We start from the raw sequence: 128,764 nt of genomic DNA on the forward strand, positions 1-128,764 counted from the left end.
TAGAGTTGTTGTGGATGGGGCCCGAGGATCCAGAGGATGGACCCGGGTAGCCCAGTGCCAGAGAGGGCACTGAGTGGGGAGAGCGCCAGAGGGCCTTCCCCAGTAGATAGGTTAGGTAAGGAGCAGGTAAGCTCGGAGGCAACTGCAGTGGTGGAGGTGTGCAGGTGGGTAGACCTGCTGGGAGAGCCACACGACCCAGTCCTGAAATTGTGCAAAGGCACAGGGAGTTGAATCGGGGGAGTGAGACCCCAAATTGATGAAGCACCACAGTTTGGTCAATGGGAATTTGGTTCTTAAAACCGCATAGAGTAAGATGGCCAATGGATTGGCAGGGAAAGACCCCGGGTAGTGTAAAGAGTGTTAATGTCATTTAGGAAGTAGTTAGGATTGAAATCTCCTCGCACCATCTACATCCACTCACCTGAGGTGACAGAACTGCACACCATGCCATGTTTTGGTTATTTTTGTGCAAATGTTTGGATTGTGAGACGCATCATGACGTGGGTGTGACATTGTGTTGTTGTTCCATCTCTTCCTCCTTAAGAGGGATTGATGATGAATTGGTGATGGCAATTTTTGGATTAGTGGGATTGTGACGAATTTGGGAAAGGGGAGATATGGGGAAGACGTGGCATTAGTGACGAATTGGTAAGGGTGTAGATTTTGTAAATATGGGGGTAAGGGGCAAGGGTAAAACAGGTGACGGATGGGGTGACGTACGATAAGGACGAGCTTTTCTCCGCTCGGTCTCCAGGCGCACTTCACCTTGCATTACCTTCGTTGATGTGTACCCTTGTGACCTTACCCCTCGCTAACCTGCCCTCTCTGTCTTCCTTCCCCGACCCATGGATCGTGCTCTCTGGGCACTGAGGGGAGCGTGCGGGAGTCCGCCATTGTGTGCCCGAATCCCCGCAACCAGCTGCCTGCATCCACGCACCACTTATGGACCACATGTCTGTGGCTGAGCACCCCTCATGGACCCCACGGGTTGGGGGCATGGCCCCTCTGCTGGGACCGGCCACGATGGCCCAAGATCTTGCTTGCGGACCTGGTGAGGTGGCACCAAGCCCACAGGTGAACCACCCATAGTCAGCCCCTGTGGGCCATAAATAAAAATTGACACGGTTTGTGCTTTTGTTTTATTATCCACCAAATAAGCCGCAAGCAAGAAGAACAAGAAAGACAACATCAAGAACGACAACGGCCAGCAGAGGGAGCCGAAGAGGAAGACCAGCATCAGTTTTTGTTTTTTTTGAACTGTGGTGACTGTGCACTCCGGTGCGTTTTGGTGAGTGGTGCTTTGGTGTTTATTGGTGCTGGTGCGTCGATGCAGTGCATGCTGTCTCCTCCCCTCCCACAGCATTTTCTTTTTGTTTCCCCCAAAAGAAATCGCAGGTCCTGGGTTGCGTTTTGTAAATAGTCCAAATAGTGTAACTTGTAAATAATGCTCCCCACCATAAATGTATAGTTTGAAAACCATTCCGCAATTCGGCTAATTGTGGGCGTGAATCTGTTAGGCAGGGTGCAATGCAGCAGAGGGACATACTTATGTGTGTTTTAAAACTGTCACACTCAGGGTCAGATTAATTGTAGAGGGACTTACACCTACGTGCCACACTAAGTTAAAGTTTTATAGGCCCGGGACGTGCCTGGAGGATGAGGGTGCAGTGTTGCAGATTTGAGAATCCTGTGTTTGTAAATATGACCCTCTAGTAGTAATTCTTGTAAATACCTCCGTTTTGTGTGTAAAGGTCAAAGGTCGTCCTTGTAGTTAGTCCATCGCATGCACGTAGAAAACCATAGACCTCTCTATAGTTATCTCTTATTCTATGTCAGTATAAGGCTCTGTTTCCCATTAATTGACACTGCATTGCACCGAATCGAATAAGATAGGATCCCTCCGACACCCCCATGGCCTCCTAAAAAGCGCCAGTACGGCGGCGTTTGCCACTACTGCTTTGGCTTATTGTCAGCGCCTCAGACTCCATTGAACACGAGGTCATCTCAGAGCAGAACGTGGGAGGAGTCAGCCAAGCGCCAGGAACAAGGCGTGGCTTTGCCAACGCCTCATCAAGGGGCGGGATCGGTGAACCCTCGCGACCAATCAAGGCGAGGCGAGCTCACCAATGGGCGTGTCATATAACCCGCGGTGCGACGCCCCGACCAGAGATGATTGAGGGAGAAAGATGAGCTTGGAGTCAGACACGAGGCAGAGCAGCTCATTTGAGGGGAAGCTGAGAGCGGTTTTTTGAGGGAGGTGCGCTGGACCGCAGACAGATTCTGTGATGTAGTAAAGGAGCGTTGGAGACGCAGGAGGCAGAGGACGCATGAGACAGCTGCCGGTGTGAAACCAAATACGTGGAGCTGCCGGCTCCTCGCTGCCAGCCCGAAGCGGAGCTGTCTGCCGGGTTTCGCTGTCTGCTGTCTGCCGAAGCGGAGCTGCCGGGTTTCGCATCAAACCCACAAGCGTGGACCAATGGGCGAGCTTGGAGCCGAACCTCGACGCCTACCATCTACCTGGACCCTCCTCTGCCGTCCCGTACCATCCCTGCCATACCATCCTTTTGTGTACGTGAGTTTGTCTTGTTTGTTTTGTCCCTGGGGTTTAAGTAAGCCTGTATAGATAAGTAGAATTGCACTGTGTCTCCTTCTTCTGTAAATTACTTTCGTTTTCTTTCCTTCTCACTTGGTTTCTTTGATTGTGTAAATAGTAATTAGTAATAAATTCTTGTTCTTCCTACCTTTGCCTTCTTTCCTTCACATTCGGTCGCTTTAGAGGTTTCCACATTGAACACCTGTGGCACAATTTGGCCAACGTTTAGGATCGGGTCTAGTCTTTGCTAATGGTTCGAGCCGCGGGCTGCTAACGCGCTCGGCAAATAACATCTTGTCCGCGGTCTCGAACAGGGTTGCCCACCTGCTTTGTGGAGGGCTCGGAAGGGGCGTACGGGAATCCTTTGACCGATCGCCTCGGCCAATCCCACCCCACGGAGGAGCGGGGTAGCTTCAGGATCGGAGACAGCCAGTGCAACTAGAAGGGGGATTAACCCCCCCCCCCCCCCCCCCCCCAGCTAAGGGGAGTGCCGTGCTCCGTTTCCGCAACAATATATATGGAGATATATATATATATATATATATATATATATATATATATACACACACACACATATATATATATATATATATATCGTAGTTCTTAGTGACACCTTATTGCCTTGACATCATGCAATCAACATATTATCTATCACTGCTGGGAGACACGCCCACTCCAATTGATTAATACTATATTTTGGTGGTGAGACCTCATATTGGGAAGGACGCAACGATGGTTTCACTGTTGCCTGATGCCACCTGCTGGTAAAATGCCGGGAGGTGCCCTCAATTAACAATGGAGGTTGAATTGTAAAAGCAGTGAACATCACCTGCATAAATCACTGACTCTGAACTGCTGTCATTAACTTTAAAGTTTAGTCGTAATTTAGTACATTATATATTTTAAAATAATTGATGTCAAGGGCATCAGTTCGATATGGGCTATGGTGCAGAAGATGGTTGCTTGGGGATTCTGGTAGAAGTACAGATGTGATCCAATGAATGTGACAGATGTAATATCCCTTGCCCCCTTCAGTGTAGTTCAGTCTACTAGAGGTTGAAGCCCTCCATAAAGTCATGTTGACAAATATTTGGCACAGTGAACATGTTTTGCAAGTGTGGGTTGGCGAGAGCAGGCAGCAATGGACACAAGTACTGGGCGGCCCATTTGTCTATCCACAATTTCGAACCCATAAAATTATATTGCTAAGAAATAAAACGAAACAAAAAATTTACAGGATATCGATACATATTTCAAGATTTTACAGATCAACAAAATTGTTTCCAAAAATTACAAATTTAAATAAATTTACGAAAATTTACAAAATAAATTTTCAAAAATACAATTTATTTACAAGATTAATTTACAAAAATATGTTTTTACAAAATACTAATTTATTGAAATCAGATGTATAGAAAATTAGTTATGAATTTCGACACGATTTCCATCATTTTCAAGAGTGTGTGCATCTTTTCGCAATATTCCAAAACTACTTTCTGTTTCATTCCAACTGTGATTTCTCCAAAAGCTGCTTGAATCCACTCTTTCAGCTCTTGAATATTCGCTGGTGAGTTGCGTAAAATTAGTAGCATAAAAACTTGAAATATGTATCAATATCCTGTAATTTTCTATTACTATAATTATAGTTCAAAATTGTGGATAGATAAATGGGCCACCCTGTGTATAAGGGGTGATCAGGTTGTTTGTGGCCTAATCTACTTGTAAACATGGAAGGATGATGAAAGCTACATAGTATAAAGATCTATCTTTGCTATTATTACAAGTCTTGCTAGTTCCATATTTCTGCTGGCAGGTTTTCCAGAGCATGGACTCAAAGTAAGGAATGCCCCTCCTAAATTCAGTCAAATTGGAGAAATTGGAGCTCCTGCTGTAATGAAACACCTGTACAAGAAAGATTTGCCTTCCAAGCAAATACACATGGATATGGTAGCGACATTAGGGTATGATGCTCCTTCATATTCCATGGTAAATAACTGGATAGCTGAGTTCAAGCATGGCACAACAAGCACCGAAGATGAACACACATAAGGAACGCATATAAGAATCAAGTAACAGATTACACATTCCTGCCCTAACCTCTTAGTCGACTGTCAGGCATGGCCAGCCGGTTCGTAAAAGACTTGGCCCAAAAACTTCCCTCAGCCAATCCCACAAGAACATGGAAATAATTGTGTCCATTAAAGAAGATGAAGATTGTTTTGGCAATCTTCATCTCTATTTCAAGAATTTAAGAAAACTCGTGCACTCGTTCACTACGGGAGATGCTGGGGGTCATGTTATTGTCTTTATTATTATTATTATTGTTGTTATTGCCAATTATTATTACTATTACTTATGTTAGATGAGGTCATTGAAAAAGTCAAACCGTGCCTGAATTAATGAATGAATGATCGTTTTAAGGCCGTTTCTGACCGTACCTCACCATTCTAAATTCCCGATAATAAAATTTACTTCCGCGAGGGTGTCGGGGGTTGGGGAGAACTCCACAGAAGTGGAAGGAAGGGTCACGTTATTAACCCTTGTGGGGTATATAGACTACAGTAGATCTTCGATCAGGTGCGTTCGTCGACGTGATAAGCATAGACAGATGGCCGGATTCCTCCAAAATTATTTCAGTTTAGTGTTAAACAGCATTAGTCACAGTTTCAAAAGGTTATCAAGCATGGGTGTTCCCACCAAAACGGTACAATAAGCTATTCATACACCTTAAAACGACGTTTGGTCAAGGAGGAAATACCCCTTGGGGAGGTGAGATATTATTGGTATTAATATTGTTTTGTAATGAATTAATATTATGCTATTATCATTAGTTTTATTATTTGAAGCATCCTTGGAAAAACGTCATGATAAAGCTATCTTAACACAGATATACACCACAACACGAATCCCCATTGGCAGGGAAAACCCCCTTGATGACGAAAACCCCCTTGGGGAGTGGGGTAAATTAATTTGCTACAACCTCCATCATGTGACCCTTAGCCCTCATGTCAAATTTAGTTGAGATTGGATAAGTAACGACCGAATATATTGCGGTAAAAAAAATCGTCAGACAGACAGACAGATACCAAATTGCGTATTTTAGTATGATATGGCCTGCCTTGCACTTGTATCTGCATTCAACTTTCTGTGACAAAGTGATCTTTCATTATTTCTGGGTTAATTTTCAACTGTGTGGATCATGAACACAGAGAAATATGACATGTTCAGACTGTTTGTTATAACTAGGGTGAACTAATACTAAATTGTAATCTTCCAATACTTTAAAATATGCTCTGTAACACTTGCCATTGTATACCATCTGGAAATGATAAATGTTTACAACCTCTAACCATTCACTGTTGACTGTACATCATCTGTAAACGGCACAAACCCACAGACACTTCTCTAATCATACCGCCATAAAACCAAGAAACACCCTCTCTCTTAGGGAGAAATCTTGTCCAGACAACATCGTGACCTGCCACTCACTGTCTTAGGTCATGTGACCCTCTGTGAGCAGAGCGGGGCAACATGGGCCGAAGTTTGTTTCAGGATATTTTCGTTTATTTACATTTACCGACAGTTTTGTGATTTTTTTCCCCTCGTATATTGGCTTAAGTTACTTCAGTATGCGAACTTTCAACTTTCTAGTCTACAAAGAAATTACTCGTGCACTAACCATTTATAGGAGTGAGTGAATCAGTCAGTTCATGCTTAAAATAGCTTTATATATTATGTATAATAATGTTGCGGATCCCGGGTCTGTCGACGTACTAAGGAGGGGGGTTGGGGGGGGTTATGACCCTGTTTCCCCTCAGACCACTGAGTCCCCTCTGAGTGACCACTGAGCCACCGAGTGACCCCTCAGTCCACTGGGCCGTCGGCGGCGACGAATCTCACGCCTGGTGGGTTGCAAAGCAACCTCAATCGCCAGTCTCCCAGCCACGGGCCGAAGGGTTACTGGTAACTAAAGCCAAACACCTTCAAAGACACGTGGCCAGAAAGACCGGGTATTGAACCCCCTCGCAATTCACACCCAATTCCAATAGAGTGCGCCGACCGGTTTTGCGCGGGGCGAATTGCGGTTTTATCCTGCGTGATTGGTGGGCCTGATTGAGTCGTCAAATTCGGTTTCAGACGATGCTAGGCCAATAAAGAAAAGATGACACGAACAGGTTGAAAACAACAAAATGTACACGCCTTTTATTTACAAGGCACAGAAAAAGAGACTTAGTTTTAACAATTCTTACCTAGCCTAAATCCCAACAGGCGTCTTCACACACACACGGGGATGAAGAAAACCGGTTATTTTTGTACCGGGAAACGTGCAGACGATTACTTGGTCTGGCAGTTCCTGCGTGCAGCTTGAAGGAGGTCCGCAGGACGAACTGCCGCTTCGAAGTCCGCACGAACGATGATCCAGGACGGATGAATATCAGCGCAGGACGAACAAACCAGCACGTCGGACAGCCAGCTTTAAGACTAACGGCGAGAGAGGGCTCGAACCTCGAATGACGATGGACACGGACCTTTATTGGGTGGAATGTCCTTCTAGAAGGTTCCATGGCTTCCCATTGGCCGAGGTTGGTCACGTGCGGTCATTCCCTCCCACCCCCTTTAGGAAGGTTTCATTCCTCCTTCCCTCTTTCATTCGGGGAGGTTTTACAACCCACCATTGGTCGCCTGCCGATGACGTGTCCACGACCCCTCATTGGTCGCTTGCTGGTGACGTGGGCTCGACCTGATTGGTCGCCTGCTGGTTACCTGTCATTGGTCGCTTGTTGGTCACATGGCCTGTTCTTTTAGCCATGCCTTGCTGCACATGAAAACGTCTTCCCTCAACCACACGGAGGTGTGAAATCCTGCCTAACTCAACGCATATTGGTGTGGATTACTAAATATTGGGAGGGGAGCTAATCTTTACATTTAATAAGAAATATATAACTACTGCAGGCTGCATGGTGTCGTGCAATTAACTATAGGGGGTTTGCCTTTATCGCAAAACAACAACAATATAATTAATTGTTTTCTACATTGCTTTTGTAATCATTTTAGGGCTGTTAGAATAGCTGAGGCCTTAGAGGTATATATGTGCACTTGTCTTTGAGCTATATAGCCTGGGTTTGAATCCTGACCCAGCTATATACTGTCATCCTGGTGCCTTTTCCATTTAAGCAAGCGGCTTGCTAACACTTTTCCAAGCTAGCCTTTCCGTATCACTCACTTTGCAAGCCTCTTGCCTAGCCGCTCGGCAAGCGATTCAGAGAGGTGCTTCGATGGTTATGTTTGCAAAAATGGCCACTGTAGGCAGATTCAAAATGATATTTCAACCAATGAAATGTTCAGAGACATACATACCCTTGCTATGTAAACTCATAATATTAATGAAACGTGCATTTCCTACTTATATTGTCACTATACTCTACTTTTAATCCTAATTCTCTAACATCTACAAACATGCAAAACATCTCCATCCACCTCGCCAAAATGCACATTGGCAGGTCCATCGATAATCCTGTGAGAGAGCTCCACCTTCTGACTCCACATTTCTTTCTTTTTATTTCTTTATTTTCCTCTTCCTCTTCCTAGTACCCTCTGTAGCTGCTGCTAGCAAAATTAATTCGGTTTGGGGAAGTTGTTGTCATAAGAGGACATAAGAGGTTCGTGGAAGTTGTCAAAAAAGAGGATTGGATAAAAGTTTAAAATGACTAGAGGGCCTGGACAGCATTTGCTCGAGTACCGGGATAGCACTGCTTAATGCATTGGACACCGCCATGTTGTTGACCAGTGCCGAGGACACCGTTCCGTTGCAATTTTTCCAATTATTTATTATTTTCGTTTGTCATACTATTTTTCGACAGAAACGTCACTGACTGTGCCCTGATTCTTGTTAAATGCACTCAAGGTCTTGGCTACTGCAGGACATGCCTGCAAGAACCATGCGTTTGCTGAAGGCTGCCTGCCAGCACTTGTCGATTGTTCCATATTGTCCACCCGCCTCACTAGGTTCAATAAAACCACTGCCTACCTATTAGCAACTCAATAATGAGTTAGTGTTTCAACACCATATTGCATTGGTCATTCTACTTTAGACAAAACTGTGATCGTTAGAACAAAAGTGAAATAATCATGGTATAATGTCATCGTGACATCAATGTGATGGCGGCCTTGAAGATGCAAAGGCTTTAGAGGGTCATCAATATGTCATGGTATTGTCACGACATCCGTCTCCAATATTTAATCAAAATGAAAATGAAACTCAAGTTTTTCTGCATGCAGCAACATTTATTCAAATCTAAAAGGCATCATACAATGAACTCAGACACAATTGGCCTTTGCTCTATCCTGTATAAAGTGCCCAAGCAACGTGGTTTCTCCACATGACTGTAAACTGAGCTAAATAAGGACTTCCTTCTTATGTTGTTGGACGATGGAGCAGCACAATATTTAAGCGCAGGGAAGGCAAGGTCCACAGACACCGCAGGGTCCACCACACTTGGGCTCCGAGGGACAAACGTTGAGACTGCAAGGATTTGCACCTGGAGCGCAAATTAAGGTAGGAGGCTGGTTAATGTCATCGCAACTTGTGCAGCGATTGATCTTATTTGACATTTCTGAATCGCAAAACATTCTCTTTCTCAGTAAAAACGAAATAAGGAAAGAAAGAAAAGTATATTTTAGCTTGAAAGGTTCCTAATGTATATCTGATGAATAATTTGCCTACAAAGGGCACTGCGCACACTTCAGTGCCCCCTTGTTGGCAGGTGATTCGTCAGAGATCGAATGCAAGACCAGACATCTTGGAGGGAGGTGAGCATGCTGAAAACTGAGCATGCTAGTTGGACGCACAGTTAAAACATTGGACAAATGTTACAATGTATTAGGCTAAAAGTTTAGTATCACAAGCACACATCAGTGAACGTTCTGGACGTCCCTGCACTACTTACCACAAGGCACAGGAAGTGCAGTGCAGCGCACGGCATCACCATAGCACACGCGGCCGCAGCTCACATTGGCCAACCTATATGGATAAGGGGACAACAATGGACAAGCGTTTCTTAGAATGACAGATGGGAACAACGATGATGGCATGTCCAACAAAAGGTGACAACTGAATACATGGACGCAGCTGCCAAATGATGGACAGGTCCACAAACGGGCAATAAATGAGTCCTTCTCCAGAAATAAGGTACCCAAGCCAAGTGTGAAGGACTGCCCTTTGTGCTTCTGAAAGTCTGAACTCACCTGCTGTCTTCACAATCAATGAGCTGCTGGTAAGTGGAGATCTCCATCTCCAGCTGCATCTTAACGTTGAGCAGCGACTCGTACTCGCGGATCTGACGCTCAATGTTGGCGCGAACGTCTGCGTAGTCGGCCTCCAGGACGCTGATGATCTGCGCCAAGTTGCTGATCTCCAGGTTGAGACGTGCTTCGGTTTCGTGCAGGTTCTCCTCCAAGATGCAGTTCTGCGTTTACATTTTGAGAATAAAGTCCAATTCCTAAATAATGGAAATATCTATAGTGTAAACGAAACTATGAGACAAGGTAACCATTATAGAAATCCGAGATGAAATCCAATGAGCAAAGTGTATTCACCGCACTCCTCAGAGACTCTGCCTCAACCTCCAGTGCCTGGTACTCATAACGCAGGTTGTTTGCGTCGGTCTTGATGGCCTCAAGGTTGCAAGCACTCTGATGAGCTGACGCCTGGGCAGCGTCGAGCTAAAAGAAAGAACAAAAAGGTTTTCAATCCTCTTTATTCTGAGATATGTCTCACTATTTATGCTCAATGCGTGTCCTTCTGCATTTTGGTAAATTGAGGAAGATCACAGAATATTTCCATGGTGTTTCATGGGGGATAAGGCACCCACCTTGTTCTGAATAAGGCATTCCACTTCGTAATTCGTGCTGGAGATCATGGTCTCATACTGAGTCCTGATGTCGTTGATGATGCTGGCCAGATCCACACCAGGAGAATGGTCAATGTCCACGTTCAGGGTGCTGTTGGCATACTCTTGACGCAAAGCCTCGATCTCCTAAAGACAGGGCCGATGAAATATGGGACTTCCTCATCTGGGCTAACAACAATTTGGAAAGCATCTTTGGTATAACATGTAGTTAGGGGCCCTCACCTCCCTGTGGCTGTTCTTCAAGTGGCAGATCTCATCTTCCAGCACATTGATCTCGCACGCCACCGTGTTGCGGCACTCGCAGTACTCGTTGGCCAAGTTACGCAGGTCTTGGATGTCGACCTCCAAATCCTCCCTCAGGGAAACTTCAATCTCCCACCTGAATAAGGAATGAAGAGGACTCGGTTTAAATGGAACTTCGACGCAATAGTATGTACTCAATGTGCAAATGGCTTGGTGAACATGCATCGCAGTCACTTGGTGCGGAAGTCTTCGGCAGTCAGCCTGGCATTATCGATCGCCAAAACCAGCTGAGAATTCTCAACGGAGGCCTCCTCAATCTGCAAGTGCAAGAACAAAGAGCGATCTATGAATCTGCCATCACAGCATCGGCTGCTGGTGATCAATAATTATGAATATCCATGAGAGATGGTCAGTGCAGCATCACCTTGCTATATTTATGTTTGGACATTTTGGTTCCTTTCAAAATATCCTAATAGTTTCCAAAGCAACTTTTATAAAACTTACGTACATACGGTTTTGAGGAACATACTGTAGTAATTTATACACGATATACACCGTCATAAGTGTGGAATATAAGACTGTGCTATCAGGTTCTGATCACTCAATCTTGATCACGAACATACTTATAACATGAATCATTACTAATCCAAGTTCAATCAACATGACAAAAAGGGGAAATGCTAATTTAACATCATAACTCGAATTGGCCCTGTTGTTAACTGCTTGATTGCAGAATTTTTCAGCATGGCATATGAAAATATGGTATTTTAGAGGTAAATGGAATAAAATGTCTGTGTTGTTAAAAAGGCAACTACAGGAGGCAGCCATAAGAAGAAAACACTGAAATAGGAGCAAACAATACATTGAAGATTGTTGAACAATGATGCGGACCACGATCTTGGCCACCAGCATGTTCCACAACTATCAGGGACGCCTGTGTCGTGGTGGTTGTACCCCCTGCCCCAACATAATTTGGGGGCCAAATCTTCCCCATTCTTCCCTGCTGCCCGGATTTGTCAGGGCAGCGCGGTCACAGTCACAGTGCTGATCGGTCCCCTGGACTGGCCCTTTCCCTCTTGTCTCTCCGTGGCTCTGTGTCTCTGTCTGTCTCTGTCTGTCTGTCTGTCTCTCTCTCTCTCTCTCTCTCTCTCTCTCTCTCTCTCTATCTATCACTATTTCTGTCGTTGCCCTGACTTTGTGAAGGCAGGGGGTACACCATCATGGATGTGGGGGATGCCTGGGTTGCTCCTGTGAGATCAATCGGCTGTCTCCGTTCTGCGGGCTTATTTGAGAGAACTGTTCAGGGCTATACAACAACAACAACAACAACAACAGCAACAACAACAGAATGTTCCAGTGAGGCCACAATCGTGGCCAACATCACTCAAACAGTTAATGATGTTCAAAGTCGGAACAGATACAAGACTAGAACAGCACTGGTAGAGCGCATACCTCCACCAGGCTGAACAGCTTACGTTTTGTATTCCACTGATAGTCCGCATCTGCATCCGGATCTGAACCAAAATCTAATCAGCTTGTCCTTGTCACCTACACAATCTGTCCACCAAGTTTCATCTGAACCCGTCCACAACTTTTTGAGATATTGTGCTATATATAGTTTTGGCCCCATCCATCTTTCAATGGTGGAAAGATCACTTTTTTTAAAATCCTAGTATCTGGATCCGGATCTTCACAAAAATCTAACCAATTCGGCCTCGTCATACACCCAACCTGTTCAGAAAGTTTCGTCTGAATCCATCCATAATGTTTTGAGATGTCCTGCATAGCACACTACTTGTGAAACCCCTATTACATGTTGTTGACCTTTAGCCTATGTTGACCTTTTGGAAAATGTTGACCTGAAAAATAATTGGTAGTTGAGGTCAGTGACTTTTTTAGGCAAATCCTCTTCAAATTTCAAGTAATTCGGAAAAATATTGAGGATTTTAGAAATCTGTCCTATGTTGACCTATTGACCTATGCTGACCTCAAAATAATTTGGAGTTGAATTCACTGATCTGCTTTGCAAATCCTCTTAAATTCAAGTCAATCGGATGAAAATTTATGATTTTAGAAATTTGACTGCGCCATAGAAAAAAAAGAACACCTCCGCTTCGCTGCAAAACTCGATGTTGTTTCCTTTGGCTTGAACCTCCGCTTAAAATGAGTGATACGAAGCATTTTGAAAATTTTGAATTATTCTGACAGATTCCAACATCATCGAAATGCAAATTATCAAGTTGTTTAAAAACTTTCTTTATACAAGAATATGATTTGTCATACCGGCTACCACCGGGTGGCGCTATAAGATAAACACATATACATAGAAAGAATTGGGGTCTTTTCCCCACATATATGTATGTATGTATATGTACAGTCACATGAAAAAGTAAGTACACCCCATGTAAAGTTTTGACTTTTTCAACATATTTCAACATACAGCTATTTGATCTTCATTTCAACAATATTGATAGATAAAGGTGATATAATATAACAAATATCATGAAACATTTACATTTTGTCGTCCATTGTATAATTTAAATAAACATAAATGCAAATTTCGCATGTGGAAAAAGTAAGTACACCCTTGGCTCTAATAGGTGGTATTGCCCCCTTTGGCAGAAACAACCTCAAGTAGGCGTTTCTTATAACTGTCTACCAGTCTCTGACATCGACTGGGAGAAATTTTTGCCCACTCCTCCATGCAGAATTCTTTCAGCTGTACGATGTTTGAGGGGTGCCTTGCATGCACAGCTCGTTTCAAATCCCCCCACAACATCTTGATGGGATTTAGATCCGGGCTTTATCTTGGCCATTCCAGAATCCTCCATTTCTTTCTTTTCAGCCATTCCTTGGTCGATTTACTGGTATGTTTAGGGTCATTGTCATGTTGCAAGGTCCACCTTCGATTGAGCTTCAACTTTCCGACAGATGGCCTCACATTATCCTCAAGCACCCTCTGGTACAATGAAGAATTCATAGTGGATTATATGATGGTGAGCTGCCCAGGCCCTGATGCAGCAAAGCTGCCCCAAACCATAATATTTCCACCACCATGCTTTACAGTTGGTATCAGGTTCTTGTGGTCAAATGCTGTCTTTGGTTTTCGCCAAACATGTCTTCTGGTACTGTGGCCAAATAGCTCTACCTTTGATTCATCTGTCCAGGGCACATTGTTCCAGAAGTGCTGGTCTTTGCCGAGGTGTTCATTGGCAAACTTTAGTCTTGCCCTGATGTTCTTTCTTGACAGCAAAGGTTTCCTCCTGGCACACCTTCCATGTCGATAAAATTTGTGCAGCCTCTTTCTAATGGTAGACTCATGCACTTTGACATCAACAGTGGCAAGAGCTACCTGTGGGTCCCGTGATGACATTCTGGGGTTCTTTGAGACTTCTTTCAGCATCTTGTGGTCTGCTCTCGGGCTGATCTTGCTGAGGCGGCCTGGCCTGAACAAGTTGGCAGTTGTTTGGAATCTTCTCCACTTGTAGATGATCTTCCGGACAGTCGAATGATTGATTTCAAATTGTTTGGAGATATTTTTTAATCCCTTCCCAGACTCGTAGGCATCTATAACCTTCTTTCTGAAGGCCTCAGAGAGCTCTTTTGATCTAGGCATGGTGACGCCGCACACTTCAACAACAAAGAGCAAACCAAACTAAATGTCTGAGGTTTAAATAAGACAGGTTCCTCCAAGATCCTCTCTAACGATGTTCTAATCATTTGCACCTGAGCTGGTGCACCTGATTCTACTTTTAGGTATTTGAAGTCGTGATAAATGTAAGGGTGTACTTACTTTCTCCACATGCGAAATTTGCATTTATGTTTATTTAAATTATACAATGGACCACAAAATGTAAATGTTTCATGATATTTGTTATATTATATCACCTTTATCTTTCAATATTGTTGAAATGAAGATCAAATAGCTGTATGTTGAAATATGTTGAAAAAGTCGAAACTTTACATGGGGTGTACTTACTTTTTCACGTGACTGTACATACATACACAAAAAATACCTGTCCACAGTGACAGGAAAAGCTTTTAAAAGGTTAATTGTGTTGCACTTTGCCTTCTCTCAGAGCCACCTATACCGGCCACCACAAAATCGCTGTGGAGGTTAAATTTGTCAAAAAAAGAGGGCAAAATGTCCTGCTTGCAAAATAAAATTTGGCATCAACATCATTTATGCCTGTTCTCCCATCATTTCAAAGGTGAATGCTGAGCTTTTCAAACGCAGCACGGGAGGTGGCCGCCATAAACGGGAGACAGACATATATAATTATATATATATATATATATATATATATATATATATATACATACATACATACACACAAACACACACACACACGCTAGTATATATATATATATATATAAATTCATGTATGTAGTATACAGATAGGCTTAAGTACCTGGTTGCAGTCTGCAAGCAAAGGCCACTAGTGCGGTTAAAAATGACAAATATCGCGGAGATTTTAAAACTCCCTGCACCAACCTCTTACCTACCACACCTACCTATGCGCTATCTAGCATGGGTGCGATTGCGGACCTGACTCTAACCTGTCGGATAGGTGCTTCACAGGTAGGGCAGTGCATGAATAATGTCAATAATGTCCCGCTACGAATTCACCACTTCGATAAATTGCCGCCAACGTGAAGAATTATTTGAAGCAAATTATTATCTTCTTCTTCCTCCGTTTGGAGCGCAATGCTGCAGGCAGCGTCATTTGCTGGGGGTCATCATGTCTGTGTTGTTGATGCAGTGCCCCTTGCAGGTTCGAGCAGGAATTTGTACTTTGGCCAGGATGCCGGCGATAGCTTGCCTACTCGTGAAGGATAACGTGGGATCTTCAATGTCCACCAACTAATGTTGGCACCAACTAACGAACCTAGGCTGGCCTGCCAGCTCACGAATGAGGATCAGGAATCCTTACCTGGTACATGAGACTCTCGATGCCACTCAAGCACGGGTCCCACTCGCGCTCGGCAATGCACTTGTTGGCACGGAACTCCTTGATCTTGCACTCGAGCTCCAGGTTGGTGGCCTCCAGGTAGCGCACCTTGTCCAGGTAGCCCGAGAGACGATCGTTGAGGTCTTGCATGGTCTGCTTCTCGTTGATGAGCAGCACGCCGCACGGTGCGGCCGCCGAGGTGAGCGGGCCGCACGGGAACGATCCGCACGGGCCGCACGGCACCGGGGGCAGGCACGGCCGGGGCAGGCAGATGCCGGGACGGTTGCAGCACGGGTTGCAGATGGACGAGCGGGTGGGCCGACCGCAGGTGCTTCTGCACAGGCTGAAGGCCGTGCATCTCGGTGCCCTCTTGCCACCCAGCAAGCTGGCACACGAGCGGCTGGAGAAATTGCGCTGGGAGGCGCAACAGCTGAGAGCGGAGCAAGACATGGTGTAGTTTGGTAGAGATGGGATATCAATGTGCGTTTCACACGTTCCTCTGTATATATAGGAGTGTGATCCAGGTGTGCGTGTACCTGCTCTTATATTTGGGGGAAACACGCCCCGCAGCGGTCATGTAATGGGTTTGTTTATCACCCGCGGTCATATAATTATAATTAATTCTGATATCGTGTAATGATGTTGGACAGTTTTGCATTTGTAATTGCTTTCCCCCCTAACTTTGATTGTGCTGTACCTGTGAAACAGTATCAATAAATGCTTTTAACATGTTCCAAACTCATGTGAATACATCACCAAACTCAGACATGTTTCTATTTTAGGGCTGGTAGGATTTCCTTGAGGTTCTTCGAGGTATGTGCAGCCACCTTTACACGAGGTATGTGCACCCACCTTTACACGAGGTATGTGCACCCACCTTTACACGAGGTATGTGCACCCACCTTTACACGAGGTATGTGCACCCACCTTTACACTGTCTAGCCTGGGTTCGAATCCCGACCCAGGAAACTGTCATACTGGTGATCTGCATGCAAAACAATGTATCAATTTGTGCACCATCCCTCGAAAGGATAGATGGTGGTGGTGGTGGTAGTAGCAGTGGCGGTAGTAGTAGTGGTAGTGGTAGTAGTGTAGTAGCAGTAGTGGTAGGCGTAGTAGTAATAGAGGTAGTAGAGGTCGTAGTAGTGGTAGTAGTAGCAGTAGTGGTAGTAGTAGTGGTAGGAGTAGTAGTAATAGAGGTAGGAGTAGTAGTAATAGAGGTAATAGTAGTAGTAGTAGTAGTAGTAGTAGTAGTAGTAGTGGTAGGAGTAGTAGTAATAGAGGTAATAGTAGTAGTAGTAGTGGGAGGAGTAGTAGTAATAGAGGTAGAAGTAGTAGTAATAGAGGTAATAGTAGTAGTAGTGGTAGGAGTAGTGGTAGGAGTAGTAGTAATAGAGGTAGGAGTAGTAGTAATAGAGGGTAATAGTAGTAGTAGTAGTGGTAGGAGTAGTAGTAATAGAGGTAGGAGTAGTAGTAATAGAGGTAATAGTAGTAGTAGTAGTGGTAGTAGTAGTAATAGAGGTAGGAGTAGTAGTAATAGGGGTATTAGTAGTAGTAGGAGTAGTAGTAATAGAGGTAGTAGTAGTAGTGGTGGTGGTAGTAGTAGTAGTAGTAGTATTGGTGGTGGTAGTAGTAGTAGTAGTAGTAGTAATATAAGTAGTGCTTTTGTTGGAAAGACAATAGAGGTTTGCGCTCTCAGGAAAGTTCAGGCAAATATAGTAGTAGTAGTAGTAGTAGTAGTAATGATGCTTTCCAGTTGATTAAATTAATGAGGATCAATTTTGTACAAACTCCCACAGTTAAAAAGAGAACTTTAAAATCGTTCAGAGATTGAATGCATTTGAAGAACAATATACAATTTCAGGGAAAAAAAGAAAATAAATAAATAACAGAAGTCCACCAGGCTTCGATGTAAAAGTTATGAAAAATGTCCATTGGAGCTTGAAGTTGAATAAAACTGATTTTTTTCCCCCCCACAATACGTGTTTGAGTCTTGTTTGAGTCTTGTTTGAGTCAGAAGTGCACCTTGAAGGAGAACCTGCATAGGATGTGGTCGGCATCACTTCTAGTTAAAGTCATATCAGCAAACATCAGGTAATTATAGAGGAATGTGCACACTTGCCCAAGTGCTTCTTTCATATGCAGCATGTGCCTACAGGTGGGTGGCATCATTTTCTGGGGGAACATATGTGCCAATGATGCAGTGCCCCGTGTAGGTCGAGATTCAAGCCCAGGGTAGACAGCTCTCAGGTGCAGCAGCATACCTCTAGGGCCACAAGCGTTAGCCAGCCGACCTCACAAGAGGGAGAGAATAATTGATGCTCTTAAAGAAGGTAGTAGTAGTAGGTTTATGTATGTTCTGAAGATGATTCCTTCTCTTCTCGAGTAATGTGTGGAATGAAGGATTAAACGCTTTGTTACCTTAACATAAAAACTCAATTGCATGAAATTCTCAACAAAATTCTCAAGAGAAGCAATTTCAAGGTAATTACAACTACCTGGGACCTTTGTTATTTTTCAGTGATAGTGCTCACTCGAACCTTTTAGTGGATTCGTAAATAGAAATTTCCTTCTTTTAGATTTATCATGAAAACAGAAGGTTGAGGATTTCAAAACGAGAATTCCTAAACACGTTTTACTTGTCTCTGCTTGCAGGTTATAAAATGAAGTTCTTGCTTCGATCAAGAAAGAGTTGTTTTACTGTTGTTGTTGTTGTTGTTGTTGTTTTTTAAGTGTGGCTTTTTAGACACTTATTGTCTCTCGTCCATGAGCGTCCAGAGTTTTGCGGATTACTGTAAATCCTTTGGAGATTAACCTGTTCGCGTGAGTCCTTTGAAAACGAGTGCATCATGTTCTGCCAGCAATTGGCAAAATCCCATAAATGCTGGAACTCCATTACTCATGGTCATAATGGTTTAATCTGTCATTTCATTCCCAAGGTTTTGCGATCTTCCAAACCTTGTTAGCCACACGTACGGGATACGCAAGTCTGAGAAATGCAAACATTTATGGAGTTTCGAGCATATCATCATCATCTACTGCTCCTGCTTACTTTAACAGCTCTAAGTATTGCTACTTTGTCGAGGTGGGCAGGGAGCGTCTTTCATTTGTAAGCGTTTCATGAACCGGCCGGGGGGGGGGTCTGGCATTTGACTGAAGGAAGGGTCGGGGTTAGGGGCAGGTGAGCTAGGCATCCACCTGGGGCGCCAGGCTAGGGAGGAGCCGCCTGCCATGAATCTAGGACAAGGAGATTTGGTGCAGGAGGCCATTCGGCCCATCATACCTGCAAGACACCAACACCAGATTAAACAAACCCATCAAGCTGAGAACTTAATTAAAATGGGGGAGGAATGGGGATGGGAAGAATATAGCGGGCTCAGGGATAACGCCAGGGTGTTAAAATAAATTGTGGGTGGGTGGAGGGTGGGCGAAGGCGGTTTTATGGTGGAGAATGTACAACACCAACCACACACTAACCCTAACCTAACCCTAACAACCATAACCCTAACCCTTATCCCTGACGAGACCCGCTCACAAACATCACACTCAGCACAGGTGTACACAAAGACCCATCCATACTCAAGATATCTAACAAGTCCTGTCAATAACCCTGTACCCCTCTATCCCCAATACTTATTGGTACCTATCTAATTCCAATATAAACTTATCTACTGTTTCTTCTGCCCCTACTTTTCCAGGGAGACCATTCCGTGCATCACCTCCTCTGAATGAAAGACCCCTACCTTAGTACCGTCGTCACTCTCCTCTTCTTTACTTTCAGGCTCTGGCCCCTGGTCCTAACACTGTCTATTGTGCTGAATAATTCTTCTGCATTTATTTTGTCGGTGCCCTTAATTATCTTGAACATCTCTATCCCATCTCCTCGTACCGCTTCCTTACTCATGTGGAAAGTTCTGGTTGGTGTTGTACGTTCTTCCTCTTCCAGTTCGGTGTTGCTCCACAGCTGCTCCTTCCACTTGAACCAAAGTTACGTTTTCCGAGTCGGATCTCATATTTTCTTCCCTTTGTGCTGTTCGTATTTCCATCCAATTTTTTTCCGTGATAAATCCGACCTTGTTGTCAATATTACTGGATTCATTTTTTCGTGTAACCTCGGCCTACTCGGATAGCAAGGTACATCATCTCAGCATTGAGGATGTTTCGTCGTCCTATTTCTCTTCTTTCTTTCTTTTTTCCCCAAAAGTTTTGTCCTTCATAGACACCAATTTACATGATGTAGGTACACAGCCTGGCTCACATGTTTAACAACCTTTCATTTACTTGTTTTTGGACAAAATACTCTGGATGCAAGTGTAACACTCCTGCAAATTCCCTCTCTCCCTGGTATTTCAGAATTTCTGTGTTGTGCGATGTAGATGCAAAGGAAACACCAACATTTCATTTGAATATTATTTGTACATTTTCTGACATCACTTTTGTTCAAGTTTACATGAACTTGCAGCAAATAAAACATAAAAATAGACTAAAAACGATGGTAAAGAAATTAGCGATGAGATTGCAAGGTATCTGTAACAACAACAACAACAACAACAGGCATTTTTAAGGCCATTTTCCCTACGAGAGCGGGGGTTAGCCTGGCAATTGACACAAACTGCCTGGCAAAGACTGCAATCCAAAGCACCTGGGGCTGTACTCCCCATGCTGATGGTCTTGTCACATGAAGGCTGCAGACTCCGCAAGTAACGACGCAGACTTTGTATTTTCTTGCAAAGCTAGAGTCCCCAACCCATGTCTCTCCATCTTCTCCTTTGTTCTCCCTTTCCCAATGCCGCAAGGATTCTCAGGTGTCAAAAGTGAAATTTTACACCTTTGAATGTCGAGACATTTCTGGATGGTATTCAATCTCCTTGGCTTGGTGGTGAACGAAGGCCGCATTCCAGTGGATTGGGAACTGAGTACCCTCGTCTCTCGATACAAGGGGAAAGGTGACCCTCTGGAGTGTGGCTCGTACCGTGCGATAAAGTTATTGGAGCATGGAATGAAGGTATTGGAAAGGGTGTTGGAGAGGAGGATAAGGAAGAAGGTGAGGATCGACGAAATGCAGTTTGGATTTATGCCAGGAAGAGGAACGACAGACGCGCTCTTTATTGTGAGGCAGTTGCAGGAGAAGTACATTGAGAAGAGGAAGAAGCTGTTTCTTGGGTTTGTTGATCTGGCGAAAGCATTCGATAGGGTTCCACGTGAAGTAGTGACATGGGCATTGAGGAAGTTAGGAGTGGAGGAATGGTTGATCAGAGTAGTGATGGCAATGTACGAAAGAGCGCGCACAGCTGTAAGGACGAAGGACGGGAACAGTGGTGAGTTTGAGGTGAAGGTGGGAGTGCATCAGGGGTCGGTACTAAGTCCACTAGTATTTGTAGCTGTGATGGCGGTGCTGGTTCAGAACGTAAAGGAGGGTTTACCATGGGAGTTGTTGTATGCAGATGATCTGGTGTTGATTGCAGAAAGTATGGATGGACTGAAGGAAAAGATGAACAAGTGGAAGGAATGTATGGAGACAAAAGGTCTGAAGGTGAATATCAGAAAAACGAAGGTGATGGCAAGTGGTAAAGCATGTGGTGAGGTGGAAAGACCTGGGAAGTGGTCGTGTGCTGTGTGCAGGAAGGGTGTCGGAGTGAATTCCATTCAATGTACAATGTGCGCTGAGTGGGTTCATCAGAAATGTAGTGGTCTGAGAGGGTCATTTACCAGTGTGGCAGCTACATTCAAATGTAAGGTGTGCACAGAGGGAGCTGCAGATGGAGGAAATGTTGAGTTGGATCTTGGAGACGGCGTGAAGCTGGAAGGTGTGAAAACATTTTGTTACCGAGGAGACATGCTGAATGGAGAAGGTGGATCAGATTCGGCAATGGTTGCTTGAGTGAGATGTGCATGGAAGAAGTTTCAGGAACTGAGTGGCGTGCTAACGAGGAAGGGAGTGTCGTTGAAGCTGAAGGGAAAGGTGTATGCTGCATGTGTGAGAAGTGTTATGATTTATGGGAGCGAGACATGGGTCATGAATGTAGAGCAGCAACGGAGGCTGGAAAGGGTGGAAATGCGAATGGTTCGGTGGATGTGCGGAGTATTGTTGAGAGAGAGGAAGACAAATGATGAATTGCGAAAGATGATGGGAATAGAGCCTGTGATGGATGCTGTGAAGAGGACCAGGTTGAGATGGTTTGGTCATGTGTTGAGGAAGGATGAAAGTGACTGGTTGAGAAGAGTGATGGAAATGAATGTAGAAGGAAGTAGAGAACGGGGAAGACCTAGAAAGACTTGGCTGAAGATGGTCGAAGAAGAAATGCGGGCAAGGGGGTTAACAAGGAGAGATGCAGAAAATAGGGCAAAATGGAGAAGATTGTCATGGGGACCGCAAGGCTAACCCCCGCTCTGGCAGGGGAAATGGCCTTTAAAATGCCTGTTGTATTCAATCTCCTTGGCTAAAGGCCGTAGTCAAATCACTGATTCCAAGTTTGCTATTTACCTCAGACATTTAACTCTGGACATGCTGTTTCTCTTCTCACATAAATGGATAGAGGCCCTGAATCGAAAACAGGAGGGCTGGACACACCCTAACCCGAACACCACTGTCTGCTACCCAGCTTTGCTAGCCAAGTTCTCTATCTGTGGTTTTCAAGAGTCTTCAACCCTGGCTGGGTGATATCCTCCATGCATGCATTTAGCATGTGCTTCTGGATGGCTCCTTATGTGACAGGGTGGCAGTGACCATATCCCTCACAGCAAACCGAAAAAAGATTAATGGAACATGGCTGTGTCTTACATCCTCAGTTTCTCTCGATAGAGAAAGTCAAGAAAACCCATCTACCTACTTCTGCGATCAACTTTTAGAAGTCCCTTGAACTCTTGAGCCATACCATCAGACATGACCCATGGGCAGATCAGCAGATCACGTGTCCAAGTTGGTAGCTAAAGCCAAGCACAGAGTGGGCATTCTGTGCTGAGCAAAGCCCTTCCACGGTTGTGCGGAACTTCGACTAGGCCTATACACCTTTTTTCCAAGCACAATGGGGTATTTTCTCCATTTGGGGCTGGCACACCTACATCCCACCTCTTTCTCCTGGAAGCCGTGTAATTCCAGTTAAAGCTTATTGAAGCTCCATGGAGTTTGTCCAACCAATTCCTGTTGCTGCTCGACATACCTTACACTTAATTATAATTGTAACTAAAAAAAAAAAACCTTTACAAAGGTTGGGGAAACATGTGTTATTAAAAAGTCGAAGCAAAGCAAACAGCATGCATTGTAGTGGGAAACCCCATTAAAGGAACCCTGCCTGTTCCACGTTGACACCTCCTAGTGTTAGCACAAGGTGAAGAAGCCACACCATGCCGCCCAGTGCCAACTCACGAGATGGAGCATATACTACTGGTTTTCTTTGTGCGTGGTCGCTGCACTCTGCGCTGCATGGCTTCCAGGTAGACGTCACGACCAAAGAGGCCAGCACACAGCGGTATGCTGATCGAGAAGGGGGTGACAATTAGGACATTTTCACAAAATTATGCTTCTACAGCACGATAATAAAATGGTCGCAAAGTGCTGACGTTTCAGGTTGTATGAGTATATCAATAGACACAGGAAGCCTGGTCATTTAGCTCTTCATATCTGATATATATATATATATATATTTTTTTTAGCCGCGTCGCAGACGCTGCTCATAGAGTGCCCTCTGCTGTTGTTGTTGTTCTTCTTCTTGTTCTTCTTGTTCTTGCAGAGAAGACAAAACCTCAAAGCTCCACCCATTCTGGGAACCATAGCTCCACCCATTCTGGGAGAGCCTTCATATAAACAAATATCCACCATTTTATTAACTCGCATAGCTTTGAGGCCTGTTTTGTAGGCCCGTGGTGTCTTCCTCTCTCACACAGTTTTATTTCAAATCAAATTCGATATATCATTTCATTTTTCACAGTCGCTAACATAGTTTTAGACTCGGTTGAAAAAAAACGGGGAAAAAATCCGATGAAAGTTGCCCTTTATAGAACGAAATGAATTCTCAAAGGCCTGTAACTTCAAGTCCATTGAGATTTTTTTTTTTTAAATCGCGGCATGGTCAGTCATACACCGCCCAAAATAAGAGACGGGAAATAGCCGAGATATATATATTTTGTTTAAATCGCGGCATGGTCAGTCATACACCGCCCGAAATAACAGACGGGAAAATGCCGAGATATATTAAAAATTCGTCCATTTGATGACAATCGTCACGATGAAATATTTCATTTATACGTCGTCACAATAATGTGGAGAGAGGAGCATAGCTTCGTTCACGTGTCGCCACACACGGGAAATTGCCGAGATTTTTTTTTTTAAATCGCGGCATGGTCAGTCATACACCGCCTGAAATAACAGACGGGAAAATGCCGAGATATATTAAAAATTCGTCGCCACACACGGGAAATTGCCGAGATATATTTTCACTTTGCACAAAAATAACATCAAGTAATCGAATCTATAGGAATGTCCTGTGCCTATAACATCGACGTTATAGGCACAGCTGCATCTAGGCATTGTGTAACATCGACGCAGCTTTTGTTTTAATTAAAACTTTTTGTACTTGTTTTACACAAGAGGACTGGTCTTGTATATCCACTGCCACTGATATTAAATCAGCCTGGCAGTTCTTCCACAGAAACCTGCTCTTTCTTATGAACAGTTTCATCCCATCACGTCTTCAGTTATCTTATCTTACCCATCCTTCCGCTCTTCGTAATCTGAATCCTGTGGTGCATCAGTTGCTTTAAAACAACTTGCATTCTCCTCCTGGAAGGAAACCGCAACTGAAGACAACCTCAGATCCCCAGACCCCAGATCCACTTTTTTGAAATGCCAACTTCTTTCCTGGAAGTCCTCGCAGTGTCCATGTGTTTTCTATCTCTCCCACCCCCTCCCTCTTTCACATGCCTCCTGCCCCCCAAGCCGTCTTCCTCCCACATATCTCCCGATGTCCCTGTTCTCTACTGTTCTACTTGTGTGCTTCCCTCTCTTTCCCCATCTTGTCTACCGCTCCCTTTAATATATGTTTTATGCGTCCGTTTTTTTTTGTGATTAATGTTAGCTCTTACACGAGCCTCGATCTTGTATACAAAAAAACAAACAAAATAAACCATAATTCCACAAAGCTCGCAACAAGTGTGTGTCTACTCTGTGCAGTGCCAGAAACCAGCATCTGTCCAATCTCAAGAATGAGCTTGAATATTTGTCTCCCTCCTCTAAAACCAGGTGGCACCTTGTCAAGACTTGCACTCTCTGACCTCTCCACGTTTTGTCCCTGGCAGGTATCTGCAGGATGCACGTGGTCCACCAGCAACCCCCTCCGAATGAAACTGCCTAAATCCAGAACCACTGCTCACCTACACTTATTTATTCCTCTTTTCCCCCGCTGGTGGAACCACCATCCATACTCTCTTCAATCTCATTCTTCCCTCCAGGTCTTCAAGACAGCTGTTCACCACCATCTCGTCATCTCCCATTCAAAATAATCATCTTTTCTACAGCTGTTAAACCGCCTCCACCCCTCCCAAACAATTTTCTTATGTATCAATCTTGTCCACCCTTTGTATTCTCCCTCATCGTCTATTTTCTCCCTCCACCCTGCTGTTGATGTCCCCCTTTCTCCTGTTGTTCCCTTTGTTACGTTGTGTCCTGATTTGTTTTGTGTCACAGCTTTTCCAAGAGCTTAGGCCATGTAGTTTAGGTAATAGGTTGGAGACAGCAACCACGCAGGGTGGTACTACCGTTCTGACTTAGGCGCGTTAATGTGGTGCCCAGGACCATCTTACACTCTCCGTGTCAGGATTGCTGGTCTTACTTTCTGTCTCACTCAAACTATCGCTACCGGGCCTAGCTTTAATCTCTCTTTCTTGCAAACAAACATCATACACTTTTCATCATACACTTTTCTGCTCTTTTATTTAAGGCCTGGCCTCGATGAGGGCTATAGCCTGGTGATGGCTTAGTGGTTAGGGTGCTGGCTTGGGATTCTAGGATCCTGGGTTCGAATCCTGGTTGATCGCTGAATTATCGCCAGGGGGGTTGACTCAGCCTGTCATCCTTCCGAGGTCGGCAAATTGAGTACCAGCTTGCTGGGATGAATGTGCTGGTGTGTGCCCTGGCCTAGAATAGGCACACCATAGTACCTATTCTAGGTGTCGTAAGAGGTCGTAAGAGGCGACTAAAGGGTTGGCGTCAGGAAGGGCAACCGGCCATAAAAACATTTCCTCAAAAAGGGAACCATGATAATTGTCATGGGGCCCACAAGGCTAACCCCTGCTCTAGCAGGGAAAATAGCCTTAAAAAGGGAATTTTTTTTATTTCCTCGATGAGGGCTATACAGTCCGTGCCTGGGACCCTCAACATAGAGAAAAAAATATCGTAAAAAAAAAATTCCCCCCACTGAATCAATGTCCCCACATTCGCAGATTCGACTTTGGTGGCATTTTCCAGGAACTGTATCCCCCGCGAATGTCGAAGTCTGACTGGATGTATGTATGTATGTATGTATGTATGTTTGTATGTATGTATGTATGTATGTATGTATGTATGTATATACAGTCACGTGAAAAAGTAAGTCCACCCCATGTAAAGTTTTGACTTTTTCAACATATTTCAACATACAGCTATTTGATCTTCATTTCAACAATATTGATCGATAAAGTTGATATTGTGGCGGACACGATGGCGCTGGCGCGGTGACATCATTCCGCGCACCAAGAGGGTGTCGGCCACGCCCGAGGGGTAGGCGTGGCCTCGGGATAAACACGGGGCGCGCAGCCCCGAGCACCTTAGTACTATAGTTGAGCTTTGTAATAAAGACTTTTTTGGTTACCTGCGTTGTTGCTTCTCTTCTTGGCGAACAAGTCGTGCGCATAGCACCGCACTTCACTGGTGACCTTGATGCTGGTTCAGCCGCCGCTGACCAACAGAACGCGCCATGGCCAACAACGCGGTAGTGGTGAAGCTCCCTGAGGTTTGGGAAGCTCGGGCCGAAGTATGGTTCGTGCAGGCCGAGGCACAGTTCCGACTTCGAGGCGTAACGGCGGATGAGACGCGGTATTACCACGTCATTGCCGCCCTCGGGCCCGGCACAGCCGCCCGAGTCGTGTCCATCCTGCGGAACCCACCGGCCGACCACAGGTACGAGACGCTCAAGCGTCTCCTCATCGCCACGTTCGGCCTCACGGAGTGCGAGCGGGCCGACCGCCTCATGGACCTTCCCAAACTCGGCGACACACGACCATCGGTCCGGATGGACTACATGCTTTCGCTACTGGGTGACAAAGCCCCGGATTTTTTATTCCGGGCGCTCTTTCTACGCCAGCTGCCGGCACAGGTACGCCTCGCGTTGGCCGGTTCCGAAATAAAGGAACCCCGCGCGCTGGCCGTCGAGGCCGACAAGTTTTTCGCGGCTTGTGACACGCGGGCGAGCTTCGGTGCGGCCGTCGCGGTTCCCGAGGCTGATGCGCATGCACACCTCGTGGTTCCCGAGGCTGATGCCGATGCACACTGCGTGGCCGCCGCCACGCCCCGCCCACCACCACCGCGAAAACCGCGGCCTCCGCCTCCGCCGCAAACCTGGTGCCGTTTCCACGCCAGGTTTGGTCACAAGGCTAGGAATTGTTGCCCGCCGTGCTCGTTTGGCAAGTCGGGAAACTACCAAGCCGGCGCTCGGGAGCGGCCCTAAGCGACGGCCATTCCAGCAGCCTCCTTTTTGTCACGGACACCTTGTCCGGGCGTCACTTCCTCTGCGACACAGGCGCACAGGTGAGCGTTATCCCCGCCTCCACGTCCGACAAGCGAACCGCGGGCCGGGGCCCCGCGTTGCTTGCAGCCAACAGGACACCCATACGCACATTCGGGAAGCGCTGCCTCTCCCTGTGGTTCGGAGGGCAACGCTTTCAATGGACGTTCGTAACCGCCAGCGTGCCCATGGCATTGCTCGGTGCGGATTTCCTATGTGCAAATGGGCTGTTGGTGGACGTGAAGAACAGACGCCTCATCCAGGCCGAAACGTTAAGCTCGCTTGCTTGCACGCTGAGCAGTTTGTTTGGCAGCTCCCTGAGCGGCTCACCGAGCGGCTCGCCAAGCGGCTTGCTGAGCGGTTCGATCCCGGCGAGGTTGGTCTGTACGCTTCCGGCAGCGGACGACTTCAACCGCCTCCTCGCCAGCTTCCCGGCCCTCAGGCGGCCCACCTTCTCGGCGGTGGCCGTCAAGCACGGGGTGGAACATCACATCCCCACCGTCGGGCCACCGGTCTATGCCCGGGCACGCCGCCTCGAGCCGACGAAGCTCGCGGTGGCAAAGGCGGAGTTCGCTACGCTGGAGCGACTGGGCATCGTACGGCGCTCCAAGAGCGCTTGGGCGTCGCCACTGCACATCGTGCCGAAGCCCGGCGGGGGATGGCGGCCGTGCGGGGACTACCGCCGCCTCAACGATGCCACCACACCCGACCGCTACCCGGCCCCTCACATTCAGGACTTTTCCGCCCGGTTGGCGAAAATGTCCTTCTTTTCTAAGGTGGACCTCATTCGCGGGTACCACCAGGTCCCCGTCAGGCCGGAGGACATACCGAAGACGGCCGTCATTACACCATTCGGCCTCTTCGAGTTTCTTCGGATGCCCTTCGGTTTGAAGAATGCGGCTCAGGCGTTCCAATGATTGATGGACAGCGTCTTGCGTGACTTGGATTAGGTTTACGTCTACCTGGACGACATCCTCGTCGCAAGCGCGTCCCGCGAAGCGCACCTCCGCCACCTCCGCACGCTCTTCGAACGCCTGGGCCAGCATGGCCTGATCGTAAACCCCGCTAAGTGCCGGTTCGGCGTCGCCGAAATCGACTTTTTGGGGCACCGCGTCACCAGGCACGGGGCCACCCCCTTGCCGGCAACGGTGGAGGCGGTCAAGGGGTTTCCGCGCCCCCGCACAATCAGGGGGCTCCAGGAGTTCCTGGGCATGGTAAACTTTTACCACCGTTTCCTGCCCCGCGTCGCCCAGCTCCTGCGCCCCCTGCACGAGGCCCTCCGGGGGAAGCCGGGCAAAGGTGACATAGTTTGGACCGAGCAGATGGATGCGGCGTTTGCGGGCGCGAAGCTCGCCTTGGCTAACGCCACCATGCTCGCGCACCCGGCGCTCGATGCACCGATCGCCCTCACCACCGACGCGTCGGACTACGCGGTGGGCGCGGTGCACGAGCAATGGGTGCGTGGTGCTTGGCAACCGCTGGCGTTTTTCAGCCGGCAGCTTCGCCCGCACGAACGCCGGTACAGCACCTTTGACCGCGAGTTGCTCGGGCTCCACCTGGCGGTCCGGCACTTCCGCCATCTGCTCGAGGGCCGTTCGTTCATGGCCTTCGTCGACCACAAGCCCCTGGTCTTCGCGATGGCCAAGGGCGCCGAGCCATGGTCGGCCCGGCAGCAGCGTCACCTCTCGGCCGTGTCCGAGTACACGACGGACATCCGGCACGTCGCGGGAAAGGACAACCCGGTGGCGGATTGCCTTTCCCGGTCCGTCGCCCACGCGGGCCACCTCGGGATCGACTATGCCCGGATGGTGGCGGACCAGACCGCCGACCCCGACGTCCAGGCCTTGCGGACCGCCGTCACGGGCCTCCGCGTCACCGAGGTGCCGTTCGACGGCGCGGGCACGGCCCTCTTGTGCGACGTCTCCCTCGGGCGGCCTCGCCCCATCGTGCCCACGGGCTGGCAGCGCCGGGTTTTTGACGCCATCCACGGCCTGTCCCACCCGGGCACGAAGGCCTCCCAGAGGTTGGTCGCCGACAAGTTCATCTGGCATGGCCTCCGGAAGGCCATCCGCGATTGGACCACGACGTGCCTCGCGTGCCAGCGCGCGAAGGTGCACCGCCACACCCAGGCCCCGTTGGCCCCGTTCACGGTGCCCGAACGTCGGTTCGACCACGTTCACGTGGACTTGGTGGGACCTCTGCCCAGCTCACGGGGTTTCATCCACGTCCTCACCATGGTGGACCGCACCACCCGGTGGCCGGAGGTCGTGCCTTTGGTGGCGACGACGGCGGCGGACGTCGCGCAGGCGTTCATCGCCACCTGGGTTGCCCATCTCATCTCGTCCGACCGCGGCCCCCAGTTCACCTCGGAGCTCTGGGGGGCAGTCACGCGGAGCTCGGCGTCCAGCTGCACCGCACCACGGCCTACCACCCCCAGGCCAACGGCCTGTGCAAGCGCTTCCACCGCTCCTTGAAGGCCGTGCTCCGGGCCACCCTCCGCGACGGTGGCTGGGTCGACAGGCTCCCCTGGGTCCTGCTGGGCCTCCGGACGGCACCCAAGGATGACCTGCGCGCATCCGCGGTGGAGTTGGTCTTCGGACAACCGCTGCGGGTGCCGGGCGAGTTCCTCCCCGACTCCACGGCACCATGGTCCGCCGCGCAGCAGCGCTCCGCACTGCAGGAGACCGCCCGGAGGTTCGCCCCGGTGCCGACGGCGCACCACTGGTGCCTGCCAACGCACGACGCCCCGGAGCTTCGCACGGCGGAGTACGTGTTCGTCCGCCACGACGCCCACCGGACACCGCTGTGGCCCCCGTACGACGGGCCCTTCCGCGTGCTGGAGACCGGGGCGAAACACTTCACCCTCGACATCGGCGGTACTCCTGACCGCGTTTCCGTGGACCGCCTCAAGCCGGCCCACCTCGACATGGACCACCCCCCGCCAGTGGCCCGGCCCCGCGGTGGGGCCGCCCCCCGGCACGGCCGCCCCCCGGCGGGCGGACCTCCGGCACCGCCCGGCCCCGCTGGCACGCCCCCCCCCCCCCCCCCCGTCTCCCGCACCCATCCCAGGTGCTGCCGGAGGCATCCCAGATGACATCCCGGCATCCCAGCCGCCGCCAGCCGCCAGAGGGCGCTTCGGCCGGGTCATCCGTTTGCCCCGCAAACTGACCCTTCAGGTGCGCGGGAATTCTGGGGGGGCGCGTGTGGCGGACACGATGGCGCTGGCGTGGTGACATCATTCCGCGCACCAAGAGGGTGTCGGCCACACCCGAGGGGTAGGCGTGGCCTCGGGATATACACAGGGCGCGCAGCCCCGAGCACCTTAGTGCTATAGTTGAGCTTTGTAATAAAGACTCTTTTTTGGTTACCTGCGTTGTTGCTTCTCTTCTTGGCGAACAAGTCATGCGCATAGCACCGCACTTCAATATAACATAACAAATATCATGAAACATTTACATTTTGTAGTCCATTTTATAATTTAAATAAACATAAATGCAAATTTTGCATGTGGAGAAAGTAAGTTATCCCCTACATTTATCACCACTTCAAATACCTAAAATTAGAATCAGGTGCACCAGCTCAGGTGCAAATGATTAGAATATCGTTCGAGAGAATCTTGGAGGAACCTGTCTTATTTAAACCTCAGACATTTAGTTTGGTTTGCTCTTTGTTGTTGAAGTGTGCGGCGTCACCATGCCTAGATCAAAAAAGCTCTCTGAGGCCTTCAGAAAGAAGGTTAGAGATGCCTACGAGTCTGGGAAGGGATTTAAAAAGATCTCCAAACAATTTGAAATCAATCATTCGACTGTCCAGAAGATCATCTACAAGTGGAGAAGATTCCAAACAACTGCCAACTTATTCAGGCCAGGCCGCCCCAGCAAGTTCAGCCTGAGAGCAGACCGCAAGATGCTGAAAGAAGTCTCTAAGAAACCCAGAATGTCATCACAGGACCGACAGGTAGCTCTTGCCACTGTTGATGTCAAAGTGCATGAGTCTACCATTAGAAAGAGGCTGCACAAATTTGATCTACATGGGAGGTGTGCCAGGAGGAAACCTTTGCTGTCCAGAAAGAACATCAGGGCAAGACTAAAGTTTGCCAATGCACACCTAGGCAAAGACCAGCACTTCTGGAACAATGTGCTCTGGACAGATGAGTCAAAGGTAGAGCTATTTGGCCACAGTACCAGAAGACATGTTTGGCGAAAACCAAAGACAGCATTTGACCACAAGAACCTGATACCAACTGTAAAGCATGGTGGTGGAAATATTATGGTTTGGGGCAGCTTTGCTGCATCAGGGCCTGGGCAGCTCACCATCATAGAATCCACTAGGAATTCTTCATTGAACCAGAGGGTGCTTGAGGATAATGTGAGGCCATCTGTCAGAAGTTGAAGCTCAACCAAAGGTGGACCTTGCAACATGACAATGACCCTAAACATACCAGTAAATCCACCAAGGAATGGCTGAAAAGAAAGAAATGGAGGGTTCTGGAATGGCCAAGTCAAAGCCCGGATCTAAATCCCATCGAGATGTAGTGGGGGGATTTGAAACGAGCTGCGCATGCAAGAAACCCCTCAATCATCGCACAGCTGAAAGAATTCTGCATGGAGGAGTGGGCAAAAATTTCTCCCAGTCGATGTCAGAGACTGGTAGACAGTTATAAGAAATGCCGACTTGACGTTGTTTCTGCCAAAGGGGGGCAATACCACCTATTAGAGCCAAGGGTGTACTTACTTTTTCCACATGCGAAATTTGCATTTATGTTTATTTAAATTATACAATGGACTACAAAATGTAAATGTTTCATGATATTTGTTGTATTATTTCACCTTTATCTGTCAATATTGTTGAAATGAAGATCAAATAGCTGAATGTTGAAATATGTTGAAAAAGTCAAAACTTTACATGGGGTGTACTTACTTTTTCACGTGACTGTTTATATATATTGGCCATTGGTTGGAGCAAGACCCTCTCGTGAGCAGGGCGTTGGTGCTCCTATGGATGGCAGCGAGTGCACCGGAAGCATTAAGAAAAAGAGTGGCAATCATATGCGTGGGAAAATTACATGCTTGGTCAGGGTCGCCCAGATAGCTCAGATTGCAGAGCACTGGTACGGTTCACAAGAGGACCTGCATTCGATTCCTGGTCTGGGCATGTAATTTTCCCACATACGTATATCAATTGCCTGGTGCTTGGTGTTGGCTTAGCGGTTAGGGTGCTGGCTTGGGATACCTAGGATCCTGGGTTCAAATCCCGGTCGAACACTGAATTAACGCCAGGGGGGTTAACTCAGCCTGTTCATCCTTCCAAGGTCGGCAAATTGAGTACCAGTTCACTGGTAATTCCCTGTGCGGGTCGGCAAATTGAGTACCAGTTCACTGGTAATTCCCTGTGCGTAGCGAGGCGACTAACAGGGTTGGTGGCAGGAAGGGCATCCAGCCATAAAACATTGCTTCAAAAAGGGGACCACGGTGCCCAAAAAAGGCCAACCCCTGCTCTGTGGGGAAAAATGGCCTCTGAAGGTGGTTCATATCAATTAATTAGGGGACCATTGGTGCCCTATTGAAATTGCTAAGATTATTATTACTAGGGCATGCCCGTACTATATATATATCTAAAATTATATCCCCCCCCTCTATTTACATGAAATGGTTTGGTCCATGAAATGTTTTGGTCCATTCGCAACGCCAAAGCGAACGGCGAACGCTTTACATGAAATGGTTTGGTCCATGAAATGTTTTGGTTCATTCGCAACGCCAAAGCGAACGGCGAACGGCTTGCGAGTACAGTGACAATCCCCCCCCCTCTATTTACATGAAATGGTTTTAATTAGTTTTAAAACATAGTTTAACGCCAACATAGCGGCAACATAGTTTGCCAACGTGAAATAAATGAATACGCTCTCAAATGTGCCGTCCGAGGCAGAGTGTGTTCGCCACGTTCGGCACACGCGATAGCTCGCTGCTCTCTGATTGGTCGAATCGTTTTTTGGACATAGCTCGGTAAGTAATTGTCTGATTAATATGAAACCTTGAAAAGGCACATCCTCGGGTCCCCAGCAATATACCTGGCAAGTTTCAAGTATATCGGACCGGTAGTTGTCGAGAAACAGCGGTCGCATACACACACACAGACAGAGATTAGTGGAATTATAGATAGATTATTATTATTCTGATTTCATGAAATTTGTTGGCGACCTACAGGTCAAACCGCTTATCGTAAGAATTTGGAACTTTGACCACTTCTGGTATACCACTTCACTTGATGCATGTATGTCGTCATAAGTCACGTGACCTGGTGGCCATATTGGATTTATTGGAAATCTTAAAAATCTATATCCTCCTTCATTTTTCGACCTATTGAGTTGAAACTTGGCATATATATCGTCCACCTCTAGACGAAGAATGCTCTTTTCTCCAATTTTTTAAATAATTCCTTTGCTAATTAGTCTACGGTGCACCAATTAAAAAAGTGCTGACTCAGCATTTTTTTAAAATTAATATTGCAATTCCATGAATTTTGTATTGACCTACAGGCCAAACCGTTAGTCAGATGAACTTGAAACTTTGACCATTTACAGTATGTCACTTGATTGGATACATATCCTAAATATGACATCATAGGTCACATGACATGGTGGCCATATTGGATTTTATGAAAACCTTTAAAATGCATCTCTGCCTTCATTTTTCGATCGGTTAAGTTGAAACTTGACCAATTATACTTTGCCTCTTTATTGGATGCATATTCTAAATATGATGTCATAGGTCATGTGACATGGTGGCCATATTGGATTTCATGAACACCTTTAAAGTTGTGGTTGTGTGCTTCCCCTTCTCTCCCCATCTTGTCTTCCGCTCCCTCTTTTTGTATATTTTGTTTGTCTGGTTGATTTGTTTGTGAAATAAATGTTAGCTCTTTCACGAGCCTCGATTCAGTATACAAAAAAAAAAAGAAAAAAAAAAGCATCTCCTTCATTTTTCGATCGATTCAGTTCGAACTTTAAACAATCGGATCCGGGCTACTGTTATCAATGACTCTGGCACGCACTTGGCCAATCAGGGTGAGGCGTCTTGGTCCCCGGATAATCACTGCTCGCAGTTTTAATTAGTTGTAATCCTGTTCATTTATTTAATTGTGTTTCTACGCCTCCCCTCCCCACAGTGATGTTTGTAATAGCGGGCATGAATTTGTCTCTCCATTGGAGGAAGAGCATACAGGTGGTGAGACTGTTGGTGCAAGATACCTGCACTCTTCAAGGTGAAAACTACTTGGTGGTTGAAACGTCGGATCTAAGACTTGCCTTGTTGGGCAGCAGTCCTAATTTGTGGTGTCTCAACTTTTGAATGAGACTTTTCCCACCTGCACATGCAACCATAATGTATTTTTACCAATTAATACCATCATAACTTACTCGTCCCTGCCAGGCCGAAGGGCCACGTGGAAGAGTGCAAATACAGGGCGGTGGTCAGAGCAGCGTAATTCAATGCAGGAAGAGTAGTGCAATGGCTCAATCGAGGCAGCCTTCTTTGACTTGTACAAGATTCGATCCTGGGAACAGCAAGGAGAATGCAATTATCGGCATCTCTACTTTTATGTTTTACCCGTCAGTGACAGGTCTAACAGAGAACGAATAACTCTTTGCTATGGCTTACTAGGCCAGGTCATGAGATGTACAAATTAAGGTTCTTTTGGGTAAAGGTTAGATCCAGAGCATCAATGTATTTCACATTCATGTTGCACACAGTGAATTCACTGTATAACTAGAACGGCACTCAGTAGAGAGCATACCTCCACCTGGTGAACAGTTTACGTTTTGTATCTCAGAATAGACCAAAAATCACAATACAGAATTTTATATAATGTAGAAACATTCTTCACCAAAATTGAATTGATTATTTTTGTCACACACTCAACCTGTCCAACAAGTTTCGTCCAAATCCATCCATAACTTTTTGAGATATCCTGCTATGTATCGTTTTTGGCCCCATCTCCCAATAGTGAAGAAACACTTAAAAAATTAAATAATTCTCATATCCGAATCCATATTCAGATCGTCACCAAAATCGAATCGATTCGTCCTTGTCAGACACCCAACCGGTCCACTAAGTTTTGTCCAAATCGTCCACAACCTTTTGATATATCCTGCTATGTATTGTTTTTGGCCCTATCTCCCAATGGTGAAGAATCACCTTTAAAATCCTAGTAGCTGGATCCGAATGCGGATCTTCACCAAAATCTAATCATTTCGTTCTTGTCACACATGCTACATCTCGACCAAATTTCGTCCGAATCCGTCCACAACTTTTTGAGATAACTCGTTCACAAATGGACAGACAGACAGACAGACAGACAGGGGTGAAAACATAACTTCCATCCACCTTTGGTGGTGGAGGTAACAAAGTCCTCCTTTTGGGTGAGGTGTGAGAAGCACCAAATACACAATGCATTTGCTCAAATCCATGAGAGGCACCATTGGCAGCCAGTGTTGCATTTGATGAACAAATATAGATAATTCTAGATACTCAAAAGGGTCAGTAAAAAAAAGAAAATAAACAAGTAAAAGCGGTACAAAGATGAAGCACCGTATATGAGGGGACGCGCTGTTTGGCTGAGCTGTCAAATGCGTCCGAATCGAGATCGTATTTGTACGTTGGCAGGAAGTCGATGCAGGCCTCACTGAAGCCCGCAAAGGCAGAGCCTGAGTGTGTGACATGTGAATGACATGATAACATGAGTCCATGAACATAAATATATTTTCATGTATGGAAGAATTGAAATAAGCGTGAAGTTCAGTACCGTCACGAAGCTTCTGGGCGAGTTGGTCGTGTTCTAGCAAACTGGTGACACTTGCTGATGTCGAGGGCTGTCTGAGAAGACCATCAGCTGCATTGCGGTTCACATCCAGCCGGAAGTTAAAGTCACCAAACCAGAACACAGCATCAAAACGGGTTGTGATGTCAGCTGAACTCAACAAATATAGGGAAGACATTTGACAGATGAGAATAGCATTGCAGGAAACCATGTGATCATCAGCATTTGTTTTTTTTTACTTTTTCTAGAAAACAAAACAAAAACAAATGTGCATTAGCTTACAATCAGGACAGGCTCCATCCCGGACACTACACCAACCGAGATCACTTGAAGTCACACTTAAGAATGGTCATAAGACCCAAAGAATGTAGGTCGGTGCAGTGTCCAAGATGGATCCTTGGTGGGCCCAAGAGTTGACCCTGTGCCCATCCTTAAAGGGTTCTTGTTTGGTACAATTCCCATGAAGAGGATTTCGCACTAGGTCAAAACCCCACCAAAATCTCATGGGAATTTAAAAGGAACATTTGTGTAAGTGAAAAGCAATCAGCACACCTGGGTCAGCTTGGTAGGGATTGCTCAGAGGCACAGAGCAAGGCAAAGCCAAAGAACTGATGATCTTATTGTAATCCTGGATCCGTTCTGATACCTTTCCGTCGCCGGCTGCAAATAAATGTTTGACAAGCAAACAAAAAGGATATGACAGTGGTAAATAATGAAACAAAAACAAACGTTTTTTGGGGCGGGGGTGGGTTAGGTGAGGGAGGGAGGGGAGGAGGTCGTTGACCTTTATAATTGAATCATCTAAAGTGTTCATGGTAGTGAAGCATTCTTCTAACGGCTTACACGTGAAGTGAGATGTGATGAACAGCAAGGAGGTGCCGAAGAAAGTGAAAGATATTGCAACAGCACCCTTTGTTTTGATCTGGGAGATGACACGTGTGATGACTGATGCGTGCTCTGCCTCTGTGCACACAAGAAATGCTGATTGGAAGGGGTTTGGCATGCTGATAGTTATAACAAAGCATTTCATTATCCTCGTCATGGTGATGGCACCTTGTTAATTCATTCAGTCATCACATGTCACCTAGTACATCGATCAATTTCATCCAAGTCTTAGTGTAAAAAAAAAAACAAGAATGACTGCACTGTGGACACAACCTGCAACAAAATCTGGTAATGGGCCGATTGGGAAACGCGCATTTAAAGCACTCTGCAAATATGCACAGTACGATTGGGAAACACACATTTAATGCACTCTTTAAAAAATAGCTTGACGCCTCATATCCATGTGAGCCTCCGCCACGGTTATATCAGAATGAGCTGATTCATCACATGGTCACGAATTGCTTAACCCCAATATGAGGCCATTCAAAAATTATGCAACGTAATTTTTTTGGGGTAATTTGCGTAATGCAACACTTGAATACATAATGTAATGCTTGATTAACATGCGTTCTGATGTACACGTGTGTTCTGACAGGCTTGATGAAACATTATTATTTATTATTGGACATATGGTTCGATTTTTCAGGGTCCCTCATCGTGAATAACTCTCGATCCAAACAAAGCTAATGGTTTTAGTAATTTGCATAACATAATGCTTGATTACCATGCGTTCTGATGTACGGTGTGTTCTGACGGGCTTGATTAAACCTTACTATTATTCGACATATGATTAGATTTTTCGGGGGCCATCATCTTTGATAACACTAAACCCAAACAAAGCCAATAGCTTTATTAACGTGCATAACATAATGCTTGATTATGTAACGTAATGCTTGATTAGCGTGCATTCTGATGTCCGGTAACGGGCCTATTGGGAAACGCGCGTTTAATGCTCATATGGCGCCGTTCAAAAATTACGTAACTCTATTTTTGAGGGAGGAGCGTACGGGCTTGATTACACCTTACTGATAATTTAACACCCAAACAAAACCAATGGAAATCTGTCGCAACAAAGCCGGACAGTGTATAATCAGCAGATGCCTACACAGGCCTAATGTGTTTGGTCCACCAGGAAACAAGATGACGGCCATATAATTTTCCTCTGCACTATGGTTGGTGGAGTCAAGCGACAGATGTGGGTGTGGTCTGGCCACTGCCCAACCAATGGGTGCACATTTCAACAACCGACCCACAACAAGAACCCCAACAACAACAACAACAACAACAACACCAACAACAACAATACCAATGTGAAGCTCTTGTAGATCTGCGACATGTCACAGGTGAAAATAGCAAAGCTCACCAGAGCAAAACCACATGAGGTCCCGACGAATGAAGACCGCCAGGTGCAGAGAACCATGAGAGGTTGAAGAAAGAAGAACGTGGCTTGGCCCAAGAGTTTCTTGCAAGCTGACCTCCCATTCATGCCTGGGGCATAGTCAACAAATATTGATGAGAACAACAACATAAGTGAATGATGGGACCCATCAGATTGAAGTGACTTTGAAAACTCGTGGTTTTGTGGTTTGTTTGTTTTTGTAGTTTTTTGTTTTGTCGGTCTCAATGAAAATCAATACAGATACAGTGCCTTCAGAAAGTATTCACACCCCTTGTCTTTTTTCACATTTTGTTGTGTTACAGCCTGAATTTAAAATGGATTAAATTGAGATTTTTTTTGTCACTGATCAACACAAATAATACCCCATAATGTCAAAGTGGAATTTAAAAAAAAGACATTTTTACAGAATAATTAAAAATGAAAAGCTGAAATGTCGAGTCAATAAGTATTCAACCCCTTTGCTATGACACTCCAAATTTAGCTCAGGTGCATCCAATTTCCTTTGACCATCCTTGAGATGTCTCTACAACTTGATAGGAGTTCACCTGTGGCCAATTCAAATGATTGGATATGATTTAGAAAGAAATACACCTTACTGTATAAGGTACCACAGTTGGCAGTGCAAGTCAGAGCAGAAACTCTACCCTGAAGGCCAAGGAACTGTCCATATACCTCCGAGAAAGTGAGGACGCATAGATCTGTGGAAGGGTATAAAGCAATTTCTAGAGTGTTGAAAGTTCCGAAGGGCACAGTGAGCTCCATCATTAGAAAATGGAAAGAATATGGAACTACCCAGACTCTTCCTAGAGCTGGCCGTCTGACCAAACTGAGCAACCACGCAAGAAGGACCTTGGACAGGGAGATAACCAAGAACCCAATGACTACTCTGACAGAACTACAGAGTTCTTTAGCTGAGATGGGAGAACCTGCCAGAAGGGCAACAGTTTCTGCAGCACATCACAAATCTATGCTTTATGGGAGAGTGGCCAGACGAAGGCACTCCTGAGAAAAAGGCACATGACAGCACACCTGGAGTTTGCAAAAAGGCACGTGAAAGATGGAGAGCATGAGGTAAAAGATTATGTGGTCTGATGACACGAAAATTGAACTCTTTGGCCTGAATGCAAAGTGCAACGTCTGGAGGAAACAGCACAGCTCATCACCCATCTAACACAATCCCTACTGTGAAGCATTTGGTGGCAGCATTATGCCATGGGGATGCTTTTCAGCGCCAGGGACCGGGAGACTTCTAAGGATAGAGAGAACAATGGATGGAGACAAATCCAGGCAAATCCTTGAGGAGAACCTGCTTCAGAGTGCAAAAGACCTTAGACTGCGGCAAAGAATTATGTTCCAACAGGATAATGACACCATGCCATACAGCCAAAGCAACACTGGAATGGCTTCAGAACAAGAACATGAAAGTCTGCTCTCCCCTCCGGGCTGGTGCTCCTGCCTCACACCTAGCTCGTCTTCACGCTGTTGAAAGCAAAGCATTCAGAATCATTGGAATCTCCCGCGATGAAGCTAACTCCAAGGGCCTCTCACTCACTCACCGCAGGCAGGTTGGTGGTCTTTCCGTCTTCTACCGACTCCTCTCTGGCATTGCTCCCCCAGCTCTCTCTGGGCTCTGTCCCGCAAATATTCCTACAGGTCGCACAAGATCTGCCTGCAACCCTCTTATGGTTAAACTGCCAAAATCAAGACTCTCTGCTCACCTTCACTCCTTCATTCCTCTTTTCTCCCGCCTCTGGAACAAACTCCCTCACTCTCTTCAATCCCACTCCACCCTCCAGGTCTTTAAAACAGCTGTTCACCACCATCTCTTATCTTCCCCCATCCAAAACCTTGATCTTTTCTATCCCCGATAATTTCACCCCAATTCCACTTTTTGAAATACCAACTTCTGTCCTGGAAGTCCTTGGTGTCCTTGGTGTCCTTGTGTTTTATACTTCTCCCACCCCCCCCCCCTTCCCACGCCTCCTCCCCCCAAGCCCTCTCCCTCCCACACATCTCCCTGCTCTTAAATGTTGTGTGCTCTCAAGTGTTTGCGTGCTTCCCATTCTCTTGTCTTCCGCTCCCTCTTTTTATATATTTTGTTTGTCTGGTTGATTTGTTTGTGAAGTAAATGTCAGCTCTTTCACGAGCCTCGATTCAGTATACAAAAAAAAAAAAAAAAAAAAAAAAGTCCTTAAGTTGCCCAGTCAAAGCCCAGACTTGAATCCCAATGAGAATCTGTGGAAAGACTTGAAGATTGCTGTTCACCGACGCTCCCCATCCAACTTGACAGAGCTTGAGCAAATCTGCAAGGAAGAATGGGAGAAACTCCCCAAATCCAGATGTGCAAAGCTGATACAGACATACCCAAGAAGACTCAAAGCTGTAATCAGTGCCAAAGCCGCTTCTATGAAGTATTGACTCAGGGGGTTGAATACTTTTGGAAATTAGATATTTCTGTATTTCATTTTTAAGGAAAGCATGATTTATCAAGACCCTCCCTTTATATAAGAGATCGTTTCCCTGTATGCAACTTTAACATAGGGTCTGAAAACTCGTTTCTCGGCTTCTACTGGACGAAATCTGCTGCAAATTTCACAAATAAATGCTTTGTACGTCGAGGCAATTACGTTCCAAATTTCATCAACGTCCGTTTCCACATTCTTGAGTTTTATTAAGAAAAACCCTCAAATCAACGGTGGTGTCCGTCCGTCCGTCCATCAGTTCAAAATGTGTTGGCGCTCATGTCTCAAAAGCTATACATTGAAACTAGGTGAAACTTGGAATTTACATTCACCAATATGTCTAATCAATGGCTTTCAAAACAAATTCCACCCAAGTGCCATAGTTTTTGCTTGGGGCTAACCCCAAAAAGTTGGATATAGAAAAATTTCAACTCCGGTAGTAATCAATATAGAATGTGTTCTTTGTTCAGGATTGGACTACTTTCGCAAGTACTTTCCAGTCCACGAATCGAACACACCTCTGCATGAAGCGGTATGATAGTCGTACATGGTGGTCTGCTAAATTTTGGCTGGTTCGGAAGGGGTCTGCATGCCAAAAAAGATGGGGAACTATTGATAAACAGCAACGCCTTCTAAAGAAGCCAAATCAGGCCAATTACAGTTTCAATAACTTTTAAAATGCAAAGTCATTGTCCGAAACATTCTGGATGAAATTGAATAAAAACAACAAGAAATCTTCATCCATTGCTGATCATTTGCAGTAATTTGGAATGACTCAACACTTGGAAACACTGGCTCTCAGGATTCTGTACCACGTGTTTGGAATACACAACACTAATTACTTTAGCACTGCTTCAGGTGTGATTATCCTGAATAAATCATAACCCAATCAAAAATCGCTGTTCTTTCCACTCAATTTCCTCTACTCATACAACTATCATTCCTTCACCGCTGTCTGCTCCGTAACAACTACTACAATTACAAATTCCACCCCGACCCCAGCGACCACCTCTCCATCCCCCTACCATATCAGGTATGCTGTAGCTCCTTCCTCTTTCACAACTACAACGGCACTCAGTAGAGAGCATACCTCCGCCAGGTGAACAGTTTACGTTTTGTATCCCAGAGTAGAACAGAAAAATCACAATAGAGAATCACATTTAACCTAAATCATCCGTCCACAACTTTTTGAGATATCCTGCTGTATATCGTTTTTGGCCTAATCTCCCAATGGTGAAGAATCACTTAAAAAATTATACAAGCCGGATCCGGATCATTCACCAAAATTGAATTGATTCTTCCTTGTCAGACACCCAACCTCTCCACCAAATTTCGTCCAAATCAGTCCATAACTTTTTGAGATATCCTGCTATGTATCGTTTTTGGCCTAATCTCCCAATGGTGAAGAATCACTAAAAAATTAAATAATTCACATATGCGAATCCGTATTCAGATCTTCACCAAAATCGAATCGAATCGTTCTTGTCAGACACCCAACAGGTCCACCAAGTTTCGTCCAAATCCCTCCACAATTATTTTGAGAAATCCTGCTATGTATCATTTTTGGCCCGATCTCCCAATGGTGATGAATCACTTTAAAATTTATAATAGCCGGATCCGAATCCGGACCTTCACCAAAATCGAATCATTTCACATACGTTACATCTCTGCCAAATCTCGTCTGAATCCGTCCACAACTTTTTGAGATATCTTGTTTACAAACGGACACACAGACAAACAGATAGACAGGGGTTAAACACATAACATACATCCAGGTTTGGTGGCGGAGGTAAAAAAAAAAAAAGAAAAAAAAAGCAAGACCCATTCGCTTACAAAAAAATTGTCTCCTGTGATTTCTCGGGAAATGTGATGCAAATATGATGAGAAAATGGGGATTCGGTTTTTGAAAAGATTAAAATTTTTAAATAGTCATCCTCAGGAAGAAAATAATTGCAAGAATGACAGACTGGTCTCGCTACTACAAAAGAGAAAGAGTTGCACGTGTGCAAAGGGAAAGCAGGAAACGCAAAAGGAAAGAGATTAATGATAGGTTGAAATTAAGTGCTTTACGAGGAATTACTATTACGTCATTCATCTTAAAAATTAATCAAGATCATTAGCATGCAGATTCTCTTCATACCTCTCCACAAACTGGCAAAGCCTATACCTCCCCAAGATCGCTGAACCTTGCTCTGCACCCTAAATTAACAATGACAAGTTTCAATGCGTATAAGTTGGTGGTGGTGGTTTGTATGTCGCTGGCGGCTGCATCACTTTCCTGGGGCGTGGCTGTGCCATTGATGCAATGCCCCCCATTACCAGTCAGCAGCATGGCAGGGGCTTGAACTCAGGAGCCTAAGATCTCAAGCCAGCCACCTCAACCATTAAGGCAACACCTGGCTTGTGTACCTAATACGATCGCAGTGGTCAAAGATGCATCCAATTTTTCCTACCTTACTCCTGTGATTTCTCGTACCTGTCTGGTGTTGCCTCTTGGGTGCCGACTGCATAAAGGTCGTGAAGGTATTGAAAGTCTTGTGGCAGGAGAAGATCGGCCAAGCTGCCCTGAACGGGACTCCGGCCCTGCATGTTCCACGTGCTGATAAATAAGCTCAGCTGACGACTCGGGAAGTGCTTTTCCAGTTCTTGGGCGCCCAGCAAGGAGCCACTCGACTGCAGGCATCCCTGCAGGTAACTCCTGTGCGTGTGTGCACCACAACCAGTCATGAGAAGTGAAAATTGGAAACATTTAAGCATTTAACTTTCATATTAAAAACGACACCATGCCAAAAGCAGATACATAAGACAGCCCGGAGTTTTTGCTTTTCAAACTAGTTCGAAAGTCGAAGTCATTATACATCACCATACTTTTGTTGAGAATATGTTGAAGACATATTTGGGTCGACATTTCCTAAGTACGACATTGCTATCCTCGGCCATTCCGAAGTGACCGGAGAGGCTGCAATATTGTAATTGGTCTTGTGTGTCAGTGCACATGTTCACAAAGAGATCTACTTTAATGTACATCGTTCATTCCCAAGTCCATTATAACCCTTTACTTCCTAGTGACACCTAGTTCTGAAAAAAAAAAATTCCACCGATGAAATTGGAACAACGTTGTCGAAATTAACTATAACAAGTGAGTAATGTACAGATTATGTATGGCATCTGTGGCTGGAGTAAAATGTTTCAAGATAACATTTACAGCATTCCTCTCAGGACTTGCAAATGCACCCAAGACCACAGACTCGATTAGAACGCTCAGGTGGCCTTATAGTCACATTTCAAGCTGGCTAGTCGAGGTCGTGGACCGAGGTGCAATAAAAGGCCTAAAGGATTGAATAGCATGCCCGATTGCCCGACAGGCCTTAGGCACAGATCGACAAAGTTGTATAATTTAACCGCAAGTTGATTTTGAATCTTGAATGCGTCCGTTCCTGAGAATGTGATTGTCCTCATCCAGATGTGCTGTAATGGATATCATTCTTTACCTCCGACACCAAAGGTGGATGGAGGTTATGTTTTCACCCCTGTCTGTCTGTCTGTTTGTCCGTTTGTTTGTGAACAAAATATCTCAAATAGTTGTGGACGGATTCAGACGAAATTTGGTCGAGATGTAGCGTATGTGACAAGGACGAAATGATTCGATTTTGGTGAAGTTCCGGATTCGGCTACTAGAATTTTTTAAGTGATTCATCAATCATCACCATTGGGAGATTGGGCCAAAAACGATACATATCAGCATATATCAAAAAGTTGTAGACGGATTTGGACGAAACCTGGTGGACCGGTTGGGTGTCTGACAAGGACGATTCGATTCAATTTTGGTGAAGATCTGAATATGGATTCGGATATGACAATTATTTAATTGTTCCAGTGATTCTTCACAATTGAGAGAAAGGACGAAAACCAACATATTACAGTAGTTGTGGACATATAGTCTCAAAAATTTGTGGACGGATGATTTTGATTAAATGTGATTCTGTATTTTGATTTTCTGCTCTATTCAGGGATACAAAACGTAAACTTTTCACCTGGCGGAGGTATGCTCTCTACTGAGTGCCGTTCTAGTTCTTTCTTTTTTATTTCTTTTTTATTAAACATGGTCTCAGGCTCATTCTTCATGGAGCTCACACACACACCGTCACTTCCTGGGATACTCTGGGTACCAGCGACGTCATAACAATGGCGCCGCTTGTCTCACCGCAGTCAGCTGGGCATTTCCTCAGGAGGAATTTCCTCCTCCCCATGGATGCCAACCAATGAGGACTGTTCGTGCTCTATCCTTTTGAATACTGAACATCAAGCAAGGAAGCAGCACGTACCATTTTTAAAGTCTTTGGTACGACTTGAACTGGTCCAATCTGGTTGGGTGTTTTTTAGGAGACACCATCTCCTTACTGGATAGCCGTTGGCTCCTTTCGGAAGATCATCTGCCCTTTGCCAGGTGTTTTTTTTGATCCTGGCAGGGTGTTACAGTCTTCCTTCCCACTAGCAAAGCCAGTGAGGTGTGTCGGAGCAAAGCCAGTGAGGTGTATCGGTTTAGTCACCGACAACTTGACCATGCGGCAGGTAGCACTAGGTTACATGATACCAGTGGCAGGCCCAAAAAACTGACTGACCTGACATTCTAAGGTGTTTAAAACATTACATCACACACACACACGCAGCTTTGCGCAGCAATGAAATAGGGTTACCAATTATCCATTTAAAAGACATATCCTAAGTTGCAAAAAAATTCTTATTTATAAGGAAGTCATGCTCAGTGGCTCGTGTGAAAGGTGCAACTTCGACAAATACCCCGGCCTGGCTCTGCCTTGTTGGATGCCCAGACATGTTATTCTTGTGACACCATACACCTAACATCCAATATATATATATATATATATATATATATATATATATATATATATATATATATATATATATATATATATATATATAATCGTTAGATTAAATAAGACGCGGACGTAGCTTCAGGACGTCGATCTTTAATTGTCGACAAGCTTTCGACCAACAAAGGTCTTCTTCTGAGTCAGCCCCAAGTTCAACGGAAGTGACCGTTTGCGTCAAACGGTCACTTCCGTTGAACTTGGGGCTGACTCAGAAGAAGACCTTTGTTGGTCGAAAGCTTGTCGACAATTAAAGATCGACGTCCTGAAGCTACGTCCGCGTCTTATTTAATCTAACGATTATATATTCAATACAAATGAGACGCCCTGCTCGTACTTTGGAGTTTCTACTATTTCTTACAGTTATATATATATATATATATATATATATATTTATATATATATATATATATATATATATATATATATATATATAATATATATATATATATATATATAGATATATATACGTATATATATAGATATATATATATATATATATTGTTGTGGATATGAGGATTGTGTTTTTTTTTTGTGTTTTTATTATTATTGCTTTATTCTGGACCCTCCTGCCTCCAGTCTGTTGTATAAAGGTCAAAGGGCGTTCCCGTAGTTAATTCCATAAAGCATACACGTTAGCCAATCATAGATTTCCCACCTTGTTGGTAGTTATATCTTTATTATGTGTATTAGAGTAAGGCCTTGTCTTCCATTAAGATGACACTCCATTGCACCAAGTGAAACCAGATAGATCCCCTTTCATTCACATTCCCCTTCCAACAATTGCCAACTGTTCCCTCCGCGACTCCATTCGCCACGAGGTCGGCTTGGAGAAGAAGGGGGAGGAGCTGCCGACTCCTGGGCGTGCCCGCCCATCGTCATCAAGGGCGGAGCCAGAGGGCCGTGCCGACCAATCAGGGCTGAGGCGAGCTGACCGATGGGCGTGTCCTGGACACCAGCGGCCTGATCGCCTGAGGCGCTATATAGAGCGCGCGCGAAAGCCTGGAAGGTGTGGTTGGACCAAGCGAGAGACGTGCAGTAGTTGGACAGGGAGACGTGCAAGTTGTTGAGTTGAGTGGTTGGACCAGATGAGCTTTGACAAGACGAGAGAGACGAGTCCTGAAAAGAGCACGCGACGTCCACACAGCCGCAGCAGCAACAGCCACAGCAGCAACAACAGCAGCTTGGGGCCTGGACGGCAGTTTTGAGCAGGGCGCGAAGGAACGGCGGCTGCGAAACGCGCCGATCGTGCTGCAGGACCCGTTGGACCTTCCTCTCCCTCCAGCCATCCACCTCCTGCCTTTCCATCCTTTTGTGTACGTGAGTTTGTTCTGTGTGTCTTGTCCCTGGGTTAATTAAGACTGTAGGTAAGCTAGCGATTTTCACTGTGTCTCTAATATCTTCTGTACATTATTTTATTATCTTTCCTTCTTCCTTGGTTACTTTGAGCGTGTATATAATAGGAATAAATTTAGTGGTATTTCCAACCTTTTGGTTTTCTTCTTATTCTTCTTCACATCCGTGTCGCCTTTGGCTTTTCCCTATTGACTACCTGTGGCGCGATCCGGCCAACGTTCGGGAATCGGGTTAAGTCGGGGCAACTGTTCGGCCGCGGTGCCATCCGCTCGGCAAACACAACATCTTATCCGCGGTCCGTAACAATATATATATATATATATATATATATATATATATATATATATATATATATATATATATATATATATATATATATATATATATATATATACGTGTATATATATACGTGTATATATATATATATATATATATATATATATATATATATATATATATATATATATATATATATATATATATATATATATAGTGGGTGGGGGTAATATGGACCCCGGGGGAATATGGACCCCACTGAATTTCCCATGATGCACTGCATCAAGCCTCGTCTCCATATCACGGGATGAACAAGTATGGCCGACCAGCAAGTGAACAACTACAGTTGATTCAAACTCTTTAATGACGGTAAGTGCAAACTTCCAAAAGTTTTCATCTCAAATTTTACAATTCATAAGCATGCAGTCCTGTGTATGTACATGTAGTCACTAGCTTGTTTGATGAGTGGTGTCCCTGGCTGAGTACACGTGAGAGCTGTCTACAGCACCACTGTGTGTGGAAAACTCCATCCCAGCCCATATGTACTGGGCATGCTGACATGATCGAGAGGCATGGTGTGGGGAATATGGACCCTTTGGTAGTGTCTAATATGGACCCATGTCCATATTCCCCGTGGTCGATGTCCATATTCCCCACACAGGAAGCTAATAGAATAAGTCCACAAAACAGCATGTTCACTGTCAAAATTTGAATCAAATAAATTTTTCAGCACCGAAATATGTGACTAAGCAAAACTAGACATGGTCCAAGTAGCCGTCAAGTATCGGCTGTTTGTTAACAGCCGATAACATGTACACTTGATTCTGTATAAAAATCCGACAGTGACTATGCACTGTCGGAGATTTAACTCGCCCCGAAAAAGCATTATCAACACAATTTCAATGTAATTCCACTATAAACAAATCTGACCTTTATTGTTATGTCTAATTCTTTTGAATAAAATTTGTAATTGGTCACTGTAGGGGCAGGTAGAGGCAGGTAAAGGCCTGGTTTTTCTGTGTATGTGAAGGTGTATGATATCGGCTGTTGACAAACAGCCGATACTTGACGGCTTGGTCCAAGGTGTTTTTGTGGTCTGACAAGACTAAGAAGATGTGTTGTGATTTGGCTTTCAGATGGTGCGAACATACAAAAAGAAAGGTGTACGTGGTTTGTGGGCTGAGGAGGATACGCAGCGGGTAGTCGATGCAGTCAGACAAGGTCAACCTCTGAAGACTGTCGCACGAGAATATCATGTTCCATGTAATACGCTACGACGTCATGCAGGAAAAGATGCACCAGTGATGGTGACAAAGAGACTCGGTAGAAAGCCAGTTTTGGGTGAAACGAAAAACTGAGATGGCAGAAATCATCACATCCTCTCCTTCTAAAAGACGTTTGATTGTGGAACATCAAGAACAAGAGAGAAGGGCATTGAAGAAAGGGCCAACAAGAGATAAGGGCATTGAAGAAAGGGCCAACAAGCGAGAAGCAGAATCCTATATCCCCAACTAATTTGAAAGCGAAAAAAGGCAACAGACCACGAACAAAGCGCGGTCCTCCAGTTCGAAAGCAAGTTACCAAGTCTGCTAAGCAACACAGAAAAGGACCTGAAAACTGCATGAGTAATGTCTACTGCATATATTGCAATGAGTTATTTGTTGATCCACCTGAATTTTCTTGGATCCAATGCAGTGAATGCAAGCAATGGGCCTGCGAAAACGAAACTGACTATGAGGGTATAGGTGCTTTCATCTGTGACGAGTGTCGCTAAGGATGTTGTTCACTGAAAAATCGGAAAGTAACATTTGTCCCAGGGAACATTTGTCGAAAAGAAACTGGACTTACCACATTGAGGTAATATGGACCCACGGTCCATATTACCCACGTTGTTTGGAATATGGACACTGATGGCTTATTTTTATTTGTCCCCTCAATCATATGTCTTTGATTTTATTCAACCCAAACTGCACTGGGATGTAGTCTGTCTGGTTGTCTAAATAAACCATTATTTGGAAATTTTCCTTGTCTATTTGTATAGTCTCTATCGGGACTTTGGCTTAGGGGGTCCAATCGGTCCATATTACCCCCACCTACCATATATATATATATATATATATATACACAGACTGGGCATTTAATATGGAATATTTTTTTTGTGGGGGTGAACTTACTTTTCAAGTTGACTTAGAACCAAAAGTTCATTGGAATTATGTTGAAACTATTCCAGATTTTGTTGATGTGACCTTTATAAGAAACAAAAACCACATTTGACATTTCGAAGCAAATAAATTGATCCTTGAAAGTGATGAAAACTGATATTGAACTCAATTCACGGACAGTACTGTGTTAAACTTCTGTGCGTTTTCCAGAAGTATTTCTTTATTTTGCACATTAGCCAAAATTTTTTTTTGCAAAAACAAAAGTTAAATTACGACTGGGATTACGGACAGTAAAATGACAGTTCAGTACGTCGTGCAACCCCCACGAGTATTCAGGAGAGCACATACACATTGAGGAATGCTGTTCACGAGATTTGCCAAGGTTTGGACAGGAATCTCTTGCCATGCAGTGACAATAGCCTGCTGCAATTCACGCACAGAGGTAGGCTGCTGGTCCAAGTTGTTGATTTGATGCGTTAATTCTGCCCACAAGTTCTCTTTCGGATTCATATCCCGGGACATGGCAGGTCACTCCATATGCTCTACACTACGGTCAGCAAGAAAGTGTTGGATCATGCGAGCACGATGAGGCCATGCATTGTCATCTTGGAAGACAAAGTTTCCTTGAAAGGCTGCACGATGGAAGCAATGGAAGCAATGTTTCTTCCAGAATGGCCCTGTACTTGAACTGGTTCAGGTTTCCATTCAGAACAACCAGGTCAGTTTTGCCCCCTGCATGAAAAGCAGCCCAAACGGTCACCCCACCACCTCCAGCTTGGACTCTTGGCACTATACAATCTTCGTTGTAGGCTTCATGCACTTGTCTGCGCACTCGGACATGGCCATCTTGATGATAGACCAGAAATCAAGACTCGTCACTGAAGATCACGTGATTCCAGTGTCCTGGCTGCCATTGACGGTGCTCTCTGGCCCACTGCAATCGGCGCTGGCAGTGTTGTCTGGTCAGACATGGCTTTCTCAGGGGACGCCTGGCACGATAGCCTGCTTGAACCAGTCGTTGGGGGACTAGCCTTCTGGATACAGGCACATTTGTCAGTTGCTGCCACTCAGCCCTAAGCCGATTAGCTGACTTGGTACGGCCATTGCGGACTAACCGGTGCGGCTGGCAATCATCCCTCCTTGTGGTTCTGCGGGGACGTCCTGGCCTTGATATTGGAGTAGGGACACCCCTCTGAGCATTTCGTTTCGGGATCTTTGACACCTGACCTTGAGTGATGCCATACTGCCGAGCAATAGCATGCTGTTTCATGCCGGAATTTCGTAAAGCCACCACTCCATGACAAACAGCATTGTCGAGTTGACGGACCATATCCAGAGGAAGCGGCAATAACTTTTGTAGATGTGCAGCAGTTGTTTTCCACTAATACAGAATGCAACAACCCTTATATACCCGATTGTGAAGCCAATCGTCAAATGTACCGTACCCGTCCGTACATTTTGTCACGCCACCTGTGATATAATCCTGTTATTAACTTCTTGCTGCGACAGACAATCAGTGACATGGTTCTTTTAACAAAGAAATCACCAAAGCGTAAAAGAAACTCACCAGATTGATATACCGAGTTCAGAAAGTAAACCCAAGTCAAGAAAAAAAAATATTCCATATTAAATGCCAAGTCTGTATATAATGCAGATTGCATCAATGATTTATGAGGTTCATTTGAAGGATGACTATTCTAAAATATAATGCTTTGCCCATGCACTTAATTTCATAGCTGGATCTATTTACACAGAAATTCAAATCCAAACTGCAAAAACATTCCACGGAGTTGTTTTGCCGCCCTGTGAACATTGAGCAATAGACGATGAAGCTCCCTTGTAGCTGTCTTTGATGTATGATGAATCTTCATCCCGACTAGAGTTTCGAGTCAGCACACTAATAATTATTGGTGGCCTAACACCGCTCTATTATCTTGGGGGTGACACACACGATCAGCAGGTGGAGCTCTGACCTTGAATCCTGGGGAATGTTGCTTGAAACTGAGCTCTGTGCATATGTTGGAAGAGCAGTGCTCCTCATACATTTGGAATGCTAAGCAGCTCGAGAATATTAATCACTAAAGGAATTCCATTTGTATCATCATAGGCACTACTTGTCAATCTGAATGTCTACATTGAGGTACATCTCAAAAACATCATTTGAACACAGGAACAGAGTTCAAATGCTGCTGGATGAAGCATAATGAAATGTTCAAAAGAGAATGTTCAATATTTCTCATGGAATAATTGTTACTATTGTGTAGTTCTGCAGGCAGGCAGAAAACCTTTCAGCAGATGGGGCTGCAGTTCGTACCGCAGCAAGAAGGTGCTGCCAATGAAATTCTCACCAAATTTTCTCCATCAGATGAGAACGAAACAATGGATCGGAGACTGTGATGCTGGCTCAGCAGAAAAGAAGGGGGTTTCAATCTTTGTGCTGAGCTTTGGAGGATTAGCAATGGTGCAGAAGAAACCCTTTCCTTAACCCCCACCATCCTATCCACCGTCAGAGCAAGCACTTGGTGCCTACATGCATTGTGCAGGCTATTCTTCAATGGAGACTTTTGCTGATTGGTACTCTGCGCTTGGATCCGCCCCGCCTTGCGAGGCTCAGAAGGTAGACATTGATGAAGAGGGTAAAACTCTGCAGCAGGACATTTTTCACTCGAGATAAGATTGAGCCACCAGGACCCAGTGCATATTTCACAGAAGGTGGCATGAAGTGGAGCACTTATTTGGTATGATGGGCAACTAAAATGGATGTATAGCAAGGAGGGAATTCATAATGGCTATAATAGTGATGTTTTTTAGGAAATATAAATGGTTTTGTGCTCAATTTCTCATCAGTAGGAAAAAAAAAAGAAGGTATAAACAACTCCGAACCAATTTCTGGGAATGATGCTGAAGAATGTGTCGTGACTTCCGAATACAAATTCAAAAATTATTGCTGCAATGTCTTCCGAAAAGCAAGGCAGTTAATAGTTTAATAAGGAACATATCATTTAATACCGCATACAATGAATAAGAAGGTTCCGAAGAACGCACATTAAAGGATAGAAAATCGACACTTGCAGGGGATTAATTATTATTTAGAAAGGCAATGATCATTCAATATTAATACCACTAGTCTACGTTCCTCATTATCTAATATATAAAGAAGAAAGTTTGTTTGTTTATTTGTTCATTTATGCATGCGGAACCTGCAGGAACCAGTGCAACCAAATTTTGCATGGCCTCCTCTTTCATCCAGAGGAAAGTTGAGGTCTGTTTGGATAAAAAAAATTGAAATTTAAATATATATGCATTAAAATCAAATAATTGGCCTTCAGCCCTCTATCGGGTCTTGAGTAGGCTGGGCCAAATCGGAGGTGATTTTCCTAATTCAATGTAATTTACCTAAAAGTTGTGAGTGAGTATCAGGAACAAAATCATGAAAAAAAAATTCAAAAATATTGACGTTTTACGGTCAGACAGCCCGTTACCATAGCAACAGTTACAGACGACTCAAAAAATGCCTAAATTGACGATTTCTCAAGCTGTGTTTGACCCCCAGAGTTGATTCTGGTACAAAAAGATGCAGAATTGAAAGCCAAGGATGATTGGATAGCTTAACAATGTCTGTGACACAATTCAATACCACTTTTATCCAAAAAACTGATTTTTGTCTGAAATTTCAAGCATATTTATGGAAAAAAATTGAAAATTTTGCTTTTTAATCATAGGATAACCATTAATCAGATTAAATTTACTTTAAATTGTCTTTTACAACCTTGTATTGTCCAGTTTTTATAACTGTTATAACGTTGTTTAAATTTGGCCATCTTCATTTCAATAAAAAAAAGTTAACAAAAGCAGCTTACAATCATTAATTTTAATGCCTGCTTTCGGTTGTTACTGTAACCATTCATCAGGGCATTCAAGGCGCTCTTGCACACATCAAGGATAGGCGCTCTTGTCTTCGATACAACGGCAGTGAACTCTGGGGTCAAGAGTGGAGTCGTAGTAAGACTGGAGACTGAGTTTGGCAGGAGTCTTCTGCAACTGGCGTGTCGGCACCACATCCACGAATTGGTTGGAGGGGCGTCTTGCTCAATAGTGTATGGCCCCACCACAGGACCTAATGAACAGCTGTTCAAGCGACTGCTCAACACTTGGAGTGAATTGGACCAGGGCAACTACACATTGGTCGAGGTGTCTGCTCAACAGAGAGAGCTGGCTGGCCATGTACATGCCACCATCACCTTCCTTCAGACATGGATGGACAATAGCACAAAGGAGACTCTTCGACACGACTACCTGGAGCTGGCACACCTCACACTGCTGTTTCTTGGAGGGACTGTCCCTGATGGTATGAGGACCATCACTATCAAAGCTCCTGGGGCATTCCACCACGCCCGTTGGATGAGCAAGACTTTATACACTATAAAGGTGGCACTCTTCCGTTGGCAGCTGGGAGATATCTACACACCCGAAGAGCTGGAAGACATAACCAGTCTCGCTGCATTCATGTCAGTCTTCTACACTAAAGCGTGGTTGACATGTACCAGTGCTGCAGATGCACCATCTAACGACATGTACCTGATGAAGAACCTCCTCAAGGCTGAGGCCAGTATCGCAAAGAATCCAACAAAGTGGCCTGCCAAATTTCTGTCCTTTGTGACTGTGGCCCGAGAGAAGCTACAAAACCATTTGTGGTACCTCTCAGAGAGATTGGTCTCTTTGGCACTCTTCTCGGACAGAACGTCATCTGACAAGCAGACTATGAGAAGGGCTATGCTCAGGTACCATGGGACTGCACATAACATGATACAGGAGATGCCAGCCTCACAGCAATTGGGGAGTAAAGCCCTCAAAGACTTTGTTGGTTACGACTCTTGGAGCATGTTTGAACTCTTGGGTATTGACTCCAGTTTTGTCAAGCTCCCTGTTGCACAGTGGCCCACCTCAGACAGCTATCGTCATGGCAAGGAAGTTGTGGCCAAACTCCCAGTTGTCAATGACGCAGCAGAGCGGACACTTGGACTCGCCACAGATTTGAACACTAACAAGGCCCCCACATCTGAGGCGCAGCTCCAGGCTCTATACAGGGTTGTGAAGGGCGTCAGGGAGAAGCTGCATGGACTGGCAACATCCACTGAGGTTGTGACTAAGAAGTCATTGGCCTCCATTGATTACAATTGGGACTAGGTTTTTTATTTTGTTATCAATGTTCAATGTCAGACCTTAAATTTGAGACAAAAAAAGCTTAATCAATGACAAAAGTTAATTTAAAGTACATTTAATTTGACTATAGCTCTGATTAATGATTATCCTATGATTAAAAAGCAAAATTTTCATTTTTTTTTCAAACAAATGCCTTAAATTTGAGATAAAAATGAGTTTTTGGGATAAAGTTGTATTGAATTGTGTCACAGACATTGTTAAGCTATCCAATCATCCTTGGCTTTCAATTCTGAATCTTTTGGTACCAGAATCAACTCTGGGGGTCACACACAGCCTGAGAAATCATCGATTTAAAGAATTTTTTGAGTCGTCTGTAACGGTTGCTATGGTAACGGGCTGTTTTACCGTAAGACGTCAATATTTTTGAAAAAAAATTTCATGGTTTTGTTTCTGTTACCCAGCCACAACTTTTAGATAAATTACAACCTTGTAGTATGAAAAATTGAAAATCACCCCTGATTTGGCCCAGCCTAGTCTTGAGGTCTTGAGGTAATATACTGCCTGGGTTTTTCCCCAGGAGCGATCGAGAAATGTTTTGTGAAGATCGTATTTCGTGCTTTGTTGTGAACAACACCAATTTAATTATCATGGTGTTTACACAGGTTTATTATTACATTTTAGGAGTCGCGGAAGGCGAGAGAACGAGGCCATTCGTAGGGTTCGAAGATGGTTTATTGTAACAGCAAGATCCAGCACACTCTAAACTCGAACGGAAGTCGGCACGCTTATATAAAGCCAAAAGCCCTCTTCGGAGGGCGTGGCTCCGGCAACCGCGCGTGCGTCACGTCCGCACAACCAAAAGTCCAACAGGCCCGTGCACGTGTATTATGCCCAAATAAGGTAATGGTTACCTGCACATAAGGTAACCGCCACATGCGGTTACCTGCACATAAGGTAACCGCCACAACATAACACTTCCGTGTTCAGGCCTCGAGTGAATATGTTGCTCACATATTGCTGTGATCGAGTATTATGTATTGTGAGGATCATGTGTATGCAAGCAAATGGCAGAAACTGTGTGTTCCTTTGGTGCGTTTCTCCCCTACCTCTAATCCTCCCCGTCTTGGTACGATCCAATCCGTGCTGTTGCTTTTTAACTTTAATCTACCACGTCAAGAAGATCGGCACGGTATGATCCGTCTGCTGCTTCTTTAATTTTAATCTACTGCGTTACGAAGATCGGCACAGTAAGATGGCCGCAGGAGCACTTCTGGTGGCTTCACTCACAGTAATAGATATTTATAGATATGCATATATATGTATATATATATATATATATATATATATATATATATATATATATAAATATATATATATGTATGTGTGTATATATATATATATATATATATATATATATATATATATATATATATATATATATATATATATAAACATATATATATATATATATATATATATATATATATATATATATATATATATATATACACAGTATATATATATATATATATATATATATATATATATATATATATATATATATATATATATATATATATATATATATATATATATAAACATATATATGTATATAATTATATATATATATATATATATATATATATATATATATATACATATATACAGTATATATCATAGACTCCTTTAGAGAAGGACTGGAACGTCACGACCTCGGGGTTTGTAACTTGAGTCTGAGTTCCCATTTTCTATCTCGTTTTCTATGAATGCCTCGTTTTCTATGCAAATACCACAGCACTTTACTATTGGATGGATTGGAATGAAATTGACATATGACATGTAATTTATGTAGTAAAATAATAAATAAATAAATAAATAAATAAAATATAATAGTCTGTATTATAACAGATTAGTTTCCCTCGAAAAAATTATTTGAATATACATTATTTTTTTCCATTTGGCAACTTTATTTTTAAACAATTTTGTTTTTAATTTTTTTGATTTGTGTATTAATTATTATTTATTTTAAAATTAATTGTGATATTTCACATTTAATATCGGAAATCAGCAAAATAATATGTTTCTCTTCTCTTTCAGAAACTGTCCAGCTGGTGATCTCACAGGATCTTTGTTTTGTTTCCTGCTCTCATGACAAGATGCCACGTCGTTGCAGCTGCTTTGGCTGTGAAGGAAGGTCCTATCACAGTACTGCCAGCACCAACTACAGCTGAGGCAGCTTCGATGAGGAGTTCCTTCAGCTGATCGGCAGTTAGTTTTTTGCAGGGCAAAACACGTAGAATATAGCGTGGACCACCAAAATGGCAGGTAACTTCAACAACCATAGCATGTGAGGCAAGCATTTCATGGTTTCAAGCATTTCATTTCAAGCATTTCAAGCCTATCCTTCCCAAAAGATGCTGAGGAGAGGGAGAGATGGATATTGGCAATGCCGAATGAGAAAGAAAGCTTGAGGCGCTTGAAGGAGATATATATTTGTGAGACACATTTCAATTGTAAATGGGTGTCAGTTAAGGGTGGCAAGCGACCCAAAGAACCCCCATCAATATTTCCTGGATTACCGAAATCAGTTTTGAAGCAGGTTACTTCAGCCCCACGCCCAACATCATCTTCTACATCAGAATCAAGAACTAAGAAGGTGCATGCAGCTGCTGAGGCTGCAGACAAGATCCAAGATTTCGACCACTTCTGCGCCAAAATCAGCTCCTATTTTCCTGGCTTTAACGTCATAAAAGACCAGAAAAACCTGTACCTATCAATAACTGATGCTACTGGACAAACTGTCAGGCAGTTCTTTCATTTCCAACAAGTCAGCTCACCTTTTGGATTCCTATTCTTGAATAGAGTTGAGAAAGATGGCATTGAGGTGCCCAAACGACTTTTTCCTTTGCAAAAGAACAGCTTGCTCTCAAAACGGTCCCAGATTAGATCCATAACTGACCAGGTAAACACCTATGAGTACACAAGCCAGGAAATTCTTCAGCACGTCATAAGCCAGCTCTGCAAGATCACTGAGGCACACGAGCTTCCTCATTTAACCTTCCTTCTGTCGCAGCTGCGGCATGTGTTCATACCTCCTGATGGTCGCCGATTTGATACCGATACTATGATTTTCGCAATGCAGCTTCACAACATATCACCCAGTGCAAACAAAATGATTTGTCGATCCGGCTTAATCATTCTACCATCAACAAAAAAGGTAAAACAGGTGCTTTCTAGTAGTCTGCAGGACTCCAACCTCAAAACGTTGTTCGACCAGCTTAAGCCGCAGCAGCGTTTGGTCAATTTAATGTTTGACGAGGTAAAGCTGGTCGAGACATTGCGATTTTCTGGAGGGCATGTTCTAGGATACGCTCAAAATGCTGCAGCGGGGGGTGACCATGAAATGCTTGCCTCACATGCTATGGTTGTTGAAGTTACCTGCCATTTTGGTGGTCCACGCTATATTCTACGCGTTTTGCCCTGCAAAAAACTAACTGCCGATCAGCTGAAGGAACTCCTCATCGAAGCTGCCTCAGCTGTAGTTGGTGCTGGCAGTACTGTGATTTCTTTGATATGTGACAATTGCAATACCAATCGCAGTGTTTATTCAAAACTTGGAGGACCGGGAAGTTGTCAAGTGCTATCGATTCAAGAGCAATCTATGTTCTTAGTGTACGACTACGTGCACATCTTCAAAAATGTTCGCAACAACTGGATTACTGTTGATGGCCAGACACTCTCATTTGTCGTACATGGCAATGAGTACAAAGCTTACTGGAGTGATATTTGGAAGCTTTATGAGATCGACCGAGCTACTCCTATTCGCTTAACCAAGCTGACGCACACCGCTGTTTTCCCCAAGCACCTTCAACGCCAGAGCGTACCCTTGGTATGTCAGGTGTTCAATGACAAGACTGTCGCTGCCTTAAAGACCTTCAAGGATTCACTGGGCATCAGCGAAGGCACCATCATTCTCACCCAGACAATGAGTGAGTGGTTCAAGATGATGAATGTGAAAGACCGTTTCTCAGCTATCCATCTGCGCGACGAATCCAGACAGCCTTGGACAGCAGACTGTACAAGTTTCACTAGGCTGGAGGAGGCCTGCCAAATTATATCTACCTGCACATGGCAAGGAGGTGGTGGTCGTAAGCTGAAGCTAACTCGGCAAACTGCTGAAGCCTTCACTGTGTCCACACGTAATAATGTGGATGCTGCCAAATTGCTTCTGGCAGAGAAAGACTTTGACTACGTTCTTCCTGCTATATTCGCGGATGAAGCCTTGGAAGAGTTTTTCGGCCAAGCCAGTCAAAGATGCGGTGGAAACTTCTACATTGATGTAGTTGAAATTATGGCTGCAGCTAAAATTGCAAATTTGCAGACACTCGTTAAGCATGACATTATGCCAGAATCTAGTTCTCGTGTGCTTGTTTGCGACAAGAATTGTGGTACTTCCATAAATCCAGATGAGCGAAGTGAACTCATTGACGAGATCACTCCTCATGACACTCAGGAACTCTTGAGGTCTGATGATGCCCTTAAGCATAAAGTTGTTTATTTGGCCGATACCTTGTTCATAAATATGGTGATAGCACCAGTATGGAGGAGATCATGGATGATGAAGATGGTAACGAGGTGTCATCTGAGTTCCTAGATAATTTGAATAGAGGTGGACTGAGTGTACCGACTATGTCAACCGTCTTCTTTGTACATAATGCCTATAATTTGCATGGCATGACTAAAATGCGTTGCCGCTTTCATTTTGCTGAGCTGTTATCCTTTGTAGATGCACCTTTAGCGAGTAATAATGCAGCATGTACTACTTTAGCTAACATTCTATTGAAAGCTCATGTCCTCAATGTCAGTGACAAAGAAAAGGCTGTGGGATGCCTCAGGAGGCAAGAAAAGCTCTCCAACTAGCGATAGCTCTCCAACTAGTGATAGACATAGACATAGTTGTAATAGACATTTTTTACAAAATATTAATGAAAAACGGTGCATTGTTATTATTCGAATGTGTATTTGCTGTATGTTTGTGTAATACGATATATGACAATATATATTAAATTTGGACAGCTCTACAAACTTGCCTCTTATTATAATCAGCCAGCTCTCACCGTTTATGAGTTAGACACAAAAAACGGGCAAAAATTGCCAAAATTCACTAATTTGACCTTGAAATATGACCTTTTGACCTTGAAGATGACCCCAGGTGGTGTTGAAAATGTCGCTATTGAACTCGCCGTCCTCAAAAACCCATATTTTGACCCCGAGATCGTGTCTCTAGCCCTTCTCGAAGTCATTTTAGCCCAGGACTTAAGTTAATCCTTCAGACTCAAGTTATAAACCCCGAGCATGGGACGTTCCAGTCCTTCTCTAAAGGAGTCTATGATATATATATATATATATATATATATATATATATATATATATATATATATATATATATATATATATATATATATATATATATATATATGTCACGTGAAAAAGTAGGTACACCCCATGTAAAGTTTCGACTTTTTCAACATATTTCAACATACAGCTATTTGATCTTCATTTCAACAATATTGATAGATAAAGGTGATATTGTGGCAGGCACAAGGGGTAATAATTCTGCGCACCAGTGGGTGGCGCGAGCGCCCAGGCGGGGACCGATGGCACATGCCCCGCCCTTCGACCGATCGGCCACGCCCAGGGACTAGGCGTGGCCTCGGCACATATATGCGGGCTCTAAGCTCGAGCCCGCCCAGTGCTGCAGTTCGAGCTTTCGAAATAAAGACTCTTTTGTTTTAACAAACGCGTTGTGGCCTACCTCTTTGGCAAGCAAGTTGTGTGTGCGCAGCACCACACTTCACTGGTGACCCCGATTGGTTCAGCCGTTGCTGACCACCGAACACGCCATGGCCACCAACGCCGTCGCAGTAAAACTCCCAAAGTTTTGGGAAGCACAGGCCGACGTGTGGTTCATGCAGGCCGAAGCTCAATTTCAGCTTCGAGGCATAACGGCGGACGAGACCCGTTACTACCACATGGACGCCGCCCTCAGGCCCGGCACTGCCGCCCGAGTCGTGTCCATCCTGCGGCACCCGCCGGTCGACCGCAAGTACGAGGCGCTCAAACGTCTCCTCATCGCCACGTTCGGCCTCACGGAGATCGAACGGGCCGACCGCCTCCTGGACCTTCCCGAACTCGGCGACACGCGACCATCCGTGCGGATGGATTTTACGCAGTCGCTGCTGGGTGTCGAAGCCCCGGATTTCTTATTCCGGGCGCTTTTCCTACGCCAGCTACCTCTACAGGTACGCCTCGCGCTTGCCGGTTCCAAAATAAAGGAACCCCGCGCCCTGGCCGTAGAGGCCGACAAGTTTTTTGCGGCTTGCGACATGCGGTCGAGTTACGGTGCTGCCGTCGTGGATCCCGGGGCAGAGGCTACAGCGTCCCTCGTGGCCGCTGCCGCGCCCCGCCCACCACCACCGCCGCCGAGAACACCGCGGCCACCGCCACCCCCGCCGCCGCAAACCTGGTGCTATTACCACGCCAGGTTCGGCCACAAGGGTAAGACGTGTCGCCCGCCATGCTCTTTTGACAAGTCGGGAAACGACCGGGCCGGCGCTCATTAGCGGCCCTGAGCGTCGGGCATTCCGGCAGCCTCCTGTTCATTACGGACACCTTGTCCGGGCGCCGTTTCCTCTGCGATACAGGAGCGCAGATAAGCGTCATCCTCGCCTCCACGTCCGACAAGCGAACCGCGGGCCGGGGCCCCGCGTTGCTTGCCGCCAACGGTACACCCATCCGCACCTTCGGGAAGCGCTGCCTCTCCCTGCGGTTCGGAGGGCAGCGCTTTCAATGGTCGTTCGTGACCGCCAGCGTGCCAATGGCATTGCTCGGTGCGGACTTCCTATGTGCGAATAGGTTGTTGGTCGACGTGAAGCGCAGACGGCTCGTCCAGGCCAAAACCTTTAGCTCGCTCGCTTGTTCGCTGAGCGGCTCGTTGAGCGGCTCACTGAGCGGCTCACCGAGCGGCTTGCCAATCGGCTTGATGGAAGGTTCCGTCCCGGCAAGTTTAGTTTGCACGCTTCCGGCAGCGGACAACTTTACCCGCCTCCTCGCCAGTTTTCCGGCCCTCACGCGGCCCACCTTCTCAGCGGTGGCCGTTAAACACGGGGTGGAGCACCACATCCCCACGGTCGGGCCGCCGGTCTATGCCTGGGCACACCGACTCGAGCCCACGAAGCTCACCGTGGCAAAAGCGGCGTTCGCCACGCTGGAGCGGCTGGGGATCGTACGGCGCTCCAACAGCACTTGGGCTTCTCCGCTGCACATTGTGCCGAAACCCGGCGGGGGATGGCGGCCGTGCGGGGACTACCGCCGGCTCAATGATGCCACCACCCCCGACCGCTACCTGGTCCCACACATTCAGGACTTTTCCGCCCGGTTGGCCAACACGACTGTGTTTTCTAAGGTGGACCTCATCCGGGGCTACCATCAGGTCCCCGTCCAACCGGACGACGTCCCGAAGACGGCCGTCATCACCCCTTTCGGCCTCTTCCAATTCCTAAGGATGCCCTTCGGGTTGAAGAATGCGGCCCAGGCGTTCCAGCGGCTTATGGATAGCGTCCTGCGCGACTTACCTTTCCTGTTTGTCTACCTGCACGACATCCTAGTCGCGAGCGCGTCCCGGGAGGAGCACCTGCTCCACCTCCGCACGCTTTTCGAACGCCTGGGCCAGCATGGCCTAATCATCAACCCCGCCAAGTGCCATTTTGGCGTCGCCACCATTGACTTCTTGGGGCACCGCATCACCGAGCACGGGGCCGTCCCTTTACCAGCCAAGGTGGAGGCGGTCAGGGATTTCCCGCGGCCCCGCACGATCAAGGGGCTCCAGGAGTTCCTGGGCATGGTAAACTTTTACCACCGCTTCGTGCCCCACGTCGCCCGGCTCCTCCGCCCCTTGCACGAGGCCCTTCGGGGAAACCCGGGCAAAGGTGACATTGCATGGTCGGAGCCGATGGCCGCGGCGTCGCGGGTGCAAAGCTGGCTCTGGCCGATGCCACCATGCTGGCGCACCCGGCGCCCGATGCACCGATCGCCCTCACCACCGACGCCTCGGACTACGCGGTGGGCGCAGTGCACGAGCAATGGGTGTGTGGTGCTTGGCAACCGCTGGCATTTTTTAGCCGGCAGTTTCGCCCGCACGAACGCCGGTACAGCACCTTCGACCGTGAGTTGCTCGGGCTCCACCTGGCGGTCCGACACTTCCGCCACCTGCTGGAGGGCCGACCGTTCACGGCCTTCGTTGACCACAAGCCCCTTGTGTTCACGATGGCCAAGGTCACCGAGCCATGGTCGGCACGGCAGCAGCGCCACCTCTCTGCCGTGTCCGAGTACACGACGGACATCCGTCACGTGGCGGGTAAGGACAACCCGGTGGCGGATTGCCTTTCCCGGTCCGTCGTGCACGCGGTCCACCTCGGGGTCGACTATGCCCAGATGGCGGAGGCCCAGACCGCCGACCCCGGCGTCCAGGCCTTGCGGACCACCGCCATGGGCCTCCGCGTCACCGAGGTACCGTTCGACGCCGCGGGCATGGCCCTCCTATGCGACGTCTCCCTCGGCCGGCCTCGCCCCATCGTGCCCGCTGGCTGGCGGCGCCCAGTGTTCGACGCCATCCACGGCCTGTCCCACCCTGGCACGAAGGCATCCCAGAAACTCGTCAGGGCGAAGTTCGTCTGGCATGGCCTCAGGAAGGACGTCCGCGACTGGGCCAGGACGTGCCTCGCATGCCAGCGCGCAAAGGTCCACCGCCACACCCAGGCACCGTTGGCCCCGTTTACGGTGCCCGAGCGGCGGTTTGACCACATGCACATCGACTTGGTGAGACCTCTGCCCCCCTCACGAGGGTTCACCCACCTCCTCACCATGGTCGACCGCACCACACGGTGGCCGGAGGCTGTCCCATTGGCGGCGACGTCTGCGGCTGAGGTGGCGCAAGCCTTTATTGCCACTTGGGTTGCCCGGTTCGGTGCCCCCTCGGACATCTCGTCCGACCGCGGCCCCCAGTTCACCTCGGAGCTCTGGGCCGCGGTGGCGCAAGGGCTCGGGGTGTAACTACACCGCACCACGGCCTACCACCCCCAGGCCAATGGCCTGTGCGAGCGCTTTCATCGCTCCATGAAGGCCGCGCTCCGGGCCAGCCTCCACGACGGCGGCTGGGTCGACAGACTCCCCTGGGTCCTGCTGGGCCTCAGGACGGCGCCCAAGGACGACCTGCGCGCGTCCTCGGCGGAGCTGGTCTTCGGGCAACCACTGCGGGTACCGGGTGAATTTATCCCTGACTCCACGGCTCCTTGGTCCGCGGCGCAACAGTGCTCCACCCTTCAGGAGACCGCCAGGAGGTTCGCCCCGGTGCCAATGGCACACCACGGTTGCCCGCCTTCCCACGTCGCCCCGGAGCTTCGCACAGCAAAGTATGTGTTCATCCGGCACGACGCCCACCGGGCACCGCTACGGCCCCCGTACGACGGGCCCTTCCACGTGCTGGAGACCGGGGACAAATTTTTCACGGTCGACATCGGCGGTGCCCCGGATCGCATTTGCGTGGACCGCCTCAAGCCGGCCCACCTCGATCCGGACCACCCCCCGCCAGCAGCTCTGCCTCTGCGTCGAGGCCGCCCCCCGGCGGTCGGACCCCCGGCACCCCCGCCAGCAGCTCTGCCTCCGCGTCGAGGCCGCCCCCCGGCGGTCGGACCCCCGGCACCCCCCAGCCCTGCCGGCCCGCTATCCCCCAGCCCTGCACCCATCGCCAGGGGGCGTTTCGGCCGGGTCATCTGGCTTCCCCGCAAACTCACCCTTCAGGTGCGTGGGAATTCTGGGGGGGCGCGTGTGGCGGGCACAAGGGGTAATAATTCCGCGCACCAGTGGGTGGCGCGAGCGCCCAGGCGGGGACCGATGGCACATGCCCCGCCCTTCGACCGATCGGCCACGCCCGGGGACTTGGCGTGGCCTCGGCACATATATGCAGGCTCTAAGTTCGAGCCCGCCCAGTGCTGCAGTTCGAGCTTTCGAAATAAAGACTCTTTTGTTTTAACAAACGCGTTGTGGCCTACCTCTTTGGCAAGCAAGTTATGTGTGCGCAGCACCACACTTCAATATAATATAACAAATATCATGAAACATTTACATTTTGTAGTCCATTGTACAATTTAAATAAGCATAAATGCAAATTTCGCATGTGGAAAAAGTAAGTACACCCCATGAAATATTTTTTAACTTTTTAACAGATGTGGACATATCAATATTTGATCTTCATTTAAACAGTATCTATAGATCGATCCGATAAAGACGATCGGGCTTCCTCGCCGATAGGCTGCGCTCTTGCGTCCGCCATTACTGGGGGGCGTCCCGATCCAAACTTAATTCCAGCTCTCTGCGCCAGCACAACTATAATCGCGATCGTACATAAAAAGTGTCCGTGATAATCGTTCTCAAGTGTTTCTCTATACATGTGGAGCGGTCGTGGACACCTGGCACCTGAAGGCACACGATACAAACCCCGTTTTCGGCAATATCGCCGGGCGCCGAAGGGGCACGGCCATGCCACCCTGAAGGCACCTGGCACCTGGGGGTACCCGATTTCCACTTCCACCTGCACCAAACCTATTTTGTTAGCAACCGCGTACCCTATGCTACGTCATGCCGAGCCCCCTTCCGCCTTAGCCCCGAGTTTCTCGACCACTATGATAACGACTCCTCTGACCGACCCGACTAGATGCCCGTCCCTTCATCGACTCCTCCATACCGCCAGGTCTTGGCGGCCGTACCACAGCTGCCCCGCATGGATTCTTCCCTCAGAGTCCACCTCCGCCCGGGTCGGCCAACTCTGGCAGCTATGGCTAGGCCCCGAGTGGCCGCTGCCGAGCCCCAAGTTCCTTGATTACTAGGGTCGCGACTCGTCTGGCAGACCCGACTAGGCCTCCGTCCTTTCGCGTGGGCCGCCTCACCGGCTCCTTATCGCTTCATCGACTCTTCCATACGGCCAGGTCATGGCGGGTGTATCACTGCCGCCCTGCATGGATTCTTCCCTCAGAGTCCACCTCCGCGTGGACCGCCTCACCGGCTCCTTATCGCTTCGTCGACTCTTCCATACGGCCAGGTCACGGCGGGTGTATCACTGCCGCCCCGCATGGATTCTTCCCTCAGAGTCTACCTCCGCGCGGGCCGCCTCACCGGCTCCTTATCGCTTCATCGACTCTTCCATGCGGCCAGATCATGGCAGGTGTATCACTGCCGCCCTGCATAGATTCTTCCCTCAGAGTCCACCTCCGTGTGGGCCGCCTCACTGGCTCCTTATCGCTTCATCGACTCTTCCATACGGCCAGGTCATGGCGGGTGTATCACTGCCGCCCAGCATGGATTCTTCCCTCAGAGTCCACGTCCGCGCGGGCCGCCTCACCGGCTCATTATCGATTCATTGACTCTTCCATACGGCCAGGTCACGGCGGGTGTATCACTGCCGCCCCGCATGAATTCCTCCCTCAGAGTCCACCTCCACGCGGGCCGCCACATCGGCCCCTCACCGGTCGTATAGCTCGGTGGACCAGTCGTATCGTCCACGATTCCATCTTCTCCGATGAATCTAAAAACAAATATATTTTGTATCTATATTCTTTTGGCAAAGTGAACCGAGCCCGGTAACTGCATGTAATCTGAATGCTGGAGAGCAAGCCGAATGAAGCGGATGCCTTCCACCTATGGCGGCATCTATAGAGGGCGCCCATCCATTGAACCCTCCGTCGGATCGGTCTATAGATAAAGGTGATCTAATTGAACAAAAAACAATGAAAGATTGACTTTGCAATAATTTATTAAACAAAAAATTGTTGCACGGCATGCACAATTGCATGCACAGCTCGTTTCAAATTCCCCCCACAACATCTCGATGGGATTTAGATCCGGGCTTTGACTTGGCCATTCCAGAACCCTCCATTTCTTTCTTTTCAGCCATTCCTTGGTGGATTTACTGGTATGTTTAGGGTCATTGTCATGTTGCAAGGTCCACTTTCGGTTGAACTTCAACTTTCCGACAGATGGCCTCACATTATCCTCAAGCACCCTCTGGTACAATGAAAAATTATATGATGGTGAGCTGCCCAGGCCCTGATGCAGCAAAGCTGCCCCAAACCATAACATTTCCACCACCATGCTTTACAGTTGATATCAGGTTCTTGTGGTCAAATGCTGTCTTTGGTTTTCACCAAACATGTCTTCTGGTACTGTGGCCAAAGAGCTCTACCTTTGACTCATCTGTCCAGAGCACATTGTTCCAGAAGTGCTGGTCTTTGCCGAGGTGTTCATTGGCAAACTTTAGTCTTGCCCTGATGTTCTTTCTGGACAGCAAAGGTTTCCTCCTGGCACACCTCCCATGTAGATCAAATTTGTGCAGCCTCTTTCTAATGGTAGACTCGTGCACTTTGACATCAACAGTGGCAAGAGCTACCTGTAGGTCCCGTGATGACATTCTGGGGTTCTTAGAGACTTCTTTCAGCATCTTGCGGTCTGCTCTCGGGCTGAACTTGCTGGGACGGCCTGGACTGAACAAGTTGGCAGTTGTTTGGAATCTTCTCCACTTGTAGATGATCTTCCGGACAGTCAAATGATTGATTTCAAATTGTTTGGAGATCTTTTTAAATCCCTTCCCAGACTCGTAGGCATCTATAACCTTCTTTCTGAAGGCCTCAGAGAGCTCTTTTGATCTAGGCATGGTGATGCCGAACACTTCAACAACAAAGATTGCGCATGCGCAAGATGGGAGGTCACGTTCTTTCGAAGCTGTCCATGCGCTCACGCTTTCGAAGTTAAGTAATTTTTTCACAATTGTGTTTTTGTCGAAACTGCATTTATAGTGTACTTATAGTGTGGCTTCAGTAAGATTCTCGGTGTTAATTTTTCATACCTGTATACAAACTCGTCGGTTAATTCATGTCGCGTATTCTGAGGCCTAGTGGGCTTCCGTGTTTTTTTTTTTGTTTTTTTTTGTATACAAGATCGAGGCTCGTGAAAGAGCTAACATTAATCACACAAAAAGACAAACCGACACACAAAACACAAAAAACAAGGGGAGCGGCAGACAAGATGGGGAGAGAGGGGGAAGGACACAAAAGAGAGGGGGAAGAGGGGGAAGGACACAAACACAACATTTGAGAGCAGGGACATCGGGAGGACTTGGGGGGAGGTGGGAGAGGATTAAAACATATGAACACTGCAAGGACTCTGGGGTGAATTACCGGGGGTAGAAAAGATCAAGGTTTTCGATGGGGGACGATAAGAGATGGTGGTGAACAGCTGTTTTAAAGACCTGGAGGGAGGAGTGGGATTGAAGGGAGTGGGGGAGTTTGTTCCAGAGGCGGGAGAAAAGGGGAATGAAAGAGTGAAGGTGAGCAGAGAGCCTAGACTTTGGCAGTTTAACCATAAGAGGGTTGCAGGCAGATCTTGTGCGACCTGAAGGAATATTGGGGGGACAGAGCACAGAGAGAGCTGGGGGAGCAAGGCCGGAGAGGAGTCGGTAGAAGACAGAAAGACCACCAACCTGCCTGCGGTGAGTGAGTGAAAGGCCCTCGGCGTTGAGTACATCGCAGGAGATTCCAATGATTCTGAAAGCTTTGGCCTCAACAGCGTGAAGCCGAGCAAGGTGTGAGGCAGGAGCACCAGCCCAGAGGGGGGAACAGTATTCCATTGAGCTGCGGATGAAAGCCTTGTATGTGGTGAGGAGCTCAGGTGTGCCAAGGAAGGACTTCGCACGACGGAGGATGCCCAGTCGGCGACTGGCTTTGGAGGCCAGCTTGGAAATGTGGTTTTCCCAAGAAAGATCATGGCAGATAGTGAGACCCAAAAGCTTGAGCGACAGAACTTCTTGGAGAGGATTGTTGAGAAAGTAGATGGGAGGGTTGTCCAGTCGGTCCTTTCGGAGAGACATTGTAAGAGTGTGAGATTTGTCAGGATTGAAAGACATGTTCCACTTGTTTGACCAGTCTGTGATTTTGTCCAGGTCTGCAGAGAGTGAGGAGGCTGCAGACTGCCGATCTGAGGGATGAGGAATGGAGCGACAGAGAGTAGAGTCGTCAGCAAAGAGATAGAGAGGATTTTCAAGAGAGTCAGAGAGATCATTGATGAAGACCAGAAAAAGCACAGGGCCCAGAACACTACCTTGGGGAACTCCAGCCTGAACAGGAAGAGGAGATGAGAGAAACCCATTCAGGGCCACACGTTGACTACGACCAGAGAGGAAGTCCGCCAGCCATGCGTGGAGATTTCCATGGATACCAAAGGAGGAGATTTTGGAGAGCAGAGCAGGGTGCCAGACCGTATCGAAGGCACGTGAAATGTCAAGGGAGACAGCTCTAATTTCCTGTTTGGCGTTGAGGACCTCCATCCATTGTTGAGAAAGCAGAAGCAGCATGTCCAGAGTAGAGTGACCAGGTCTGAAACCAAATTGATGATCAGAGATCAAGCCATTGGAGAAGAGGAAAGATTTAATATCTGAAGCAATGATGGATTCCATGACTTTGCTGATAATTGGGAGAAGGCTGATTGGTCTGTAGTTGCTGGGATCTGTTTTTGCACCTTTTTTGTGCAAAGCGGTGATGTTGGCTGATTTCCAAGCAGATGGCAGATGACCTTGAGCAAAAGAGAGGGTGAAGAGAACAGAAAGAGGGAGTGAAAGAGCAGAAGAACATGATTTTAGGACCCGTGGGCTGATGCCGTCAGGACCAGTTGCAGAATCAGAGTCGAGGGTTGACAGAAACTTTTCCACCTTGTCAGGAGGAAAGGACACAGAGTCCAGGAGCAGCTGGGTATGACTGGGTACGGTGGGTACAGAGAGGGATGGGTTTGGGACACAAGATTTAGAGGCAAACACAGAGTTGAGGCATTCAGCTTTTTCACGTGCGGAGACAGCCGTTAAGCCGTTTGAGGTGAGGGAGGGGATGGAGGGGGAACAAACACCAGAAACAGATTTGACCAGACGCCACCAGGATTTGGAAGAGGGAGACAGATAAGAGAGTTCGGTCTTGAGAATGGTGAGATATTGTTTCCTGGCTCTCCTGAGGGTGGACACACACTTGTTTCGGGCTTTGTGAAAGGAAATGAGATTTCCTTCCGTTGGATTTGCTTTCCAGGAGACGAAAGCAAGTTGTTTCAGGGCAACAGCCTCACCACAAGATTCCGTGTACCATGGACGGGAGGAAGGGTATGACAACTGAAGACGAGATGGTATAAATCTGTGCATGAGAGAGAGCAATTTACTTTGAAAGAATTCCCAGGATGAGTTGATGTCAGAGGCGGTAGAGATGGGAGACCAGTCCAGATGATTGATGGCTGCTTGAAGACCGTGCCAGTTGGCCTGAGTGAAATGCCAGACTCGTCGACGCTGAGGAGGCTCTCTGAGAATGGTCAGAGAGATGTCCACTTTGACAAGCACATGATCAGATGAGCCGATTGGAGCAGAAGAAGAGCAGCAGACATTTTCAGGGAAGTTTGTCATAACCAAATCCAGAAGAGAAGATGCTCCGTTGACTGAGATCCGGGTCGGGAAATTGACAGATTGTGTCAGTCCCAGTGAGTCGCAGAAGTCCTTTGCTGAAGAGCCATGGCTGGTGAGAGAGGTACCCACACCCAGCCAACTGGCATGGTGACAATTGAAATCACCACATATGAGGAAGAGAGAGTTGGGATGGGTAGATAGAAGTTGGTCCATATTATCAGACAGTGAAACCTTGAGGTGTTCGACCTTGAGGCTTTGTTTTTCTCTCAGCGGTTCGTCGATTGCGCTGCAATTACTTTCGTTCTCTGTTTGTTGTCCCAGTCTTTCACCCCATACTTCCTTGTTTAAAATCTCAACTCAAAAATATATATATTTATTTCCTTCTCTGCTCTTATTCGTTTATTCGTTGTTCTTATTTGTTCGTTCGTTCTTCGACCACGTTGTTCGTGATCACGTGATCACGTTGTTAAAAATGTTTAAACTTTCCCCTGAAGAACTGTATTCTGTCGTATATTATAACACCTTTTTCTTCTTCTTCTATAAAAGGATGCTTTCGACTTGCTCACCAAAATCTATTCATTCCAAAAAAAAATTCCAGCTCTTACAGTTCCTTTTTTCTACATTCCCGAAACTCTCCTGCACTCCACCCCTCCTTCAGCGTCCTCAAACGTATTTTTGACTCGAAGGTCTCCAGAAACTCATTTTGCAATAAATGTTCGTTTCCCATTAATCGTACACTTTTCAAAATCCAATCTCACCCCTCCCCTCCAAATCTTCCCCATCACCCCTTCCCTCCAAAACTTCCCCATCACCCCTCCCCTCCAAAACTTCCCCATCACCCCTCCCCTCCAAATCTACCCCCTTGCCCCTCCCCTCCAAATCTTCCCCATCACCCATCTCTTTCGAATATTCCCCCTTGCCCCTCCCCTCCAAATCTTCCCCCTTGCCCCTCCCCTCCAAATCTTCCCCATCACCCATCCCTTTCAAATCTCCCCCCTTGCCCCTTCCCTCCAAAACTTCCCCATCACCCCTCCCCACCAAAACTTCCCCATCACCCCTCCCCTCCAAATCTATCCCCTTGCCCCTCCCCTCCAAATCTTCCCCATCACCCATCTCTTTCAAATATTCCCCTTTGCCCCTACCCTCCAAATCTTCCCCATCACCCATCCCTTTCAAATCTTCCCCCTTGCCCCTCCCCTCCAAATCTTCCCCATCACCCCTTCCCTCCAAAACTTCCCCATAACCCCTCCCCTCCAAAACTTCCCCATCACCCCTCCCCTCCAAATCTACCGCCTTGCCCCTCCCCTCCAAATCTTCCCCATCACCCATCTCTTTCAAATCTTCCCCCTTGCCCCTCCCTTCCAAATCTTCCCCATCACCCCTTCCCTCCAAAACGTCCCCATCACCCCTCCCCTCCAAAATTTCCCCATCACCCCTCCCCTCCAAATCTACCCCCTTGCCCCTCCCCTCCAAATCTTCCCCATCACCCATCTCTTTCAAATATCCCCCCTTGCCCCTCCCCTCCAAATCTTCCCCATCACCCATCCTTTTCAAATGTTCCCCCTTGCCCCTCCCCTCCAAATCTTCCCCATCACCCCTTCCCTCCAAAACTTCCCCATCACCCCTCCCCCCCCAAAACTTCCCCATCACCCCTCCCCTCCAAATCTACCCCCTTGCCCCTCCCCTCCAAATCTTCCCCATCACCCATCTCTTTCAAATCTTCCCCCTTGCCCCTCCCTTCCAAATCTTCACCATCACCCATCCCTTTCAAATCTCCACCCTTGCCCCTTCCCTCCTAAACTCCCCCCACACCCCTCCCCTCCGAGACTCTCCCTCGCTCCTCCCCTCCTAGACTCCCCTCTGACCCCTCCTCCTTAAAGCGGCCTCCCCGCTTCTTCCCCCTTCCAACTTTAATAATAATAATAATAATAATAATAATGCATTTATTTTATATAGCGCTTTTCAGGAAGCCCAAAGACGCTTTGACAGAGTGCAAAACATAATGCATAGCAAAACATAAAAACAATTGCAAAAAAAGAAGAATCAATAGGGAAATATTCAAAGCACAAAGGAGGGAGAAGGAGAGGAGATAGTCAGGGGTTAGATGCTGTGGGTTAAATGTTGAATACAGTGTTGAACAGGTGGGTCTTGAGTGATGTTTTGAATGTGGTGAGTGAGGAGGAGTCTCTGATGGTGTGAGGTAGCGAGTTCCAGAGGGTGGGAGCAGCGATGGAGAAGGCCCTGTCCCCCCAGGATCTAAATTTGGTCCCACCTTCATCTCCCCCAACCTTCTGCCTCGCTCTCCCCCTCCTCAAATAACACCTCACTGTGCCTCACCCAATCACCATCAAACCTTTTGTCCACCCCATTCTTCCCTTTCTCCAAGCTATTCTGAAATCTCTGACACACCTTCAATAGCTCTCCCTACCTCTTCCTCCTCTTCCCCATCTTACCCTGCCCCCCCCCCCCCCTGTTCTGTATCCGATGCTCCCCCTTCCTCTTCATTAACGGTATGGACCTCAAACATCCGGGGCCTTCGCTCAAACTTGACTGATCTCTCCATACAGGTTGCTTCTGACAAACCAGACGTGATCTGCTTAACAGAAACTTTCCTCCTTCATGATGTCTCTGATTCCTTGGTATCTTTCCCAGGTTACTCCCTCCTCCGGTATGATAGACCTGAGCCTCGTCCTGGAGGTGGGGTTTCTATCTTTATAAAAAAACTCTCTTCCTCACTCGCCCTGCACTGCCCTATATATATATACTGCTGTTATACAGTATGTGTGTGTATGAATGATCTGGTGTGTTTTGTTGGTGAGTGGTGAAGGGTATAAAGGTGGGTGTTTGAGTGTTCCACCATGTTGTTTGGTGCTGTGGATTCTGGATGTGGAGGTGTTGTTGTTGTTGTTCGCACTGGCTGGGGGTGGGGGTATGTACGCATCCAGGTGCAGTTGCTGCATGTGGATGTGTATGTGCCCCTGCTGGCCCACCTTAGCTGACCGTATCGAGGTTGAAGGGCCGAAACGGGATGATGCTGAGGACCTCGATTGAGGACCCGATCAGTGAGGCACACTTGTGACCAGGTGTGTTTTGAACTTATATATATTGTTGTGGATATGAGGATTGTGTTTTTTTTTTTGGTTTTATCGTGGACCCTCATTCCTCCAGTTGTTGTGTAAAAAGGTCAAAGGGCGTCCCGTAATTAGGTCATAAACAATCACGTTAGCCAATCATAGATTTCCCCCTTGTTGACAGTTATTTCCTTATTCTGTGTATTAGGTTAAGGCTCCGTTCCCACTAGTTGACATTCTCCATTGAACCAAGTGAAATAAGGTAGATCCCCATTCATTTTCATTCCCAAAGCCCCATTCCTAAAGCCTTTCCTGCCAACTGCATTCACCGCAGCTGCTGAGCGGTTTTCACCGCGACTCCATTAGCCACGAGGTAGGCTTGGAGAAGAAGGGGGAGGAGCCGCCGAATCCAGGGCGTTGGCCGCCCCTCGTCATCAAGGGCGGAGCCAGAGAGCCCGTGCCGACCAATCAGGGCCGAGGCGAGCTCACCGATGGGCGTGTTCTAGAGGCCGGTGGCTTGATTGCCCGCGGCGTTATAAAAAGCGCGCGCGGAAGCCTTTGACACAAGTGCGAAAAGAGAGTCAGAGATACGGCAGAAGTGCGAAGTGCCAAGTAGAACAAGTGCCAAGTGTGCAGTGCCAAGTGCGAAAGAACAAGTGCGAAGTGCGAAGTGCCAAGTGCGAAGTGCCAAGTGCCAAGTGCCAAGTGAGAAGCGCCAAGAGAGAGTTGCACAGAGGTGCCAAGAAAGAGTTCTAAGGAGCAGCTTTGGAGAGCGCACGGTGCACCGGAGGAGCTTCGCCGTGCAGTTTGGAACCGCGGTGGTTTGGCGATCCCAGCTCGAGTATTGACGGCGGCTGTCCGCTTCCAGCCCGACCGATCCCAGCTGAACCTTCCTCTCCCGCCAAGCTATTCCTCCTTACGATCATTCCTGCCTGCAAATTCCCCATTCGTGTGAGTCCGTGTTTTGTGTGTTCTGTCCAGGGTATAAGTTAAGCCTGTTTAGATAAGCTAGCAATTTTCACTGTGTCCTTCTGGTCCATCCCTCTTTCTGTCTTTATTTTATTATCTTTCCTTCTTCCTTGGTTTCTTTTGGTCCTGTAAATAGTAATAAATAATATTCGTATTTCAAACCCTTTTTGTCTTCTTCTTCTTCTTCTTCACATCCGTCGTCTTTGTCTTTTCCAAATTGAATATCTGTGGCACGATTTGGCCAACATTCAGAATCGGGTCTAGTCATTGTTAACGGTTCGGGCCGCGGCAGCCATCCGCTCGGCAATCCAGTAACATCTTATCCGCGGTCGCGAACGAAGCTGCTCACCGGTCTTTTCGGAGGCTGCGGTGCAGCTTCAGGGACCACCTCGGTCAGTGACAGACGAGGGGCTAAATCCCCCCTCGAAGGGGAACCATAGGCCGACGTTGGGTTCCGTAACAATTGGTGCCTGGGAGTGAGATACGGACCTGAGGCGCTTAGCGCGCTCAAATTACGAGTGGGCCGAAATTTGTTTTATAAAATCTTAAATTGAAAATCGTGCCATGGATAGTCAAGGCAGCGGGATGCCGGTGGGGGAACTAGAAGAGGGGTTAGGGGTAACCCAGGACCAGAGGGAAGAAATGGAGGAGAACAATAAGGATGTGGTTGAGGTATCGGGCGCGCAATATGGCGCCCTCGCGCACGTGGTTACAGCGGCACCAAATGTCGCCGCGCCCGCAACCGTAGCAGCGCCGCCGATGGATTGGGGCCTATTTATGGAACAAATAAAGGCCTTTATGGTTAAGTCGGGTGAAGAAATGGAAGACAGAAGGAAGGCTGATCGTGAGAAAATGGAAAACAGAATGGGGGGAGCGACTAGGAAATCAAATCGGGGGGCTAGGAGCTACATTTGAGGGGTTGGACAATAAATTTGAGGGGTTGGACAATAAATTTGAGGGGTTGGACAATAAATTTGAGGGTTTAGACAAGAAATTTGAGGGTAAATTTGAGGGGTTAGACAATAATTTTAAGGGGTTGGACAATAAATTTGAAGGGTTAGACAACGGGATAAAAGAGGTGAAGAATGGGTTAAAGGGGTTGGAAAATAGAATGGCTACCCAGGAGAACCAGATGGAAGGAATGAAGAATGGGTTAGGGGGGTTAGAAAACACAATGGACGACAAATTGCGGAAAGTAGGGGAGCAATCCGCCCGGGAAATCGAACGGATGGGGAACAAGATAGAGGAGGTGAAAATCGGGTTGGAAGGTAAACTGGATGCTCAGAGGGATGAATTGGAACAGATGAGGGCGGCATCTACTAAAGAAATGGGAGAAATGAAGGAGGAAATAAGACGAGGTGTAAGCGAGGAGGTCTCGGGGGTACGCGAGGAGGTAAAGCGAGGTGAGAAGCGTATGGAGAAGGAGGGGAGGAATAATACGGCTAGGTTACAGGGGGGCATAGAGGGTCTGACGAGGGGAGTAGAACAGCTGACAGTGGGACAAAAAGAACTAGTGGATCAAGTAGAAAAGAACACTGCAATAATCGGGGGGTTAAAAGCGACACAAAAAGACATCAAGAACGAATTAATGGCGACAAAGAAGGAATGTCAGATGGTACATGAGGGGTTGACGAAGAGGTTGGAAGAGGTGACAGAAGTAATGGAGACGAAGGACCGGGAGGTGAGGACGCACATATAAACTGTCAAGGTGGCCTTAGAGGACGAAATTGAAGGGGCACACCGGGAAATGAAGGAGGTAAAGGAAAAATTAGAGGAGGTGGAAGAGGGGGTGAGTGAAATTAAGAAGAGACGGAGGGAAACTAAAAAGGAGATAAGGGAGGAAGTGATGGAGTATGTGCAAGGTCTGTGTTCAAATCATGATGATGTGCTCATTGGCGTCTTGAGTCTCACCCTACACTTCCACGACAATATGGAGGCACCGCTGGCATCAATTGGACACAAACAAGTCTTTAAAAGGTAAGTGTGTCTTGTTTTTTGTCCAGTATGATTTCCGAACCTGGGAATAGTTTTGTACATACATGGTGGAGGAGGTGGTCTGGGGCTTCCTTGCGCACCGATGCCGCGATATAGGTGGCGTAATGAAGTCACGAATGGTACTTCGATAAACGATTGTAGCTATTATTCGTGTTTTTCTAAATGATTTCTGTAAATACGTATTTTTTGCGCTGTCTAAATAAAATGCACCAGGTCGGCGCTGGTCATTAAGGGCCTTACTGTGACCTGGGGGCAAACGGGGCATGAGTGCACCATGCGACCATTTGCTTCCAAGTCTTGTAAGGCCGGTACATTTGTTTAGCACTGGAAAAAAAAAAAAAAAAAAAAAAAAAAACCAAATTGTGTAGGACCAAAGCCGTGGGTACAAGTTTTCCCGCCATTTTCTAAAACACCTAAAACTCGTTCGATCAACAAATAAATTCATGACAGACAACCCCATCTCATACCGGTCCAGAATTATTGTGAAAGATGGCGATTGGATGAAAATTGCATACCGACACGCCCTCACTGTCCCTCATTGTCCCTCATGTTCATTCCGGCTACCTGTCTCTTGCTCCCGCTCCTTCCCCTCCCTCTAGTTCCCATTGGTGGACGTTTTGCGAGAAGCAAAGCATTTTGCAGGAAGCTTCCAGGAAGCAAAACCAGTGCTGTTGTGTTTCTTTTTTGACGAAATTTGTCAGACAGATAGCATGGGTGACACGGATGAATAAAATTGTTGTTGACTTTTGGCCTATGTTGAATAAAATAGTTGTTGATTGAACTAGTTGACGGATATATAAATCCCATCCAAAAGTCAAGTGAATCGGATGAAAATTAAGGATGTTTTGAAATTGTTGTTGACTTTTGGCCTATGTTGAATAAAATAGTTGTTGATTGAACTAGTTGACGGATATATAAATCCCATCCAAAAGTCAAGTGAATCGGATGAAAATTAAGGATGTTTTGAAATTGTTGTTGACTTTTGGCCTATGTTGAATAAAATAGTTGTTGATTGAACTAGTTGACGGATATATAAATCCCATCCAAATGTCAAGTGAATCGGACGAAAATTAAGGATGTTTTGAAATTGTTGTTGACTTTTGGCCTATGTTGAATAAAATAGTTGTTGATTGAACTAGTTGACGGATATATAAATCCCATCCAAAAGTCAAGTGAATCGGATGAAAATTAAGGATGTTTTGAAATTGTTGTTGACTTTTGGCCTATGTTGAATAAAATAGTTGTTGATTGAACTAGTTGACGGATATATAAATCCCATCCAAAAGTCAAGTGAATCGGATGAAAATTAAGGATGTTTTGAAATTGTTGTTGACTTTTGGCCTATGTTGAATAAAATAGTTGTTGATTGAACTAGTTGACGGATATATAAATCCCATCCAAAAGTCAAGTGAATCGGATGAAAATTAAGGATGTTTTGAAATTGTTGTTGACTTTTGGCCTATGTTGAATAAAATAGTTGTTGATTAAACTAGTTGACGGATATATAAATCCCATCCAAAAGTCAAGTGAATCGGATGAAAATTAAGGATGTTTTGAAATTGTTGTTGACTTTTGGCCTATGTTGAATAAAATAGTTGTTGATTGAACTAGTTGACGGATATATAAATCCCATCCAAAAGTCAAGTGAATCGGATGAAAATTAAGGATGTTTTGAAATTGTTGTTGACTTTTGGCCTATGTTGAATAAAATAGTTGTTGATTGAACTAGTTGACGGATATATAAATCCCATCCAAAAGTCAAGTGAATCGGATGAAAATTAAGGATGTTTTGAAATTGTTGTTGACTTTTGGCCTATGTTGAATAAAATAGTTGTTGATTGAACTAGTTGACGGATATATAAATCCCATCCAAAAGTCAAGTGAATCGGACGAAAATTAAGGATGTTTTGAAATTGTTGTTGACTTTTGGCCTATGTTGAATAAAATAGTTGTTGATTGAACTAGTTGACGGATATATAAATCCCATCCAAAAGTCAAGTGAATCGGATGAAAATTAAGGATGTTTTGAAATTGTTGTTGACTTTTGGCCTATGTTGAATAAAATAGTTGTTGATTGAACTAGTTGACGGATATATAAATCCCATCCAAAAGTCAAGTGAATCGGATGAAAATTAAGGATGTTTTGAAATTGTTGTTGACTTTTGGCCTATGTTGAATAAAATAGTTGTTGATTGAACTAGTTGACGGATATATAAATCCCATCCAAAAGTCAAGTGAATCGGATGAAAATTAAGGATGTTTTGAAATTGTTGTTGACTTTTGGCCTATGTTGAATAAAATAGTTGTTGATTGAACTAGTTGACGGATATATAAATCCCATCCAAAAGTCAAGTGAATCGGATGAAAATTAAGGATGTTTTGAAATTGTTGTTGACTTTTGGCCTATGTTGAATAAAATAGTTGTTGATTGAACTAGTTGACGGATATATAAATCCCATCCAAAAGTCAAGTGAATCGGATGAAAATTCAGGATTTTTTTGAAATTGTTGTTGACTTTGGGCTATGTTGAATAAAAAGTTGTAGGTTGAATTAATTGACGGATATATAAATCCCATTCGAATTGAAAAAAAAATTGTGGTAACGTTTCTTTGTAACTTTGTAACTTTGTAAAGTTGTAACTTTGTAAAGTTTCAACAAAAGTTGTTGTAAAGTTGTAAAGTAAAGTTTGCAACATTGAAATAATGTTGTTGTAAAACGTTTCCACAACGTCGCCACAACGTTTCACTTTCGTTGTTGCAACGTTTTGCTCCAACGTTTTGGGAACATTCAAATGTTGGGTTTTGCTAACGTTTCCACAACGTCGCCACAACGTTTCACTTTCGTTGTTGCAACGTTTTGCTTCAACGTTTTGGGAACATTCAAATGTTGGGCTTTGCTAACGTTTCCACAACGTCGCTACAACGTTTCACTTTCGTTGTTGCAACGTTTTGCTCCAACGTTTTGGGAACATTCAAATGTTGGGTTTTGCTAACGTTTCCACAACGTCGCTACAACGTTTCACTTTCGTTGTTGCAACGTTTTGCTCCAACGTTTTGGGGACACTCAAATGTTAAGTAAATCGGATAAGAATTCAGGAGTTATTTCATTATTAGCGATTAATGAAGTACTTATTTAATTAATTACATTTCTTATTACATTACAGTAATTACATTACAGTAATTACCTGAGGTAATTACAGTAATTACAGTTCCGGTAATTACAGTAATTACAGTAATCATTACAGTAATTGCAGTAATCTTATTACAGTAATTACATTACATTAACTCAGGCACCTTTTGAGTAAGGAAGCTGATATTTGGACATGACACTGACCAAGTGATGTGGCTGTCAAGGAAAATTTTGATTTATTGATTAATCATTTAATAAATTAACTCGTTGATTTATAAATGACTTATTTAATTAAAATTCCTCAGAGATACATCTTCGGATGAGATACTTGCAGATTGGTTATGCTATGAGCCAATTGATTAAGGAAAATATTTTGTGATGGCCATATTGGCAATTTCGTGGCCATATTCGTGGCAACTCAGTTAGTGCCACTGCACCTTTAAAATGCATCCCTGCGTTCATTTTTCGATCGATTGAGTTGAAATTTTGAACAATCGGATCTGGACTGTCGTTATTAACGACTCTAGCACGCACCCGTCCAATCAGGATGGAGCGGTATGGTCCCTGGATTATCACTGCCCGCAGTTTTAATTAGTTTTACTTTTTCTCTTGGTCATATAATTTTGAAGACATGCATGTCATGATATAGGAAATGTTTGTTCTGTTGAACGGAATAAATGTTGTTTATTTGTGTGGGTGTGTATTTTTTGTGTATTTTGGATATATTTTCAGACTAATTCCAGTTAACATCCTGCAAAATTTGCTCGTTTGCTGGCCGAGTCGGAATTGCGTTGAGTTCCTATGGCATGCGCCATTAAAAGCGCTGTGTAATGGTTGAGCTCCCTTTATTTCGTTTTGGTCATGCGGATGAGCAGACAAAGTGACGAATGCTGCGGCTGGAGCAGTAGAAGCGATGTTTTTAATTGAAACAATGTAATGAGTAATTAAAAGTGGGAGGGGGCAACACCACGCATACCTCTTTAAGGTGTGTATAAACCCTGGAATAAACGTGGGAGGGGGCAACACCACGCATACCTCTTTTAAGGTGTGTATAAACCCTGGAATATTTCAGCAATCAATACAATGCTGAAACTATGTAAGTTAAGTTAATGAGTAATTTAATGAGTAACTTAATGAGTAATTTAATGAGTAATTTAATAAGTAATTTAATAAGTAATTTAATGAGTAATTTAATGAGTAATTTAATAAGTAATTTAATGAGTAATTTAATAAGTAATTTAATAAGTAATTTAATAAGTAATTTAATGAGTAATTTAATGAGTAATTTAATGAGTAATTTAATAAGTAATTTAATAAGTAATTTAATGAGTAATCTAATGAGTAATTTAATGAGTAATTTAATAAGTAATTTAATGAGTAATTTAATGAGTAATTTAATGAGTAATTTAATAAGTAATTTAATGAGTAATTTAATGAGTAATTTAATGAGTAATTTAATGAGTAATTTAATGAGTAATTTAATGAGGAATTTAATGAGGAATTAAAAGTGGGAGGGGGCAACACCACGCATACCTCTTTTAAGGTGTGTATAAACCCTGGAATAAACGTGGGAGGGGGCAACACCACGCATACCTCTTTTAAGGTGTGTATAAACCCTGGAATATTTCAGCAATCAATACGATGCTGAAATGATGTAATTTACTGTGTAAGAGGGTCGACCTTGGGTTTGTTTGGGTTTTGTTGTTTATTTTTGTGGGTGTGTATTTTTGTGTATTTTGTATATATTTTCACGGCTAATTCCAGTTAACATCCTGCAAAATTTGCTCGTTTTTCTGGCCGAGTCGAAATTGCGTTGAGTTCCTATGGCATGCGCCATTAAAAGCGCTGTGTAATGGTTGAGCTCCCTTTATTTCGTTTTGGTCACGCGGATGAGCAGACAAAATGACGAATGCTGCGGCTGGAGCAGTGGAAGCGATTTTTTGAATTGTTCAATGATTATTCGATATTGTTATGACTTATTGTCAATAGGTATACTAAGTGGCCATGAGGTAGCCTGTTGCTATGTACAGTTTTATTCTATTGTTGATTATACCACATAGCTGTGGTGATAAAGGAAATGTTCGTTTTAAATAGATGATTATGATAGGACCATGACTATAAAATCATGATGATTATTATGAATGATATCATAGGGTTCAAATGCAGAATGATTGCATGAACTTGGGAAAGAACTTTCAAGCCCTATGGGATAAATTGGGTGTTACAAGCGATGGAGTTTCAAAATTTAGCATGATTGAAGGAATTTTACAGTCTTATTTCAGGAGTTTTACGAAATTTATATTGCCAAGAGATTTGGGTACTATTAAAAGAAAAATGATGAGATATTTTTCCCAAAGAACTTTAATATCTGCCATCCATTTTGGCGGTCTCACGAATGAAGGATGAGTTGCCTTTAGTGATTGCAAAGAAAATTTGTGAAGACCAGGCAAAATGGAAAAATAGGTCAGATATGACCCTAGGACAGAACAGTGATTCGTCAATTGACATGAGGTATGAACCAGAGGTGACGACCGATGAGCTTCGATCTCAGTCAATAGATGGACCTGTCCTGACATCATTGGGGAAAGGGCTTATGCAAGGAGTCATCCAAAATGATTAATTTGATTTATTGATGAATATTGATAAATTAATTGAAATTGAATAATTGAATTGAACTGAATAAATTTAATTGAATAAATTTAACTGAATAAATTGAACTGAATAAATTGAATTGAATATATTGATTGTTTGATTGATGAAAATGTGGTCTCAAGAAAGAAGCTTTGATATCTTTGTGAGATATTATCAATGTGAAGACAACCTTGGAAAATTGAGCAAGGTGGTGAGTTTATATATAGATATATATGTGCGGTTACCATTGTGTGATTTCCCCTTCAACAGAGCGGACACCTGAGGATTCACCCATTTCATACTGACCCTCTGGCTCATCTGCAAATACTGATCTGTGAGATTGGATTGTGCAAAAGCCACAGGTGAGAGAGATTCTCTGGAAATCACCGTTTGAACAGGTGGAGAGATCCTTCCTGGAGGTACGAGTGAAGCTTTAGAGGAACAAACTACAACACATCCAACGCTACTTTGATAAAAGGCAGAATGGGAAATGGAGCCTGCAAGAATACACAAGGACAACCAGAGATTCCACAAAAAGGTACTTGTACACATCATATGTACGACCGTTATGGTGCCGAAGCTATAAGGCAGGTCGAGAATTGGTATTTGTGGACAAAGGGACATGATGAGGAGTTTCCAAGAGAGGGTACATTTGAGCGAAGTCGATTGGAAAGATTGGAACAAAGATTGAAAGCCAGGAAGAGACAGAATCTAACGGTAGACTGGCTTGCATTCCATCTTTGGGATGGTGAATCCAGACAACGGGAACAGCAAGAACGGATAACGGATCTAGAACTTAAAATAAAAAGGATACAGGATACAGTGGAGGAGACAAATGCACAACTGCCCTCGAAATTAGGAATGAAAGTGACAGTTGTCCCATCTGATTTCCAGTTGTCTCCCCAAAAAGGACGGTACAGAGAATTTTTTCGTGTTTCAGGAGATAACGAGAGATTGCAGTGGCAACTCAGGGATGTAGAGATGCAGCCCAGCAATACAAGTGCACAGGTGCACAGACCAGGCAACAACAGAAACCGGTGTTTCAAGTGTGGACGGATGGGACATTGGAAAAGAGGATGTCCGTATACCAAAAGGAAGACAAGTTCATAGGGTAAACCAAGATCAAGGGTACCAGTGCTGACCGATACCTCAGACAATGATTAGGCCTTCATTGCGACAAATCCCAAATGACGATTGGCCTCAACAAATTAGATTACTGGACAAACATGAATAACTGTCGATGATTCTTGGGTCTGAAAAGTTTTCGGAGCAAGAATTATTCATTTTTCTTTTGCTTGTAAGCAAATTGATAATTAATTGATCAAATGCCGAAATTGGATCTTTTATGTTGGGCACAAAATTTTAAATTTACAAAGTTTGGAACAATTGCTTTGCAATTTTTTTGGCAAACCAAGTGACAAGAGTCACATCATGACCAGGTGGGAATTTCGGACTATTGTTCCACACGAATGATAGGTCAGTGGTCGACTGACATACAAATGGGTGGGTAGTCAAATTTGGATAAATTATTGTGGGAACTGAAAGGGTAATGTCAATGTGACGTCATAGGGGTTTTCTAAGAATAAACTTTTTGGTCCATTTGTGTCTTAGCGCTTATAAAATTGAAGGACAAATTTTGAGAAATTGAAATAAAGTTGACACCCATCCGGATCTGTAAATAAGGGTTCCAACGCAAACAAATACGCATAATGCATGTGTGTGTGGGTATTTTGTGTGTCAGTGTTTTTTGTTTTTGTGTATCAATCTTACAAGATTGTTGACACCGACAGTGTGCCTTGTCTGGAAAATAGATAGTTCCATGGGGATGGGATCGCATATCGAGAGAATTCGTAAAATAAAAAATAGAAATATAATTTGATTATGAAAATTATCACTTTTGTCAAGGGAGATGGAGAATAAAGATTTGATTTGCTAAGTTATGAGCAGCTATTCATTAATAGTAAAAATTGGGAGTAATCTTGGGATTCCATTGTGATCGAATTTATATGAGAATCAAAGCTATTTATGGATATGAGCTTCATAAAAATGTGGAAGTACAAAATTAGCCAAATTTTGGAGAGGTCTTACACTGACTTCCCAGAGTACTCTGCTCATGGATTTTTATATATATAAACTTGAATTTTATCAGCATATAAATTGTGCTGTATGTATGGATGTGTTTTAGGCATAGATGATATGGGAAAATAGTAAAGAAAATTTTGCTGGTTTGAACTATTGTGGGTTTTCAGTTCTGGAGTTCAAACAAAGTCACTGGTTAACAGATGAGAAAGGATAGTAAATAAATTATTCGATGCTGGGCAAATTAAGTACGATATTACTAAGACTTATGAGAGCTATTGTTCTTCCTTACAGCAGTGGGAAATTATTGAAAAAATTAGATCCAACATAATGAATCTATAAAAGAATGTGATAGGGATAATATCCTCAATTTGTACTAATTATTTGATTGTGGGTAAAGGAATTAATTTATCGTAGTGGATTGTTAACAGCAGCCTGAAAATGTCCTGAGAGTGTGCATCCATGTAATCAGAAATCCCAGATTTGTTTTTACAAACAACATTTTGGTAGAGGTCTTGTGTGGACGAACACTTCCTTGGTAGATAAAAAACGGTACTGCATGCTGGCAGCCACTTTTGCGGCCAGTTAGGCCAAACAAATTGAGAGGAAATTGTAGTTAAATACGTAAGTTACACATGGCTATTTGAAAAAAGGAAATTTGTTGAGATTGGAAACATTTTTCGAAGGTTTATTAAAGTGTTATAATATGACATGTGGCAAGGCAAACTATTGGATGGGAAAATTAGATCTGGCTATAGAATAAATTTATTGACCCCTTGAAGTTAATTCTTCGAATCATTGTTTCACTGGCATTTTTTTTGTTTTTTGTTCAAATTGGAAATAGTTTGGTAGAGCTTTGGTTAAAACCTTTGGTTGCGGTATCTTGGAACGAAATGATAAACCATAGGAGATTGATAAGAATAGAAACAAATATGGACCCAAAATAGAAAGTTGGATTCATGCCTCTCATTGCAAGCAAGCACATGGGGCTAAGGTGGACGATCCCACAGAAAATGAGGCTGCACCTAGCAGCCCAGCAGAACATTCAGTGGCAGATAAATGATAGTCGTGATTTACAGTCATTTGAATTACATTTTAATACCCCTTGCATTGATAAACATTACATTTTCAACATGTGATATTCCTACTTGGGATAGTGACATTTATTTGCCTACATGACATACAATTACCTGCTGATATTAATACAACATGAGTGAAAAATGTATCACAACTACACTCATGATCAGGGGATTGAGTTCAACCCCGGGAGATAGGGGGATCAGGGTAAGACAAATAATCTGATTTATGTTACATATTAAGGGATTTTCTTTATTTACCTTTTAGGAAGCTTGTTAGTTTGGTATATAATGTTGAATGTCATCGACATATAATTATGTCATAGGTATGAATATATACAAGGAGTAGCAGACTTGTTTGTTGGTTTAGTAGTTATATTGGCAATTGTTTTAGTGGTGGCTTGCTTGAAAGCCTTAGTGACGGTGTGTTTGAATAAGGTAACCAACAACACGATGATAACGCATGAAGTGACAAATGAGGAAAGAAATGTGGCACCAGAAAAGGAAGACTTTTATGGCGACATAAATACTGAGATTAAAAGATTAAATCAAGTGATGTTGCAAATGAATACAGTAGAATTAAGATAATGGCATAACAACAATGTTATGAGTTGTGTCAATTACAATATCAGTGAACTCATATCACCACGAATGACACACTGTTAGGGAAAAAAAGGGGAAAAGAAAAAGTGGAGAGGAATTATGGTAATAATACATTATGCTTAATTTGTTGGTTTGGGAAAATTTTTGTTGGGAATTAGATATTCCTGTTTGTGATTGTAAACATATACAATTTATTTTCTTAGAGTAGTGCTAAAATACCTGCACAAGTTAATTTTTGAACTATATTAACCTGAAAGCAATTGTGGATGCTATTCTTAGTTTAGTAGTGAAATACATACCTGATTGAATATTATTTGTGTGACGCATATAAATGAATATAACTTTTTGAATGTTGTAAGGGAAAACAACAAATTGTTAAATGTGAAACTGTCGGAAGATATACATGATTATGCTGATTTCATGGTAAGATGTACCCTATCTGATTCAGTGTGTGTGGAAAGCAGATTCAGATGTGACTGAGCATAAGGATAAGACGAGATCACATTTTGAAGGGAGTGCTAACGGAATTGGGAAGAAGTTCGAGAAAGAAAATTTGTGGCTAAAAAATGAAGTTAATCGTGGCATACACCCTCTTTCTCAAAGAATGATGAAGACATTCTCCCGTGTAACTTGGAGATGGATGCTTACCTTCACCAAGGAAATTTATGTGACCATTTGCCTGGATCACACTGCAACATATGAAAGAAAGGCGATCACTTACTCTTGTTCGAAGGCTTCGAACATTCACCACATCAGAAGTTGCAGGACAACGACATTTTACCTGCAACCTCTGTGAAATGCGGGGACATAAGTTATTACTTCACCAACGTCCGGGGAACCAGCATGGAGCTGCAAAAAACGGCTGTGCCCTTGTCACAACAGCTGTGCACGATTCTGCGGGCCACTCCTGGTATGGACCATGGATGACCTGAACACCATGGTCCCAACATCATTGTGGATGCATCCGGCATCCCTGTTCCACATCTTGCTGGCCAATCAACGTCACACCAATACTTGCTGCCCACTCACAATGAGGGAGGAGGCAAGTCGACTACAACTGGGTGAAGGCCTTGTTCAGGAATTACTATGGTTTACAGCAAAAAGTGGCAAGAATGCTACATGGAGAGCAGGGTCAGTCTATGACTCCGCAATGTTACCACAACAGCGAAATCCTACACGAAGTAGTGCAGGTGCTATGAAGACATTAGGAGAAAATGTTTCATACCTGGATTCAAACACAAGTGATCAGCCCTTCCTTTCAAACAAAGTCAACATTTGTGTGGAGGCAAACGTTTTTGCCAGATGGTGCAGATGCTTTACAAAACTTGAAAATGAAGTGAAAATTGTTGTATCTTGGTGATGGTGAAGTGTTGTTTTGAAAAGATATTTGTGATGCAAAGGCAATAGATTGAACAATATGGAAGGAGTCAATGACCAACAAAATGTTTTGTGATCAGATTCTTGCAGGATGACGGTGTATGCCTAAGGAAATTGTATTGATGTTTACTTGTAGTGATTGATTGTTTACTTATATTGATGTTTAGATTAATGGTTAATATAAACAAAAACAAAAAGATGAGGGAATTGTGGAAATGTAACTCATCGATTGGGACTAGTAACGAAGCAGATACATTTTACCTGAAACCTCTGTGAAAGACGAGTTCGTAAATGAGTGTCAGGAATGTGCCCGAACATGGTAATCTCTTGTCCACCTGGTCACAGCCCCAGGCTGGAGCACCCCCCTATTGTTTGGTAAATGGAACTCGCAGCAGGAGGGGAGCGAGTTGGTGCCAGTAAGGCGAGCGGGATGACGGAGCAACCTTTCAGCGGAGAAGGGATTAACTCAAGCGTGCCGATATAAACCAGAACAGACTTTGATTCAAGAGCACTTGCCACGATAACCCCTGCCCGACGGAACGAACGAGCACTCATCATCAGAACCTCTGCCCGACGGGAATGGCGGAGGAACATCGGCCGAACGAGAAGGACCATGCGGATAGAGTGACCTGGTCCATTGAGTTAAACGGTAGTTATTTGGCATTGGAATGAAAGTGAACAACCAGTTAATAATAAAGTCATGACCTTTTGTAAAACCTGTTTCCGACCATTGACGTCTTGAGTCTCACCCTACACTTCCACGACACTGACCAAATAAAGAGCTTGCAGGTGGCAGAGGAGGTGCGACGACGAGGTGCCGAGGTGAGTGGCGATATACTCGGAAATGTATATGGTGTGAGGGGAGATTCAGTCGGCTTGGGGGGTGGTGTAGACCCGGGTGTTCGTGAGGGACCAATGGTGAGATGTATGACTGGTCCGGAGTGTATGGAAAGAGGAGGTGTGCAAGGAGGTCTGGCTATAGGGAGTGAGGGGGTGCTGGTGAGCAAGGGTGTGCGGGTATGGAGTGGGTAGCGGGTTGTGGAAGGGCGACCCAGGCATCGACACCAAGAGGGGTAGTGTTTGGAGGGACGGGGGATGCGCGGGAGCCCCCCGGGAACAGCGCACTGTGGGAGCCCGAACGGTTTGGTCCCGCGTTGATCCTGCCAGGAGTGACGCGTGGGGTCCGGCCTTCGGGCGCCCACAAGGTCCCACTCGCGCCGTATGACGGCAAGAGTGATTTGAGGGCGTACCTGGCTCAGTTTGAGTACGTGTGCCGAGGCAATGGTTGGAGTCCGGACGAAGGTGGAGTACACCTGGTAGGGGCGCTGCGCGGTGCGGCGGTGAAGGTGCTGACAGCTTTACCACCGGGTGCTCTCACCCTGCCAGCTCTCCATGCGGCTTTAATTAACAGATTCGGTATTGAGCAGCAAAGCGAGCTTGTTAAAGCTCAACTTGCGCAGCGAAAACGCAAGCCCCAGGAGACCATCGGGGAGCTTGCCCACGACATTCGCCGCGCAGTGGGGATTGCACACGCAGACATGGCAGCGAGTTCCCAGGAAAGCCTGGCGCTGGATCACTTTATCCAGGCCCTTCCGGATCTGGAGCTCCGACAACAGCTCCCCATGTGGCGCCCGCAGACCATGAGTCAGGCGGCCGACGCTGCAGCCCGTTGGGAGGCAGCGAGGCCCCTGGCCCGGGGAGGCGAGCACCACGCAGTGGCGGTGCGTCAGGTAGGGCCCGCGATGGGGGGCGTCCCCCCCAGGGGGTGGCCGCCCCCGACGGGGGCCCTGACCTGGAGAGCATGGTCCGGCGGAGGCTGGTGGATCGGCGCCTAGCGGGACTTGGACCATGGCAGGCGGCTCCAGCGGTGGCACCCGGTAGTCCACGACAGAGTACCCCAATTCGGACATACAGGGGGGGGAATTTGGAATACCGGAGGCAAGCACCTTACCAGGTGAGGTGCTATAATTGTGCTCGGCTGGGTCACCGTGCGTGGGAGTGCCGAGCTCCGCGCCGGGACAGTCCCCGCCAGCCGATGCCCTCAACTTCGCCCCGTATCGATCGGCCTAGCCGACCTCAGACCCCCCCCCCCCCCCCCCCCCCCGCCAGGACCCGGGAAACTAGAACGTGCCGGGCATACAGGGCAGTGTTCGGCAGTAGGGGATGGAGAGGAGCCCTCATTGACGCGACAGGTCATTCATTGTGGCCAAATTGGTGCTGGTAGTTTAACAATTCGATGCAAAATTGCCGGCGTGGGGGTAGACGCCGTAGTGGACACGGGAGCCAGCGCCACGATCATCAGCCCCGTGATCCTTAATTCGAGTGCAGACGGCTGGGGTAAAATCCAGCGTCTGGAAAATCATAGTTTGCAGTTGGCTACCGGGGTAACGGCCCCGATCATAGGGCGTGGTTTTGTAACCCTCAAGTTGGGATCGGTAAAAAGAGAGATAGAGGTTTGGGTGGCGGAGGTGTGCGACCCATGCTTAATAGGGTTGGATTTGTTGACTGCCAGCGGTTGAAAAATCGACTTGAGCCGGGGGATCCTGCAATGGGGAGTGGGGGAGCTACCATTGGAGGGGGTGAGCACGGCCGAGAGGGTGGAGCTGGAGGCTCCTGAGGCCGTGACCATCCCTCCGGGGGCCGAGGCCATAGTGCCGGCTCGATGGTCAGCTCGCCCGACATGGCAGCAATCCTGCGGCCTGGTCGAACCGGTGGCAGCGCGATCCATACCTGGTTTAATCGTGGGCCACACCCTCGTAAAAACGGACAGGCCGGTGGTGGCCGTCCGAGTAATTAACATTAGTACAGAACCACGCACTATAGTGAGGGGCACGAAGGTAGCTGGCTGCACCCAGGTTAGAGAGGTCGCGTTAGTGAGGGGCGAGAACGTCCAGCCGAGCCGGCCCCAGAGGGAGCCTAGGAATTGGCCCGATCCCATTTGCGAGATGGTAAATCGTAGTAGTGTAGAGTTGGGAGGTACCCAGAGGGAGGCCTTACACAAACTGGTTGGGTCCCATTTGGACCTCTTCTCCTTGTCCACCGAGGATATTGGAAGTACGGGCCTGGTGAAACATCAGATCCACACCGGTGAGGCCCGGCCTATTCGTCAGGCCGCCCGACGGCTCCCATGGAGCAAGAGGGCGGAAGCTGACGAACAGGTTGAAAAAATGCTCGACGCAGGCGTGATCTAGCCCTCGGGAAGTCCTTGGATGTCACCTGTTGTGCTGGTCAAAAAGAAGGATGGGACCACGCGGTTCTGCGTGGACTATCGCCAGCTAAACAACGTGACACTCAAGGACTCATATCCCCTGCCAAGAATTGATGACACCCTCGATGCCGTTGCGGGCTCAAATTGGTTCACAACTTTGGACCTCAAGAGTGGGTATTGGCAGGTGGAGATGGACCGGGCAGGGAAGGAGAAAACGGCATTTTCCACAGGTAAGGGGCTGTATCAGTTCACTGTGATGCCGTTTGGTTTGTGTAATGCCCCCGCCACCTTTGAGAGATTGATGGAACATGTACTAGGCGGCATGCCATGGCAATCATGCCTGGTATACCTGGATGACGTCCTAGTACATGCCAAGACCTTCCCCCAGGCGTTAGCTAATTTGGACCAGGTGTTCGGGTGCCTCAGACAGGCAGGGTTGAAGCTGAACCCGAGTAAGTGCACCTTGTTTGCAAGAGAGGTGGCCTATCTAGGTCACGTGATCGGCCGCGAGGGGGTAAAAATGGACCCAGACAAAATTAAAGCGGTAGAGGAGTGGCCCGCACCACGTACCATCAAGGAGGTGCGGGGATTTTTGGGACTCTGCTCCTACTACCGGCGCTTTGTGGCGAAATTTGCGGAGTTGGCCCGTCCCCTCCACCGGCTTACGGAGAAGGGGACGCGATTTAATTGGACAAGGGAGTGCCACGAGGCCTTCCAAAAATTGAAGGGGTGTTTAACATCCGCACCCCTTCTAGCTTACCCCACTAGCGACGGGACATTTACCCTGGACACGGATGCGAGCCAGGAAGGATTGGGCGCAGTTTTGTCTCAGACACAGGAGGGCGTGGAGAGAGTGATTGGTTATTATAGTCGGGCCTTAAGTAGGCCCGAACGAAATTATTGTGTTACTCGCAAAGAGTTATTGGCTATGCTGGCTGCCATGAACCATTTCCACCCGTACCTGTACGGGCGGAAATTTTCGGTTCGAACTGACCATTCCTCCTTGCAATGGCTCCTTCGGTTCAAGGAACCGGAGGGCCAAATTGCAAGGTGGTTGGAAAAGTTGCAGCAGTACGATTTTGATGTGACCCATAGGGCCGGGAAGGCCCATGGTAATGCAAACGCACTCTCTCGGCGTCCTTGTCTGGGGGAAAACTGCAAATTTTGTGCGAGGCACGAGGAGAGGGAGCAATTGGGCGATTCTGCCCCGATTCTCGTCGTCCGGGCAACCCGGGTGAGAGGGCCAATTTTGCCACTAACCGCGGATGAAGAATTTGGAACTTTGGCGTGGAGCATGGCCCAGCAGGAGGATCCCGTTTTGGGGCCGGTGTTCAAATGGGTCAGATTGGGGCAAAGACCAAAGGGGGAAGAGGTCACCCCCCTCGGGGCGCAAACAAAGGCGTATTGGGCTCAGTGGCAGACCCTGGAATTGAAGGATAACATCTTATATCGCAAGTGGGTGGAGGTTCCCTCTGATAGAACTTCCTGGCTGGTGATAGTCCCTGACAAATTTAAGAACGTCATATTGCAACAGGTGCATGGTACCCGCTCCGGCGGCCATTTGGGCAGGACAAAGACAACATCTCGTGTCCGCCGGAGGTTCTATTGGGTGAATATGGGGCGCGACATAAAGGACTGGTGTCGGAGATGCGACGCCTGTTCTGCCAAAAAGGGACCAGCACGGAGGATGAGGGCCCCCCTTCAATTACACCAGGTGGGGGCCCCCCTTGAGCGGGTGGCTATGGATATTCTAGGACCGCTGCCCCGCACCCGCCAAGGTAATAAGTATATCCTCGTTGTAATGGACTATTTCACCAAGTGGCCGGAGGCCTATGCCCTCCCCAACCAAGAAGCCGGGGTGGTAGCACAGGCCTTCGTGGAAGGATTTGTATGTCGGCACGGGATTCCACAGGAGCTGCACACCGATCAGGGTCGAAATTTTGAAAGCCAATTACTAAAAGATGTGTGCAGACTCCTGTTAATTCGGAAAACCAGGACCACGCCCTTGCGGCCACAATCTGACGGGATGGTGGAACGGTTCAACAGAACATTGATACAACAACCAGCATTGTTCACCACCACCCGTCAGGATGACTGGGATGAACATTTCCCGTACTTGTTGATGGCCTACCGAACCAGCCAGCACGGGGCCACCGCATGCAGTCCAGCGTTGCTTATGTATGGGCGGGAGTTACGGGCTCAAGCCGACTTGCTATGCGGTCCCGTGCCAGACACCACGGATACACCGCCGAGGGAGGGTTACGCACGTCACTTGGAGGAAGGCATGGAGCGGGTCCATGCCTTCGCCCGCCGCCAGCTCCATCTGGCGGGGGCCAAGATGAAGCGCAGGTATGACGACCGGAGCCAGGGGAGTCAATACGCTCCGGGGATGAAGATTTGGTTCTTTAATCCCCGGAGGCGGAAGGGCAGGTGCCCAAAACTCACCTCCCCCTGGCAAGGCCTGGGAGTCGTCCTGTCGCACGTCTGTGACGTCGTCGTTAAGATCAAAATGGGGCCACGGGCCCTCCCTCGGATCGTCCATGCCGACCGGATAAGACCTTATGCCGGCGAGCAGGCGCCCTCGTGGATCGCTTCGGCTCTAGATGCCGAGGCAGGACCCAGTACCTCTTGCGACGGGGGCTCGTAGCGTCAGAGGACTGGGGGGATGGTAGTGAGAGATGCCCGATGTGATGGGATGGCAACTCTGCCATCCCTCACAGCGGGGGTAAAGGAGCACTAGTGTTATGGGGTTTATGGCAGTGAAAACTAGCCCGGGAGGGTTAGGATATAGTGTGTAAGGACCTAGAGATTGACAATAGGTAACGTTAAGGTTAGGGAGCAACATTGATACCTGTAGTGGGGACGCAGGTAGATTAGTTGGATTATAATGACGAGGGAGCGCAATAGTTTAAAGGGGCGACTGGGAAGCGCAAGTTCCAGAGGGGAGTAGTTAGATGAGATGATGCCGTGTGTGTGAGGATCAAAAGTGTATTGAGCAGGGTATGAGTAAATGATTGTGATTGTGAGTTGTATTGAGATTGCACAGGTGTGCAACTGAACAGGTGGATGGAGCAGTGTATGAGGGAGTGATGGTGATGTGTGTTGAGTTGACCCAAATGGTCCAGGGAGGAAGGAGGGTGCAGGAAGCACCAGGTGATTGCACAGGTGTGCAATTGAACAGGTGAATGGAGAACAGGTGTATGGAATAAATGGTCTGGAGTATATGGAGTATTGGAATGAATGGTCGTGGAGTGAGTATGGTGGAAACTGTGGAGTGGAGTGGATGGTGCGAAGGTGTGAATGGGCGAAGAGTGGACCCCCATCGCGAATACCCGGGGAGGGTAGTGTAAGAGTTAGGTAGAGGGTACAGGTAAATTGTGGTTGGATATTGGCATCTGTGGTGCGTGTGGAAGAATGATGGTTGGATGGGTGCATTAGTGTTGTGGAAATGGCTGGGCGTGTAGCCTGTTAGTATGTGTAGTTGATTGGGCACTCCACCACTGTGGGGATGTCGGCCAGGTGAGGCCGCAGATGGGCTCTGGGAGCCGGTAGAGTTGTTGTGGATGGGGCCCGAGGATCCGGAGGACGGACCCGGGTAGCCCAGTGCCAGAGGGCACCGAGGGGTGACAGAGCCAGGAGGGGCCTTCCCCAGTTAGATAGGTTAGGGTGAGGAGCTAGGTAAGCTCGGGTGGAAACTACAGTGGTGGAGGTGTGCAGGTGGGTAGACCTGCTGGGAGAGCTACACGTCTCAGCCCAGAAATTGTGCAAGGGCACAGGGAGTTGAACCGGGGGAGTGAGACCCCAAATTGAGGAAGCACCACAGTTTGGTCAATGGGAACTTGGTTCTTAAAACCGCATAGAGTAAGTTGGTCAATGGTTTGGCAGGGAAAGACCCCGGGTAGTGTAAAGTGTGTTAATGTCATTTAGAAGTAGTTAGGTTTGAAATCTCCTTGCACCATCTACATCCACTCACCTGAGGTGACAAAGCTCCACACCATGCCATGGTTTGTTTTGATTATTTTTGTTGTGCAAATGTTTGGATTTGTGAGACGCATCATGACGTGGGTGTGACATTGTGCTTTGTGTTCCATCTCTCCCTCCTTATGAGGATTGATGATGAATTGGTGATGGCAAATTTTGGTTAGAGGGATTGTGGTGACGAATTTGGAATAGGAGAAATATGGGGAAGACGTGACGATCGTGACGAATTTGTAAATGTGTAGATTGTTGTAAATATGGGGTAAGGGCAAGGGTAGAGTATGTGACAGGGGGGGGGTGACGTACGGTAGGGACGAGCTTTTCTGCGCTCCGTCTCCATACGCACCTCGCCTTGCATTGCCTTTATTGATGTGTACCCTTGTGACCTTACCCCTCGCTCACCTGTCTTCCCCCCCCCCCCCCCTTTTGTCTCCCACACGAGGACTGTGCGCCACTGGGCGCCGAGGGGAGCGTGCGTGAGTCCGCCATTGGGCGCCCGAAACTCTCGCAACCACAGCTGTCTGCATCGATGCACCACCTTATGGACCACGTTTGTGGCTGAGCACCACTGATGGACCCCATGGGTTGGGGCATGGCCCCTCTGCTGGAACCGGCCATAAAGGCCCGAGATCTTGCTGGCGGACCTTGGTCACAGGGCACCTATGCCCCACAGGTGAACCACACTAGTCGGCCCTGTGGGCCATAAATAAATAAAAATGGACACGTTTGGTGCATTTTATTTTATGTGCAAATAGGCCGCCAGCAAAGAAGATGACAACACCAGGAGGATAACAATAGCCAGCAGAGGGAGCCGAAGAGGAAGACCAGCACCAGGGTTTGTTGTTTTTATTTTTACTAGGGCATGCCCGTACTATATCTATATCTAAAATTATATCCCCCCCCTCTATTTACATGAAATGGTTTGGTCCAAAGCGAACGGCTTGCGAGTACGGTGACAATCCCCCCCCTCTATTTACATGAAATGGTTTGGTCCAAAGCGAACGGCTTGCGAGTACGGTGACAATCCCCCCCCTCTATTTACATGAAATGGTTTGGTCCAAAGCGAACGGCTTGCGAGTACGGTGACAATCCCCCCCCCTCTATTTACATGAAATGGTTTGGTCCAAAGCGAACGGCTTGCGAGTACGGTGACAATCCCCCCCCTCTATTTACATGAAATGGTTTGGTCCAAAGCGAACGGCTTGCGAGTACGGTGACAATCCCCCCCCTCTATTTACATGAAATGGTTTGGTCCAAAGCGAACGGCTTGCGGAGTTTGGTAAAGAAATCGCCATAGCGTGCCCAAACGCGCAGGAAAGCGAAAGAATCGCAAATTAGTTTTTATTAGTTTTAAAACATAGTTTAACGCCAACATAGCGCCAACATAGTTGTGAAATAAATGAATACGCTCTCAAATGTGCCGTCCGAGGCAGAGTCTGTTCGCCACGTTCGGCACACGTGATAGCTCGCTGCTCTCTGATTGGTTGAATCGTTTTTTGGACATAGCTCGGTAACTACTTGTCCGATTAATTTCAAACCTTGAAAAGGCACATCCTCGGGTCCCCAGCAATATACCTGGCAAGTTGCAAGTATATCGGACCCGTGGTTGTCGAGAAACAGCGGTCACAGACAAACAAACAAACACACACACAGACACACACACACACACACACACACACACACACACACACACACACACACACAGAGATTACTGGAATTATAGATAGATTATTGAACTGAGATGACTGAGCACCGATTGGTGCTTGATGGTGTATTGGTGCGTTTTTGGGTGCTTCATGGTGCATCGATGCAGGGCAAGCTGTCTCTCCCCCCCAAAAGAACAATCACAGGTCCTGGGTTGCCATTGTAAATAAAAATAGCGTCGTTGTAAATAATACTCCCCCATCGTAAATGTATAGTTTGAAGACAATTCCGCAATTCGGTTAGCTGTGGGCGTAAATCTGTTAGGCAGGGTGCAATGGAGCAGCGGGACATATTTATTTATGTTTTAAAACTGTCACACTCAGGGTCAGGTTAAATGTAGAGGGAACTACACCTACGTGCCACACTAAACGTAAAGGTAATAGGCCCGGGACGTGCCTAAGAGGAGGAGGGTGCAGTGTTGTGGATATGAGGCTTGTGTTTTTTTTAATTGTTTTATTGTGGACCCTCCTTCCTCCAGTTGTTGTGTAAAAAGGTCAAAGGGCGTCCCGTAATTAGGTCATAAACAATCACGTTAGCCAATCATAGATTTCCCCCTTGTTGACAGTTATTTCCTTATTCTGTGTATTAGGTTAAGGCTCCGTTCCCACTAGTTGACATTCTCCATTGCACCAAGTGAAATAAGGTAGATCCCCATTCATTTTCATTCCCAAAGCCCCCATTCCTAAAGCCTTTCCTGCCAACTGCATTCACCGCAGCTGCTGGGCGGTTTTCACCGCGACTCCATTAGCCACGAGGTAGGCTTGGAGAAGAAGGGGGAGGAGCCGCCGAATCCAGGGCGTTGGCCACCCCTCGTCATCAAGGGCGGAGCCAGAGAGCCCGTGCCGACCAATCAGGGCCGAGGCGAGCTCACCGATGGGCGTGTTCTAGAGGCCGGCGGCTTGATTGCCCGCGGCGTTAAAAAAAGCGTGCGCGGAAGCCCTTGACACAAGTGCGAAAAGAGAGTCAGAGATACGGCAGAAGTGCGAAGTGCCAAGTAGAACAAGTGCCAAGTGTGCAGTGCCAAGTGCGAAAGAACAAGTGCGAAGTGCCAAGTGCCAAGTGCGAAGTGCCAAGTGCGAAGTGCCAAGTGCCAAGTGAGAAGCGCCAAGAGAGAGTTGCACAGAGGTGCCAAGAAAGAGTTCTAAGGAGCAGCTTTGGAGAGCGCACGGTGCACCGGAGGAGCTTCGCCGTGCAGTTTGGAACCGCGGCGGTTTGGCGATCCCAGCTCGAGTATTGACGGCGGCTGTCCGCTTCCAGCCCAACCGATCCCAGCTGAACCTTCCTCTCCCGCCAAGCTATTCCTCCTTCCGATCATTCCTGCCTGCAAATTCCCCATTCGTGTGAGTCCGTGTTTTGTGTGTTCTGTCCAGGGTATAAGTTAAGCCTGTTTAGATAAGCTAGCTATTTTCACTGTGTCCTTCTGGTCCATCCCTCTTTCTGTCTTTATTTTATTATCTTTCCTTCTTCCTTGGTTTCTTTTGGTCCTGTAAATAGTAATAAATAATATTCGTATTTCAAACCCTTTTTGTCTTCTTCTTCTTCTTCTTCACATCCGTCGTCTTTGTCTTTTCCAAATTGAATATCTGTGGCACGATTTGGCCAACGTTCAGAATCGGGTCTAGTCATTGTTAACGGTTCGGGCCGCGGCTGCCATCCGCTCGGCAATCCAGTAACATCTTATCCGCGGTCGCGAACGAAGCTGCTCACCTGTCTTTTCGGAGGCCGCGGTGCAGCTTCAGGGACCACGTCGGTCAGTGACAGACGAGGGGCTTAATCCCCCCTCGAAGGGGAACCATAGGCCGACGTTGGGTTCCGTAACAATATATATATATATATATATATATATATATATATATAGATATATATATATATATATATATAAGTGATCCCTCGTTTATCGCGGGGGTTACGTTCCAGAACCCCCCGCGATAGACGAAAATCCGCGAAGTAGCGACCATATTTTAATTTTATTATTTATATATATTTTAAAGCTTTATGACCCTCCCCACACTCTTATTAACCTTTCCCACACTCTTATTAACCTTTCTCACACTCTTATTAACCTTTCCCATACTCTTATAAACACTTCCTATACTCTTAAACACTTTTTACACTCTTAAACATACGTAATTTTAACAACATATAAAATTATAATGGGTACTCACCATTGAAGATACTGTAGCGACCCATGGGTTCCCCAAGCAAGACCAGCATTAGAATCTCCTTGCTCCATTCGGTGACGTCACCGGCGGGGATCCCCGGCGCCAGAGTGGCTGGTCACGTGACCGCCAAAGCGTGCGCGCGTGCGGGTATAATCAGCTACACCTGTTGATCACGTGACCACCGAAGCACGCCACGCTTGAGAGGCGTGGCTTTCGGTTTCTGGTTGTGCTTTATAATGCAGCCCGATAAACGGGCTTTTCAGTGTTCCCGAGTTGGTTTTGAGAATAAATATCTTCTCGGACGAGTTTGTGTCTTGCCCGTCATTTCGTCCGTATCAAGCAAGAGCCTCGGCTCTTCAATACTACAACTTGCGTGATGAAGATGATGATGAATTAGCTGTGCAGTACTGATGACGATGAAGGTGATGACGATGATGAATGTACTGCACAGCCAGAAAGAGCATTACAGTTACCCATTACGTGGGTAACTAGCGCAAGTGGAAGCTGCCGCATCTGCGTTTTCCATACGCACGACTCTTTGTCTCTTTGTCTACTCTTCTACTGTACACTATGTACAGTATTTTATTTCTTGTAATATGTTTTAATCACTGTATTTTTCTTATTTTTTTACGTTTTTTAATTTTTTAGGCTAGAAAATGCTTATTTTACCACAAAAATATTTAAAATAATAGTATATAAAAATACATTTATACCGCAAAATCCCGCGATATAGTGAAAAATCCGCGATATAATTTTACATATACTAGCGAGAAAAACCCGCGATGTACCGAAGCCGCGAAAAGTGAACCGCGATATAGCGAGGGATGACTATATATATATATATATATATATATATATATATATATATATATAAAGGAGGAGTGTCTGTGTGTGTGTGTCTGTCTGGATGCCCGCTTATAACTCAAGAACTACACATCGGAGAAACGTTCTAGACACAGATTCGGAATCAGCATAAAATTCCGGTGGTTATAGGCTACTTTTTATTTTAATATCAATGGTTTAAAAAACCGGGCCAGCTGCAATTCCATGGTGTAGTTTGTGGCGGCGCTATTGCCCCTTTCCGATCCCATGACGCATTGCGGTTCCGATTCGGGATAAGGTCTATGCGCTATCACCGACACTTTTCCACCTTTTCCATACCTTTTAATCAGATTTACCTTATCGTCCATCGTAACCACATTACGCTTGGAAACACTAGCATTATCCTTCTTCGGACCCATGGCTAACACAGACACAGTAAAGGAATATTGTACGTCGCCTCTGTTTTGAATGGGAATCAGCAGTTGCGCGTATGTACAGTATACTGTACGTACATATTTATATATATTTTAATGTGCTGTTTATTGTATTTTAAATTGTTTTTTAGCTTCTTTTATTGTTAACTTATGTACTATTTTATTTATTTTAAATATATTTTTAAGGAAAACAAATGTTTTCACGTCCGTAGGAGTGACGTAATGTCGCACATAATGACGTTCGCTGCCCGGTCATGAAAGTAACTATGATTCTCTTGACAAAGTGACAGATGAAGATCAGGCAGTAAACCTCCCAACTGAGTTTCTCAACAGTCGTCAGCCTCAAGGACTCCCAACACACAGGTTGATTCTCAAGGTGGGAGCACCAATCATGCTTCTAAGGAATCTTTATCCACCAATGCTGTGTAATAGAACACGATTGACAATCCAGCAAATGATGCCGCATGTCCTAGAGGCAACCATCCTCTCAGGACAATACAGAGGAGAGAAAGTATTCATTCCAAGGATACCACTTATTCCACCTGACCTTCCATTCTCCTTCAAGAGGCTTCAGTTTCCCATCAGGCTATGTTTTGCTATGTCCATCAACAGGGCACAGGGGCAATCAATGAAGGTTGTAGGCCTGAACTTCACAGAACAAGTGTTTGCCCATGGCCAGCTGTACGTGGGCTGCTCGAGGGTTGGAAAACCAAGCAATCTCTATGTCTTGGCACCAAGTAAGAAAACCAGAAATGTTGTATACCCAGAGGTTTTGAGAAATTGATAATTGAAACAACGTCATGTAGGAAATGTACTGTGATATTGCTCTAAAATATACATGTTCTTTTCCTCATATATTTGTATTATTCTTATTCAACCCGGGCGAAGCCGGGTACCTCAGCTAGTATATATATATATATATATATATATATATATATATATAAACGCATATATATATATATATATAAATTTATATATATATATATATAAATATTTGTCGCGATCCCGTCTGTGAAATGGTTCCCAGCACGGAATACGGACGTTAATGTCCGGGCTTCAAGTAGTCCACGGAGTGGACAGAGAGAACTCAATAAACACAATTGTGTTTTAATCGGCCTTCTAGGGGTAAGGCACGATGCTTTATTGGCTCGATCACAAAAACCATAAATGGTAACAGAATGGAATACACTACACAAAGCCTGCAGGAACTGTCGGCCCCAGAAGCTCCAAACAGGACGCAGGCAAGATCACTCGCGGTTCCAATCGACGATCTCCGGGACTCGGAGGGTAACAGAGTGGAATACACCGCACAAGGCCTGCAGGAACGGTCGGCCAGCAGCTCCAACACGACGCAGGCAATATCTGACTCACGGTTCCAATCCACGAGATCCGGGAATCACTCGTTCTCTTCCGGAGTTACTCACTCGTAAAATACAGAACGGTAAACGATCAGCCCAACGCGGCTGTCGTGAAGATTAAGGGAAATCCCTTTATCTATTTCCCACTCGGAGCCTTCGAGAGTCGCGTCCGTTGCATAAGATGGCGACCGCGCTCTCTGGACTCTCCACCAATCACGTGCCGAATCGCCTCCCGATCGCGTGAGGCTCCAAGGAGGCCACGTCACGCGGTGGGCGGGGCACCAAATCTGGGTGAGAACAGGTGGTTTCACCGGTGGTTTCTCACAGTCCTCCCCCCCTAAGTAAAAACCCCGTCGAATAGACGGCGTTTTTAAAACCAGTATTTGTAGTAGGTGCAAATCACATGGCAAGATGATGGCGGTAATCGCTAACAGGCAATTAACGCAATTAACAATTATTAACACTTATTAACAACAATAACGCAACAACGCAACAATACAACGCAACGCAATAGCGCAACAATAACGCAATTATTAACGCACAGGCAATTAACAGGCATTAACAGGTTAACAATGAACCAGTTTGGTTGTTTTTTTTCACACACAAATTTTAACACCATACACCACATTAATATCTACCCTACAAGAGTTACACTTCACACAAAGCACAATAGAGAGGCAAGGGGGCCAAACTCAAGTTGGGGGAAGCGTTGACAGGAAGGAAACGGGCCGAGACCTAGAGCGGCGGGTACTCCTCCGGTGTCGAGAACAACAGTCATATGCGTAATGACCCCTTTCACCGCACTGGTAACATCGATCGTTCGGGTCGAAAGGCCTGCGGACCAAAGGGCGTCTGAAACGAGGCCGCCGCGACATGCCATTCGACATCTCGACGCACACACGCGATCCGCAAATTAACCTTCCATCAAGGGCTCTGACCGAATCTTCAGCATCTCGTGGCTCTTCAAACTCAACAACTGCAAATCCAGGTGGGTTTCGAGCAACCCATACGTTGCGGAGTGGTCCGTAATGTTCGAAGACCCTCCCTAGCTCGGCTTTCGCTGCTCCATTGCCCAGGTTTCCCACATATACCTTAGCATTAGCGTTCCTGCTGAATCGCGACATGGCGGGAGCGGTCCCTGAGGAGCACGGCACCTGAGGGTGGCTTGACGGGAGGCTCGGGTGGACTTCAGCTGACGCAACGTCACCGTCGGGAACTGGAGTCGAGGCGCTAGGCTCCTCGGGCCAGAGTGAAGATATGTCTGACTCCGCCACTCTCTCCGCCTGTTTACTCTGGGATCTAGTGACCCCCCCACAGGTCAGAGTCAATGACTCCTCCCTGGCCATGGCATCATTGCCAATCAGCAAGGAGACCCCGGGTATCGGGTAGTAGGGTACCACCACACAGGTCACTGGACCCTTAAAAATGTCACTCCGGACCTCGAGGAGGGCAAGGGGATACCGGCCAAGAACCCGGTCAATGCCCCGAAGGAGGGTATACTCGCCGGTATAACGCATCTGAGAGGCCGGAACTACCCCCGCCCGGAGAACACACCGTGTCGCCCCAGTATCCCGAAGGTATTGGGCCTCAAACTTCAGCATCGAATCAGGGCCACCCACTAAGGCTGTCCCTGAATAATCCTGGTACAGTGGATGAATGGAATTAGCCTCGGTGGCAGTGACCTCGGTCACCGATGCCACCGTCGTGTGCGAGGGCCCGGCGGATGAGCTCCACTGATCTCCCTCCGACTTAACAGGAGGGTTGCCTCGGTAGGCCGGACTAGCGGGATTAGAGAAGCAGCGGTTTTCACCGTGCCCCACGCGTTTGCAGAAATCGCACCAGGGCCCTGCCCTGGTCTGCGGCTCGCGACCGCCACCAGTGGAGGGCATCGGAGAACCCCTCCCCTCGATCCAGCCGCCGGGCAGACGGGGGGCGGTCTTGATCGCAGACTCCTCCGTCTTACGACGCGACTGCATGACTTGCAGCATTTTGCACGCCAAAACATGTTTATCAATAAGGTTGACGCAGTCTGCCAAGGAAACAGTGTCTTTGTCGACAAGAAACAATGCTAAGTCAGGCGGAAGCTGTTGATCGATACGGTAACGCACCAGGAGTTCCGCAACCGCTTGAGGTAACTCAACCTTGCTCCCCTTGAACCATCTCTGCAGCTGTTCCAACAAGGCCCGCGAATGTTCCTCATAGGTTTGACTGGACTCACGAGTCCAGCTGAAAAAATTTCTCCTATAAATACATGCGGACACCGCATAGGCGTTCAAAATCTCGGCCTTCAATCCCCGGAATTTGTTTGCGTCCTCGGTTGCCATCCTCGCATATACCTCCCTCGCCTTCTCAGATAGATGGCTCACAAGATGGCCGACCCACAAGCTCTCATCAATGCCACCGGCAGCCAACAACTTCTCCGCCATCTCCAGATACGCTTCTGGCTTCGTGTCTCCCGTCCAGTCCGGCAAACGAACATGAACAGTTTCCAGGACTCTTGCAGCAGACCCCTCTGCCCGCGGTCGTTCAGTCAACATTCGCAACTCATGCTCTCTGACGTGTTCAGCTTCTGCTGCTGCCTCTGCTGCTGCCGCACGCTCTCTCTCTCTCTCACGCTCTCTCTCTGCTGCCGCATGCTCTCTCTCTGCTGCCGCAGCACGCTCTGCCTCTGCTGCTGCCGCACGCTCTCTCTCTCTCTCACGCTCTCTCTCTGCTGCCGCACGCTCTGCCTCTGCCCTGTCATTCTCCCTGTTATACATGTCAAGTTGTTGAACCGGAGTCAGCCCGGTCCAGAAGGGCGAACGCATGCATTTAGTCATGATGGAATCGCTTCCTAACATATCGGGTTTAGTGACTGGGTCAAGGCTGATTGCGTCGCTCGCATCGCCACCCACGCGACTGTCAACATGATCAGGTTGAACTCTCACTTCTCTGGTCGACATAGCTTGGCTACGAGTTATCATAAGACAAGGCACAAAACACAACGCTCAAACACAACGCTCTGTTGGGGAAATACGACACGAACTACACAATATCACCACCGCACATCAAATTGCCAATGAGAAAAATACCACGTACAAATACTCACGTTTTTTTTTTTTTTTTTTTTTTTGTCGGTTGTTTGGAGGGATCCGAAGCTATTCACTTATTCGGCAGTGAAGCACCACCCAAGACAGCGTCCCACGGCGAGAAGGCTCCTCCAAGACGGCGCCCGCTGGCGAGAAGGCTCCTCCAAGACGGCGTCCGCTGGTGAGAAGGCTCCTCCAAGACGGCGTCCGCTGGTGAGCAGATGCAAAGAAGATGCAGATGCAGAATTCCCGTCTCAATTCGAATGTCTCTTACTTGAATGATCCTAGGACGAGCAACCCATTTGTCGCGATCCCGTCTGTGAAATGGTTCCCAGCACGGAATACGGACGTTAATGTCCGGGCTTCAAGTAGTCCACGGAGTGGACAGAGAGAACTCAATAAACACAATTGTGTTTTAATCGGCCTTCTAGGGGTAAGGCACGATGCTTTATTGGCTCGATCACAAAAACCATAAATGGTAACAGAATGGAATACACTACACAAAGCCTGCAGGAACTGTCGGCCCCAGAAGCTCCAAACAGGACGCAGGCAAGATCACTCGCGGTTCCAATCGACGATCTCCGGGACTCGGAGGGTAACAGAGTGGAATACACCGCACAAGGCCTGCAGGAACGGTCGGCCAGCAGCTCCAAACAGGACGCAGGCAAGATCACTCGCGGTTCCAATCGACGATCTCCGGGACTCGGAGGGTAACAGAGTGGAATACACCGCACAAGGCCTGCAGGAACGGTCGGCCAGCAGCTCCAACACGACGCAGGCAATATCTGACTCACGGTTCCAATCCACGAGATCCGGGAATCACTCGTTCTCTTCCGGAGTTACTCACTCGTAAAATACAGAACGGTAAACGATCAGCCCAACGCGGCTGTCGTGAAGATTAAGGGAAATCCCTTTATCTATTTCCCACTCGGAGCCTTCGAGAGTCGCGTCCGTTGCATAAGATGGCGACCGCGCTCTCTGGACTCTCCACCAATCACGTGCCGAATCGCCTCCCGATCGCGTGAGGCTCCAAGGAGGCCACGTCACGCGGTGGGCGGGGCACCAAATCTGGGTGAGAACAGGTGGTTTCACCGGTGGTTTCTCACAATATATATATAAACGCAAGTGGTGGACAAGATGGATAGATAAGCAAAGTTTTGGGAGGATTGGGGATCGTTTAGCGGGTGTAGAAACCATCATGGCTTTGGATGGGGGAACCTGAGCTGTCTTGAAGACCTGAAGGGAAGAATGAGATTTAAGAAATTATGGAGGGCGGTTCCACAGACGGGAAAAAAGAGACATAAGTAAAGTGTCATTTTCCAGACCTGGTTTGTGCACGATTTTTGTCCAGCAGTGAAAAGTGATTAAGGAAAAAAACTTTGAAAAGAAAGCGCTGTTACTGTTGGACAACACACCAGGTCACCCAGTCGACCTTGACCCCTTATCAACTGACATCAAATTTTAAGTTCTAATTACCTGTGGGTCACATGGTTTTCCAACCGGCTCTGGTCTCACGCCATCCATATGTACTGCTGTTATTGGTTCACGAGTTATCAAACAGAGTGGCCACTAAATTCGTCATATTCGTCATGGGTGTGTGTCTGTCTGTCTGTCTGTCTGTCTGTCTGTCTGTCCGCAGCATACAGTCATGTGAAAAAGTAAGTACACCCCATGTAAAGTTTTGACTTTTTCAACACATTTCAACATACAGCTATTTGATCCTCATTTCATCAATATTGATAGATAAAGGTGATATAATATAACAAGTATCATGAAACATTTACATTTTGTAGTCCATTGTATAAATTTAAATACACATAAATACAAATTTCGCATGTGGAAAAAGAAAGTACACCCCTACATTTTTCACTACTTCAAATACCTAAAATTAGAATCAGGTGCACCAGCTCAGGTGCAAATGATTAGAACATTGTTAGAGAGGATCTTGGAGGAACCTGTCTTATTTAAACCTCAGACATTTAGTTTGGTTTGCTCTTTGTTGTTGAAGTGTGCGGCGTCACCATGCCTAGATCAAAAGAGTTCTCTGAGGCCTTCAGAAAGAAGGATATAGATGCCTACGAGTCTGGGAAAGGATTTAAAAAGATCTCCAAACAATTTGAAATCAATCATTCGACTGTCCGGAAGATCATATACAAGTGGAGAATATTCCAAATAATGGCCAACTTGTTCAGGCCAGACCGCCCCAGCAAATTCAGCCCGAGAGCAGGCCGCAAGATGCTGAAAGAAGTCTCCATGAACCCCAGAATGTCATCACGGGACCGACAGGTAGCTTTGCCACTGTTGATGTCAAAGTGCACGAGTCTACCATTAGAAAGAGGCTGCACAAATTTGATCTACATGGGAGGTGTGCCAGGAGGAAACCTTTGTTGTCCAGAAAGAACATCAGGGCAAGAGCAAGACTAAAGTTTGCCAAAGAACACCTCAGCAAAGACCAGCACTTCGGGAACAATGTGCTCTGGACAGATGAGTCAAAGGTAGAGCTATTTGGCCACAGTACCAGAAGACATGTTTGGCAAAAACCAAAGACAGCATTTGACCACAAGAACCTGATACCAACTGTAAAGCATGATGGTGGAAATATTATGGTTTGGGGCAGCTTTGCTGCATCAGGGCCTGGGCAGCTCACCATCATAGAATCCACTACGAATTATTAATTGTACCAGAGGGTGCTTGAGGATAATGTGAGGCCATCTGTCGGAAAGTTGAAGCTCAACCGAAGGTGGACCTTGCAACATGACAATGACCCTAAACAAACCAGTAAATCCACCAAGGAATGGCTGAAAAGAAAGAAATGGAGGGTTCTGGAATGGCCAAGTCAAAGCCCGGATCTAAATCCCATCAAGATGTTGTGGGGGGGACTTGACATGAGCTGTGCATGCAAGAAACCCCTCAAACATCGCACAGCTGAAAGAATTCTGCATGGAGGAGTGGGCAAGAATTTCTCCCAGTCGATGTCAGAGACTGGTAGACAGTTATAACTTATAAGAAACGCCAACTTGAGGTTGTTTCTGCCAAAGGGGGCAATACCACCTATTATAGCCAAGGGTGTACTTACTTTTTCCACAGGCGAAATTTGCATTTATGTTTATTTTAATTATACAATGGACTACAAAATGTAAATGTTTCATGATATTTGTTATATTATATCACCTTTATCTTTCAATATTGTTGAAATGAAGATCAAATAGCTGTGTGTTGAAATATGTTGAAAAAGTCAAAACTTTACATGGGGTGTACTTACTTTTTCACGTGACTGTAACTACCCGATGATATCATCCGATCTTGATGAAACTTGGGTGGGAGGTTGATATCATGATCTAGTTGTGTCCTGACTAGAGTGGGCGTATTGCGCCCATTGTGGGTGGAGCGACGCTCAAAAAAGATGTCTTTTTAGTGGGTAATCGAGTTCAAGCTGCATCATCTCCGAGGGAGTTGGTGGATTCTGACAGGGGTTTCGGTATTTGGTTAGGCCAATGTCATGTGTCTAGCCCCACGGAGCTCGATTTTTCATTTTCGCCCCAAGGTCAAGGTCACAAGGTACACGGAATTTAGAAAAGTCGATTTTTGATGGTTTTATTACATTATTTGCTTCCTGATAGGGTGAAATGTCGTACATCATCTTATATTATCACATACATCCTGAAATACAAGTTTTCCAACAAATTTCAGAATCTTCGACCTTTGACCTTTGAAGGTCACAAAGGTCAAATTTTCAAAGTTGTCGGAATCGAACCGAATTTTCGGTATTGTGTATCTAACTAACCTCATAACATAACTGATTATACATTATTTTCTATCTCATTTCAAGGTCAGTAACCTTCGTTTTGACATTTCCAGGCCAGCACCACACACAATAATTTACAGCTGGCTCTTAAAGGCCTGCACACGCAGCGCATTGGGGCCCTTTGTAAATAGGCATGTACACCGCATGTCGGGGACCGACACCTGCCACGTGGGCCCCCGACCCCCCAGTCTGGGCCTGTTTCGGTTGTAGTCCGTCCTTTATCATTGAATACCACTCGCTCGTGAACCATCGTAGTCTCCTGACTTGTCTTTTTTTATCTTAATTAGATGCAGACGAGCGAAAACTGCCAGTGCACATCAGACAAAGACTGGAGCCAATTAGTTGGGGGTAGAAAACTTCCCACGCTAACACTACATGCAAACTGTGCTAGACCAATGGAAGAAAGGTCAAGCACAGACAGATCCAGAAGACCAATTCAACAACGACAGGGTTTGTTTACAAGGATGGGGACGAGGGGCAACATATAGTAAATTCCAATGCAACAAAAGCAATTCAATGTACAAGCAATCAAAAAGGACAAGCAATCAACAATGTACAAGGGATCAAAATGGACAAAGCACAGGGACAAAAAAAGCAGAGTTATCCCAACTTACCTTGTTTATACTCCTTACTTGTATTAACATTACAAGGTCTCCCATCAGACTCATCATGCGGAAAAAGAAGATAGAGTGGAGCGAGGCTTTGGTGAGTTCTTAGCTCACCGAGCGAGGGCTAATGAGCCCACACTTTCCATTGGCGAATATGAGGGGTAAAGAGGAGGAATACTTCGTTAAGGGTGCATGCTGAGGAGATGTGGGTATGGTGAAGAAAGAAAATGGATATAGGTGCGTATTTGTGTGGTCACTCTGAAAAGAACAGTTGGCGGCCTTGCCAGGTTGAGTTCGTTGTGCATCCAAAGTATACGATCAAAGAGAGGAAGAACAAAGAAATAAGGAAGAGAGCAAAAGGACAGAGACAGAAGATGCAGGAAAGAATGAATAATGAAGAACAAATGGTGTGCCGAGAAATGAATTAGACGAAGCGTGGAGGGGAGTGAAAGGAAGAAAAGTGAGCAAGCAAACAAAGTGAAAGGAATGACAAATAAGGCCACAAGGAGAAAAGGACGAAAGAAGAGGACAAGAGGAGAGAGGGATGAGAGGAGACTCACATTCATGAGGATAATAAACGATCCTCCAACAGAGTCCGAAAAACCCTCTCAAGCTTCCAATCTATGACCCTCCCAATCTTTGTATCCCCCTTCTCTTCAGAGGCTCTCCACATAGCCTTTTATAGAGTTTCAAAACCCCCTTCGCTCGAGCCTCACCCCCCTCCCCTCCACCTCTCGTGTGTGTGGGGAACCACCATCGGCTTGGGTCTTGGCACAATATCCTTTTTCAGGCGTTCACGGAACTTGTCCAACGCGGTTTTAGGCGCCTTTGAAGACAATAGGTTTGTGACAGCCTCGGGTTTTGGCGCAACGTCCTTTTGCAGGTGTTCACAAAATGGTTTCAGGGGCTGCGAGGAAAATGTGCTTGTGTGTGAGGAAAATATGCGGCAGATGGTTTGTAGAAAAGAATGTGGAATGAGAAAAAGACATGGGGATTTCTACCTACACAATTGCAATGCAGATCAATTTCAATCAACATGGACTTAAGACAGTTAAACTAAACAATACAACTCTAAAACTAGAACGCCACTCAGTAGAGCGCATACTCCCGCCGTGGGTTTAGTTGGAATAATACGTTTTGTTTAACATCCCCTCTCCCCAAAACAATAAATGAAAAAGAAAGTAGGCCCTAACTGTCAGAGAATTTATTTTGATATATCTCGGAATTAGAGGAGAAAATCATCATTTAAGAATAAGAATAAAAGCTTTAATGCAGTAAAACAGAAAAAATCTTTCCCAAAAAAAATTTCCAAAATAAATTCCTGGATCCGGAATAATATCCTGAGCTTCACCAAAAACTAATTAATTCTTCCTTATCCCAAGGGCAATCATCCCACCAACTTTCATCCAAATCCGTTCAGAACTTTTCCAGATATCTTGTTCACAAACACACGAACATATGAACACACACACACGGACGGACACGATCAAATGCATTACTCCCTGGCGGGAGTAATAAACCTGAAAATCGCAGAGCCAGAACCAGAATTATTTATTTGGTCTGGGAAGCCCATGCGAGGTTTCTTCTTCTTCACTTCAGCCTCTCACAACCCCAGGTGAATATGCGATCTTTTTTTTAAAAGTTGGAATTTTGCCAAATCTGTTTTATTCGTTTGTTAATATACCTCAGCCATTGACAAATCTGGAACTAAGTCTTTATAAGTTCATCAACTACTGACACCGCGAATGACATTCGCTGAGTTAAATGTTGATATCTCTTCTGAGGTTTAAAAAAATAAAAAAACAGTTTTAAAGCATTATACGTATCAAACGATACATTTTATGAAACGGGGAAACCTAATACACACTTTGGTGGTTTTAAAATGACAGAATATGTCTTTCTAAGCAAAAAAAAATGAACATTGAAGACGACGCTGCTAAAAAAAATTCCACTTTTTGAAATACCAACTTTTGTCCTGGAAGTCCTTGGTGTCCTTGTGCTTTATACTTCTCCCTCCCCCCCCCCCCCCCCCTTCCCACGCCTCCTCCCCCCGGGCCCTCTCCCTTCCACACATCTCCCTGCTCTCGGATGTTGTGTGTGTGTGCTTCCCCTTTTCTCCCCATCTTGTCTTCCGCTCCCTCTTTTTGTGTATTTTGTTTGTCTGGTCGATTTGTTTGTGAAGTTAATGTTAGCTCTTTCACGATCTTCGATTCAGTATACAAAAAAAAAAAAAAAAAAAAAAAAAAAGCCCTATCTTCCAATGGTAAAAAAATCCTTCAAAAAATTCCTGGATCCGGAATAATATCCTGAGCTTCACCAAAAACTAATCAATTCTTCCTTATCCCAAGGGCAATCATCCCACCAACTTTCATCCAAATCCGTTCAGAACTTTTCCAGATATCTTGTTCACAAACACACGAACACACACACACACGGACACGAGTGAATGCATTACTCCCTGGCGGGAGTAATAACTGCTTATCTCTTTGGGACTCTGAAAAATCACAACAATCTACCTATATAAAATAGTGTGTATCTGTGTATTTGTCTGTCCCCCTTAATAAGGACAATTCAAGCAGGCTTTAAAGGCCAATCTTTTAACACGAATGTGTGTTCACTGCGGTCTATTTTTGAGGAGAAAAAAACTCGAAAAACATTTTCCATAAAGGAGTAATTATGTCTTTTCTATTGGAATTGTAGACGGTGGCTTGTAAACCGAGCTTCAAGGGCGGTGTACAGAAGCGTTTTTTAAAATAACAATAAATACAAGGTGCAGGGAGGTGAAATTCACTGCACGTGATGTGCAATGCGCGCAGAGTAAAATGAGTGTTCATTTTCATCTGTAGAATGTCTAATAAATTAAGAAGCCCACCTGACACTAGGCCGAGGCTTCAGACATTAGCACACTTGTGACCCTTCATATTTTATGGGATTTTATACTAGTAAGGCACCAAGCAGGCTTTAAAAAATGTTTTGTAATCTTTACCAACTCACCTCACTTTCTAAAATATTGTCAAGTCCATGGCCGATGAACACCAGCCTTGGACGGGTAGCCGGACGGTCTTTAATTTCCGAGGTGAACACACAGAAATTTCTGACACCACACAGAAAGGAAGAATTTTGAACGAATTTTCTTCATTTGTATGCAGCACAGAGCATCACTGGCTGAGGGTGTGGCGTTGATGACCAATGACCCTCTGCTGGTTATGGAAGGAATTTGGAATTTGTTCAGGGTGCTGGTGATAGCTCGTCTACTCTTCGCGAAGGACACTGTGGGATCTTTAACATCCACCAACGAATGCTGCCAGAAGGGACACCCGTTTAAACATCCATCCGAGGGACACATTGACGAAACACCCTGCCCGTGAAACACCGGGATGACAGTTTATAGCTGGGTCAGGATTCAAACCCAGGCCAGACAGCTTAGAGGCGAATGTGCGCACCTCTAAGCCATCCTTTGGACAAATAATCCATCAGGATTAGTTCCTGATAAGACATGTTTGGGTCAGCCAGTTGGTGTTCCAATTTGTACTCATGATGTGGGTGAAATTCAGGTTCAAATCCTGTATACTAAATATGTTTGTCCATTGTTTGGTAATGCCCTTGTATTTCATCAAAAAGTACATTGATGTCTTTGGCCTGGATGTGATTTTATGTATAAGCTATTCCATGAGGCATAGATGAATGTAAAATTTGTGAGTTTTTTTTTTCTTTTTTAAAGAACCACATAAAAGAATGAGTAATGTTTTGGTCTTCTGAAGGTTTTACCACTTGGCGAAATAGCAAGCTTTTAAAATGTACAATCCGTAAAATGAGGATTAGCCATCAGCACTTCCCAACACAGCAGCAGCAACAAGACCAGAGATTCATTTTCATTGATAAGCAACTGATGTTCACATATTCAGCCTTTTTGTAACTGTAATGTTTAAAATGCAAAATTGTCATTCAAAAAAATTGGAAAATAATTCTTGTAACTCATGCAGGTATAGTTGTCCCGAATAAGCAGCTGTTTGACCCACCTGTTCCTAGCGGTGTGTGCAGGAATAGGGGGAAGCACACCAAGCCTCAAGCTACTGGCACTTGGAGAACCATTTTCTACCATATCTGACTTGCTTGACCTCAATGATGGCCGCAGGTCGGAATCCCGTCTGCACATGGTCGCAGGGTCTCTGAGCCTCTCATTGCCCGCACTGGCGGGACGCTGGAGCGGAGGGAGCATCGTTCGTCGTCTGAGATTCACTCGGCCATCGGAGTCAGACCCAATTACTCCTCGGTCGAGATCAGCATCTCGCTTCAGTGCTTGATTCATGAAACCGTCACTACTTGTAGAACTTGAACAGCTGAGCCGATGGATTATCCTCGCTGTGTTCTCGGCCTGAACTAGATTAAAAGCCGAGATTGCCCCCTCTGAACCTGACAGCTCGGCCGCTTTGAGCTGCGGCAGTTTCTGTTCGAGACACTCGGGTTCCAACTTGTCACTTGAATCGGCACATCGCCTGACCTCTAGCTCTGGATATAACCCAGGGTCCAAGGAAGAGGCTTGTCCAAGTAGGATGGGTACCCTCGAGTTTGTGCAAATTCTGGATTCCAACAGTCGTCGCCTGCGACGCCTTGCCGATCCATGCCGACGGCCGGTTCCCTCCGAGGATGAGCAGCCCACTTGGATAAGCTCAGAAATTCCAGGCTTCCCACTGGCTGGCGGATGGGGTTCCATGACTCCCAGTTTGAAACTCTGCTCTCGGGTTCCGAATCGCAAGGTCTGCAGTGGCAGCGACTTCTCGCTATTGACGTCATCGGAGGAACTCATGGTCCCGGGAAGACCATCGTCCTCACTGGAGGCAGAAATGCCCAGGTCACCGCAACTTCGGTCCCTTATTCGCGTGGTCTTCATATCATTCTGAGGTTCGCCTGATTCCTGATAATCAGGAACGAAAGACCGGTTCGGTCGGTACCTTCGGTCAATCTAAAATGTACAATTAATCTGCAATTAAAGCAACCTTCGCTTATGGACTATGGAGTAATAAATATGGACTATGGAGTATTAAAACTTCGCCTATGGAGTATTAAATACACGTGTATTTAATACTACTTATTGATCAAGTTGAGGGATAATTACAACATCCTTGTATCATGTCTCAACAACTGCAGGTCTTGCCAATACGCACGTAACACGTGATTGTCTTTCGGTCCTCTTTCCGCAAATATTGACATAAACAACATTCCTTTATCGCTAAACAATCCCTTTAATGGATTTCCCTTTACTATTTGTTTCACATTATTGACTATTTTACACGTTTTAAGCAAAAACGAGAACTCGATAACGGCGACGCCTTCGTCCAGGCCTTTGCTCGCCAAGCGACATGGCGTTGCCGCGCAACGGAACTTCGGCGGATATGACGCAAATTGACAGCACTTTTTAACAGCGTACGTTTAAATAACGCAAAAAATGCTTATACACATTGACCGTGATTATATGTTCATTTAACGGTAATGTTTTGATGTAATTAACAACGTAGTAGATATCTGGGAGATCCCCCCCCCCCCCCGTGACTTCTGAAGAATGACGTCATTTATTAGGGGCGGGAGGCAACGGCTCCTCGGCGGATATTAATTGGTTCGTATGACCTTTAATGATGGAGTGTTCACTAGTATTTCCGCGATGGAGATCACGTGGATATAAAAGAATAAATGTGCGATATTGTTGCATCGTTTGAAGTTAGTCCAAATTTCGTGTTTGGATAACACCTGTGGATTCGCGCTCGATGGTTTGAGTGTGCGCTCTGCGATCCAAAGGTCGGTGGTTCGAGTCGAACCTCCGTTGAGTCAGATCGAAGACGTTAAAATGGTGCTCACCTCTTCTTTGCTTGACGCTCAGCAAAAATAGATTAAATGGACAAACAACCATAGGTTGGCAATCATTTCGCAGACTGTGACCGGCAGAATGGCCTCCTCCTGAATTTAAGTTATGTGTGTAAAGAGTAATTTAAGTTATGTCTGTAAAATCCTCAATTTTCATCCAATTGAGTTGAAATTTGAAAAGGATTTACATATCGGGCAATTGATTTCATTCAAGCCCCAACCCCCCCCCCCCCCCCCCCACTCTCCAACCCCCCCCCCCCCCTCGTTGGTCGACAAGTTTCCAATCTCCAGACACCACCGGCTGCCAGGGACAAATTACCTCGGGGGTGGGGGGGGGGGGGGCGTAGTCACCTCTCCTCCAGAGCTTGATCCGTACCGGCGGACACACACACCTTCCCCACCCACAAGATCCACAATGACCTTTTTTCCCCTGCTGCCATTCAATTCTCAAACACTGCAATGCAGAAGATGGAATTTGTGTTCCTAAACAGCCATGGCATGCGTACATGCGAATTTCCCACATTCACACTCCAATCACAATTAAATTTCCATTCTCCCGACCACACAAAAACACCAAACCTCGACACATAAACGCCACCCACAAGACACTTTGTGGCACACACTCTGATCCAACCACCGACCATGCCATCACTCTCACCTGCCCCCATTCCAAATTACTCAGGTCCAAATTTATGAGCAAGAACCGAAGCACTTAGGACAATAAACATCAAGGCCTTACCTTTACGTGCAGGTAGTCGCAGGTTGGTCGGGTCCAAGAGTGTCATCCACCCACCCGAATATCAAATTTATCCCATGGGGCCAATCAATTTCCCCAAATTTTCTTTTATCTGGCTATACTGGCAAGCATGTGGATCCGCCTCCTCCGGTGACCTTTACTACACTACTACACATGGCTATGACAACTCCGCCCCTCGACTGTGCAAGGGCTAACAGGTTAGTTGAGCAGCCGAAACGCCAACATGGCCCATGAGTGTCCGCAAGGGAGCGACCCACCATCCCTCCTTCGGCCCCCTGCGAGGACCATGGCTCCACTAGCCCCAGCTGGCCAATGTAGTGAGCACCTGCCACAAACTCTGCCATTCCCAAGGCCTCGGACCTGAGGGGTACGGTCGCAGTGCGTGGCAGCCACATCACGTGCCTGCACCTCTCACATCCCCCAGTCCGCCCAAATGCAGCCCCCAGTGCCCACCCACATATGACCATGCCCAAGGTCTAGTCGACAGCCATGCTCCACCAGGGGACTCAATTGCAGAAGACGTGGTCGCACACCTCAGCCACCCATAACACCACATTGACCTCCAAACTGCCCAACTCCATCCCTACAACCCCGCGTTCCAATATTGGCGTCAACGCCCCCGTAGCCAGTTGAAGGCTGTGTCCTGCTACTCTATCAATTTTGTCCCAGCCTTCAACAATTTGGTCTAACACACTTGAATCAATAATGGTGTCACTGGCCCAGTGTCCACCATGGCTTCACAAAATGCACCTTTAAATTTACATCTAACCCTCAGATTACCCATGCCAATTTTTCCACATTCCACTATTTTCACCAAAGAAGGGTGATTCTCCATACACTTGCCAGCCGAGCATGGCCCCGTATGTTCGGCTCTTTCCAATTTCCCAATTCAATCCCATGGCTCTCTTCCCAAGCCGCGAGTCCACAAATCACAACAGATCATCTGTGGAAGATCATACTCACACCATCACGTTCCACAGATGCTCCAATGGTTGTCCGGTGGGCTATATCATACCTGTCCATGCGGAACGACCCGCATCCATAGACCAGCACAGCATGGCAGGTTACCACATGCTGGCTGTCCCAGCGTCTCAGGGAGAGGCTGCCAGGGCGCATGCCTGGGCAGTCACAACAGCAGGCCCTTGATGGCCCTCCATGGTGCCGCCATGAAAGTGCGACCTGCAACACCTCCCCTAGTGGTTCTCATGATACACCAGACCAGGTGCCTGTCATAATACCACCTCGGACCCCCAGAGGTCTTAACCCCATCCAGGGTCCGGTGACCCTGTCGGCCCGAGACACTTGTTTGGGCGGCGCCCCGATGGACAAGGGATGCCACACTCCACCAGACCCCCCGTGGGCCCCGGGTCATATTACGACACCCATGGTCAGACCCCACATCCTAATCTCACCAGCGCAGCCCCCCAGCCAGCCGGCACAAACCAACATCCAAGCGGGGCAACCCCCCACGAGCCCGACCCCAATGACCCCCCCCCCCCCTCCACCCGGCTCAAACCCCGCAGCCCGGGGACCAAAACCCCCAAGGCTGCTCCAAGCCAAACCCCCATCCAAACCTAATTTTAAATACCTTGGCCTCGCATGCCCAACAACAGCCACAGGCAACAATCCGCAGCTACCCCAAACCCACGACGGGGATCGGCGGTCGATTTTTTTCTTTTTTCGGAGGGTTCGTATCCCACTCCTGACAACAGTTGTCATGTGTCTCCCCTGTAGTGAACACCGCTGGGTGACAGATTGCCGACCGAGCTTTAACTCAGAGGCGTATACTCAACTATGCCGGTAGTGACACGCGCGTGGGGTAGTGGAGGGCAGCGAGGTCCTTACCTGTCCGGCCTGACGCGACGATGGTTTTCTGAACCACAAACAAATAAACGGACAAGACCAGGAATTTAAAATGCAACAAACAATGATTTAATGAAAGTAATGCAAGATTAACAAAGAATGTTCGGTAAAATAAATCCTATATTGAGACGTCTCCCCACGGACTCAAATACAGACACAGGGAGAAGGAAATGAAAGTAAAAAATGTGGTGTGTAGCGTTTGCTTGCACTCAGCTCTGGTCTCCTCAAGCGGCCCCCGAAGCCTGTCGATCGCCGAATGGGTCTCGGAGTCTCTGCGCGGGAAACCACTCCTTGGCATGAAGTCACGTTCCCCACCAGCCGCCTACGAAAGCGAACAGGTCTGTGCTCCTTCCTCGTCCTTCCTGCTCAGCTGCACCGAGCCCCGACGTTCCTCTCGGGCGCACATGGCACTAAGCGGAACCACCACGAGCCAACACCAAGGAGAGGAAAGAGAAGGATGCATCCACTCGTACCAGGACAAGAGAGAGTATAACTATGACCGTGACAGGATAAAAGCCAAGACCAAGAGAGTATAAACTGTGACTGCCTGCGACCAGCCCGGGACAGAAAGAGCGAAAATGCGACCAGGACAAGAGAGCAAATAATAAGTTGTGACCGCTTGGCACGAACCCGGGATCAGAGAGAAGGAATGCGAAATGTACTGTTCGTAATGAATGTCAGAACCAAGAGAGATAATGCAAAAGTGCCCGCTTTCACGAACACGAGGAACTGAGAGCGTATAAACTGCGACCGTGACAGGATGAAAGCCAGAACCAAGGGAGAGCAGGAAGTGTGCTCGCAATGAAACCCAGTGCAAGAGAGAGCGAGAATGGCGGGACATGTCCTTTTGTCCCTTGCACTAGAATGTTTGATCATGATGTAGCATGCACTCAAATCAAAGAGCACCATCGATCAGTCTATGGCTATCAATAATTCCTTTCGGGGTGGGGCCTCACAGCCCTTCTTGGCGCCTCTTGAGATGGCTCGGCTGGTTGGCGTCAGTGGTTGTGTTCAGTTCCGGTCGGTGATTATGTGGTTTAATTTATGTGCTGAATGCATGGCTGGTGTTGTAAATGTCATAAGGAACAAAGGGAAAACCACAGGCAATTTACACACTGGGAAAGTTACCTTTATGCCTTAACTAATTAGCATAGCTCCACCACTCGCATGGCGACAAATATACACTTACGCGACATCCAGGCCTGACTTAGTTATAGGAGGTTTATTCTTCTTCGTGACATTTGGAGCACACTTCCCTATACATTCTACCTGGACTAAAGTATTGCATTGCTTACCCCCCATAAACGTAACAATATATAGGATTTTGCCGGAACACGAACTCTCACATTTGGTGAAGCTATATGAAGATCGGTTTAAAATTGTGACCTGTAGGCAAGTATAAGCGAGCGGACAAACAAACAAACACACAAACAAATACACCAACCGGAGTGATCAACATACCTATCAAAAAAAATAATTTTTTTGCCAAGTAACAAACAGACAGACAGACAAATGGACTCAAAAACAATACGCTCTCTCCTCTGACGAGGGTAATAAAATTTGTTAAAATACAAGGATGTCATGAACATCAACAATTTTCTCATATTCTCCACTCGTGTTTTCTCCCATTTAAGTTACAACTTTTACTGTTTTTAATAAAACTTAGTTTGCATGAGCAGAATCCAAACTTGTCATTTAGCAATCTTAACTTCACATTCATCAGAATCTTCAAAAAGTTATCATAACTACACAGTAGACGTGCAGTTCATAGAACATGACATACAAACAACCTTTTACCTTTGTGATAAATCTGGTCCAAATCTGTCCAAAGGTGTAGGAGTGTACAGTATATTGTTATGAATTAGGGGTAGAGGAATATATAGATCCAGGTAGATCTGCATAGGTAGGTACTCGACTGTCGTGATAGGGAATCTACCTGTAATAAGTTCTATGTTTAGCCGTATGTCGGAATAAGTTGTATCTGTGTCCCCGCCATGAGGGGGTGGGGCATACTAATTAGTACAGGGATTACGGGTAAAATTCCCTCGTGTGTCGGTCCCTCTGTGAGCAACCCAGTGTCCCTTACAACGCAAGAGTGCAACGCACTCATAGACATTAGATAGATCCATTAGTGCACACATTAATTCATTCCCCGCCGCCACAATGACTTTTAAAGGACCAACAAGAAATAGCCACACCCAGGAGAACGTGTGATCGGTTGGGATAAGAAGCTGGCCACTGATTGGTGAAAGGAATGTGGAAGGAAGCGGCACACTGATTAGCCACCGACCGTTAACACCTCGGCCAATCAGTGTGGAAGGCGCGAACACTCGGCCAATCAGTGCATAAGGTGCAAAAGCACTACTTAAAAGCAGGTCGCTGATTAGAAGGCAAGGGCCGGTGACGTCAGAAGGCGGGAAAGACCACGAAGAAGTGAGGGACTGGTTGGTGGAGGAAGAGAGCTGACGGGAGACCGCAAGTGACAAGACGACTCACACGCGGGCATTCTGGGTCTTCCCTGGGTTCTTCGCGGGCTCTTGGTGCTTGGGCTTTGTCTTGCTCTTGGTGCTCTTGGTGCTTGGAGCGAGGCTTGATGCTTGGAGCGAGGCATGGTGTTACGAGCAAACGGGACCTCGCGTGCGACCGACGAGCGGGCGAGCGAGGCGTGCCGTTGAGCAGATGAGACTGGGGCGAGCAGGTGGCTCGGCGCCTGGCAGCGTGCGAGTGGGGGCACATCGAGGCCTTTCTTCGCGCCAACCGGAGCTGCGTCGGGCGACATGCTCGAACATCGACCCGATGCTACACTGCCAGACAGATAAGCTCGCATTCACAAATACAAGATGGACCATTTATTTTATTCATTCTCCCTTTGTCTCGTATTTGAAATCTATGTGGGGACGTCCCAATTTAGAATTAGTTCTTCCGTCGCAATTCTTTGTATCAGGTTTCGTAATAAATCTTTCTTTCTTGTACATTTTACCTCCCGTGTTCGTGTGAGATTAATTTGCAGGGTTGAAGACTTCCGGTGAGATCGCTACAGGTAAGGGCTCGCCGCTTCTTCCTCTTCCTTCTTCCACCCGTGCTTGCATAGTAAAAATCCATAATTGATCATTGCCTCCATTAAAGTTTGATTGACCATCCGCGAGCCCAGGGTATTAACCGAGGGCATTCACGCGACAATATGTAACACAGACACACAGACAGATCGACATTTTAAGTTGTATGTATGTACTGTCTATATATGTATGTATGTATATATATGTATATATATATATATATGTATGTATATATATATATATATGTGTATATATATATATATATATATATATATATATATATATATATATATCATGGATCTAGACCTCCGGGATGGATATACCTTTTCTTCCTTATGATTTTCACGGGCCTGTGTGGCTTTACTCCCTTTTAAATTCATTTTCTCGGCAACCGTTGATCTGATTGACAAACAATTCTCACCATAGTATGTGTCCACTCATGTAGAATTTGTTAATAAGTATGATGTCATAGGTCATGTGGTATGGCCGCCATCTTGGAAAAACGAAAAAACTTTGGACCTTCAAATCTCCGAAACTGCTATAAGGAAAAATTTTAACATGGCTCATTGGAAAATACTTCGCATGGGGAATAAGTGTTGCTAACCATGGCGTAATTGGTGCCTTCATCATGACGTCATAATTCGACAATTACAACGCTTTATCCGCTGAGTTTGAAATGTATTGAGCGTGTTCTACACAATATAAGAAGAGAATGTAAATCTGTAATGTCATAGTTAGGCAGCCACGTGTCACGTGGTTAGGCAACCATATTGGATTGAACATAAAAACGTTGAAAACAACTTCTCCATAACAGCTGACCAAATCGATGCGAAACTTCATGCACATGATCTACTGGAGTTGGGGAATATAGGGTGTAAATTTTATCCTCATTGGTCACATGGTCTGGCAGGTATGGTTTCTTTGAAGACTAAACTTTTAAAAACAACTCCAGAACAGCTGGACAGATCAAATGTAAACTTCACACACATCCCTCCAAAATTTGGGGATACCAGTATGTACACGAATAAATCATAGATCACATGGTCTGGCAGCCATGCTGAATAAAGGAAAATAAATATAGACAAAAATCAAAGGAAAAGAAATGAATAAATCAAAGGAAGATAAATAAAGAAATAAGTATTTCTCTGAAACCGCCCAAGCTATTCAAGTCAAACTTTACAAGTATGATCTAGTAGTCAATGGGGAATACATGTTAAAAATTTCAACGTGACCGGTTGCATGGTCCTGCAGCCAGAATTTTTTTGAAGAGGTTTCATTTTAAGAAGAAGAGGACGTCGTGGCATCACGTGTCCGATTAAAGCGAGGCAATTGGATCCCGGTAATAACTGCCCGCAGCGCTGGGACATAGATAATGTGGGAGTGCTGGGACATGGTGTTGGAATATGTTTATAGCCGGCGAAGCCGGTGTTGTGAATGAACGCGTACGTATTATGCTGAAAAGCCAGATGTTGCTGGATCCTTTGAGAATTTCGACGCTTTGACGCACCAAATCGCTCCATGGATTCCGCCATCTTGCGGATGCGGAAGTATGCATAAAAAATATTGCGAAAAAGTTCAATAGGAGTTTGTTTCACCCGTCTTTTTTTGATTCACAATCTATGTTGAAAAGCCAGATTTTACAGGATCCTTTGAGAATTTCGAAGCTTTTTTTTTTTTTTTTTTTTTTTTGTATACAAGATCGAGGCTCGTGAAAGAGCTAACATTAATCACACAAAAAGACAAACCGACACACAAAACACAAAAAACAAGGGGAGCGGCAGACAAGATGGGGAGAGAGGGGGAGAGGAGGAGAGGAGAGGGGGAGAGAGGGGGAGAGGGGGAGAGGAGAGGAGGAGAGGGAGAGAGGGGGAAGGACACAAACACAACATTTGAGAGCAGGGACATCGGGAGGACTTGGGGGGAGGTGGGAGAGGAATAAAACATATGAACACTGCAAGGACTCTGGGGTGAATTACCGGGGGTATAAAAGATCAAGGTTTTCGATGCGAGAAGATAAGAGATGGTGGTGAACAGCTGTTTTAAAGACCTGGAGGGAGGAGTGGGATTGAAGGGAGTGGGGGAGTTTGTTCCAGAGGCGGGAGAAAAGGGGAATGAAAGAGTGAAGGTGAGCAGAGAGCCTAGACTTTGGCAGTTTAACCATAAGAGGGTTGCAAGCAGATCTTGTGCGACCTGAAGGAATATTGGGGGGACAGAGCACAGAGAGAGCTGGGGGAGCAAGGCCGGAGAGGAGTCGGTAGAAGACAGAAAGACCACCAACCTGCCTGCGGTGAGTGAGTGAAAGGCCCTCGGAGTTGACTACATCGAAGGAGATTCCAATGATTCTGAAAGCTTTGGCCTCAACAGCGTGAAGCCGAGCAAGGTGTGAGGCAGGAGCACCAGCCCAGAGGGGGGAACAGTATTCCATTGAGCTGTGGATGAAAGCCTTGTATGTGGTGAGGAGCTCAGGTGTGCCAAGGAAGGACTTCGCACGACAGAGGATGCCCAGTCGGCGACTGGCTTTGGAGGCCAGCTTGGAAATGTGGTTTTCCCAAGAAAGATCATGGCAGATAGTGAGACCGAAAAGCTTGAGCGACAGAACTTCTTTGAGAGGATTGTTGAGAAAGTAGATGGGAGGGTTGTCCAGTCGGTCCTTTCGGAGAGACATTGTAAGAGTGTGAGATTTGTCAGGATTGAAAGACATGTTCCACTTGTTTGACCAGTCTGTGATTTATTCCAGGTCTGCAGAGAGTGAGGAGGCTGCAGACTGCCGATCTGAGGGATGAGGAATGGAGCGGCAGATAGTGGAGTCATCAGCAAAGAGATAGAGAGGATTTTCCAGAGAGTCGGAGAGGTCATTGATGAAGACCAGAAATAGCACAGGGCCCAGAACACTACCTTGGGGAACTCCAGCCAGAACAGGAGGAGGAGATGAGAGAAATCCATTCAGGGCCACACGTTGCCTATGACCAGAGAGGAAATCCGCAAGCCATGAGTGGAGATTTCCCTGAATACCATAGGAGGTGAGTTTGGTGAGCAGAGCTGGGTGCCAGACCATATCGAAGGCACGTGATATGTCAAGTGAGACAGCTCTGATTTCCTGTTTGGCATTGAGGACCTCCATCCATTGTTGAGACAGCAGAAGCAACATGTCCAGAGTAGAATGACCTGGTCTGAATCCAAATTGATGATCAGAGATCAAGCCATTGGGGAAGAGGAAGGATTTGATATCTGAAGCAATGATGGATTCCATGACTTTGCTGATAATTGGGAGCAGGCTGATTGGTCTGTAGTTGCAAGGATCTGTTTTTGCACCTTTTTGTGTAAAGCGGTAATGTTTGCTGATTTCCAAGATGCTGGCAGATGACCTTGAGCAAAAGAGAGGGTGAAAAGAACAGAGAGAGGGTGAGATAGAGCGGCAGACCAGGATTTTAGGACCCGAGGGCTGATGCCATCTTGTCCAGTTGCAGAATCAGAGTCGAGGTTTGATAAAAAACTTCTCCACCTTGTCAGGAGAGAAGGACACAGAGTCCAGGAGCAGTTGCGTTCGACTGGGAAAGGTGGGAACAGAGAGAGATGAGTTTGGGACACAAGATTTTGAGGCAAACACAGAGTTGAGGCATTCGGCTTTGTCACGTGCGGTGTCAAATGTGTAGCCATTTGAGGTAAGGGAGGGGATGGAGGGGGAACAAACACCAGAAACGGATTTTGACCAGACGCCACCAAGATTTGGAGGAAGGAGACAGGTTTGAGAGTTCAATCTTGAGTGTGGAGAGATCGTGTTTCCTGGCACTCCTGAGGGTAGAAACACACTTGTTTCGAGCTTGGTGGAAGGAACTGAGATTGCCTTCAGTTGGATTTGCCTTCCAAGACGCATAGGCAAGTTGTTTCATGGCAACTGCCTCACCACAAGATTCAGTGTACCATGGACGGGAGGAAGGGTAAGACAACTGAAGACGAGATGGGATAAATCTGTGCATGAGAGAGAGCAGTTTGCTTTGGAAGAATTCCCAGGAAGAATTGATGTCAGAGGCATTAGAGATGGGAGACCAGTCCAGTTGATTGATGGCTGCTTGCAGACCGTGCCAGTCGGCCTGAGTGAAATGCCAGACTCGTCGGCGCTGAGGAGGCTCTCTGAGAATGGCCAGTGAGATGTCCACTTTAACAAGCACATGATCAGAAGAGCCGATTGGAGCAGAAGAAGAGCAGCAGACATTTTCAGGGAAGTTAGTCATAACCAAGTCCAGAAGAGAAGATACTCCATTGACTGAGATCCGGGTCGGGAAATTGACAGATTGTGTCAGTCCCAATGAGTCGCAGAAGTCCTTTGCTGATGTGCAATGGCTGGTGAGAGATGAACCCACACCCAGCCACCTGGCATGATGACAGTTGAAGTCGCCACATATGAGGAAGAGAGAGTTTGGATGAGTTGATAGAAGTTGGTCCATGTTGTCCGACAGAGAAATGTAAATGGAGTCATCACTGTTTGGAGGACGGTACAGAACACATATGAACAAAAGGTGGGAGCGGAGAGGAAGCCGTAGCCAGAGGTACTCCTGTGGGTGGGGTGGAGAGAGGGCAGTGCAGGGAGAGTGAGGAAGAGAGTTTTTGATAAAAATAGCCACCCCACCACCAGGACAAGGATCAGGTCTATCGTACCGGAGGAGGGAGTAACCAGGAAGAGATATTAAGGAATCAGAGACATCTTGAAGGAGGAAAGTTTCTGTTGAGCAGATCAAGTCTGGATTTTCAGAAGCAACCTGAATGGAGAGATCAATCAGGTTTGAGTGAAGGCCCCGGATGTTTGAGGTCCATACCGTTAGTGAGGAGAGAGGGGGAGCATCGGGTGCAGGACAGGGGAGGGGTAGGGTCAGATGAAGGGTGAGAGGGGGATGTAGGAAGAGCAGTTGATAGTGTGTCAGAGATTACAGAAGAGTTACAAGAAAGGGAAGGATGAGGAGGACGAAAGGTTTGATGGTGATGGAATGAGGCACAGTGAGAGTTTGTTTGAGGTGGGGGAGAGGAAAGTAGAAGGTTGGGGGAGGACGCACCAAATCGCTTTGACGCACCAAATCGCTCCATGGAGGCCGCCATCTTGCAGATGCGGAAGTATGCATAAACAATTGTGAAAAAGTTCAACAGGAGTTTGTTTCACCCGTCTTTTTTGATTCACAATCTTATGTTGAAAAGCCAGATTTTGCTGCTTCCTTTGAGAATTTCGAAGCTTTGACGCACCAAATCGCTCCAGGTAGGCCGCCATCTTGCGGATGCGGAAGTATGCATAAACAATTGCGAAAAAGTTCAATAGGAGTTTGTTTCACCCGTCTTTTTTTGATTCACAATCTTATGTTGAAAAGCCAGATTTTGCTGGATCCTTTGAGAATTTTGAAGCTTTGACGCACCAAATCGCTCCATGGAGGCCGCCATCTTGCGGATGTGGCAGTATGCATAAACAATTGCGAAAAAGTTAATTAGGAGTTTGTTTCACCGGTCTTTTTTTGATTCACAATCTTATGTTGAAAAGCCAGATTTTGCTGGATCCTTTGAGAATTTTGAAGCTTTGACGCACCAAATCGCTCCATGGATGCCGCCATCTTGCGGATGCGGAAGTATGCATAAGCAATTGCGATAAAGTTCCATAGGAGTTTGTTTCACCCGTCTTTTTTTGATTCACAAACTTTTGTTGAAAAGCCAGATTTTGCTGGATCCTTTGAGAATTTCGAAGCTTTGACGCACCAAATCGCTCCATGGAGGCCGCCATCTTGCGGATGCGGAAGTATGCATAAAAAACTGCGAAAAAGTTCAATAGGAGTTTGTTAAACCCGTATTTTTTTGATTCACAATCTAACGTTAAAGAGCCAGATTTTGCTGGATCCTTTGAGAATTTTGAAGCTTTGACGCACCAAATCGCTCCATGGATGCCGCTATCTTGCGGATGCCGGAGTATGCATAAAAAATTGCGAAAAAGCTCAATGGGCGCCCGCGGAACCACGTAACTTCGAGTTAGTGCACCCTTCGCGACAACAGTCGCGACTCTGGGGCATTTTCGAAATTTTCTCTTCTTTAGTGGTAGACCTAAAAAGCCGAATTAGGCTACAATCCCATGCTCCCAAGCTCAGTAGGTTTGTCTGATTTATGATGTTGTCCTGCACCTACCGGGATAAGCGGTTTACATAAAGAAAGAAAGCTCGGTTTGATTAACGACAGTCACACATTGCCGTTGAAACGGCGCTATCGTCTGATCTGTAGGCACTGATCTTACGGCAAGCTAACTTCTTCTGGTGGAGGAAGCCGCAGTGCCTGGAGAGAACCAGCCCTGACAGCGACTGGAGTTAGAAGACTACACACATACTGTGAAAACGTATGTTAAGCCCAGTTAAAATTTCTTAAAATAGGCTCTAAGCTAGCACATCGTATAGTTATTTCCTTAAGCTTCTTGTGACATTTATTGTATGTAAGTATTGGGGAGGACTGTCTGCCCTTCTCTTTTACCAAGCCTTACCAGGTAGGGCAAAGGGGAGCATTAAGCTCCAGGGGGCATTAGGCTCCACTACATTGTAAATGCATTATATTTACCTTCAAGATTTACAATGTAGTGGAGCCTAATGCCCCCTGGAGCTTAATGCCCCCCTTTGCCCTGCAGTGCCTACTACACCTACCTACCACCAACTACCTAACTTACTTATGCCATAGTGATGGGTAAAATAGTGGCAAGAGGCTTTGGCTTCGCCGGCTCGTTGCGGCTTTGCAGTCGGGTACTGGTATGGTGCATCTATCTATAATTCCACTAATCTCTGTGTGTATGTTTGTTTGTACGTTTGTTTGTTTGTTTGTATGTCTGTGACCGCTGTTTCTCGACAACTACCGGTCCGATATACTTGAAACTTGCCAGGTATATTGCTGGGGACCCGAGGATGTGCCTTTTCAAGGTTTCATATTAATCGGACAATTACTTACCGAGCTATGTCCAAAAAACGATTCAACCAATCAGAGAGCAGCGAGCTATCGCGTGTGCCGAACGTGGCGGACACACTCTGCCTCGGATGGCACATTTGAGAGCGTATTCATTTATTTCACGTTTGCAAACTATGTTGCCGTTAAACTATGTTTTAAAACTAATAAAAACTAATTTGCGATTCATCGTAACTGCGATATACGACCTTCCGGACAGTGAGGACTGCACTTCCGGCATCCAATCACAGAACGCGTTATTGCGTAGGCGTGGCCAATGTGAGAGCGAGCTGAAGCTGAGCCCAGCGCGTGCGCCATTACGGTACGTAATTCGATTTCTTCCGGAGAAAATAATAATTTCTCGATTTCTTATGCGCATTATTTCTCCCAATTCAGTCAGAGCGAAGGGCGGAAGCGAAGAGCGTTGTTTTTTTTGTTTACGGGCGTACGGGCGGGGTAGAGCGTACGGGTAGCGTTTTTTTTTTTTTTTGGCACATTTGAGAGCGTATTCATTTATTTCACGTTGGCAAACGATGTTGCCGCTATGTTGGCGTTAAACTATGTTTTAAAACTAATTAAAACTAATTTGCGATTCTTTCGCTTTCCTGCGCATTTGTGCACGCTATGGCGATTTCTTTACCAAACTCCGCTAGCCGTTAGCTTTGGACCAAACCATTTCATGTAAATAGAGGGGGGGGATTGTCACCGTACTCGCAAGCCGTTAGCTTTGGACCAAACCATTGCATGTAAATAGAGGGGGGGGGGGGGGGGGATATACTTTTAGATATCTATCTATAATTCCAGTAATCTCTGTGTGTGTGTGTGTCTGTCTGTGTGTTTGTTTGTCTGTGACCGCTGTTTCTCGACAACCACGGGTCCGATATACTTTTAACTTGCCAGGTATATTGCTGGGGACCCGAGGATGTGCCTTTTCAAGGTTTCATATTAATCGGACAATTACTTACCGAGCGATGTCCAAAAAACGATTCAACCAATCAGAGAGCAGCGAACTAGCGCGTGTGCCGAACGTGGCGGACACACTCTGCCTCGGATGGCACATTTGAGAGCGTATTCATTTATTTCACGTTTGCAAACTATGTTGGCGCTATGTTGGCGTTAAACGATGTTTTAAAACTAATAAAAACGAATTTGCGATTCATTCGCTTTCCTGCGCGTTTGTGTACGCGATGGCGATTTCTTTACCAAACTCCGGAAGCCGTTCGCTTTGGACCGAACCATTTCATGTAAATAGAGGGGGGGGTTCTGTGGTCGTTGCGAATGGACCAAACCATTCATGTAAATAGAGGGGGGGGATTGTCACTGTACTCGCAAGCCGTTCGCCGTTCGCTTTGGCGTTGCGAATGGACCAAACCATTTCATGTAAATAGAGGGGGGGGATATAATTTTAGATAGATATATAGTACGGGCATATATATAGTACGGGCATGCCCTAGTATATATAGTACGGGCATGCCCTAGTATAATACAATGGGTGGAGATGAGTGTGCGAATGCGCAGGAACATGTCTGGCACGCATGCGTGAAAGGAAGCAGCCAGAGGCTGCTGAGGACAGATTGAACGATGATTCAGTAAAGTTTTCCCTTCGATTTTAAGGTGATAAAAAGCAATTCACTGCAAAGGAAGAGCGACCTCGTTCGGAAGCAATTTCGGAACACAAACATATCGGACACGTATTAACGTTTATAAACGGAAGAGCGGCCATTTTGGGATGTGATATTTGAAACATTCCATACTTTTCCTCATTTAAAAAGCAAGTGTTAGTGTTACGCTTCTTTACAT

At 46.2% G+C, this 128,764-nt stretch overlaps 1 protein-coding gene across 1 annotated transcript; it reads right to left on the minus strand.

Annotated features, from left to right (window-relative positions):
- Positions 1 to 8,862: 8,862 nt before the first annotated feature.
- On the minus strand, positions 8,863 to 113,568 carry INPP5E (inositol polyphosphate-5-phosphatase E). Its single transcript, XM_068134456.2, has 16 exons — positions 112,501 to 113,568; positions 43,491 to 43,712; positions 38,517 to 38,641; positions 37,112 to 37,231; positions 36,821 to 36,928; positions 36,254 to 36,418; positions 36,040 to 36,155; positions 34,869 to 35,005; positions 23,065 to 23,172; positions 10,981 to 11,063; positions 10,726 to 10,882; positions 10,465 to 10,629; positions 10,190 to 10,315; positions 9,839 to 10,059; positions 9,541 to 9,614; positions 8,863 to 9,132 (listed from the first exon to the last, which is right to left on the minus strand). Exons 1-10 carry the CDS (start codon positions 113,370 to 113,372, stop codon positions 11,003 to 11,005), a joined length of 2,034 nt encoding a protein of 677 aa, XP_067990557.2. The 5' UTR covers positions 113,373 to 113,568; the 3' UTR covers positions 8,863 to 9,132; positions 9,541 to 9,614; positions 9,839 to 10,059; positions 10,190 to 10,315; positions 10,465 to 10,629; positions 10,726 to 10,882; positions 10,981 to 11,002.
- Positions 113,569 to 128,764: the final 15,196 nt, after the last annotated feature.

The sequence above is a fragment of the Myxine glutinosa genome, chromosome 13 (genome assembly GCF_964187855.1).
Source record: "Myxine glutinosa chromosome 13, kmMyxGlut1.1, whole genome shotgun sequence".
NCBI lineage: Eukaryota > Metazoa > Chordata > Myxini > Myxiniformes > Myxinidae > Myxine > Myxine glutinosa.

Coding starts and splice junctions, on each gene's coding strand:
- INPP5E (XM_068134456.2), bottom strand. CDS start 113,372: ATGAAGACCACGCGAATAAGGGACCGAAGTTGCGGTGACCTGGGCATT. Junction 36,156..36,253: donor CGCCCAGAAGCTTCGTGACG/GTACTGAACTTC, acceptor TCACACACTCAG/GCTCTGCCTTTGCGGGCTTC. Junction 11,064..23,064: donor AGTAGTATATGCTCCATCTC/GTGAGTTGGCAC, acceptor TTGCACTTGCAG/ATTGAGGAGGCCTCCGTTGA.